The 122,392-nt window shown below is 48.0% G+C and overlaps 4 protein-coding genes across 10 annotated transcripts in view; 1 reads left to right on the plus strand and 3 right to left on the minus strand.

The window, feature by feature from the left end:
• Positions 1-12,691: 12,691 nt before the first annotated feature.
• Positions 12,692-49,846, minus strand: LOC144603498 (tubby-related protein 3-like). Of its 2 annotated transcripts, XM_078416759.1 has the most exons (16): positions 49,337-49,846; positions 44,190-44,241; positions 42,562-42,724; positions 39,257-39,385; positions 38,085-38,246; positions 36,711-36,826; positions 35,991-36,185; positions 34,812-34,924; positions 33,832-33,946; positions 32,658-32,756; positions 31,603-31,774; positions 22,876-22,905; positions 19,989-20,067; positions 16,294-16,482; positions 14,904-15,056; positions 12,692-12,809 (listed from the first exon to the last, which is right to left on the minus strand). In XM_078416759.1, the coding sequence occupies exons 1-16, from the start codon at positions 49,354-49,356 to the stop codon at positions 12,764-12,766; spliced, it is 1,833 nt and encodes a 610-aa protein (XP_078272885.1). In that variant the 5' UTR covers positions 49,357-49,846; the 3' UTR covers positions 12,692-12,763. The 2 variants fall into 2 exon arrangements, with proteins under 2 accessions (XP_078272885.1, XP_078272886.1); XM_078416760.1 differs by lacking the exons at positions 12,692-12,809; positions 14,904-15,056; positions 16,294-16,482; positions 19,989-20,067; positions 22,876-22,905 and adding an exon at positions 27,050-28,932 and having other exon boundaries at positions 49,337-49,834.
• Positions 49,847-54,433: 4,587 nt separating this feature from the next.
• Positions 54,434-61,415, minus strand: rhno1 (RAD9-HUS1-RAD1 interacting nuclear orphan 1). Its single transcript, XM_078416767.1, has 4 exons — positions 61,121-61,415; positions 58,543-58,574; positions 56,279-56,463; positions 54,434-55,414 (listed from the first exon to the last, which is right to left on the minus strand). The coding sequence occupies exons 3-4, from the start codon at positions 56,441-56,443 to the stop codon at positions 54,584-54,586; spliced, it is 996 nt and encodes a 331-aa protein (XP_078272893.1). The 5' UTR covers positions 56,444-56,463; positions 58,543-58,574; positions 61,121-61,415; the 3' UTR covers positions 54,434-54,583.
• foxm1 (forkhead box M1) lies at positions 58,925-85,306 on the plus strand. 5 transcript variants are annotated; one of them, XM_078416762.1, is made up of 9 exons: positions 58,925-59,030; positions 63,747-64,418; positions 68,485-68,630; positions 69,753-69,911; positions 72,175-72,303; positions 73,847-73,915; positions 76,996-77,053; positions 81,155-81,351; positions 82,570-85,306. In XM_078416762.1, exons 2-9 carry the CDS (start codon positions 63,788-63,790, stop codon positions 83,416-83,418), a joined length of 2,238 nt encoding a protein of 745 aa, XP_078272888.1. In that variant the 5' UTR covers positions 58,925-59,030; positions 63,747-63,787; the 3' UTR covers positions 83,419-85,306. The 5 variants fall into 5 exon arrangements, with proteins under 5 accessions (XP_078272888.1, XP_078272887.1, XP_078272890.1 ...); XM_078416761.1 differs by lacking the exon at positions 58,925-59,030 and adding an exon at positions 62,125-62,924; XM_078416764.1 differs by lacking the exon at positions 58,925-59,030 and adding an exon at positions 62,125-62,924 and having other exon boundaries at positions 76,999-77,053.
• A 25,459-nt stretch (positions 85,307-110,765) lies between these two features.
• Positions 110,766-122,392, minus strand: part of LOC144603501 (uncharacterized) — a 15,110-nt gene continuing 3,483 nt past the window's right edge. The window contains exons 1-2 of one of the 2 annotated variants that reach the window (XM_078416768.1): positions 114,597-114,940; positions 110,766-112,590 (exon numbers count right to left, since the gene is read on the minus strand). In XM_078416768.1, the coding sequence (XP_078272894.1) occupies positions 110,800-112,434 (1,635 nt within the window). In that variant the 5' untranslated portion in view covers positions 112,435-112,590; positions 114,597-114,940 and the 3' untranslated portion in view covers positions 110,766-110,799. Of the gene's footprint in view, positions 112,591-114,596; positions 114,941-122,392 lie in introns of those variants that run through there. The other variant, XM_078416769.1, reaches the window with a different exon arrangement.

The following is a 122,392-nucleotide window of genomic DNA, read 5'->3' on the forward strand; positions in this document are numbered from 1 at the left end:
ACTCTCTCACCACTCCTCCCTCTCCACCCACTCTCCCCTCTCCCCACTCCTCCCTTCCCACTCCCTCCCTCTCCCCCACTCCTCCCTCTCCCCCCACTCCTCCCTCTCCCCCACCTCCTCCCTCTCTCCCACTCCTCCCTCCCCCCACTCCTCCCTCTCTCCCCCTCCTCCCACTCCTCCCACTCCTCCCTCCTCCCACTCCTCCCTCTCCCACTCCTCCCTCTCCCACTCCTCCCTCTCCCTCTCCCCCCTCCCTCCCTCTCCCCCACTCTACCCCTCCCTCCTCTCTCCCCCCCCCCTCCCTCTCTCCCCCCCTCACACTCCCCGCATTGTTTCACTGTTTTATAGAGAGAAACAAACAACGCGTTCAGGAAACATCTCCCGGACCCTGAACACCCTGACCGCCAAACCTGCTCTTCACATCCTCCGTCCCCCCCCGGGGGGGAGAAAGGGAGGCCCGGGGGGGAGAAAGGGAGGGGAGTGGGGGGGGGGGGGGGGGGGGGGGGGGGAGAGAGAGGGAGGGGGGAGGGGGGAGAGAGAGGGAGGGGGGAGGGTGGAGAGAAAGAACCCTCTCCTCCCTCCCACACCCCTCCCCACTCCCCTCCCCCTCTCGCCCGCCCCCCTACTTCCCCCTCCACCCCCCACTCCCCCTCTTGCCCCCCCACTTCCCCCCCTCCACCCCCACTCCCCTCCTCTCCCCCCCACTCCCCCTCTCACCCCCCCCCCCACTTCTCCCTCTCCTCCCCTCCCCTCAACCCCCCTTACCCACCCCCCTCCCTCCCTCGGAAACAGATTTAAACTTAAAAATGTGAATAACTTTAAAAATATAACACCGATTTCAATGAAACTTCTTCCATTAGCACCAAAGGGACGATGGAGAGTAAGGTGGGCCTAAAACTGTTGGGCTATCGTGTACCGCTTTGGCTGTAGTTCAGGGACAAACAAACAAATGAATGAGAGTTTTAGTAGATAGATGTCCCGGACAGAACAATGGCATTCCTACTTAAAGAGAGAGAGAGAAATTGAAACATCCTTTCCCCCTTGCACTTCTCAACAAGATAATGTCCGTCACTCTTGCTGAAGCTGAGGTACTAAAATCAAAACTCAACATCTCGTTAAACTTTGAAGAAACCATTTTCCTTGAGGTACTAAAGTCAGAACTAAACATGCTGCCAGATTTCTTCTTGAAGTGCTAAGATCAGAACTCAACACTTCGTTAGGCTTTGAAGAAACATTTCTCTTCTTGACACACCAAAGTCTTAAATTAAACTTTGTTAGTCTTTCGAGAAACTGATTCTCTTGAGATACTAATTCACAAAATGCTGGAGTAACTCAGCAGGTCGGGCAGCATCTCGGGAGAGAAGGAATGGGTGACGTTTCGGGTCGAGGCCCTTCTTCAGACCCTTCTTCTGAAGAAGGGTCTCGACCCGAAACGTCACCCATCCCTTCCCTCCTGAGATGCTGCCTGACCTGCTGAGTTACTCCAGCATTTTGTGAATAAATACCTTTGATTTGTACCAGCATCTGCAGTTATTTTCCTATACTCTTGAGATACTAAAGTCAGAACTAAACATGCTGTCAGCCTTTCTTCTTGAGGTACTAAAATCAGAACTTAACACCTCGATAGACTTGGAAGACAAAATTCTTATTGAGATGCCAAAATCAGAATTAAACATGTTATGAATTTAAAAGAGAGTTAGCTAGAGCTCTAGGGGGGCTAGTGGAATCAAGGGTTATGGGGAGAAGGCAGGTACGGGTTATTGATTGTGGATGTTCAGCCATGATCACAATGAATGGCGGTGCTGGCTCGAAGGGCCGAATGGCCTCCTCCTGCACCTATTTCCTGTGTTTCCATGGTTCTCTGGACTCTGAAGAAACAATTCTTCTTGGGGTACCAAAATCAGAACTAAACTGAATGCTCATGAGATCAAGATCATAAAGGGAATAGATCGGGTAAATGCACAGAGTTTTTTTTTTGCCAGAGTAGGGGGATCAAGAACCAGAGGACACAGGTTTAAGGTGAGAGAGGAACGATTTAACAGGAACCTGAGGGGCAACGTTTCTACAGGAGGGTGTATGGAACGAACTGCCAGAGGAGATATTTGAGGCAGGTACACTCACAATGTTAAACATTTGGACAGGTACATGGATAGTAAAGGTTTAGGGGGATGTGGGGCCAAGAAAGGGTGGATGGGTTTGGTGATCGGCATGGGCAAGTTGTGCCAAAGGACCTGTTTCCAAAGATCGACACAAAATGCTGGAGTAACTCAGAGGGTCAGGCAGCATCTCTGGAGAAAAGGAATTGGTGACATTTCGGGTCAAGACCCTGTTAGACTTTGAAGAAATTATTCTTCTTTTAACGTACTAAAATGAGAAGTGTTCATGCCCCACCATGCTGTTAGACTTTGGAGTATTGAATGCAGTAGACGGCACCACCCTATTACACGATATCTGGGCGTTTGGAGAAAATGCAGGAGAGGTTTACCAGAGTCCACAAAGGAACAAGCAACTGCCGATGCTGGTTTACAAATAAAAGACACAAAGTGTTATAGACAATAGACAATAGGTGCAGGAGGAGGCCATTCGGCCCTTCGAGCCAGCACCGCCATTCAATGTGATCATGGCTGATCATTCTCAATCAGTACCCCGTTCCTGCCCTCTCCCCATACCCCCTGACTCCGCTATCCTTAAGAGCTCTATCTAGCTCTCTCTTGAATGCATTCAGAGAATTGGCCTCCACTGCCCTCTGAGGCAGAGAATTCCACAGATTCACAACTCTCTGACTGAAAAAGTTTTTCCTCATCTCAGTTCTAAATGGCCTACCCCTTATTCTTAAACTGTGGCCCCTTGTTCTGGACTCCCCCAACATTGGGAACATGTTTCCTGCCTCTAACGTGTCCAACCCCTTAATAATCTCCAGGGATGCTGCCTGACCCGCTGAGTTTACGCCAGGTTCTTTGCACTTGCTTGGATTGCTTTCGCTGGAGAGACCTGATACATGTCGTGTGTAAAGTTAGGAGAGCCAGCAATCGGGTGGACAGTCACAACCGTTTTGCCAAGGCGAAAATATCAAAGACTATTGGGCGTGGCTTGAAGATGAGAGGGGGCAAAGATTACGATCCTTTTACACAGAGGGTGGTGGGCGCTGGAATGCGCTGCCAGGTGTGGTGGTGGAAGCAGATGCCATAGTGTTTTTAAAGCTTTGAGATAGGCACATGGACATGCAGGTAATGGGGGGGGACATGGATCATGAGAATAGTTTAACTTGGCATTATGTCGGGCACAGGCATTGTGGGCCGAAGGGCCTGTTCCTATGCTGTACCGTTCTCTGTTAGGTGCAGCGGGTAAAGTTGCTGCCACAGCTCCAGAGACCTGAGTTCCATCCTGACTACGGGTGCTGTCTGTACGGAGTTTGTACGTTCTCCCCGTGACCTGCGTGGGTTTTCTCCGGGTGCTCCGGTTTCATCCCCACACTCCAAAGACGTGCAGGTATGTACGTTAATTGGCTTCGGTAAAGTTGTAATTGTCCCTTGTGTGTAGCATAGTGCTAGTGTACAGGGCTCGCTTGTATGTACAAGTTGTAGTTAGTAGATTTTAAAACCATTTAGTAGAATTTATTACTCCAGCAATTCTAGTACATTAAGTTGTTTTAAGCTTTGGAATGGGAAATTAATAATCTACAATGGTCTCTTTCTGTTTTTTACCCTTGTTAAATGACCCAGAATTTTAACATATTTTCAGTCTCAGTAAGTCCCACCATACTGAGAAATATTATATGTACAATTAATGGTTTTTGACATTCAGTACCTTATAAATAGCATGCAATAGTTTTAGTTTAGCTTAGCTTGGAGATACCGCATGGTAACAGGCCCTTCGGCCCACCTAGTCCGCACTGACCAGCGATCCCAGCACTCTTACACTATCCTACACACACTAGGGACAATTTTACATTTTATACCAATTAACCTACTAACCTGTACATCTTTGGAGTGTGGGAAGAAACTGAAGGTTTTTTTATTTTTTAGATTTAGAGATACAGCGCAGAAACAGGCCCTTCGGCCCACCGGGTCCGCGCCGCCCAGCGATCCCCGCACACTAACACTATCCTACACCCACTAGGGACAATTTTTACATTTGCCAAGCCAATTAACCTACATACCTGTATGTCTTTGGAGTGTGGGAGGAAACCGAAGATCTCGGAAAAAACTCACGTAGGCCACGGGGAGAACGTACAAACTCCGTACAGACCGCACCCGTAGTCGGGATTGAACCTGGGTCTCTGGTGCAGTAAGGCAGCAACTCTACTGCTGCGCCACCGTGTCTCTGGTTTAGGTTCGGGTTTAAAGTTGTCACGTGTACCGAGGTACAGTGAAAAGCTTGGTGTTTGCGTGCTATCCAAACAGTTCAGATAATACTGCAGTAAACCTTCACATGAGGTGATTGTTGGTCGGCACAGACTCGTGGAGACTTAGGGCCTGTTTCCATGCTGTATCTCTAAACAGTACGATGCAATAAAACTTAATTGATCCCCGGAGGGATATTGGTCTACCGGCAGCCACAGCACACAACAAAGTTCACAAGAACTTGAAATTAAAAGTGAAAACAAAAAAGAAAACGACAAGGGGCTGGCTGTTGGCTGGCTGCCGTGTGCACAGTGCCTTCACCGGAACAAACCAACAAACAAAAGCAGACTTATCCCCTGGGCAGAGCATTCTAAACTAGAGTGCCCCCCTCCCCACACTGGGCCCCCCTTTGTTCTCCCACCGTCCCTCACCTGTGGGTGTATGGAACGAGCTGCCGGAGGAGGTAGTTGAGGCTGGGACTATCCCAACGTTTAAGAAGCTTGGATAGGACAGGTTTGGAGGGACATGGACCAAGCGCAGGCAAGTGGGACTGGTGTAGCTGGGACATGTTGGTCGGTGTGGGCAAGTTGGGCCCAAGGTCCCCCTTTGTTCCCCCACCGTCCCTCACGGGGGTCCTCCCCTCACCCTGGGTCTCCATTGTCTTCCCCTCCCCCCTCACGCTCATCGACCGCGAGGCCCCACTGCCGCCGTTGAGTCTCCCGCTGAGGCCACCGCAGCCCCCATCACTGCCACCACCGCGGCCCCCATCACTGCTACCACCGCGGCCCCCATCACTGCCACCACCGAGGCCCCCATCACTGCCACCACCACCGAGGCCCCCATCACTGCCGCCACCACCACCGAGGCCCCCATCACTGCCACCACCACCGAGGCCCCCATCACTGCCACCACCGAGGCCCCCATCACTGCCACCACTGAGGGCCCCATCACTGCCACCACCGAGGCCCCCATCACTGCCACCACTGAGGCCCCCATCACTGCCACCACTGAGGCCCCCATCGCCCCCACCACCGAGGGCCCCATCGCCGCCACCATCAAGGTTCCTTCGGCCCAGACAAGCCTCACCGCCCGGCTTCACCGCCATCCCCTGCGAGGCCTGTGGGACGAGTCGGGCCGACCGGGGCGCAGTCCGGTGGTGGTCCTGGTCGGCGTTGGCGGCGGCTCGGTTGCTTGGCGTGTGGATCGGCCCCGCACGGCTCTCCGCGACACTACGCGTAAGTTACACTCTAAGCTCAATACGAGCCAGTTTTTGGTACAAATATTCCTCATAAACAAAATTATGATGATAACCAGATAACCGATTCATGTTTGTAGGTGAATTGGCTTTGGTAAAATTGTAAGTTGTTCCTAGTGTGTGTGATAGTGATAGTGCAGTGTGTGTGATAGTGATAGTGTGGTGTGGGGGATAGTGATAGTGTGTGGGATAGTGTGGTGTGTGGGATAGTGATAGTGTGGTGTGGGGGATAGTGATAGTGTGGTGTGTGGGATAGTGTGGTGTGTGGGATAGTGTGGTGTGTGGGATAGTGTGGTGTGTGGGATAGTGTGGTGTGTGGGATAGTGTGGTGTGTGGGATAGTGTGGTGTGTGTGATAGTGACAGTGTGGTGTGTGGGATAGTGTGGTGTGTGGGATAGTGTGGTGTGTGGGATAGTGTGGTGTGTGTGATAGTGATAGTGTGGTGTGGGGGATAGTGACAGTGCGGTGTGTGGGATAGTGATAGTGTGGTGTGTGTGATAGTGATAGTGCGGTGCTGTCTCGAAGGGCCAAATGGCCGCCTCCTGCACCTATTGTCTATGTGTCTGGTGTACGGTGCGGACTCAGTGGGCCTAAGGGCCTGTATCTCCATCCAGTCGGCCAGGGTGATCCAGACTCACTACTTCTCACCTGCTCCAGTAGGAAGCCAACCAGAGCCCATTTCTGACCTGTCAGTGGTTGGCCTCCTCCACTGTTTCAGCACAGCTGAACTGCCGCTCAGGAACAGCACTGCGTATTCTGCCAAGGCACGTCCCAGCCCTAGGGACTCATTCTCAAATTCCACACGTTCAGGTAAACAGCCTTTCTTGTTTGTGCCACACAGCCTGTCTTTCGATGTAAAACCACCCGTCTGTATCGTTAACCCCATTTCCATGGAGCTCGCTAGTCTTCTGCATGTTTCTGTTTTAGAGTCATACAGCACAGAAACAGGCCCTTCAGCCCAACTTGCCCATGCCGACCCCTTCTATGCTAGTCCCACCTGCCCACGTTTGGCCCATGTACCTCTGTAAGAGGTACGTTAGAGGCAGGAAACATGTTCCCAATGTTGGGGGAGTCATGAACCAGGGGCCACAGTTTAAGAATAAGGGGTAGGCCATTTAGAACTGAGATGAGGAAAAACGTTTTCAGTCAGAGAGTTGTGAATCTGAGGAATTCTCTGCCTCAGAAGGCAGTGGCGGCCAATTCTCTGAATAGACAATAGACAATAGACAATAGGTGCAGGAGTAGGCCATTCAGCCCTTCGAGCCAGCACCGCCATTCAATGCGATCATGGCTGATCACTCTCAATCAGTACCCCGTTCCTGCCTTCTCCCCATACCCCCTCACTCCGCTATCCTTAAGAGCTCTATCCAGCTCTCTCTTGAAAGCATCCAACGAACTGGCCTCCACTGCCTTCTGAGGCAGAGAATTCCACACCTTCACCACTCTCTGACTGAAAAAGTTCTTCCTCATCTCCGTTCTAAATGGCCTACCCCTTATTCTTAAACTGTGGCCCCTTGTTCTGGACTCCCCCAACATTGGGAACATGTTTCCTGCCTCTAATGTGTCCAATCCCCTAATTATCTTATATGTTTCAATAAGATCCCCCCTCATCCTTCTAAATTCCAGTGTATACAAGCCCAATCGCTCCAGCTTTTCAACATACGACAGTCCCGCCATTCCGGGAATTAACCTAGTGAACCTACGCTGCACGCCCTCCATAGCAAGAATATCCTTCCTCAAATTTGGAGACCAAAACTGCACACTGTATTCAAGAGAGAGCTAGATAGAGCTCTTTAAAGATAGCGGAGTCAGGGGGTATGGGGAGAAGGCAGGAACAGGGTACTGATTGAGAATGATCAGCCATGATCACATTGAATGGCGGTGCTGGCTCGAAGGGCCGAATGGCCCCCTCCTGCACCTGTTGTCTATTGTCTATTGTCTATTGTAATTCCTATATCCATCCAAATATCAAGTGTTGTCATTGCATCTCCCTCAACTAACGTTTGTGACAGCTTGTTCAGCATACCCACTCACCTCTGTGTGTAAATGTTGCCCTTCAGGTTCCTAATAAATATTTCCGTCAATATATTTTAGGTCATAGAGTGATACAGTGTGGAAACAGGCCCTTCGGCCCAACCTGCCCACACCGGCCAACATGTCCCAGCTACACTAGTCCCACCTGCCTGCGCTTGGTCCATATGCCTCCAAACCTGTCCTATCCATGTACCTGTCTAACTGTTTCTTAAACGTTGGGATAGTCCCAGCCTCAACTACCTCCTCTGGCAGCTCGTTCCATACACCCACCACCCTCTGTATGAAAGAAGGAACTGCAGATGCTGGTTTAAACCGAAGTTGGACACAGAAAGCTGGAGTAACTCAGCGGGACAGGCAGCATCTCTGGAGAGAAGGAATGGGTGGCGTTTCGGGTCGAGACCCTTCTCATGAAGCTCTTCAGTAACAAGTCTGCCATTCAGGGCAAAACTATTTGTTCTGTCCCCTTGAACAGTCTGACCATCCAAGCTGTCCCAAGTGTATTTGTTATGTCAACTAGAGAAATCCAGCAGGTATCAGGACTAGTTCAGGCTGCCATTATATCATGCTTTGTTAATGCCTGCACTCTGGAATTCACTTTCCCCACTTCAGAAACACCTGTACCTTTGTTCCATCCTTGTTCTTAATTCTGAAGCCTCCAGTCCTTAAAAGCTCCATCACCTCACCATAGATTAGAAATATAACACGGAAACAGGCCCTTCGGCCCACCGAGTCGGTGCCGACCAGCGATCCCCCACACTAACACCATCCTGCACACACAAGGGACAATTTACAATTTTTTACAGAAGCCAATTAACGTACAAATTTACACGCCTTTGGAGTGTGGGAGGAAACCGGAGCACCCGGAGAAAACCCACGCAGGTCACGGGGAGAATGTACAAACTCCGTACAGACAGCACCCGTAGTCGGGATTGAACCCTGGTCTCTGGCTCTGCCTTCATAACAAGAGGATTTCAGTATAGGAGTAAAGAGGTTCTTCTGCAGTTGTATAGGGCCCTGGTAAGGCCATATCTGGAGTATTGGGTACAGTTTTGGTCTCCTAATTTGAGGAAGGACATCCTTGTAATTGAGGCAGTGCAGCGTGGGTTCACGAGATTGATCCCTGGGATGGCGGGACTGACATCTGAGGAAAGATTGAAAAGACTAGGTTTGTATTCACTGGAGTTTAGAAGGATGAGAGGGGATCTTATAGAAACATATAAAATTATAAAAGGACTGGACAAGCTAGATGCAGGAAAAATGTTCCCAATGTTGGGGGAGTCCAGAACCAGGGGTCACGGTCTTAGAATAAAGAGGAGGCCATTTAAAACTGAGGTGAGAAGGAACTTTTTCACCTGGAGAGTTGTGAATTTGTGGAATTCTCTGCCACAGAGGGCAGTGGAAGCCAAATCACTGGATGGGTTTAAGAGAGAGTTAGATAGAGCTCTAGGGGCTAGTGGAATCAAGGGGTATGGGGAGAAGGCAAGCACGGGTTATTGATTGTGGACGATCAGCCATGATCACAATGAATGGCGGTGCTGGCTCGAAGGGCCGAATGGCCTCCTCCTGCACCTGTTTTCTATGTCCATGTCTATGTGCAAGGCAGCAACTCTACCGCTGCGCCACCGTGCCGCCCAAAACTGACGAGGGGTCCGAAGCTGAAATGTCTATCCATGCGGGTCAAGACCCTTCTTCAGACTGATTGCCACCTCTGGACTTTGTCCAGCCATCCGCCTTTCAAAATTCCCCTTCACCTGCAACCAACTATCACTTACCAGGATTAGTCTATGAGGAAATGGATCGTCAACATTCCGAGTCGCCAACATTCCGAGTCGCCACTCTCTTTCAAACATGCAGACTTTTGATCGTGCAAACTCCACACAGACAGCACACGAGATCAGGATCGAACCCGGATCTCTGCGCTTTGAGGCACGGAACAGTGAGCGGCCTGGACAGAGTGGATGTGGAGAGGATGTTTCCACTGGTGGGAGAGTCTAGGACCAGAGGGCACAGCCTCAGAATTAAAGGACGTTCCTCTAGGAAGGAGATGAGGAGGGATTTCTTTAGTCAGAGGGTGGTGATTCTGTGGAACTCACTGCCACAGACGGCTGTGGAGGCCAAGTCAGTGGGTATTTTCAAGGCGGAGATTGACGGATTGTTGATTAGTGTGGGTGGCAGGGGTTGTGGGGAGAAGGCAGGAGAATGGGGTTGAGAGGGAGAGATAGATCAGCCGTGATTGAATGGCGGAGGAGACTTGATGGGCCAAATGGCCTAAGTTCGGCTCCTAGAACCTATGAACTCTACCTGCTGTGCCAGTGTGCCGGCTTTAGTGCCAGTTATGCTGCCCTGAAGGTCTGGACCAATGTGTGGAGAGAGCGTGGGTGAGACTCTGGTGCTTTGGCCGAACAGCTGGCGGTCGATCATGCGTGACTCAGAAGGTCAGAAGTGATAGAAGTAGAATTAGGCCATTCAGCCCATCAAGTCTACTCTGCCATTCAATCATGGCTGATCTATCTCTCCCTCCTAAGCCCATTCTCCTGCCTTCTCCCCATAACCTCTGACACCCGCACTGATCACGAATCTATCTATCTCTGCCGTAAAAATATCCACTGACTTGGCCTCCACAGTCGTCTGTGGTAAAGAATTCCACAGAATCACCACCCTCCGACTCAGAAGTGCACAAGGATGCCGATCCCAGAAGCCAGACAATGCACACTCATATTATCTGGATCCATTCCCAACCTTAGATCACCGACTAGTTTCACGGTCCTTCTGATTAATTTTAATGATTGTGTGCCTTTCTTGGCACCTTCACCCTCAGCTAACAAAGAACTGCTCCACTTTTTCCTGCGCGTCGTTTGCTTTGATCTCTTGTTTTCACACCTTACCCTTCCATATCTCTGGACTCTGTCCCCCCTGACTCTCAGTCTGAAGAAGGGTCTCGACCCGAAACGTCACCCATTCCTTTTCGTCAGAGATTCTGCCTGCCCCGCTGAGTTACTCCAGCAAACGGTATAGAAGCCTGAAAACACACACCTCCAGATTCAGGGACAGTTTCTTCACAGCTGTTATCAGGCAACTGAATCATCCCGCCACAACCAGAGAGCATTGCTGAACTACTATCTACCTCATTGGTGATTCTCGGACTATCCTTGATCGGACATTGCTGCCTTTATCTTGCCCTAAACGTTATTCCCTTATTCTGTATCTGTACAATGGAAACGGCTCAATTGTAATCACGTATTGACTTTCTGCTGACTGGATAGCCCGCAACAAAAGCTTTTCACTGAACCTCGGTACACGTGACAATGAACTAAACTGAGACATTTTTGTGTCTATCACATATTATAAAGGTTACCTAAAGTAATAAATCCTGTGAGGTAACTGTGCATTTTTAATGCATTTTCAAGGCATTTTTAATATTCATTTGACGAACGCAATGCCCGGAATGACTAATTCCTAACCTCTGCCAAGGAGATGAGTAATGGGTGATTCATTCCACTATTAGCAAAGTCACAGTTATATTGGCCCTTGGCACTCCATGTCAGAGAGTGAGTGAGGCTGCCATCTACAGGCATCGAGAGAAAGTGTAAAGAGAGTAGAAGAGATCCCCCTAGAGTCATAGAGTGATACAGTGTGGAAACAGGACCTTCGGCCCAACATGACCCAGCTACACTAGTCATAGAGTGTGGAAACAGGCCCTTCAGCCCAACTTGCCCACACCGCCCAACATGTCCCAGCTACACTATAGACAATAGGTGCAGGAGGAGACCATTCGGCCCTTTGAGCCAGCACCACCATTCAATGTGATCATGGCTGATCATTCTCAATCAGTACCCCGTTCCTGCCTTCTCCCCATACCCCCTGACTCCGCTATCCTTAAGAGCTCTATCTAGCTCTCTCTTGAATGCATTCAGAGAATTGGCCTCCACTGCCTTCTGAGGCAGAGAATTCCACAGATTCACAACTCTCTGACTGAGAGAGTCACTAGTCATAGAGTGATACAGTGTGGAAACAGGCCCTTCGGCCCAACATGTCCCAGCTACACTAGTCCCACCTGCCTGCGCCTAAGTACGGGTAAATGCATACATTTTCCTGAAAAGTGCTAGGTTTACATCATAAAACGCAAAGTGCTGGAGGTACTCAGCAGATCAGGCAGCATCTGTGGAGGGAATGGACCGGCGACGTTTAGGTTTGGAAACTGTCCACGGGGCCGAAGCATTGCCTGTCCATTCCCTCCACAGATGCTGCCTGACCCGTTGAGTTATTCCAGCACTTTGTGTCTCATTTTGTAAACTAGCATCTGCAGTTCCTTGAGTCTTTGGCTGCATTTCAGATCCCCTTTGAGAGATTCTTAACAATATATTTTGCCTTTACCACACTTAGCTTAGTTTAGAGATACAGCGCGGAAACAGGCCCTTCGGCCCACCGAGTCCGTGCCGACCAGCGATCCCCGCACACTGACACTATCCTGCACACACTAGGGGACAATTTGCAAGTTTACCAAAGCCAATTAACCTACAAATCTGCACGTCCTTGTGCACGAGTGTGAAAGGAAACCGGAGCACCCGGAGAAAACCCACGCAGGTCACGGGGAGAACGTACAAACTCCGTACAGACAGCACCCATGGTTGGGATCAAACCCGGGTGTCCGGTGCTCTGAGGCAGCAACTCTACCGCTGCGCCACCGTAACCCCCCAAACCATGGCACGAACGGAATAATTCTGTTGCTGCCTTTAAACCGCGGGGTGATGCCAATCCAACTTGCTTTAACCAGTAGGAAAAGAAAACAGCAGATGCTGGTTTAAATCGAAGGTAGACACAAAATGGTGCAGTAACTCAGCGGGTCAGGCAGCATCTCTGGAGAGAAGGAATGGGTGACGTTTCGGGTCGAGACCCTTCTTCAGACTCGACCCAAAACCTCACCCATTCCTTCTCTCCCGAGATGCTGCCTGACCCGCTGAGTTACTCCAGCGTTTTGCTTTAACCAGTGTAGCATGAAAATGATTCAGAGACCACCAATATTTCTGTAGTCCAAAACTTTTAATTTTTGGATGAAATGTTCTCAGCCCATGATGCCAGTGAGAGATGGTCTGAAAGTGAGCGAACATTTCCCAGCCTGTCCCACATCAGATCAGCATGCCTGGTGCTCACAGTACTGGTACTTCCATCGGCGGTCCCTGGCAAGGGGGGAAGAAAAGAGAACAGACTGAGATATCATAACATCCACTATGTGGAGGGGTCATAGACTTGTACAGCCCAGGAACAGGCCTGGTGGCCCAACACACATGCCAACCAAGGTGCCCCATTCAAGCTAGCCTCATCTGCCAGCGTTTGGCCCATATCCCTCACACCCATTCTTATCCCTGTACCTGCCCAAGTGTGTTAAATGTGTTATTGCACCTGCCTCAACTACCTCCTCCGGCAGCTCGCTCCACGATACTTGTCCCACCCCGGTCATTCCTTCATCTCCCCGGTCCCGTCCGGCAGAAGGTGCAGAAGCTTGAAAGCGCGCACCACCAGACTTAGGAACAGCTTCCCCTCAGGCTGGGGGGTGTAGGGTGGGGGTGGGGGTTGTAGGTGGGGTGGGGGTTGGGGGCGTGGGTGGGTTGTAGGTGGGGTGTGTGGGTGGGGGTTGGGGGTGTGGGTTGTAGGTGGGGTGGGGGTGTGGGCGTGGGTGGGTTGTAGGTGGGGTGTGTGGGTGGGGGTTGGGGGTGTGGGTTGTAGGTGGGGTGGGGGTGTGGGCGTGGGGAGCTGGGGGTGTGAGTTGGGGGGTGGGGGGGATGAGTGCAGGGTGGGGGTTGTAGGTATGGGGTGGGGGTGGTGGTGTGGGTTGGGGGGTGTGGGGGTGGTGGTGTGAGGTGGGTGTGCAAGTGGGTTGGGGGTGGGGGTTGTAGGTATGGGGTGGGGGTGAGGGTGTGGGTTGGGGGGTGTGGTCGTGGGGGGGGTGGGGGGGTGTGGGTTGGGGGTGTTTGGGCGTGGGAGGGTAGTGGTGTGGGTTGGGGGGTGTGGGCGTAGGGGGTGGTGGTGTGAGGTGGGGGTGCGCGGGGGGTGTGGGTTGGGGGGTGTGGGCGTAGGGGGTGGGCGTGGTGGTGTGAGGTGGGGGTGCGGGGGGGTGTGTGGGTTGGGGGTGTGTGGGCATGGGAGGGTGGTGGTGTGGGTTGGGGGGTGTGGGGGGGTGTGGGTCGGGGGGGGTGTGGGCGTGGGAGGGTGATGGTGTGGGTTGGGGGGGTGGGCGTAGGGGGTGGGGGTGCGGGGGGGGGTGTGGGTTGGGGGTGTGGGCGTGGGAGGGTGGTGGTGTGGGTTGGGGGTGTGGGCGTAGAGGGTGGGGGTGGTGGTGTGAGGTGGGGGTGCGGGGAGGGGGGTGTGGGTTGGGGGGTGTGGGCGTAGAGGGTGGGGGTGGTGGTGCGGGGGGGGTGTGGGTTGGGGGTGTGGGCGTAGGGGGTGGGGGTGGTGGTGTGGGGGTGTGGGTTGGGGGGTGTGGGTTGGGGGGTGTGGGCGTAGAGGGTGGGGGTGGTGGTGTGAGGTGGGGGTGCGGGGAGGGGGGTGTGGGTTGGGGGGTGTGGGCGTAGAGGGTGGGGGTGGTGGTGCGGGGGGGGTGTGGGTTGGGGGTGTGGGCGTAGGGGGTGGGGGTGGTGGTGTGAGGTGGGGTGCGGGGGGGGGGTGTGGGTTGGGGGTGACGTCGGCAGCCCGGCCTGGCGGTGAAGGTTGGTAGACCCGTCCGCTCTAGCCCACATCTATATACTAAATTTGTTTGTCCCTGAACTATAACCAAAATGCTACACAACAGCGCGACAATTTTAGCCCTACCTTACTCACCGTTGTCCCTTTGGTGCTAATGGAAGAAGTGTCATTGAAATCAGTGTTATATTTTTTTAAGGTATTCACATTTTAAAAGTTTAAATCTATCTCTTAGGGAGGGAGGGGGGTGGATGGAAGGAGGGGGGGGAAGGGAAGTTGGGGAGGGAAGTTGGGGAGGGAAGGGGGGAGGGGAGGGGAAGTGGAGGGGGAGGGAGGGATGGGAAGGGGAGGAGGGGGAGGGGAGGAGGGTGGGGGGGTAGGGGAGGGTGAGGGGAGGAGGTTGGGAGGGGGGAGGGAGGAGGGTGGGAGGGAGGGGGTAGGGGGGGATGGGGGGAGGAGAGGGTGCTGCACCAATGCAGGTGAGGTTTGGGCCCAACAGGTCCACTTGGTCTAGTCCATTATAAAGGGATCGGCAATAACCAGGGTGGACCCTGCCCCCAGTTTGTGGAGCAAGGTAGAAGCTTGTTACTCACTCATGGTGGTTATCATGGTAGCTGGAGGCCCCCACCAGGTAGGTGGAAGCAGGGACCTGCCAGCTGAAGTATTGGTCAAAGAGGTTGAGGTAGTTGGTCCAGAAACACTTTGTGTTGCACACCTTGCTCACTTGGCAGCAGTAGAACTTCCACCTGACAAAATATACCACAGGGCCAGTGACTGCCACAATCTTTTAAGACATAACGGTCCAGTTTAATTTATTGTTACCTGTGCGGAGGTACAGTGAAAAACCTTTGTGGCGTGCTAACCGGTCAGCAGAAAGACAATACGTGATTACAATCGAGCCGTGCACAGTGTTCAGATAGATACATGATAAGGGAATAAGGACATTAGTTTAGTGGCGAGCCCCAAACATACTAAAGAGAATGTGGATACGATCCATGCGATAAAATATAGAACAGCACAGGAACAGGCCCTTCGGCCCACAATGTCTGTGTTGAACACGATGTCAAGACCAACTCTTGTCTGCCTGCATGGGATCATATCCCTCCACTCCCTGCCTATCCAAGAGTACTGTAAACACCACGATCGAATCTGCCTCCACCACCACCCCTGCCTGGCAGCACAGCACATTCCAGGCAGATAAGTGGATAGAGTGGATGTGGAGAGGATGTTTCCACTAGTGGGAGAGTCTAGGACCAGAGGCCACAGCCTCAGAATTAAAGGACGTTCTTTTAAGAAGGAGATGAGGAGAAATCTCTTTGGTCAGAGGGTGGTGAATCTGTGGAATTCTTTGCCACAGAAGGCTGTGGAGGCCAAGAAACTCCGTCTCATCCTCTCCGTTTCCACAGCATGACAGCGGAGGCGTTTGCCTGACCGTAGCAGCTGGAACAGTCCGTTGCTGGGGTGGTAGGGGTCCCCCATAATGTTGCTGGCTCTGGATCTGCACCTCCTGATGTATAGGTCCTGCAGGGGGGCGAGTGTAGTTCCCATGGTGCATTCTGCCGAACGCACTACTCTCTGCAGGGCCATCCTGTCCTGGGCAGAGCTGTTCCCAAACCAGACTGTAATGTTGCCGGACAGGATGCTCTCTACAGCCCCAGAGTAGAAGCAATGAAGGATCCTCAGAGACACTATGAAAGGCCTCCCACACTGTAAACACGTACATGTTTGCAGGTTAAAGACAGACACAAAATGCTGGAGTAACTCAGCGGGTCAGGCAGCATCTCTGGAGAGAAGGAATGGGTGACGTTTCGGGTCGAGACCCTTCCTCAGACTTCACCCATTCCTTCTCTCCAGAGATGCTGCCTGTCCCGCTGAGTTACTCCAGCATTTTTATGTCTATCTTTGGTTTAAGCCACCATCTGCAGTTCCTTCCTACAGGTTTGTAGGTTAATTGGGCTACGGTAACATGGGCTGCAATGGTACCTCCTGTCCTCATGCTTGTTGTGGTGGTCGGACTCCATTCCACTGATAACGGAGTCAAACGGGCAGGTGAAGGTGAACTCCTCATCAAAGCTATTCACGTAGTTGGTCCAGACACAGGACGGCAGCTCAGTGAACGTCCTCTGGCACTGGAAATCCCACATGCGATCCTCGTGGTGGCTGTGATGCTGACTGGAACACAACGCACAAGAGGCAAGGTGAGGAGCAGCGCAGTCTTTAGCATACCTGCAACCTGGGTGGCAGTCTGTAAGTTCACGACAACGTGCATCAAAGTAAAGTCATTGGCTCCCGTACACCTACACACGCAAAGGAAGTCATAGAGTCCTACAGCACAGAAAGAGGCCCTTCGGCCCATCGTGTCCGCGCCGCCCGTTACCAAACACAGTCTAATTTTAATCCCATTTTCCCGCATTTGGACCGTAGCCCTGAATGTTGTAGCATTTCAAGTGCCCATCCAAATGCCTCTTAAACGTTGTGAGTGTTCCCGCCTCCACCACCACCCCAGGCAGTGAGTTCCAGACTCCAACCACCCTCTGGGTGAAAAAGTTATTTCTCACATCCCCCCGAAACCTCCCTCCCCTTACCCTGTATCTATGTCCCCTCGTTGTTGAACCTTCCACCAATGGAAGAAGTTCCCAGCCATCTACCTTATCCATGCCCCTCATGATCTTGTACACCTCGATCATGTCCCCTCTCAGCCTTCTCTGCTCCAGGGAAAACAACCCCAGTCTGCCCAGTCTCTCCTCATAGCCGAGGCCCTTCATCCCTGGCAGCATCCTGGTGAATCTCCTCTGCACCCTCTCCAAAGCTATCACATCCTTTCTATAATGTGGTGACCAGAACTGTACACAATACTCCAGCTGTGGCCTCACCAGTGTTCTGTACAATTCCATCATTACCCCCCTACTTTTATATTCGATGCCCCGGCTAATGAAGGTCAGTAACCCATATGCCTTTTTAACCACCCTGTCCACCTGTCCTGCTGCCTTCAAGGACTTGTGTACCTGTACTCCAAGGTCCCTCTGTACCCCTGTCTTCCCTAGGGTCCTTCCATTCATGGTGTACTCCCTCTCCAAGTTATTTCTGCCAAAGTGCATCACCTCGCACTTTTCAGGATTAAATTCCATCTGCCACTGCTCCACCCATCTTCCACAACTGTGCAGAGAGAGCGTCTTGGACACTACAGCTCACCCCCTCCATGACATGCTGGTCAACCTAAGGAGCACCTTCAGCAACACACTGGTCCCACCAAGATGCAGCACAGAACCAACGCCACAGGAGATCCTTCTTCCCTGTGGCTATCAACCTGTACAACTCCTCCCCCTTCTGTCGTGGGCTAGACTGAATCCCCCCACCCCTGCCCAATTTCATGTTTCATGTGTTTTATGACTGTTGGCAGATCAATTTCCCTCCTAAATAAAGTTGTATGGTATCGTGTGGTGTGACCAACACTAGGGTTTGTGGGGAAACGGGTGAGAATGATGGGTCCTTTCCCCATAGAGGCAATATCACAAGGTGGCTTACAGACATACATCGAACATGGAACAGGCCCTTCGGCCCTCAATATCTCTGCTGAACACCCCACCAAGTTAAACCAATCTCCTCTGCCTGCTCGTGATCCATGTCCCTCCATTCTCTGCATATCCGTGAGCCTATCTGATACGATGGTGGAAATTAAGAGGCTTTCAGGTAGGCTCACGGATATGCAGAGAATGGAGGAAATTTTCCCCATCTTACCTTAAAAGCTCCGCTCTCGACCCTTTGGTTTTCTCCCTCCCTGGGAAAATTATTCTGCTCTGCCCTATCTGGGCCTCATAATTTTATATACTTCTATCAGGTTCTCCCCTCAGTCTCCAATGCTCCAGCATTTTGTGTCTAATATCTCCTTACAGCTAACACCCCCTAATCCTGGCAGCATCCCAGGTAAAGGTAGACACAAAATGCTGGAGTAACTCAGCGTGTCAGGCAGCATCTCTGGAGAGGAGTGGGTGACGTTTCGGGTCGAGACCCTTCCTCAGCCCGTCCCTTCTCTCCAGAGATGCTGCCTGACCCGCTGAGTTACTCCAGCATTTTGTGTCTACCTTCGATTTAAACCAGCATCTGCAGTTTTTTTTCCTGAGCATTGCAGGTAACCTTGTCCCCACCCTCTCCAAAGCCCCCACATCCTTCCTGCAATGGGGCGACCAGAACTTCATGGAATGCACCAAATGCAGCCTGACCCAAGTCAATAGACAATAGACAATAGGTACAGGAGGAGGCCATTCGGCCCTTCGAGCCAGCACCACCATTCAATGTGATCATGGCTGATCATTCTCAATCAGTACCCCGTTCCTGCCTTCTCCCCATACCCCCTGACTCCGCTATCCTTAAGAGCTCTATCTAGCTCTCTCTTGAATGCATTCAGAGAATTGGCCTCCACTGCCTTCTGAGGCAGAAAACTCCACAGATTTACAACTCTCTGACTGATTTTTTTTTTCTTCATCTCCGTTCTAAATGGCCTACCCCTTATTCTTAAACTGTGGCCCCTTGTTCTGGACTCCCACAACATTGGGAACATGTCCTATAAATCTGCAACGTGTCTTCCTGACTCTTATATTTAATATCCTGACCAATGAAGGCAAACATACCAGACACCTTCTTTTTCACTCAATTCACTCGTGCTGCCACTTTCAGGGACTTGGACCACAATGTTCATTAGTGCTGATAGAGGACTTGCCATTTAGAAAAGCACGAAAATAGGTGCAGGAGTTGGCCATTCGGCCCTTCGAGCCAGCACCGGCATTCAATATGATCGTGTCTGATCATATTGTAAGAAAATAACTGCAGGTGCTGGTACAAATCGAAGGTATTTATTCACAAAATGCTGGAGTAACTCAGCAGGTCAGGCAGCATCTCAGGAGAGAAGGAATGGGCGACGTTTCGGGTCTCGATCTGAGATGCTGCCTGACCTGCTGAGTTACTCCAGCATTTTGTGAATAAATACCTTCGTGGCTGATCATATTGATCATGTAACTCTATACTTCCCCTTACATTTGACCTTCCAAAGTGCAACACCACATGGTGGCACGGTGGTGCAGCGGTAGAGTTGCTGCCTCACAGCGCCAGAGACCTGGGTTGGATCTGACTACGGGCGCTGTCTGTACGGAGTTTGTACGTTCTCCCCGTGACCTGCGTAGGTTTTCTCCGAGATCTCCGGTTTCCTCCCACACTCCAAAGACGTGCAGGTTTGTAGGCTAATCAGTAAAACTGTAAATTGTCCCTAGTATGTGTAGGATAGTGTTAGTATATGGAGTGATCGCTGTGTCGGTGTGGACTTGGTGGGCCGAAGGGCCTGTTCCTGCGTTGTATCTCAAAACTACACTAAACTAAACTGGAGTCTGGGGAAGGGTCTCGACCCTTCGAAATGTCACCCATTCCTTCTCTCCAGAGATGCTGTCTGACCCGCTGAGTTACTCCGGCTTTTTGTGTCTGTCTTTGGTGTAAAAGCAGCAACTGCAGCTCGTCCCTCCCTGCACAGCTCACGCTTGCTCGGATTGAACTCCATCTGCCGTTTCTCAGCCCTTTTCTGCCGCTGACCTATTTCGTAAAGAAAACATGTACAACCTACACGCACTAACATCAATCTCTTCCTTACAGAATACCACCGGGATACTGTGCAAACAATCTCAGTCTCTTACCTGGAAATGGCAGAAATGGTTTCAAATGTGGGACAAGTGTACAGCAGCTTGTCATCAAACTCATTCAACCAGCGGTTTTCTGAAATGGAGCACAGACATCCTCTAATTCGCCAGACATAAAAACCGATAAACATACAAATGGAGCAGTCCTTCAAGAGACAGATTGTGGCATAGTGGTGCTGGGCTTTGCAGGAGAGGATAGAGTGGATGTGGAGAGGATGTTTCCACTAGTGGGAGAGTCTAGGATACAGAGGGCACAGCCTCAGAATTAAAGAACATTCCTTCAGGAAGGAGATGAGGAGGAATTTCTTTAGTCAGAGGGTGGTGAATCTGTGGGATTCTTTGCCACAGAAGGCTGTGGAGGCCAAGTCAGTGGATATTTTTAAGGCAGAGATAGATAGATTCTTGATTAGTGCAGGTGTCAGGGGTAATGGGGAGAAGGCAGGAGAATGGGGTTAGGAGGGAGAGATAGATCAGCCATGATTGAATGGCGGAGTAGACTTGATGGGCCGAATGGCTTAATTCTGCACCTAGAACTTATGAAATAACTAATCTGTCGGCTCTTAGTGTAAAGGATCTATCTGGGGCTAGACCAGACAATGATATGCAAAACTATCCAAGACAATCCAAACACGGCACGGTGGCACAGCGGTAGAGTTGCTGCCTCACAGCGCCAGGGACCCGGGTTCGATCCTGACTACGGGCGCCGTCTGTACGGCGTTTGTACGTTCTCCCCGTGACCTGCGTGAGTGTTCTCCGAGATCTTCGGTTTCCTCCCACACTCAAAGACGTGCAGGTTTGTAGGTTAATTGGCTTGGTATAAATGTAAACGTAAAATCTGTGTGTAGGGTGGTGTTAATGTGCAGGGGTCGCTGGTCGGTGCGGACTCAGTGGGCCAAAGTGCCTGTTTCCATGCTGTATCTCTAAACGTATATGACATTTGGACAGGTACATGGATAGTGAATGCTCAGAGGATTATGGGCCAAACACAGGCCGGTGGGACGTGCTTCATTGACCTTCATTGACCGGTGGGACGTGCTTCATTGACCTTTGTGATCATTTGCGAGCTCTCTGAATTCGTGTGTCTGTCCTCCTGATCATTTTCAACAGCAACAGCCTTTGGTCTTTCTCCAATTAAACTAAGCCATGTTTTTTTCCCCGTCCATCCTGCCAAACTGGATGATCACACATTATACTCCGGCCAATTTCTGCCCACTCTTTTTGTATTCTCTGCACAAACATGCATTCCTATCTATCTCCGTGTTGCCAGCAAGCTTGGCTGCTGTACGCCTGGTGTCTCAACATTATGATTTGGAACATTCTCCAAGTCCCAGATTCTCACAGGAAAAATGATCTTTCCAACATGCACAAATTATTGCATAGAGTACACGCAAGTTCCTTGTAGCTTTAAGCAGAGAGGGGGAGAGTTTAAAGGAGATTTGCAGTGCATGTTTTGTTTTACACAGCAGGTGGTGGGTGCCTGGAACACGCTGCCAGGGGTGGTGGGGGAGACATAATATACAATAGTGGTGTTTAAGAGGCTTTTAGAGAGGCGCATGGATCTGCAGGGAATGGAGGGATATGCATCACATGCAGGCAGAGGAGATTAATTTAACCTGGCATCATGTTCGCATGGACATTGTGGGCCGAAGGGCCTGTTCCTGTGCCGTGCTGTTTGATAGAAACAAAATGCTGGAGCAACTCAGCGGGTCAGGCAGCATCTCTGGGGGGAAGGAATGGGTGACGTCTCGGGTCAAGACCCTTCTTCAGTCTGATGAAGAGTCTCGACCCGAAACGTCACCCATTCCTACTCTCCACAGATGCTGCCTGTCCCGTTGAATTACTCCAACATTTTGTGTCTACCCTCGATTTAAACCAGCATCTGCAGTTCTTTCCTACACAAGACTGAGATTAGTAGCCTTGGAGTTGGGAGAAAAAAAATGTATCAAACATTAATGCTCCCTGGCTCCTACAGCGTGCACTTGGAATACTGATGACGACAAGCCTGGCCTTTCTTGGAATTTTGCAATCTCCTTCTACTGTGATTCTACAGTAGCCTGTACAAACCCGATACGCTGCTGCAAGTAAGAACTTCATTGTTCCCTTTCGGTACATCTGACAATTAAACAATCTTGTCTCAGAGTTCCACATTAGGTGGACTGACATTTAAAAAATCTGTATCCGTGTAAAGAAAATATTATGATAATGTTACACTGGGTGAAATAATAGCGTGTTAAAAACAGAAAATGTTGGAAACACTCAGAGGGTCAGGCAGCAGAGATAATTGTTCAGGTGAAAGACACTTCACTACAGCTCTGGCCTGCCTGCTGAGTGCTTCATGCATTTTCTGCTTTCACTTTAGATTCCCAGCCTCTGCAACTTGTTTGATTTTCAACTGTTTTGGTTGTGGAACATAGAACAGTACAGCCAGAAACAGCCCCATCGACCCACAATGTCTGTGCCGAACATGATACCAAGACCATCCACCCATGATCTGCATATCCATGTGTCTATCTAAAGGTCTCTTAAATGCCACTGTGGTATCTGCCTCCACCACCACCCCTGGCAGTGCGTTCCAGGCCCCCACCACCCTCTACCTAAAGAAACACACCACACATCTCCTTTAAACTTTGCCCCTCTCACCTTAAATCTATGCCGTCTACTCTTTGAAATTTGACAGCCAGGGAAAAGGTTCTGAAGAAAAGTCTGAAGAAGGATCTCGACCTGAAACGTCACCCATTCCTTCTCTCCAGGGATGCTGCCTGACCCGCTGAGTTACTCCAGCATCTTGTGTCTACCTCCAAAAGGTTCTGTCTACTCTATCTATGCCTCTCATATTTTTTAATCAACTAATGTACAATCGGTTATAGATTATCTCGTGACTTACCGGGAAGCATAAAATCATCAGGTCCTTGTGCTGGAAAAGACAACATAATTGGATTTAGATAACATCTTTGCAGTTCGCTGATGGTGCCAAGAGCAAATTGGGTAAGTGTGAAAATTGCAGTGAAAAGTCTGAAGTCAGACTGAAGAAGGGTCTCGACCCATTCCCTCTCTCCAGAGATGCTGCCTGTCCCGCTGAGTTACTCCAGCATTTTGTGTCTATCCGGTGTAAACTAGTATCTGCAGTTCCTTCCTGCACAATTTGGTCACCTGTTGTGTTCCTCCAGTTTATGGGACCCCGTGTCCAATTATTTTCTCCCTAAATGAAGGTGTCCTGAACTCAAACTAAACCTGCATTGAGTGCGGCCAGATGACTGACTTATGAGTGGATCCTCCAAGGCCGCATATCCATTGGAGTCCAGTAGAACATAGCACAGTACAGCACAGGAATGGGCACTTTGGCCCACATCTCTGCTGAGCACCACGTTGTGTCAAACTGATCTCCTCTGCCTGCTCAACACCCATATCTCTCCATTCTCTGCCCATCCACGTGCCCATCTAAAAGCCTCGTAAATGCCACTATCTTATCCGCCCCCACCACCACCCCTGGCAGCGCACCCACCACCCTCTGCGTTAAAACAACCCTCTCCTTTAAATATTGCCTCTCACCTGAAACCTATGCCCCCTGGTTCTTCATGTTTCCACACTGTGAGAAAGGTTCTGACTGTCTACTCTATCTGTGCCACAGAGGCTAGAGTTACGGAGGGACTTGTCACCAGATGATGTCTCCTGAATCAATTAACTTTAAATTTATCCCATGGGAAATAAAGGTGGGAATTCTCTTTCCACTTCCAAGTTCCAACTTCTCCTTGTAGCTAATCAACCTCCAATCCTGAACCAGTTCACAATCACAAATCAAACTGTAATTCAACAGTGTTGGAAAGCAGAACTGCAGATGCTGGTTTAAATCGAAGGTAGACACAAGATGCTGGAGTAACTCAGCGGGTCAGGAAGCATCTCTGGAGAGAAGGAATGGGTGACGTTTCGGGTCGAGCTAGTGATTTAACTATCTCCTTTCCATTTAAAGTTTAGTTAAACTGCTGTTGCCCTGGCCGCTTACAGTCATGGTCACACAGCATGGAAACAGGCCCTTCGGCCCAACTTGCCCACGCCGACTAACATGCCCCATCTACACTAGTCCCACCTGCCCGTGTTCGGCCCATATTCCTTTAAACTTATCCTATCTAAATGTTACCTGTCTAAATGTTTCTTAAACTACCTCCTACACCCACTACCCTTTGTGTAAAAAAAGTTGCCCTTCAGGTTCCTATTAAATCTTTCTCCCCTCACCTTAAACCCATGTCCTCTCGTTCTCGACTCCCCCACTCTGGGCACAAGACTCTGTGCATTTACCTGATCTATTCCTCTTACGATTTTGTGCACCTCTATAAGATTGTTTCTCAACCTCCTGCGATCCAAGGAATAAAGTCCTAGACTTTATTCCTTGGAGTGCTTCCTCCAGCACATTTAGAAACATAGAAAATATGTGCAGGAGTAGGCCATTCAATATGATCATGGCTGAACATCCAAAATCTTCCTCAGTGCAGTCTTGATGCTGGTGACTACTCTCTCTGAAGTGCTAGAGACTGGAGCACCACGTCAAACCAAGCTTCTGCTGTACCTGAAGGCACTCCATGGACACCAGCAACGAGGAGCAAAAGACTCAGCACCCTCATTGTTCCTGTAGCTGAACGCAGGAGGAGGAGGACTCACAGCAGCATTTATATCCAGGCAAAACGTTTCCAACAGCTGACCTTTTAAACATTCATCGCTGTGTGTATCAGTGCTTCAAAATCCCATTAAGTGCAGGTGCTGTGGGAAAGTCAACATCCCAATCTTTGAGAAATTGCTTATAGGAAAATAGAACTACACGTGTTTTATTTTTGAGAGAACAGGAATACATTTTGCTCAGAACATAAACCCGTCTTCGATTATTCATTTAAAAGAGTTTCCAGTCCAGTATTGATGTGTTCACCTGATGTCTTTCCCTTTGCCTCACTAGGCTCTTAACAAGTTCAGAGAGATGGCCCTTCTCTGTTATTGTGTCTTGGGTACAGTATCCCAGACACTTCTGCCAGCACCTTATCTTGTTCACCAGCACACCAAGGTCCTTCTGTTCCATTGAACCTCCCACCATTGACTCCATCTTCGTGAAGCTTTGGAAAAGCAGCCAACATAATCATAGACTTGTCCCACACTTATAGGGCATAAGGCGCAGAAGCTTGACACCACCAGACTCAGGAACAGCTTCTTCCCCTCTGTTATCAGGCTTATGTCCTGTCGCCTTCCATGAGCTGGGGTACTGTCCGATTCACCTCTACCCCATTGTGAACATTGGACTTTGTCTGTGGAACTGATGCGCTACAATGCTGAGAACTAGATTCTGCACTCTGTATCTTCCCCTTTGCTCCACCTATTGTACTTGACTTTGAACCGTAAGAATATAACTGCAGATGCTGGTACAAATCGAAAGTATTTATGTCACAAAATGCTGGACTAACTCAGCAGGTCAGGCAGCATCTCAGGAGAGAAGGAATGGGTGATGTTTCGGGTCGAGACCCTTTTTCAGACTCACTGAACTGGTTATATTATGTATATTATTTGATCTGTTTAGATAGCCTGAAAAACAAAGCTTTTCACTGTACCTCACTCAGTGCACCTGACATTAATAAGCCTAATATAATGTGAATTCTTTGCCTGCCCATCAAAAAAGCATGACTTCACTTTTTTTTTTTTTTTCCAAGCTCCCGATCAACCCTTTAATATCTTCCTGTTCCTACAATTTCCTACATCATGGCCCCTGCATTTAAATCTGGATCACTGATATATATATATATTAAAATACATTTTTCATTTTAGTTTTAGTGATACAGCGTGGAAACAGGCCCGTGGCCCCAGAGTCCATGCCGACCAGTGATCACCCGTACATTAGCTCTAGCCTACACACAATGGATAATTTACACAACACAATTAACCTACAAACCTGTACGTCTGGAATGTGGGAAGAAACCAGAGGAAAAACCACATGGTCACAGTGACAACGTACAAACTCCAGACAGACAGCACTCCTAGTCAGGATCGAACTCGGGTCTCTGGCGCTGTAAGGCAGCAACTCTGCCGCTGTGCCACGGTGGAGGACAAAACTCAGCCACATGGAAGCTCATCGCTTCCACTGTAAACCTCTGATCACTTCCCATTGATTATTTGCCTTTACTTTCAGCAACTTTTCATAGGAATAAAGATATTGATATTTAGGATTCCTGAGATTCAGGAGCCCTGGGGTGAGAAGAGATTCATTCACATGTGTTTGACTTTGAGTGGGACATGTTCTGCCAAGTTCCATTCTTTCTCCTCCTCATTGAAGTCTCTTTTAAGTGAGGCAGGTGCAGCTGAATAAATGTGCAATCAAGGTCCCAGGGTGTAACTCAAGCCAATGGGCATCAAGGTTGGAGTCTTATCTCATTCATAGGGGGCATTGTAACACAGTGGTAGAGTTGCTGCCTTACAGCGCTTTCAGCGCCGGAGACCCGGGTTCGATCCCGACTGCGGGCGCTGTCTGTATGGAGATTGTACGTTCTTCCCATGACCTGCATGGGTTTTCTCCGAGATCTTCAGTTTTCTCCCACATTCCAAAGACGTACAGGTTTGTAGGTTAATTGGCTTGGTGTATATGTAAAATGTCCCTTGTGTGTCTGTAGGATAGCGTTAATGTGCAGGGATCGCTGGTGGGTGCAGACTCGGTGTACCGAAGGCCCTGTTTCCGTGCTGTATCTCTAAACCTAAAGTAAGATAGTTGTTGGTTATTATCAATTAGCAACAGCACATCGCTGAAGATGTCATTCAGTAAGACCCACCGCGTTCCTCCAGCACTTTGTTTTTTGCTCATAATGCCAGCATCTGCAATGTTGTGGGTCTGTCACTTAAAATGTTATCCGTTTGAACAGAAGGCAAATCATTTTTTAAAGATAGCAGAGTCAAGGGATATGGGGAGAAGGCAGAAACAGGGTACTGATAGTGGATGATCAGCCATGATCACAGCGAATGGCGGTGCTGGCTCAAAGGGCCGAATGGCCTCCTCCTGCATCTGTTGTCTATAATAAAAACACACACCTTCTCGTTTACATTTGCTTAATTTATAAAACACACTTTCCAGTCAATTTGCATTGGAATATCACACAATGGCTTCATAATACAGACACTAATGAATACAAACCACACAAAATCAAAATCACAATGGCATATTGAGGTGTGCAGGTATGGGCGCAGGGCAGACATAATACAGGCAATAAAGGTTTCCACCATTGTCACAGATTAAATGTAGTCATTTTGCTGCAGCTAATATTTGGCTAAAAAACAATGCTTAAATGTTTATAAAAATGATCAGGATTTAAAATAAAAACCCTGCATTTAAGATGTAGTGAAGTGCATTCACTTAGCCACAGAATCCTAAGTTATATAAATAAAGAATGTACTTACTGGGGTCATATTGGGGCAATGTACAAACAGAAGCGTGGAGAGGATGAATACAAGACGCAGTGTAACATACAGGGGGCGATGGGCGGTACGGTGGCGAGATTAGACCACGGGTGGAAGGATATAATCACATGTATATTTGAGCTGGTCATATAGGGGGAAAGAAAAAGATCTGCAAATCATGCAGACAACATCGAAGAACACAGAAGATAATGCACAGATTTGGAGGGCAATGCATTGTGTTTATCACCAAAGGCCACTGGCAGGAATGTGTTTCGAGGCAGGAATACGTTGAATAACTCTATACAGCGCGAGCACAGAGGCAGTTGAGTAACAGCACATGATTATGGGTGTTCTGCTGTCGAAACACACAAGATATTATTTTGTTTCTATTATTTTTGACGCTGATGGCAAGGAACTAAACAGAGAGCAATGCACAAGCTCCAAGACGTACAGATTAATTTAATCAAAATCAGCTTAATTTTCTTGCGTCTGAATGTTTAACTGGGTGACATTTGTAAATACTTCATTCCAGCTGCAACATGGGGAGCAGAGCTGATAATCAGGTGCCTCTCTTGGAAAGCTGTGAGGCAAGTATTGTGCCTCAATATGGAAACATAGCCACACACTGTGCCACAAGAACTCGCAGTTATATCAAACATGTGATGTGGAAAAAGAAATTCTCAGTGCCGAACAGAAAAAACTCTGACATGCTCAGCTATCGGGATATCCCCCTTGTGTCCCGCCAGCTCTCTTCATCCTGTTAATTGACTTCCACCTCTTTGCTAGCAGTGTTTTCCCGTGGATACTGAATGAAAAGACGGCTCAATTTACTAGCTATGGGTAACCTGAGGAACGACTAATTGAACGAGGAAGCGCTGATGTCTTTGGGACGGAGATCTGACAATGTAATACTGCCTTTGATAAACTGGGGCAAATAAGGCTGTAGATCAAAATAGTAGCTTCAAGCATCGTTATTTCCGCCATTTGTTTGTGACATAATTTAAAGAAGTGCCGCCTGTTTCACCTAATACCAAATTGGATCCTACTTTTTAAAGATAGCTCCCATTTTGTTTCTGTGGGCAAACATGAACAGTGATATTTTGATCCACACGACAATTTGGCAAAATATCTTATTCAAGTACAGCAATGTAAAATACAGTCCATTAATAGCATAATCAAACTGCCATGATTGGTAGGCCACTTGGGAATATATTTCTGATATTCAGAGAATTTTTATTTTGTTTTTTTTGTCTATTTTTGATTTAAACCAATTCCGTAGTAAATCTACTTGCATGATTGCAACAAATCCATAGTCCTTTGAGAGGGTGCTTCAGAGATATGTCCCTTTGTGTCCTTCTGCAAGACGTGGAGGCCAGCATCCACTGATGTTCTCATTCGCACGCTAATTTACTGTCAAAACTGGACAACCCGATTGCAAAGGCCTGCAGTGCACACATAGGGTAATTGTAGTCCAGTGTAAAGACATCTTCTGCCACTCGTCCAAACTGCATCACAATGTAATCAGCTGGGGGATGGGAAAGATTATTAGTCTTTGGAAGGTCTTCACGAAAATTCAGATTACAATTCCACACGCACCAGTGGGTTAATTTTAAACAACAAACTTAAGCAAGAATGTAGCAAAGTGCTGGAGCCGGCAGCACAGGTCACGAATAGACACAGAATGCTGGAGTAACCATGCGGGACAGGCAGCATCTCTGGTTGGGAGGGGGATGCTTCAGGTCGGGACCCTTCTTCACATTGATTGTCATAGGGGAAGGGAAAAAGCTGGAAGAGGGTTAGGGTGGGACAAAGCCTGGTGAGTGATGGGTGGGTACAGGTGAAGGGATTGATTGGCAGATGGTAGGACAAAGGCCAGAGATGGAAAGGCAAAATATGTGAAGTAGGGAGGCAAGGATAGAGGAGGTGTGAAATGTGAAGCCAGAGGAAGGGATATAGGTGAAATGGGTGCACATCCAGGTGGGGCACAGGGAAGAGAGGGGGGGGGAGGGTGAAAGGGGGGGTCGTGTTTGTAGGTTAGTTATCTAAAATTGGAAAATCCAACCCTCATACCGTTGGATTGTAAGCTATACGAGGTGCTGTTCCTCCAGTTTGTATGTGGCCTCACTCTGGCAATGGAGGAGGCACAGGACAGAAAGCTGAGTGGGAGAATGGGAAGGGGAGTTCAAATGTTTAGCAACTGGGAGATCCAGCGGGCCTTGGCAGACTCAGCAGGAGTATTCAGCAAAATGGTCGCCTAGTTTAGGTGGCCAGTGTATCTTATGTTGACAACAGCATCACCTTCACAGAATGGTTGCAGGAAGGAAGGAGGTTCTTCAGTCCTTACTGGCTCTCAGTAAGAGCCATCCAACTAGTCCCATTTCTCCACTCCCACCATCGCTCTGAAAATCCTTCTATTTCATATTTGAATGTTACAATTGAATCTACTGCAACTCCCCACCCTGACAGCTCATTCCACACCATGCCTGTTTACTATGTAACAGAAACACATTATAAAGTGGGCTACATGTCTTTTCTATAGCTGTGCTGAATCTTGTGTTGTTATGACCTCTGCATGCTTCTCCCACTGACTCTGGCTCATTTCCCTGAACCAGGTCCAGCACTGCTACCTCCCTCAGTAAATGAAAAGCAAAAAAACAACTGATGCTTTAAATCTGAAAAACAAGTGCTGGAAACAATCAGCAAGTAAGAGCTGCTAAGCAGTTAACATTCCAGGCATCTGCTCATCTTCTCTCCATGCTCCCTAGCCTGACGAATCTTTCCAACATTTCCATTTTGACGCCATCTTCCTTGTCGGGCCAGAAACACATCGATCAGTGACAGACTCCAGAAAGGTTTTCCCCCATCTGTGGGATTCTTTGAAGAAGGGTCTCAACCTGAAACGTCAGCCATTCCTTCTCTCCAGAGATGCTGCCTGTCCACCCGCTGAGTTACTCCAGCATCGTGTGTCCAACTGTGGAATTGTTATCCACATCTACATCTGAATTATTTGAGCTTCCCCATTCTTACTCCATGGCTTTTGCCCCTCTGTAATCCTCCCTGTAAGTTTACCCCTCAATATCTTTCCCACGGGTTGGCAGGGTATAGAATAACCAATAGTGCATTTGTTCCTCTTTTTCGTTTCTTACTTCTAAACAGATACATTCTGTGCTTGGAGACAAGGAAATGCAGATGTTAAAATTGGGAGCAAAGCACAGGGTGTTGGAGTAACTCTGTGGGTCAGGCAGCATCTGTGGAGGACACAGATGGGTGCTGTTTCGGGTCGGCAGTATTTTAAGACTGATTGTAGCACAGGGAAGAAAGCTGGAAAAGGGATAGGGAGGGGCAAAGCCTGGAGAGGTGGATATAGGTGAGGAGGGCTTGGATCGGCAGACGGGTGGACAAGGCTGCAGAGGAAAAGGGGACAAAAGGGTGTCAGACAGAAAGAGAAGAGGGAAATGTGAAGCCAGGTGGAGGGATGTAGATGGAAGGGGTGGGGGGAAGAGGGGGCAGGATAGTGGGAGAAACAGATGACTACCAGTGTTGGAGGGGAGGGGATGTAGCTTACAACTCAACAGTATGAATGTAGGCACAAAATGCTGGAGTAACTCAGCGGGTCAGGCAGCATCTCAGGAGAAAAGGAATGGGTGACGTTTCGGGTCGAGATCCTTGTTCAGACCCGCTGAGTTACTCCAGCATTTTGTGTCTACCTTCGATTTAAACCAGCATCTGCAGTTTTTTCCCCTCAACGGTATGAATGGTGAATTCTCCAATTTTAAGTAACAACCGCCTTCCCCCTCCCTTCCACTTGCACCCCCTTGAACCGAGGTCATTGTTATTGCCAGAGCACTGCAGTCCCATGGGATTCATTGCACCTGCTAGTTTCCAGCTGTTTTTTTCATGGGCTTTTCTGTTTACATACTTGTACCACAAACTTATCTGAGACCTTGCACTTTCAGTCCAGAAACATTACATTACTTCTTCTGACGTGTTATCTCTCCCAATCTTTTTTTAACTTTTGTAATCTTTTAAAAGATTCTCCTGCAAAGGCATGCTGATCTCTATGGATAAGGTGAGCCGTAAGGGCCAGTTTCTGTGCTTATGTGACTCTTTGAAGGGATATTCCATATTCAGATCGTTAACGTAAAACCTCTGTCACTTGTAACCCTTTGATAGGATTTTGAGGTTTGGTACTTACGATCATTGTCATGAACAATCTGAAAGTTCTTGACAGATGCCTGTGTAACTCTCCCGTGGAAGTTCAGCACGTACGACTGAGTATCATCGTTCCAAACCGGCACCTTGTTATGCAGCTCTATTAGGTTCTCCATATTCCTGTTCTGCCACATTAACAGTAAACTTTCATGTTCCTGGGGGGGTTTACAAAAGGAGATGCAACACTTACAGCCTCTCTTTGAAGAACAGATTTTAGAAAAGACAAAGCTAAACTTGAAGAGTATTTCTAAGCTTATTATTGTGTTGGTTTTCCTTACAATTAGGTCAAATTTAATGGGAACTAAGTTAAAAGTTAAAATATTTTGTTATTCTATCTCTATTGGGCGTGCTATTTGATCGATATTTTGTTTCAAATGTGGCTGTCAGAACTATTTAAAACTATTGTTTACTTTCGAGATACAGCGCGGAAACAGGCCCTTCGGCCCACCGAGTCCGCGCCGACCAGCGATCCCCACACACTAACACTATCCTACACACACTAGGGATAATTTACAGAAGCCAATTAGCTTACAACCTGTTTGTCTTTGGAATGTGGGTGAAAACCAGAGAAAACCCAGGCAGGTCACGGGGAGAAGGTACAAACTCTGTACAGACAGCACCCGTAGTCAGGATTGTACCCTGGTCTCAGGCACTGTCAGGCAGCAACTCTACCACTTTTCTAGCATTCGGTCAAGGTTCAAGCCCTATGGGTGAAGTTAACTAATACACAGAGCTCATTTGATAAACGTTTAAACAGATTTATTTTTTCTTCCAGCATCTCCGATAACCCAGGTGCCCACAACTCTCCAAACCCACATGTTAGCTTAAAGATAGTGGAGTCAACGGATATGGGGAGAAGGCAGAAACGGGGTACTGATTGTGGATGATCAGTCATGATCATAATGAATGACATTGCTGGCTCGAATGGGCCGAATGGCCCACTCCTACACCTATTGTCTATTGTTATGAACACATGCATCCTGCTAAATTTAAAGGCCTATTAACTATGAAGACCTGTCTCATTTCCTAATGACTTACATTGCGAGGTTTGATGGGGACTCGTTCATGATTCATGCTCATCCCTGGAATGACAACCGTCATTTTCCGTGGGCCTTTAAACCCAAGGACATTGGTCTCCTGGCGAGAAACGCAAGTTATTACAGTAACAAATTATAACAATATTATTTCACATAAATACCTAGGTCATATCACAGGCATTGCACCTATCAAATGCAAGTTCAGCTAACTTCTACCTTCACCCCCAGACTGGTTAGTTAAGAAGTTGCTCAGAGTCCACATTAGGGTAGAATGGGAGGCTTTTGCCACGACTTGCCCCCATTGCAATGGCTCTTGAAAACTCTAAACATCCTAAAATCTTGCACAAATTAATTTTTTTATTTTAAAACCAAACTTTTAATAAAAACCCAAGATTGCATGCCTGGCTTGTGTATTGTGGGTGATTGTGGAGTGCAGTTCATATTTATCAAAAGAAATTCTAAGCAATTACTTGTCCAAGCAGTCAACTATACAAAATCCACAGGATTCTTAAATACATTTAAAATGTACTCATCATCATGACCTGATGAGCCAAAACATTATGACCACCTGCCTAATATGCTGTTGGTCCTCCGTGTGCAGCCCCATACGCAGCAGGGTGCGATGCACTGCGTATTGTGACACATTCCTCCCGTGACCACCATTAACATTCTCCGTGATTTGTGCCACAGTCAACCTTCTGTCGGTTTGGACCAGACGGGATAGCCTTCGTTGCCCTCGCGCATCGATGAGCCTTGGGCGCCCAACACCCTGTCGCCGGTTTGTGGTTTGTCCCTCCTCGGACCACTGTCGGTAGGTACTCACCACTGCTGACCGGGAGCACCCCACAAGCCTTGCCATTTCAGAGATGCTCTGACCCAGTCATCTGGCCATAACAATTTGACCCTTGTCAAAGTCACTCAGGTCTTTACTCCTGCCCATTTCTCCTGCATCCAACACATCAACTTCAAGAACTGACTGTTCACTTGCTGCCTAATATATATATATATCCCACCCCTTGACAGTTGCCATTGTAACAAGATAATCAATGTTATTCACTTCACCTGTCAGTGGTTATAATGTTTAGGCTGATCAGTGTATAGCTCAGTTGTAACAGGCGGGCTGAGTATCTAGAAGGCTTGCCAGATTGTGTACTGGTAAAATACCGTATACTCACGTAACAAATTGCAGCTAATTCTTGCCTGGTATTGGCTTCGTCAAGTAATCCAACTGCTTTAGCAGGATTGACGCCATTATCATAAATTGTAAACTTGGTTCCCATTAAATTTGACCTAATTTTAAAGAAAACCACACACTAATAAGCATCAATCGCAACATATATTCTTTCAATCCCAAATGACTCCAGTACACTCCCACTTACTCAGCAGAACTTCAAAGACCCATTTTATTTGAAGAGTGCGATTTATTTTGATCAATAGTGCGTTGTCCTGTTGTCATTACAGTCTGTAGTGCAGACTAATCCCCAGGCAATAATGGTACACAGAATGCTGGAGTAACTCCGCGGGACAGGCAGCATCTCTGGAGAGAAGGAATGGGTGACGTTTCGGGTCGAGACCCTTCTTCAGGGTAAATGCAGATAATAGTTAAGGTTCTACCACCTGGTGCCGCCAGCAATGGCTGCCTCGCCAACAATGTGTCCCTTCCTTCTTTGTTGTTTTAATAGTATGTGTTCAATGGATGTTTTTAGTGTAGCTTGTTTTATGTGGGGGTGGGGGATGCGATTTTTTTCCATATCGTAACTCCGTCCACACTGTGGCCTAACATCAAGGAGATGGTGGCCTCTGCCAGGGATCGACCTCTGTGTTCCAACCACGGGGGCCTGCGGGCTTTAACATCGTGGAGCTCATGGTCTCTGGTCAGAGATCGACTTCGGGAGCTCCAAGCCGCGGGGGCCCAGACCGCCCCGACGTGGGGGCCTCGACCGCCCCCAAATTATCCATGCCGACCAAGATGCCCCAACCAAGCTGGTCTTTGCCTAGCCCATATCAGTCCAAACCCAAAACGACACCTATCCATTCCCTCCATAGATGGTGCCTGGCCCTTCTTGCACTTTGTCTTTAGCGCAATATCATTCTGTATTTGTACTGGACTATATAAAATATAGTACATACCACCAACTCATCAAAATGCACCTACCTTAATTTCCCTATGTAGCTTTCAGCTTCCCGTGATAAGTCTGTTGCATCAACCGATATTAAATAATTGGATGTTTTGCTTTTTTTTCTTTTTCTTCCAGCTAATAAAAACACCTGTGGGGGAAAAATATATATATTTAGAACTCTGTGCTTATCATGGTCAATCCCTTCACTTTAACCTTCTTCAGTTCCAGGGAAATGATAATTTTCCTCTGTCAAGATTACTGGGTGATTTAATAGCATGGTGGCTCAGTGCTGCAACATGCGGCCTTGCACACTAATGGCACATAGTCTAAGATGTTTCCAACAAAGTCACAATTTGGAAAATCATTGCTTCACATCCTGGGTGGCTGGGAGAACTCACAGGTCAGATGCAGAGTGAAGCTCTCTCCACACTGCCAGATGACAACACGAAGCGTCCGTGCCAGTGCACAAAAACTGGGCCGGAAATACTCATCTACAACTACAGCACATTGCAGCATGGAAACAGGCCCCTCGGCCCCACGGAAACCTGCCCACGCTGAACAAAATGTTTCATCTACACTAGTCCCACCTGCCTGTGTTTGGCCCATAGCCCTCTAAAGTCTAAACCTATTTATCCATGTACCTGTACAAGTATATTTTATATGTTATAGCATGTGCCTCAACTACCTCCTCTGGCAGCTCAAGTCAAGTCAAGTTTATTTGTCACATACACATACACGATGTGCAGTGAAATGAAAGAAATGAAATCAGCTCGTTTCTGATACCCGTTTTGTGTTTGATTTATCCTAATTACTACCTTACCAAACTCATGTAAAGCAATATGCCTGCCTTGTAAAAAATCCAATTCATATTGTGAGCAAGAAAGAATTTGGTTGTTCTATCTGGGACATATGACAATAAAACCCTCTTGACTCTTGTATGCATAGTTTTGCTGGCTTATCCCTTGATATACGTCCCCTTTAACTTGCACCTTAAACTTAGTTCTATTGGCCACACAACTTAACCTTGCACCAAGATGCCATGAAGATAAAGTGTGGACAGGTGACAGCGTAAACTTCTCTCTATGTAAAAACGGAACCAGCCAGTCACAGTGGGACTACTGAAACTTTAATTGAAACATGCTATGAACACTGTTGGAGCTGCTGAATTACTGTCTGTTTGGCTTCCATTTAAGTTTCAGCAAAGGTCACCTCACCTTCTTGCCATCGTCCCGCTCAAGGTGCATGAAGTAGGTTGGATACAGACCACGGTCCACTCCCTTCTTGTCCCGCGTGATCCTGCACTGGATCGTTATTCCCCGGGGGGCAGGTCTTAGTGCAAATTCCTCCAGGTTGTCCACGTCCAAGTTTAAGCCAGATCCAGGAGAAGGGAGGGAGGCAGCAGTAGGTTCCTGCAGACCACGATGGAAGACCTCAATGTTATATACATTAAGCCAGATCCAGGAGAAGGGAGGGAGGCAGCAGTAGCTTCCTGCAGACCACGATGGAAGACCTCAATGTTATATACATTAACTCACCCATGGCTACCTGGTAGTTTATGCCAATATAACAACCATTGCAACAGCCAGGGAAATTGCCTCGTTCTTTGTCTAAAAGTCATAATGTCATAAGGACACATGTGATAGGAATAGAATTAGGCCATTTGGCCCATCAAGTCTACTCTGCCATTCAATCATGGCTGATCTATCTCTCCCTCCTAACCCCATTCTCCTGCCTTCTCCCCATAACCTCTGACACCTGTACCTATCAAGAATCTATCTATCTCTGCCTTAATAGTATATGCTGACTTGGCCTCCACAGCCTTCTGTGGCTAAGAATTCACCACCCTCTGACTAAAGAAATTTCTCCTCATCTCCTTCCTAAAAGAAGCAATTGAATCAACAAAACCTCCATCTGAAGTGGAATGAATCTCTCACCTTGGACTGTTTACTGCTGGCAGATGAGGGCCTGACGTTTTCATAACTCTGATAGCCTGAAGTATTATCATTCTCCCCTTCATCATCTTCTTCGAAGTTCATGCTTCCAGAGATTCCTAAATTTAAAAAAAAGAAACCAACAGTTAAATAGCTAATTGTGTTAAATAAAGGCCTGCTGCACAAAAGAAAATACACTTGATATACCGCGCCCTCCATAATGTTTGGGGACAAAGACCCATCATTTATTTATTTGCCTCTGTACTCCACAATTTGAGATTTGTAATAGAAAAAAATCACATGTGGTTAAAGTGCACATTGTCAGATTTTAATAAAGACCATTTTTATACATTTTGGTTTCACCATGTAGAAATTACAGCAGTGTTTATACAGAGTCCCCCCCCATTTCAGGGCACCACAATGTTTGGGACACAGCAATGTCATGTAAATGAAAGGAGTCATGTTTAGTATTTTGTTGCATATCCTTTGCATGCAATGTATGACTGCTTGAAGTCTGCGATTCATGGACTGATCCACAGAGTTTGGCCTTCATGAGGGATGTAGATAGGTGGGGTAGGAATGTGTCAAATGGACCATAATGTGAGAAACTGTATAAGAAAATAACTGCAGATGCTGGTACAAATCGATTTATTCACAAAATGCTGGAGTAACTCAGCAGGTCAGGCAGCATCTCGGGAGAGAAGGAATGGGTGACGTTTCGGGTCGAGACCCTTCTTCAGAAGGGTCTGAAGAAGGGTCTCGACCCGAAACGTCACCCATTCCTTCTCTCCCGAGATGCTGCCTGACCTGCTGAGTTACTCCAGCATTTTGTGAATAATGTGAGAAACTGTGACGGTCTCTTGTCCTGAAAGGCAAGAAATTGCTGAGCTGCGTGTTGCTGAGGGATCTGGTTTGATATGCAGGTACAACAAGCAATGGAGAAAGTTGTCAGAAGATTGATTGAAAGATACAGCATGGAGACAGGCCCTTCAACCCACCGTGTCCATTCTGACCCATTCATACTAGTTCTGTTATCCCACTTTCTCATCCACTTCCTACACACTAGGGACAATTTACAGAGGCCAATTAGCCTATAAACCCACACATCTTAGGGAAATGGGAGGAAACCGGAGCACCCAGTGGAAAACCCACGGGGTCACAGGGAGAAGGTGCAAACTACACATAAACAGTACCCGAGGTCAGGATCAAACCTGGGTCTCTGGAACTGTGGGCAGCAGCTCTACCAGCTGCACCAGTGATTACCATTTATTATTACGGGAATTGAATGCAAAAATATGTAGGTGAGATCAGATTCATTTAATAGGAACCTGATCCGGAACTGTATTGTTCTATGTAGCACCAAGGAATCTTCCCTACCTCTTTGTTCCATTATTTCTTGGATTTCTGGCTTTGTTGGAGGTTCCAAAAGTGCTTCAACATCATGACTTGCTGACATTGAATCACCAACAGAAAGGGTTTGGAGTCTGCTGCCAACATCGTGCACTTCATTGTTCATTAAGAATCCTGGCCCATCAATATCTGCAAGAGGTGGAAGCAATCTATGTTAGTACAACATAATAATGTTCAACATTGAGGATCACTTGTTCTATAATAATCCTACACCTTCACAGTGCTTAGAGGCTTTTTGAGTGATACGCCATTTAAAACCATCCAGCTTACTTACTTGCACTCCAAAATCAATGAGCACAAAGTAGCCGAGACTTGCTTTTTAGAAAAGTGATCAAGTAACTCAGCAAGCAGTGACACAACTGAATCGCTGTGGAAACAGGGATTTGCAGATGCTGGTGGAGTAACTCAGCAGGTCAGGCACGCTGGAGAACACGGATAGGTGACATTTCAGGTTGACAGGAAGGGTCCCGACCCAAAACATCACCTATTCATGAACTCCAGGGTTGCTGCCTGCTCTGCTGAATTATTCCAGCATTTTGTGTCTTTCCTTGAATAGTTATAGATGGCACCAAGTGACTGTGCCTGTCCATTCATCTCGAGAGATGCTGCCTGACCTGACGAGTTTCTCCAGCACACGGTTCCAAGATCTGCGGTTCTTTGTGTCTGCTTGGCTTTATCCTTCCCTGGCACTCGAGATCCTGATTTATTTTTGCCAGATTCATGCCATTCTATTTAAATTTCACTCACCTGATACCATCTTCAGCTATTCATGCATACCATGTCTTATGCATAACTCATTCCATTAATCTCTCTTCTCATGACCCCTGCAGCCGTATGTTCAATACTACCGCTAGTTCTCAATCTTGTTTTCTGCTCAATTTTCTCCAATATCTGTTTTATTTTCTCTTTCTAACAGCAGATGTCTACCGAGTACAATGATTACATATCGGTTGTGTTGTTGCAGGTATGAATTTAATTGTTCCATTTCAAGACATATGGCAATAAAATTCTCTGGAGTCTTGAGAGATTACAGAGCCATCTTGTATTCCGTGGAAGGACACACAACTATGAAAGATCCAGATTTAAACAAGTCCACGTTTATGGCAAAGAGTCACAGCTTTCAGGGTTTGGAAGCTAACCTGGTTCTCCTTTGTCCCTTTCGATGTCTCTGTCCAATTTGTTACCTCCTCGCAAATGTTTCCTTCTGTCCGGCCGTAGGGATTTTTCAAGAGGATGTCCCACGTCGGGTTTCTTTCTATCTCCTTCCGCTGATTTAAATTAAAGCAAAAAGAAAACATTTGAGAGCACCTGCCAAAAAATTGTTTTCCTTACCTTCTAATACCAATTTAGTTTACAGATACAGCACGGAAACAGGCCCTTCGGCCCACCGAGTCCTAACCGACCAGCGAACCCCACACGCTAACACTATCCTACACACACTTGGGGCAACTTATAAATATACCGTCAATTAACCTACAAACCTGTACGTCTTTCGAATGTGGGAGAAAACCGAAGATCTTGGAGAAAACCCATGCAGGATACCGGGAGAACGTACAAACTCCGTACAGACAGCACCTGTGGTCAGGTTCGAACCCGGGTAACCATGCAAACTATTTCATTCGTTATATTATTTCTTGTGAAAACAAAATTGCTTAAGTACTGTCTTTCACTTATAACTTGATCACTAACAGGAACACCAAGTTTATGCACCTGGCTCCATGTGCTCCTTCAACAGACAGCATCCTATTGGGATGCATCACAGCTCGGATTAGCAACTGCTCTGCCCAACAGCTCAAGAAATTGCAAGTAGATGTGGACGCAGCCCAGTCCATCGTGCAAACCAGTCTGGCCCTGTGAATTCCATCCTCACTTCCTGGGAAAATAGCCAGCATAATTAAGGACCATTCACACCCCAAGCATTCTCTCTTCTCCCCTCTCCTGTCAGGCAGAAGCTTGAAAGTATGCACCAGCAGAGTCAAGAACACCTTCTTTCTTCCCTGCTGTTTTTAGACTCTTCATCGGACCTGCCATATGCTATGGACGTACTCCCAATCTCAAAATTTGCAACCCTTGCACTTTTTGTTCCCTGCACTTTCTCTGTAGCTGTGACACTATATTCTGCAACCTATTTTCCTTTCACTTTTTAAACGATCTGTTATACTAGTGCAGGGGCCTCCAAACTTTTCAGCATGAGCCACATTATATATTTGGCACATTTCTGCAGGGCATAGGAAAAAATAACGTTTTATAAATTTAATGAACTCAAAAAAGTTTAGACTAGGTTACGTTAGATTAGATTAGGATAGGTTAAATTAGGTTAGGTTAGATTAGGTTAGTTTACATTCGGTTTATATGGCAACAAATAAATAACATCCAATTTTTAAAAAGAGCTTGAAATATTGGAATATATATATACCGTAGGTATACAATTATTTATAAAACAGAAAAAATACAATGACCACCACTGGGAGAGAGAGAGAGAGAGAGAGGGGGTAGGGGGTAGAGAGTCGGGGTAGAGGGAGCAGCGGGAGCACGGGGAGGGGTTCAGAGGCTGAAGGAGTGCCGCCACTTGCGAGAGCTGCTCCCTCCCTCTCTTCCCTAGCCAGCGAGATCTGCGCCACTCCTCCACTCTCTTCTCCAGCCCCGTCTCCCTCTAACGCAGCGAAATAAGAACAAACACAAGTGTAGTTGTTGTCAGAAGCCCCGCATCCCCGGGGTGAGCGGCGGCGAGGAGGGAAGTTTCACTTGTGTTTGTTCTTATTTCGCTGTGCTAGAGGGAGACGGGGCCGGGGAAGAGAGTGGAGGAGCGGCACAGATCTCACTGGCTCTGGGAGAGAGGGAGAGAGCTGCTCTCTCTACCCTGACTCTCCCCCCCCCCCCTCCCCCCATTCTCTCTCTCCCCCCGGGGGTGATTGGTGGTGGCGGCGAGGAGGGAAGTTTCCTTGGGTTTGTTGTTTGCAAGGGGGCGCTGCAATCTCTCGCCTTGTCCCGGCTCTGGGTTGGTGGTGATCCGCTCTCCGGCGAGCCTTCACTGACAGCTTCTACCTCCAGTCCCCACCGCCTAAGAGCTTGCTGCGGGCCGGATAAAATCTCATGGCGGGCCGGATGTGGCCCGCAGGCCATAGTTTGGAGATCCCTGCCAGTGTGTCGCATGATTGTACTGCTATAGAGAATGATTTGACTGAATAGCACACAAAACTGTTTTTCACTATATTAGTAGACATGATAATAATAATCCAACCTTATGCCACCTTAAACTGATGAAAACATTATGGCTTATCCACAGCAAACCTCTCTCAGCTAAAAAAAATGGCACACTCTATTCCAGTATTAGTTTATAGCATTTAACACATTTGAGCAAAATAACTCCATAGAGTATTGGGTAGTTTCCTTCCCCCCCCCGAACAATCAATCGCAAGAAGGGTCCCGCCCCGGAACATCACCCATCAATGTTCTCCACAGATGCTGCCTGACCGCCGAGTTACTTTGTGTCTTTTACTAAACACCATTTAAACATAACATCATCTGGAAAAGGCAAACAATTGCTGAATGCTAACACAAAGCACGCGAGGCCTGAAATATGGGGAATTGTGCTACTGAGAAACAGGTACGTCAACAAAACCTTCATCTCATTATGATTATCCAGCCAGGCACAAAAGAGGAATCAGATGAACAAATGTCAAGGATATTAAGAAATATTCAATGAATACGCCAGATTCCCAGCTGGCGAGGCATTGTCAGTGCATCCAGCCAGTCGTGCCACATAGAAAGCTGGACTCCCAATAGAGGCTGCACTCTAATCCACACTGGGATAAATAAAATGCTCGCGTGGGTGACAATCACCAACGCGACCCAGTGGGAGATCTACCCTAATCAATGGGTTGCTATTCATTTTATGGTTACAGACTCAAGCAATATTCAAGCATGTGTCTAATTTTGCCTTTGAGTTCACTTATGATTTTGAAACTTTCCAATAACAAGTGTGGAAAATCCAGTGTGCCACATCCACCCCTACAATAACTAAGGTGGCACAGTGGGTAGAGCTGCTACCTCACGGTGCTAGAGATCGGGTTTGATTCTGACCTCAGGTGTCGTCTGTGTAGAGTTTGCACGTTCTCCCTGTGACCGTGTGGGTTTCCTCCGGGTGCCCTGGTTTCCTCCCACATCCCAAAGACATGCGGGTTTATAGGTTAATTGGCCTCTGAGTTGTTCCTAGTGTGTAGGGAGTGGATGAGAAAGTGAGATAACATCCATTTGTCCAGCAAAGGTGAACATACACACTTGCCTTACAAATGAACTCCTTTGAGTTCAAAAGCATTAATTTTTCATCGTTTTAATGATATTGTTAAATTGGATAATACTATGTTACACAGCACAAACAGCTTCTTATCCATGCCAGGATGGATCTTTAAGAAAGTGATTATGTGAAGTATACGTTACTAACCATCCAGTATCCTATGGGTGGTGATGCTGTTCGGGGACTCTACTAATGGGGATTGCTCCTCACATCGCTTTGGCTTCAACCTCCTTGGCTTGGCTTCATGGTTGGGCTGAACCATGAGAAGGTCCTGGCGTTTCTTCCTCTGCTTTTGTTCCAGCAATGCACGCTAGAGGAAAAAAAAGTGGATTCGTTTTAGAAATGTGCTTACTAAGTATAAGAAAGGGAAGTTCAAGAACTAACATTAATAACATTCTCGCAAACAGAAACTTGATTACAACTCAAGAGACAAGAGTCTTTGAAGAATTCGTCTTTCATAGAATTATCCCCCCAAAATTGCAAAAAGCAGACCATCCCTTCCAAGGAGTTTATTATATCTATTCTTCACTTGAACGTCCTCCTAACCATCCTCATCAGTCTTTGCTTAAAAACATCTATCATCATTTGCCTCAGTAACAGGTCGTGCGCTCCACCTTCCCGGTTCTACTGAATTCCCCACTTAATTTCTTCATAACTACTTTAGAATTATGTGGCATTTGTATCCATATCCATACGATGATAAGACATAGATGAATTAGGTCATTCAGTCCATCGAGTCTGCTCCACTATTCAATCATGGCTGATCTATTTTCCCTCAATCCCATTCTTTGCTTTCTCCCCACGACCTTTGACACCCATAGTAATCAAGAACCTATTAATCTCTGCTTTAAAAATACCTGATGACTTGACCTCCACCACCATCTGTGGCAACGAATTCTACAGATTAACCACTTTCTGGCTTGAGAAATTCCTCCTCATCCCATTCTAAATGTACGTACTTTTATTCTGAGGCTGGGCCCTCTGATCCTAGACTCTCCCATTACTGGAAATATCCTCTCCACATCCACTCTACCTAGGAGCACGATCAAGACATTTCTCAAATCCATCTGTGTAAACCTTTAATACTTTCAAAGATCTTTGTTGGATAACAATTAGCCTATTTGATCTTTCCCTTGAAGTAACTGCACACAGTTGTGACAGCAACTTAAACGATAAACCGTATCTTTGTTAGCAGGACAAGTCAAGATATTCATGATTACTCAGCAAGTTCATGCAGCAACTAACAGTTATTTAGATTGGTTCCATCCATTTTGCTCAGCCAGAGCATCAACAGGAGCAAACGTGATAGGTTGAGAAAATAATCACAGGTGCTCTTCCTCTTCAACACCATGCCTGTTCAAAAAGCTTATGTAACCCAGGTCAGGAACTAGAATGTTCTACCGAACAACACCAAGTTCATTAAACACAAAGACTGTGGTAGCCTGAAACAAGAGTCACCTCCTGCTTCTCAGAACAATTAGCCTCAATATTTTTTTTGTTTTACTCATATTTGGTATCATGTGGAAATTTGTATTCACCTTTATTTTTAAACGACATCTGCTTTCTTTCAATTTTTACCTGGTAGCAATCTTAAAAACATAAGCAATAAAACAAATTGCACAGTTGCACGCGGTCAATTAAAAGGAACCGAAAGCCTTTTCATAATACAGCTACAGCAATAAATGGCTGTGAAAAGTGGCCAAATCTGTCAGTATTGATTGAACAGAAGATTAATCAGGTTGCAAACATTAATTTAGTCTTTAACAATATTTTACCTGTTTCTCCAACTTCTGCTGTCGGAGGTTAATATTTTCATCTTCAAAGACACTGGGGAAAAAAAAAAGCAGAATTAATTACTGATGCATTGACATTTTGAACAGAAATATTGAGTCATAGAGCCATAAAGCAAGGAAAACGGCTCTTCAGACAACCAATGATTCCACAGTCTTTGGACGGATAAGCCAGAGCACAGGAGGGAGGTTGATAGACTGATTAAATGATACCTGAACAACAATCTTGCTCTTACATTAGAAAGACCAAACGGTTGATTCTTGACTTCAGGAAGAGAAAGTCAAAGATCCATGAACCTACTTCTCCCACTGGCCTGGCCAATAGTAGTAGTCTTTTAAATGTCGTAATTGTACCCAGCTCAACCTCTTCCCCTGGCAGCTCATTCCACATATGCGCCACCCTCTGTGTGAAGCGTTGCCCTCAAGACTCTTAAATCGTCCCCCTTTCACCATAATACTATGCCTTGTAGTTTTAAACCCCCTTACCCTGGGAAAAAGACTAGTTATTCACCTCATCCACACCTTAATTATTAAATTATGGTGTTCACTTAATCAATGTGCAATAGAATCTCAACAGTACCTGTTTGGTTATCAATTTGATAACTCAAAAGAATTCACATCACTTTTTATACAACAGAATGTAAGGTTTTCCACAAGGCAGATTTCTGCCTCAGCTATTCCTGACGGGGATAAAGTTGGGAAAGAGGAAAGCAATCCAAACCATTCTCATCGTAATAGCCTCTCAGTCAAAATGGAGTTGAGAAGGGGAGGGGAAGCTGATGATGGGGAAGAGGCAGAAATAGACAGAGCAAAAACTTCACCAGTCACAGTCAACCAATGCATTTCATTCAACAAATTGTTTTGCACTTCAGTGTTAAAAATAGCTAAGATTGGTTACATGCATTCACAGCCCCCAAAATGTGTACAACTTTTGTTTAATGGAACCAAACAAGTCCTGGCAGTGTCTAGTGGAGAATCAGAGAGGCAGCAGAGTATATAAACTGGCATAAGCTAGCAAGAAAGCAGTGTGGAAGAATTTGAGGAACCACAGCTCTGATTTCAATAATGAGGAATATCATGAAGCTATACAGACGTAGTCAAGAATAGCTTAGAAAGATTCTGTTCAAAAGGTTTCCATAAACACACTCCAGCAAGAGGTAGATTCATAAATACACGAATGTGTGGGAGGAAGAGACTGGGCTGGACCATGTGTGATCTGGTTGCCTGCCCAGCTGTGCAGGCCAATCTCACTAGCCCCTGCACACTTAATTCAGGCAGAGCCGTCTGCAGTGCGGAGGCCTCAGGCAGCCAGCAGCTGCCTCCCAGTCTCTGGAATGTGCTGTCCACTCTGCCAGAGGGAGAGCTGGAAGGGGTGGAGCTTTGCTTCTTGGAGAGTTTCAACATTCAGAATCATTCAAAAATCACGATAATTGAGGCAATTTAAAATGGGAATTACAACATGGTTAACTAAAAACACAAAAATAATTAACAAAATTATTTTAAGCATGTGTTTACTTTCCCTTTGCTTCCTCATCTGCAGCCTTGGAATGCCAAAGAAATCAATGGGGATTTTCCAATTCCACACAGGCCCTGGCCTGCTACATGACCAGAGGCAAGACTGGTCTTTGTGGTGGGATTTCCGGCCACAGGCACAAATGTGGCACCACTTAGTGCATGCACCAAGATCGTAGATTGACTTAAGATTTGACATCTGAAAATCAGCAGTTCAGATCAGAACTACCGATATCACCCGGGCAAGATTTATCCCAATCAGAGGGTATGGGGAGAAGGCAGGAACGGGGTACTGATTGTGAAGGATCAGCCATGATCACATTGAATGGCGGTGCTGGCTCGAAGGGCTGAATGGCCTACTCCTGCACCTATTGTCTATTGAAATGATTAAAACATGAAACTAATATTTCTAAAGAAATCAAAAATAACAAACATAACACAAATAAAAAAAGAATACAATGGGGGGGGGGAGAATTGACTGTTAAATTGCTCACTTTTATTAATGTTATTATAATAGATAATAGTAAAGAAAGAAACAAGGAACTGCAGATGCTTTTAAAAATATATGCACAATAATATATTCCTTTTATTCGTCCCACACCGGGGAAATTTAGTGTTACAGCAGCAAAGTGGATAGCAAGAGAGCAAGAGATCATTCAAAAGGACACAAAGTGCTGGAGTAACTCAGCAGGTCAGGCTGCATCTCTGGAGAACAGGCAGATGATATTTTTCGGGTCTGAAGAAGGGTCCCAACCCCAAATGTTACCTATCCATGTTCTCCAAAGATGCTGCCTGACCCACTGAGTTACTCCATCACTTTGCATCCTAATAGTGAAGAAAGATGTCTAACAGCTAGGTTCCTCTGTTGAGGATGGAATATTCTTGACATTTCCTTCTCCCTTTCGTTGATATGTTGTCCACTACCATTTACAGTGAATAAAGCACGACTGCAGACCTTTATTCTGTTCTATTTTTCACGGGACTACTACCTTCCGCCACTTTTACAGTTTTGAGCTGCTCTATCCGTTAAGTTTTTTCCAATTGGGGTGGCAGTCCATAGCAGAGTGGTGGCAACGCAGGTGGACAGGGTAGTGAAAAAGGTATTTGATAAGCTTGCCTTCATAGGACAAGGCAACACAAGAAATGGGATGTAGTGTTGCAACTGTACAAAACGTTAGTTAGTCTGCATTGAGCTGAACTGCACTATTTCTGCATTATTGCAGAACTGTATTATTCGAGTGACCAGTGCCTATTCTAAGTCTTCCAATTTACTCACTAGCTCCAGCTGTTCAAAAGGAGGGCTTTTCAGTGCCAGCCAGAGGGGGGATGCATTTGCTGGCCCAAATCTGGTACTCGTGGTCTGTCTAATTTTGATTTTGCGGCTTCATTCAAGAATGTGGGGTACAAGGTTATTGTAGGGGGAAGTTAAGAACCAACTATAACACTGCATCGAGAAACAGTTGTGAACCAAACAGCAAAACATAAAGTGCTGGAGTAACTCAACGGATCAAGCAGCATCTGTGGAACTGTGGAATGGTTAGACTATGTTTTTCAGGTCAGGACCTTTCTTCAGACTTTTGTGATTCCATTTGTTAACCAGACAGGTTTACACAAAAATCCAATAACTTCACTGCCACCAATACTGATCGTTAACAGTTTAACACAGATTATTTATTAACTATATTAAAATTCATAAGAAGGGTCTCGACCCGAAAGGTCAGGAAAAAGGGTCTCGACCAGAAACGTCACCCGTCTCCAGAGATGCTGCCAATCCCGCTGAGTTACTCCAGCATTTTGTGTCTACCTTTGATTTATTTCCTACACAAAATTCATATGTTGCTGGATTATAAATCTATGCCTCATGGTTACTGGTCGAGTAACTAAATATGGGACATACAGAATGAAATCCACAACCAGCATGCTTCTCTGATGGTTCACAATCTGGGCACCAAAGGTGTAAAATAGATGAATGCACGACAAAATAACTGATAATAACACTTTAAACAAAACAGATGCCTCTCAAGCACCTCAAAAGACCATTTATAAACAATGATGCCAAAACGCACATGGAGATATTAGGGCAGTTTAATTTGAAGAACGTTTTAAATAAGGATTGATAGAAAGAAGATTTCAGTGTTTAGACTTTGAAGTAATGAGAGATGTGCCATAGGTTGCAACTGTCAGACTGAATTCAGACTGGAGGCTTAAGAGAGAGATAGAAGGGAGGTCTACAGAAGGACGAAAAAGCAAGATTAGAATGGTAAAATGAAGACATTTTATCCATAGGCCAAGTGAAATAAAGAATTAATTCCCCTGTGCTTGCGTTGATACTAAAAGATGCTTTATGATTCAACAAGGCATCAGAGCTTTGTGAATATTGTGACATCGGTTGTAATTCTGACGCTATATATGGAAATTGATTTTTAATGACGCACAGTATCTTGTATAGTCCAGGTTATGACATCACAATAATGTGGCATTACTAAAAGTATATGTACAAAGTTAAAATGCTCTTCAACACTGTTTTGCAATAAACAAATGGCAAAGCAGAAATATTATCTAAGGGGAAGTAGTATCATTGTCCTTTAACAAGCATCTGTATAATTAAAAAAATCAACTATGGCTTTTTTTTAAACTGATGTCGAAAACCATAAAACAAAAAGCCCCACTGAGAAATCTCAAAGCAATGCATCTGGATTTCTGCAGCTATGTTATCTTTAAACAGTACGAAGGTGGCACAAAAGACCACAGATGTTGGAATTTATGGCAAAATAAAAGAGATCATCTGGAAGAACTCAGAGGGGCAGGCAGAATCTATGGAGGGAAACGGACAGTCAAAGTATTTGGTCAAGACCCTTTATCTAGACTGCAGCTAAATAAAGGAGAGCAGCTGGATGATGGGTCTCAACCCAATATGTCAACTGTCCATTTCCCTCTAAAATGCTGATTGACCTGCTAAGTACCTCCAGCCCCTCCACTTGTTTTTGCTACATAAAAAGTGACTAAGTCGTTCCATTTCTTAACAATTTGAGTGACCAAATCTTAAATCAATAAAACTCACATTCACATTAACCCTGCCAAGACCATTATTAATTATATCCCTCTTGCACAGCTACCTAATACACAAATCAAATGTATAAAGTGTTTCAATGATACAGTAGGCTTTTGTAAAGATAGATTACAAATGTATTAGCAAATTCTCCCTCACACTGAGCAGAACAATATGGCACTAAATATCAATGCGGTTATCTACTGAGGCGATGATTTGGAAAACACAACAGACAGAAATTCTCGCAGTAAATAACACTTATATCAAAAAATAGAAGAGCTTTCCAGCCAAAAAAAAGCACACCACTTCATGGAGTACCATTTTTCCCCCCTCTCCGGTGAAGAAATGCAAACATTTCTTAGCCTAAGACTTAGGAGTCGAGACCTTTCATGATGAAACATAAGCATTGTGCGCATTATAGTAAAATACACCCTTTTTTAAAATACTCGGTGATACATTAGCCCAGGGGAGCCGAGACCCCACATACGGTGATATATATATATTGGGAGAGTCAGCCCTGGCTTTGCCCAGCAGGTAGCCCGCCCTCCCCGCACGGTTGCCCCCTCCCTACCTCACGCTGTAGTAGGACATCTTTGGGCGCTGTTGCTGTGATGTTGTAGTTGGCGGCTGCTGCTGCTGCTGCTGCTGCTGCTGGGGCCGTATCCCGCTGTCCCCGTCACCCGATGGGGGCTGTGTGTATCCTGGCGTTCCCGTGTCCCGCTGCTGGTGCTGGGGATGGGGTGTGTCCCCGACGTGTCCCGTTGGTTCTGAGGCCGTGTCCCGGTGGCTGTCCCGTTGCTGAGGCCGGGTCCCGGTGTCCCGCTCCCTGTGTGTCCCTGTCTCCCGGCGGTGCGGTGCGGTATCCCGGTGCTGAGGCGGGGTCCCTGTGTGTCCCGGTGTCGGGCGCGGTGTCCCGGTGTCGGGCGTTGCGGGGCGGGGTGCTGGCTGCGTCTCCCCGGGCTCCGGCTCACTCCCAGAGCTCCGGCCCTAGCAACGCACCGGCCAACAACCGCCGCCCTCATTGGCTCTGCGCCTCGACACGTCACGCGGCCCTCAATGGCGGGCGGGCGGGAGGGAGGGAGGCGCCGCTCCCGCTCTCCCCGCGGGGCCGGAGGCTCGCAGGCGCCCGCCCGCCAAGCGCCAAGCGCCAATGTAAGCTGAACCCGCCAATGTAGTCATCGTCACACAGTACTGAACCTGTACCCGGCCCCCCTCACCTCAACCCTCACCAACATATCCCATCCACAGCACGGCAACAGGCCCTTCGGCCCAACGTGTTCATACTGACCAACATATCCCGTCCACAGCACGGCAACAGGCCCTTCGGCCCACATTGTCCATACTGACCAACATATCCCATCCACAGAGCAGGGCAACAGGCCCTTCGCCCACATTGTCCATACTGACCAACATATCCCATCCACAGAGCAGGGCAACAGGCCCAACGGCCCACATTGTCCATACTGACCAACATATCCCATCCACAGAGCAGGGCAACAGGCCCTTCGCCCACATTGTCCATACTGACCAACATATCCCATCCACAGAGCAGGGCAACAGGCCCATCGGCCCACATTGTCCATACTGACCAACATATCCCATCCACAGCACGGCAACAGGCACTTCGGCCCAACATGTTCATACTGACCAACATATCCCATCCACAGCACGGCAACAGGCCCTTTGGCCCAACATGTCCATACTGACCAACATATCCCATCCACAGCACGGCAACAGGCCCTTCGGCCCAACATGTCCATACTGACCAACATATCCCATTTACAGCATGGAAAGGCCCAACCACCCCATGCCGACCAACATATCCCATCCACAACATGGACATGCCCTTCGGCCCAACTTATCCATACTGACCAACATATCCCATCTGCAGCACAGAAAATGGCCCTTCGGCCCAACTTACCCACGCTGGCCGACATGCCCCGTCTACACTGGTCCCACCTGCCCACATTTGATCCATTTCTTCTCTAAACCTGTCCTGTCCAAATGTCGTTATAGTATGTGCCTTGACTACCTCCTCTGATGAAGGGTCTCACCCCGAAACTTCACCTATTCCTTTTCTCCAGAGATGCTGCCTGACCCGCTGAGTTACCCCAGCATTTTGTGTCTATCTTCAGTTTAAAAACCAGCACCTGCAGTTCCTTCCTACACATACACCCTCTGGCAGCTCGTTCCATATACCCACCAACCTCGGTGTGGAAAATAGTTGCATCTCAGGTTCCTCTTCTCAATGTTATATCTTGCACTAAATGCTGTACCCTTTATCTGCAGTGGACAGCTTGTTTGTATTCTTGTATCTTCCTTTGACTGGATAGCATATAAACAACTTTTCACTGTATTTGAGTATATGTGGCAATAATAAACTAAACTATTAAATCTCCCCCCTCTCACCTTAAACCTATGTCCTCTGGTTCTTGATTCCCCTAATCTGGATAAAGGACTATACATTCACCCTATCCCCCTTATGATTTTATACACCACTATAGGATCAATAGACAATAGGTGCAGGAGTAGGTCATTTGGCCCTTTGAGCCAGCACCGCCATTCAATGTGATCATGGCTGATCATTCTCAGTCAGTACCCTGTTCCTGCCTTCTCCCCATACCCTCTGACTCCGCTATCCTTAAGAGCTCTATCTAGCTCTCTCTAGAATGCATTCAGAGAATTGGCCCCCATTGCCTTCTGAGGCAGAGAATTCCACAGATTTACAACTCTCTGACTGAAAAAGTTTTTCCTCATCTCCGTTCTAAATGGCCTACCCCTTATTCTTAAACTGTGTCCCCTGGTTCTGGACTCCCCCCAACATTGGGAACATGTTTCCTGCCTCTAACGTGTCCAACCCCTTAATAATCACTCCTCAACCTCCTGCACTCCAAGGAATAAAGTCCTCGCCTACCCAACCGCTCCCGAAAGCTCAGGCCCTCGAGTCCTGGCAACATCCCCAGAAATCTTCTTTGCAGGTCCTGATATCACCTCAAGAATGTTTGTCTAACAACAGTTCTTGTGTAAAGCACCTTAACAGCCTGCAAAGACACTACACATAGATAATTTAGCATAAACAAAAAAAATCCATTAATCAATACATGTGAACACTACCGAGTATGACACCATTGAATGTGTAGACAATGGGAATGAATGAAGAATTTGTTTTGTGTATATATATTTTTTTTTGTTCTGCATAAAGCTTACTTTTGAAAATGAAAATCAATGAACAACTCTAAAACAAGTGAAAAAACAGTGTAACCAAGGTAGTTCATAGTTGGTGAGGTTGGTGTTGGTGGAGTCTGATGGTTGTTGGGGAAAAAGCTGTTATTGAACCCGGTTGTCACAGTTTTCCGACTCCTGTATCCGCTTCCGGTCAGGTCGAAATGAGAGAGTGGCCAGGGTGTTGTGGGTCTTTGATGATGCTAGCTGACTTTTTGAGGCAGTGCTTCCTATAGATCCCTTCGATGGTGGGGAGGTCAGTAACTGTGATGGACCGGGTCCAGTTGCTCACAGAGTCTTCAGCCACTGGGCAGCAATGCACAGACTGTCTGACTGCCTTCAGATGAACATCACCTGTCGAAAAAGTTGCCTTCTGATTTGCTGGCCTGGTTCTTACTGTTAAAATAACACTCCCTTGTTTGCATTTCTTCACGAGAGAAAGAAATTAATTGGTATCTCATTTTGAGAACCTCCATTCGATCATCTCTCCGCCAATCTTCAACAAAATGCAAAGATCAGAGATCCGAAACTCTACAACTCCTTTCAGACTCATGGTATCAAACAGCATAAAAGCAAATCCTTTGGTCCACTGTTTCCAAGCCAGCTAAACTAATGCCATTTCCAGCATTCAGCCCTTGGCATATGAAGTGCTCGTGTACAAATGTCTTCAATGCTGTGAGTGTACTTGCCTCTACTGCTCCTTCACGCAGTGTTCCAAATCTCAATCGCTCTGGGTGAAAAAAAATCCCTCACCCTTGTCTTAAATCTGTACCTTCTGGTCTTGGGACACCTCTGCTAAGGGGATTTTTTTTTCTCTCTTTCTGACCTCTACACTTCTTGTACTAATGTGCACCTCAATCAACCCCAACTCACCTCAGCTTGCTGTGCTCCAAAGAAAGCAACCCAGCCTATCTAGCTGAAACATCTCATTCCAGAACCTTGCTCATTGTAATCATATCCACCCTGTACTGTGGTGACCAGAACTGTGCAGTTATAAACGTACCCTTCTCTTGTATTCTAGTTAGTGGCAGTCAGGAAACCTTTGGATTATGTGAAGGCAGGCAAGAGTGGGGGGGTGGGGGAAGGGAACAGGAAAGAGAGGGGGGTGGAGAAAAGGGGGTTTCCATTAAGATTAGATAATTCAATCATACCATTGGGTTGTGAAGTACCCAAGGCAAATACGAGGTGTCGTTCCTCCAATTCGCTTGTGGCCTCATTGGAAGTGTATTAGGAGAACCACGATCGGCAAGACTGCAGATCAAGTGCGGAAGGTGGCATTAGGTTGGGTGGTCTTTTTCTCCCAATCCACATGTGATAGATCAACAGCTTCCTTTTATTGCAAAATCTCTTATCATTTTCAGTTACCTAATTTTCCTCAGCAAAATTAATGGAAAAAGCCTCGAGAATCTTTCATTATTTATTTGCACAGAATCCAAAATTTTAAATCGCTGTGATGGATCAGATTTATATACTATAACCCCTCAGGATCCCAACAATAAAGTACCATCAACCTTTAGCTCTACAGTTGCTGTTCATCACATTCTGATTTAGCATTTACTCGAGATAGCCGTGATCAGAATCCAGGATGACAAAATTCAAGTCAAGGAAGCCAAAGTTTCAGAAACGCATGTACATCTGGACCAAATCATGTTAAATTTAAACATAATTGTTAGGAAATCTGGCAACAGATGGACTTTTCAGGTTTATTAAAGTCCGCTGCACGTCTTGTTCTTTACCCCATTAGATTTTACTCAAATAACAATGAGAAGAAAGGCAACTAAAAAACGTTTCAATATCCTATTAAAAATAATGGGATAAAGTGTGGTTAAAAGTGTTGTCATTACTTCTTCTGAATATCACTTAAAAGGGAAATATTCACAATGTTATGCTTTAATTTCTGCAATTTTATTTCATTTTGCTGCACATTTGAGTCTTGGAATGTAGGAAAAGTACGTATTCACACAGAAGTGTAAAGGTGCCAACTGTCGCCATAATTAAAAACGGCAATATTAATTTTAGAATCAAATAGGTAAAGCTCTGACATCTTTCCATTTCTCACACCAACCGCCTTCAAATCGCCAATTCATTTCCAGATTTCAAGCAGTTTCGTGACAAGATTTATACTCCATGGGAATCAATTTGGAACTGAATAAACCCATGATATCGGACTCTTTTAGATTGCAGTCTAAAATTACTATTCTTCTAACAATCTAGAACAAAAGCAAAACACCCTTAGTTTGGCAGCCTGATGATCCTTTAACACAGATCACTGATCAAGTCTCGCAACACCACAATACTGCGGGTGTTAGCAGACAATAACATTCTGGCACCAATCTGAACACACTTCAGGCATTCAAAGTGAATCTGGGCAAAAACTGCCTTGATATGCGTGATGCAAACATTGCAGTTTAAAACTCAAAGAAAATGGTTTGGATAAGCCACGCTGCAACGTTCACGGTTATCACTTAAAGGGCAATGCTGCTATTTATTCCTACCTACCCCAAAATCCAGATAAACTGATTTAATCACAATATCAATGGTGACGTTTAAAATGCATAGTTTACAATCTTCATAACAAAACTATTGGTACGCAAGTTCAAGAGCCAACAAACACATCATTAGTGTTCAAATTCCCTTGATCCATCAAGTACCGCATGATACGTGGTCGTCTTTGCCAAGTTATTTTGAGACCATATTCATGTTCTGGCGTATCCTGGACCAAAACATGTGCAGAAAAGTCATCCTTTCGTCCAGAACTCTTGTCCAGAACTAACAGTCCAGGAGATGCTTTGTGTTTATTCAATCCACTATTTCTTAATCTATTGCAACTATCTTTCTTGAAGATGGCTGGCGAGGATAAGCCACCAAGAGTGGGAGTGCTAACTTGTGGCAGGGTAAATGCCTCATCAGATGACCGAGAGAGGTTCTCCGAGAAAGAAATCTCAGTTTCGTCCGAGTCTGCAGCTGCCAGATCGTTGATACCATTCATCGGAGGGCAGAGCCCAGAGCTCTTCTCTGCTGTATTTCGAACTGTACTTTTGCCAACCATGTGTCGCTTTGCTGCAAATCTTTCCCTGTATTCCTGCTTGTCAAATGCCTCTGAATTCTGAGCTTTGCCAAAAGTGTAAACTCCACGTCCTCGTTTGCCACTTCCCGTGAGTGAGGATTTATTTGCTTGGAATTTAGCTTGTCCATGGGTTGGAATTTGCTGACAGCTGTTGAGCTGAACATTGTGGTTCTTCTTCTGAACAGGTATCCCTCCACTGCCCACGAAGGTCAAAGGAACAAAGTTCACGTGCAGTTTTTTCACAGACCTTGTTTTTGATGGAGCACTCGCTTTGTTGTAGCTGCAACGTTGTTTTGCTCTGTCAGATTTTTGATCTCGTCTTGGTCCTTGAGCTGTCGTGGTCTGAAACTCTGGCAACACCTGGATGTGACGAGAGGAAGAAGCATAACTTATCAGTTCTAAATATCCAAATAGTTTCTACTTTCCATCCGTGCAACTGTGGCACAATTTACACAGCTATCAATCAATAACACACAGTGGCGCAGCTAGTAGAGTTGGTGCCTCACAGCGCCAGAGACCCGGGTTCGATCCTGACCTTAGTTAGGAGCTGCCTGTGTGGATTCTGCACGTCCCCCCTGTGACTGTGTGGGTATCATCCGGGTGCTCCAGTTTCCTACATTACAAAGACGTGCAGGTTTGTAGATTAATCGGCCTCTGTACATTGCCCCCTGGTGTGTGGGGAGTGGATGAGAAAGTGGGATAACATAGAAATAGTGTGAACGGGTGGTGTACGTGAACTCAGGAGGCCAAAGGGCCTGTCTCCATGCTGTTTCTCCAAATACATAAATACAAATAATGATCACTGAATAACAGTTTCATTTTCATCCAAAACGAATTTGCTCCGGGAAAAACGACTTTTGAAATACTCCTCACAATGAATTGTCAAAATCAGATACTTTGCAACATGTAAGGTGGAGGTGTGGGGGGTGGGATTGTTGGCAGTCGTCCAAATGCAAGTCAGACCAAGAATAGTTTCATTGGTGGAAACACTAGGCAATTCAGTATTATGCACAAAAAGCTGGAGTAACTCAGCGGGTCAGACAGCATCTCTGGAGAAAAGGAATAGGTGGCGTTTTGGGTCAACACCCTTCTTCAGTCTCAGTCTAAAACGTCACCAATTCCTTTTCACTGGAGATGTTGTCTGTCCCACTGAGTTACTCCAGCTTTTTGTGTCTATCTTCGGTTTAAACCAGCATCTGCAGATCCTTCCTACAAAAAACATACCCATGTGAACGCAGATCTCTGGTCAGCAGGTATACAGGAAACTTGGCGGGGGTTTGTCACAGATGGCAGAGACTGGACTTGCTTGGACTGTTCTCTCTTCAGTGGGCTCTCCACAAACAGCAGCGGGGGCTTCTTGGATCTGATAGTTTTCTTTTTGCGGGGCATCAAGATCCCAGCATCTTGGTCTCAATAATAAAAGAAATGACATTTTTCAAAATTGAACAACAAACTTTCCCGTCATAGTTTATCCTATTAAGTAGCTGAACAATATAAATAAAGAGGGCACCAAGATTGTTGGTTTAGTTTAGAGATAAAGCACAGAAACAAGTCCTTTGGCCCACCGAGTCCACGCTGACCATTGATCACCCATTCACACCAGTGTTATGTTGTCCCACTGACATATACCCTTCCTATCCACTGTGGCAATTTACAAAGGGCAATTAGCCAACAAACCTGCAGATCATTGCAGTGTGGGAGGAAACCAGAACACCCAGAGGACACCAACATGGTCAAGGGAGAAGGCGACAAACTCCACACAGACAGCACCCGAGGTCAGGATCGGACCCGGATACTCCACACAGACAGCACCCGAGGTTAGGATCGGACCCAGATCAACAGCTCTACCAGCTGTGCCACTGTGCTGCTTCTCCGTGTCATTTATATATTCCAACTAATGGAGAAACTAATAACTTCGGGAGAAATAGTTTGCAAAGTGGACACGATCACGAGTCATTTGCCTGTCTTGGAAAATAACCCAAGCATACAATTAGTGTAAGAAAATAACTGCAGATGCTGGTACAAATCGAAGGTATTTATTCACAAAATGCTTGAGTAACTCAGCAGGTCAGGCGGCATCTCAGGAGAGAAGGAATGGGTGACGTTTCGGGTCGAGACCCTTCTTCAGCAGGACTGTGGAGGCCAGTTCGTTGGATGCTTTCAAGAGTCAGCATGGATTTACGAAGGGGAAATCATGCTTGACAAATCTACTGGAATTTTTTGAGGATGTAACTAGGAAAATTGACAGGGGAGAGTTGGTGGATGTGGTGTACCTCGACTTTCAGAAAGCCTTCGACAAGGTCCCACATAGGAGATTAGTGGGCAAAATTAGAGCACATGGTATTGCGGGTAGGGTACTGACATGGATAGAAAATTGGTTGACAGACAGAAAGCAAAGAGTGGGGATAAATGGGTCCCTTTCGGAATGGCAGGCAGTGACCAGTGGGGTACCGCAAGGTTCGGTGCTGGGACCCCAGCTATTTACGATATACATTAATGACTTAGATGAAGGGATTAAAAGTACCATTATCAAATTTGCAGATGATACTAAGCTGGGGGGTAGTGTGAATTGTGAGGAAGATGCAATAAGGCTGCAGGGTGACTTGGACAGGTTGTGTGAGTGAGCGGATACATGGCAGATGCAGTTTAATGTAGATAAGTGTGAGGTTATTCACTTTGGAAGTAAGAATAGAAAGGCAGATTATTATCTGAATGGTGTCAAGTTAGGAAGAGGGGATGTTCAACGAGATCTGGGTGTCCTAGTGCATCAGTCACTGAAAGGAAGCATGCAGGTACAGCAGGCAGTGAAGAAAGCCAATGGAATGTTGGCCTTCATAACAAGAGGAGTTGAGTATAGGAGCAAAGAGGTCCTTCTACAGTTGTACCGGGCCCTGGTGAGACCGCACCTGGAGTACTGTGTGCAGTTTTGGTCTCCAAATTTGAGGAAGGATATTCTTGCTATTGAGGGCGTGCAGCGTAGGTTCACTAGGTTAATTCCCGGAATGGCGGGATTGTCGTATGTTGAAAGGCTGGAGCAATTAGGCTTGTATACACTGGAATTTAGAAGGATGGGGGGGGATCTTATTGAAACATATAAGATAATTAGGGGATTGGACACATTAGAGGCAGGAAACATGTTCCCAATGTTGGGGGAGTCCAGAACAAGGGGCCACAGTTTAAGAATAAGGGGTAGACCATTTAGAACGGAGATGAGGAAGAACTTTTTCAGTCAGAGAGTGGTGAAGGTGTGGAATTCTCTGCCTCAGAAGGCAGTGGAGGCCAGTTCGTTGGATGCTTTCAAGAGAGAGCTGGATAGAGCTCTTAAGGATAGCGGAGTGAGGAGGTATGGGGAGAAGGCAGGAACGGGGTACTGATTGAGAGTGATCAGCCATGATCGCATTGAATGGCGGTGCTGGCTCGAAGGGCTGAATGGCCTACTCCTGCACCTATTGTCTATTGACTGTAAGCCAGGATAATGGAAGACTTACCTGCTAGTCTGTAAACTTGACTGTAGGATTACCTGAAAAAGCAAAATAAAATTTGTTTTAACTTTCAATCCACACCTTCTAAATCAGGCAAAAGCAAATCAACAATGAGTTACAGGTGACTGCATTGATGGATAAAACGATACAATTAAAAGACAATTCCAATTAGCAGAAGGAAAATAAGATACTGGGCTATGTCAGTAGATAGATAAATAAAACAATTGATTAAATAACACCAACACAAATGTCATTTCAGTTTTTGATTGCTTATTCATGTTCATTTTGGGTAAGGAATAATTTTTATTTATCAATTTTACAGGATCTGACTCAGGCAGGGCCAGCATTTATTGCTCGTCCTTAAGTGCCCTTCAGAAGATGGCGGTGAGCCACTTGAATTGCTGTCATCTTTTTGGTAAAGGTACTTGCACAGTACCGTCAAGGAGAAAATGCCAGAGGTTAGACCCAATGATGGAACAGTGATGTATCTCCAGGTTAGTGTTTGGCAATGTAGTTACTGTAGTTTAGACAAATAACAGCAGCGCCTTTTGGTGAAGCGATCAACATTTAGAATTTAAAGTAACTAAGTAAAGTGGGTTTTTCCAAGTGAAGTTTTCAAGTAAGACCGAAAGAATTGATAATTATTCACACTGAAACTAAACATAGTAACTTTTAGTGTGTCTGAACTTAACATTAAGTAAGATATATGATTGGGCAGCACAGTGGAGCAGAATGTAAAGCTGCTGCCTCACAGCGCAAGAGACTCGGGATCAATCCTGACCTCTGGTGCTGTCTGTGTGTGGAGTTTACACATTCTCCCTGTGACGGTTTCTTCTAGGTACTCCGGATTTCTCCCACATCCTAAAGACATGCCCTTGTCATGATTTGTAGGTTAATTGGCCTCTGTAAAATTGTCTCTAGTCTGGAGGGAGGGGATGTGAAAGTGGGATAACAGAGAACTAGTGTGAACGGGTGATCGATGGTTGACATGTGTTTGGTGGGTCCAAACTTTCAATTCTATTCAATAACTCTATTGACCGTCTACCCTATCTATTTATCTCATCATTTTATATATCGTTGAGGAAGTGAACAATATTCAAGAAATATTTTGATGAACATATGAAAAATAACAGCATAGAGTTGCCTACAAATCACATATTGCAAACTAGGAGTAGTATATTCAACTTGACCATGCAGTTCCAGAGCTCGATCTTGACCGGTTTGACTCAATGATTTTTTCACCTGCTCATTGAAATGAAGGACAAAAATGTTGGGAATATGTAATCTATGCCCCTAATAGTTAAAATTTAGTGGGAACAGAACGGTAACCAAGAAGTCCTATGGAATGTGGACCCTTTTCCTGAAATATCTTAAGAGGGGCTAGGATTTCAAAACAAGCATGTGATGTTTCAGATATACAAAATACAATTGAGGCACAATCTAAACTAAATTTTTGGGCACCTCTAAATAAAAACGATCAGCTTTCAGAAGATAACAGCACACATCCATCAAAATACACAGAGTTTGAGTTAAAATATGAAAATTGGCTACAAAAGTCGATTTATTTTCTCCAGAGCTTGGAAAGTTGAGAACGGTCTGAGGAGTTTTCTGGAGAGGTAGAACAACTACTTCCTCTAGTGGCAGAGTTCAGAATGGGAGGCCCTGTAATCCAAAAATCTGAGCAGAACTTTTGCTACCCATGTACACGGTCAAATGTCTTTTAAATGTTATAGTTGCCGCTTCATTACTTCCCATGGCAGCTTGTTCCATATACCCACCACCCTCTGTTTGAAAAAGTTGCCCCTCAGATCCCCATTGTACTTTTCCCCTCTCCCCTTAAACTTATTCTTGATTTGTGTAGGAGGGAACCGCAGATGCTGCTTTAAACCAAAGATAGACCCAAAATGCTGGAGTAACTCAGCGGGACAGGCAGCATCTCTGGAGAGAAGGAATGGATGACGTTTCAGGTCGAGACCCTTCTTCAGACCGGGTCGTCTTCAGAAGGGACTCGACCCAAAACATCACCCATTCCTTCTCTCCAGAGATGTTGTCTGTCTCACTGAGTTACTCCAGCATTGTGTGTCTATTCTTGATTTCCTTACCAGGTTAACCAGGTTAAAAAAATCTCTGTATATTCACCGTATCTAATCCTCTCATGATCATATACCCCTCAGCCTGATGTGGTCCAATAAAGTCCTAGATAGACACAAATGCTGGAGTAACTCAGCAGGACAGGCAACATCTCTGGATTACTCCAGCATTCTGTGTCTATCTTTGGTGTAATCCAGCATCTGCAGTTTCTACCCACGCAAATAAAGTCCTCCCTATCCAGCCTCTCCCTACAGCTCAGAGGCCCATGACTCCTGGCTACATCCTAGTTACTCTTTCCAGCTTAATGACATCCTGTCAAGAAGACAACACAATAATGAAGGGTCTCAACCTGAAACGTCACCAATTCCTTCTCTCCAGAGATACATTTGTGTCCATCTTGGGTTTAAACCAGCATCTGCAGTTCTTTCCTACACAATGGTCAACCTGTCCTTGCTGCCCCCTCCCAATAGGGGAATGCCTTTCCCCAACACACCTTTACATTGAGTGTAGGCTGTAGGTTTGAGGAGGGCGGGTGTCCAGTACGGTGTCGTGTTGGGGCCGGCAGCATGCCCACTACCCTGGGTTGGTTTGGTGGTTGGCGGTGCCCGGTGCCGACTTTGGACCCGGCGGTGGGTTGGTGCCTACTGCCCGGAGTTGGGCGGGGGTGCCGGAAGGCGGTGCCCACTGCCTGGTGTCCGGTTGTCGGTGCCTACTGTCTGGTGTAAGGGTAGTCGGTTCCCCGCTGCCGGCTCTGGCCCCAGCGGTGTCCGGGGCTGTGTTGTGTAGTCGGTGCTGTGTTGTGTAGTGGGTGCTGTGGGTCCCAGTGCCGGTGTCGTGTAGTTGGTGCTGTGGGTCCAGTCCCGGTGCGGCCCGGCGCCGTGGGTCGGGTCCGGTGTGATACGGTACTGTGGCCCTGGGCTGAGCTGTGGGTGGGGGCCGTGTAGTCGGTCCAGTGGCGCCGGGCTGAGCTGCGACCTCCAGTACGTTTGAATGCAACACGCTGAGCTCCGATTGGGCCGCTCCGATTGGGCCGCTCCGATTGGGCCGCTCCGATTGGGCCGCTCCGATTGGGCCGCTCCGATTGGGCCGCTCCGATTGGGCCGCTCCGATTGGGCCGCTCCGATTGGGCCGCTCCGATTGGGCCGCTCCGATTGGGCCGCTCCGATTGGGCCGCTCCGATTGGGCCGCTCCGATTGGGCCGCTCCGATTGGGCCGCTCCGATTGGGCCGCTCCGATTGGGCCGCTCCGATTGGGCCGCTCCGATTGGGCCGCTCCGATTGGGCCGCTCCGATTGGGCCGCTCCGATTGGGCCGCTCCGATTGGGCCGCTCCGATTGGGCCGCTCCGATTGGGCCGCTCCGATTGGGCCGCTCCGATTGGGCCGCTCGTCTGTTACATGTGAGCTGCCCGCCCATTGGCCGCCCGCACCCACCTGACCCACCCGCTGCCGCATCATTGGTCCATAGGCACAGAACGCTACAAATTCAAACAACATCTAACCGCTGACAAACTGTAGCGGCCGCCAGCCCACCCGCCCAACCAACTCACACTGGTGGCAGCAGCCACAGCAACTGTGGGAGCAGCGGCAGTGTGGCGTGGCGACGGTGGTGGCGGCGGCGGCAGTGTGGGGTGGCGACTGTGGTAGCAATTGTGGTAGCAGAGGCAGTGGGGTGGCGACAGTGGTGGTGGGCAGCGGCAGCAACTGTGGTAACAGCAGTGTGGGGTAGCCACAGCAACTGTGGTAGCAGCGCCCGCCCGACACACACTGGTGGCAGCAGGCACAGTAACTGGTAGCGGCAGCACCAGTGTGGGGTGGGGACAGTGGTGGTGGTGGCAGCAGCGGCCTGGGGACATCGGTGGTGGCAGGAGGGTGGCAGTAGCGGCGGCGGCGTTACGACGAGGTTGCGGCAGGAGGGCGGCGCGGAAACAGGAACAGACACAGTGGTGGTGGCGGCGCTAGGAGGGGCAGCAGGGCCAGAGACATAGCAGTCGGAGGAACTCAGGGCTGGGAACACAGGCTCAGTGGTGGCGGCAGCGGCGTTGGGGGGCTCGGGTGGGGACACAGCGGTAGGAAGGCCAGGACACATTGGAAGCGGCAGTGACCCGGGGAGACTGACACAACAGCGGCAGGCCTGGGGGAGACTTGGGCAGGGCGGCGGCAAGAGGCGGCCCAGGGGCGGAAGACATCCACAGCGCGGGAATTGAGGACATTCGGTCTGGGACGCCGCCGTGCCCGGGTGGTACTCTAGGTCGGGCGGGCTGGGCTCGTCTCGCTTTGCTGAACTCGCTACTATGCAGGTGAGCCGACATAGAGCGGCCCAGGCCGCCTCACGTTAGCTGTTACATTATGAAACAAACCCACAATGCAATGGCCCAGGGTTCCAGGGTGTCCCCGCTTCCTCTCTGCTCAACCCCCGCACCCAGGCTGATCTAAGCTCCTCCGGCGTAAAGGTGGGTTGGTCTGGAACAAGCTGCCCGTCCGTGTTAGGAAAGGTCGTCATGCCTCTTACCAAATGTGCACTCAATTGTTCCATCTGCATTCGACGGTCAAATGCTGCACCTGAACAGGCCCTTCGGCCCACCATGCTTGTGCCGAGCATGATGCCAAGTTATACTAATCTCCTCTGCCTGCACATGTTCCATATCCTTCCATTCCCTGCATATCCACGTGCCTATCTAAAAGCCTCTATAACGCTACTGTGCTATTTGCCGCCTCCTCCACCACCACCACCACCCATTCACCACCCTCTGAATAACGATGGGAATTTTCTGCATGATGGGAATTTTCTGCACATTGGTCGTGTTCAGCACAGCCCCATCGTGGGCCGAAGGGCCTATTCCTTTGTTGTATGGTTCTATGTTCTAAGTTATGTTTACAGTATTTGTAAATTATGACTCTGGCATCTACAAAGCTCTTGGGTACTTTTAAAACCCTGGAATGGATGACGTCTGATCCTGGGGATTTGCCACTCTGGTGAGATTATTTTCTTGCCAAAATACATTATAACATTGTCACCCATTACCATAATTAGTTTGTTAGATTGTACTTTTCACTGTGTATCATCTGTTACCATTACTTTGGATTAAGTACAAATTTCTAAAGGTATTATACGGTTGCAGGCAGAGTCATGTGTTGATGAAACCACTCTTGTTGCAATAAGATGAAGGCCAGTCCGAGGAGGCCCTTGATTCTGAAGCGGAGGAAGCGGCCCCTAACCTTCAGCAATCCCATCGATACAAAGGACACCGCCAGGGAAGAGAAGACGTTTGGGAGTCAAGACAAGACCGTAGGTGAAGATTTTGATACAGCCAGTGCCTCCTCGAGTAACCACACCTTGGGAACATCACAAAAGAATCCGGCCACCACTGTTGAAAAGTTTCCAGAAGGGATTCGCATCGTAAAGCATCCGTCCATACCCAACACTCAAGTTGTCCTAATTCCAAGAAACGCAGATCTTCAGAGTATCATCGCAGCACTCACTGCAAAGGGAAAGGAAAGTGGCTCCAATGGCCCCAAGAAATTTATCCTCTTGAGCATCAATGCAACTTCCTCCCGCCGGAGTCTGCCCAATGGAGGTAATGATCCTTCCTTAACTCGAGGCGGTTTGGCCAACGTTCCAGAAGGCAGGCAGCAATCTCTGGAGTCGCAGGAAGAGCCGAGTGTAAAAGATGGCAAAGTGGCATCGTTGGATGCTGCAAGTTGTGTCAGCATCAAGAGGGAGGAACCCTGCGCGCCGCATGTGCCTGAACCATTGGTATCGTCAGCACTGTGTGATCCAGACACCAATGCAGGTAAGAAGCATTCCTATGTCGGAGCTGATGGTGATTAGCTGGAAAGTAAATTCTCGAAAGTAAGGGCAAGTCAGACTAAAACATGAATCAGCAAGATTTTTTCCCCTTTGAATCTCTCACTGAAAACCTAGCTTTTTTTTTGTGTCCATTTTTAATGTACAGGTTTGGGAGATTTGCAATTAATCATTATCTACCATTACGACAGGATCGATGTGTGAATGCTGTTGTCAGTGGACTTAATGTTGTTGATGTTATGTAGCAGTTATTAATGTGTGGACCATTCATTCTTAATTATCACAACAACGAATGCTGTTCAGTCTAGCTATGCCACTGAGCCACCTGTTCTAGGCTGTAAACTACCCAAGAGGACTATGTGGTGCTGTTCCTCCAGTCTGAGTGTGGCCTCACTCTGCCAGTGGCATTGGCAAGACCAAGCGTAGACTGGGCTTCGCTTGTGCTGAAGAATTTGCACTTGGTCCAATGAGGCCTGTGAGATCTCCCTGTTGCTGACCATGTTAACTCTCCGTCTCATATACCTATACCGAGTGTCAGACCTATACCTCAAGATGAAAACGCCAAATTATTTTTATTTGTTAATTTGGATATATTTAATGAGAAACCAGCATCTGTTTTCAGAGGAAGAACTTTCAAGCACGGATGAATAGATGGGTTTGTGACAGGGCTAATGTTTGTTAAATTGTGTTTAAAAATGATAACACATTACCAACTGGTCAATCTGCCAACTTTCACATCTAATCTGGGTCTCTGAGGCTTCGTGCAGGTAGCCTCCACAGGTGATGCACGATGGTGATTTCAAATTAATTGTAAATTTAAAACATTATTTGTGGGAATTTAGATTTAGAGATACAACGCGGAAACAGGCCCTTCGGCCCACCAGGTCCGTGCCGCCCAGCGATCCCTGCACATGAACACTATCATACACGCACAAGGGACAATTTTTAGGGTCAGTGTCACTGAAAATTGGTGAATTTTCCTGAGCTGATCAATAACCAATATGAGTTTGCAATGTTGGATGGTGTCTGGGGAATCTACCAATAAACAATGCACACTCTTCCTAAAAGTTTAATTAGGAGAGTGCTTAAGATTGATTTGAAAAGGTTTGGTTTAGTTTATTATTGACGCGTCTACTGAGTTACAGTGAAAAGCCTATAATTTTGTTCGATCCAGTCAAAGAAAAGGCGATGCATGATCACAATCAAGCCGTCCACAGTGTACGGATACAGGGCAAAGGGTACAACTTTTAGTGCAAGATAAAGTCTGATTAAAGATAATTCAAGGTCTCCACTGAGGCAGATGGGAGGTCAGGACCGCTCTCTAGCAGATGGTAGGATGGTTCAGTTGCTTGATAACAGCTGGGAAGAAACTGTCCCTGAATCTGGAGGTGTTGTTTTCAAACCTCTAATGCTTGCCAGACGGGAGAAGAGGGAGTGACCAGGGTACGACTGGTCCTTGATTATAGACAATAGGTACAGGAGGAGGCCATTTGGCCCTTCGAGCCAGTACCGCCATTTAATGTGATCATGGCTGATCATTCTCAATCAGTACCCCGTTCCTGCCTTATCCCCGTACCCCCTGACTCCGCTATCCTGAAGAGCTCTATCTAGCTCTCTCTTGAATGCATTCAGAGAATTGTCCTCCACTGCCTTCTGAGGCAGAGAATTCCACAGATTCACAACTCTCTGACTGAAAAAGTTTTTCCTCATCTCTGTTCTCGGCGGCACGGTAGCGCAGCGGTAGAGTTGCTGCTTTACAGCGAATGCAGCGCCGGAGACTCAGGTTCGATCCTGACTACGGGTGCTGCACTGTAAGGAGTTTGTACGTTCTCCCCGTGACTTGCGTGGGTTTTCTCCGAGATCTTCGGTTTCCTCCCACACTCCAAAGACGTACAGGTATGTAGGTTAATTGGCTGGGTAAATGTAAAAATTGTCCCTAGTGGGTGTAGGATAGTGTTAATGTGCGGGGATCACTGGGCGGCACGGACTTGGAGGGCCGAAAAGGCCTGTTTCCGGCTGTATATATATGATATGATATGATATAAATGGCCTACCCCTTATTCTTAAACTGGAGCCCCTGGTTCTGGACTCCCCCAACATTGGGAACATGTTTCCTGCCTCTAACGTGTCTAACTCCTTAATAATCTTATACGTTTCAATAAGATCTCTCATCCGTCTAAATTCCAGTGTATACAAGCCTTGTCGCTCCAGTCTTTCAACGTACGACAGTCCCGCCATTCCGGGAATTAACCTAGTAAACCTACGCTGCATGCCCTCAATAGCAAGAATATCCTTCCTCAAATTTGGAGACCAAAACTGCACACAGTACTCCAGGTGCAGTCTCACTAGGGCCCTGTACAACTGCAGAAGGACCTCTTTGCTCCTATACTCAACTCCTCTTGTTATGAAGGCCAACATTCCATTGGCTTTCTTCACTGCCTGCTGTACCTGCATGCTTCCTTTCAGTGACTGATGCACTAGGACACCCAGATCTCGTTGTACGTCCCCTTTTCCCAACTTGATACCATTCAGATAATACTCTGCCTTCCTATTTTTACCACCATTATGCTGCTGGCCTTGCTGAAGCAGCGTGAAGGTTCGTTTAATTTGCAGTAATAAATTGCTCTGGATGTCGGCAAAGAGGATTGGCCGCCTGCCCTGGGTTGAGGCTGTGTTTTCACAAAGTATTCTGGGAATCTCAGGGTGGCAGTAATTTTCAGCATGGAGTCATCGAGTCTGTGCTGAACATTACTGATGAGTCGATGCTGACAAATCCAGTGGCCCAGAGCTTTCTGCCAGTCACAGCTGGTACACCTGCAGTTCCCTGTTTAATTGAATGGGAGTCACTTGCCTTCCAAGCCAAACATTTTTGTTTCTTGATCCTTGTATCTCTGTATAATTAAGCTTTCAATTTATAGTGTCATATAGTATATAGCCCACCTGATCCATACCGACCGAGATGCCCCATCTACGCTTGCCCCACCTGCCTGCCTTTTGCCCATATCCCCCGAAACCTATCCAATCCATGTACCTGTCCAAACGTCTCTTAAATATAGTCATCGTACCTTCCTCATCTGTCTCTTCTGGCAGCTCGTTCCCTATACCCACCACCCGCTTTGAATTACTGAGCTGCTGTTATTGTGTTCATATGTAATCTATTTAAAAAAAATGATTTTCAAATTGCTTGTGTTCACGAGTTATAGGAGTAGAATTAGGTAATTTGGCCCATTGCGTCCACTCTGCCATTCAATCATGGCTGATCTCTGCCTCCTAATCCCATTCTCCCAGAAACCCTTGACACCCGTTCTAATCAAGAATTTATCTGTCTCTGCCTTTAAAATATCCACTGACTTGGCCTCCACAGCCCTCTGTGGCAATGAGTTTCACAGATCAGCCATGATCGCATTGAATGGCGGTGCTGGCTCGAAGGGCTGAATGGCCTACTCCTGCACCTATTGTCTATTGTCTATCAACCACCCTCTGACTAAAGAAGTTCCTCCTCACCTCCTTTCTAAAAGAGCGTCCTTTAATTCTGAGGCTGTGACCTCTGGTCCTAGACTCTCCCACCAGTGGAAACATCCTCTCTACATCCACTCTATTTCATTATTCTGTAAGTTTCAATGAGATCCGTCCTCAACCTTCTAAACTCCAACGAGTACAGGCCCAGTGCTGTCATACGTTCATCATATGTTCGACCACACACTCCTGGAATCGTTCTCGTAAATCTTTTAAAAGTGTTACTTTTTTGCTTTTTCTCTGTAGCCCTGATCATTGATAGAGGGTGTTTGGTCATTATAGTGGTTTCAGAGCGACCCACCTGGTTTCCTGCCTGAGTGAATAACTAAAGCAGCAACACAGTCAGCACCTCGGGATGCCAGGTCCTCTGGAGTTTGTGCGTCTGGCGAGTGGGGTGGGAGAGGCAGATGCTGGGCACATGCTGTGTCAAGTACCGTATGACCCGTTGATAAATATTTAGCACGGGAGAGACGCTGCTAAATGAGTGACCCACTGCATGTTGTGTGAAAGTGCCGCTGCTAATGTCTTTGCCTTAGATCCTGCAGCTGCTGACCGCCTCCTGGATGACAGCCTGACCAACATCCAGTGGCTGGGAAAGATGAGCACAGATGGTCTGGGAGCTTGCCACGTGAAGGACGAGGCTGAGAAAGAGAACAAAAAGCCTGTCCCAGAAGGGCCCCCTGTAAGTGCCTGGTCAATCTGCGGCACAGTCAATGGCTATTTTTAAGGCAGAGATAGATAGCTTCTTGATTAGTACGGATGTCAGGGATTATGGGGAGAAGGCAGGGGAATCGGGTTGAGAGGGAGAGATAGATCAGCCGTGATAGAATGGCGTAGTAGACTTGATGGGCCGAATGGCCTAATTCTGCTCCTATCACTTGTGAACTTACCGACGCCGATAAGCCCTTGGGCATTACAGAAGCTGCATTGACTTTGAAACATTCATAAAGTTTGTGCACTAGGTATTTTATCATTAATATTCAGGCCAGGGAATGGTGCTGCGAAAACCCGAGAGAGCTTTGAGAGCAGGAAAACATCAACATGAGTTGGGGATCAGAGTAGCAAGGATATATGGATATAGATCAAAGAGAGATGTGAAATCAACAATTATACTTGGCTCTGTCATACAGCACGGACCCGCTGAGTTACTCCAGCATTTTTTGTCAAAAGCAAAGAATTACAATTAATGAATATTTAGGCAAATTGAGTCTAGACCAAAGTCTTCAACAAACATATTAGACTGTGCGAGGCACAGTTTTTTGGTTAATTGCCAAGGCATGTGTGAATACAGTCAAGCCAGGCCCAAGTCCAATTAGTGGTGAAACAAAGTCAAAGATACCAGAGTGTGGAATAAAATTTCACAGCATTATAACGTAACAATCCCAGAGACAAAGTCCAGTGTCTGCAATGAGGTAGGTTGGAAAATCAGGCCTTTAGAACAAATATTATAAAGGCGATTTTGGGGTTAAGTCCGACTCTACCTTTTGCTTGAAGGTAGACACAAAATATTGGAGTAACTCAGTGGGTCAGGCAGCATCTTTGGAGAGAAGGAATGGGTGACGTTTCGGGTTGAGACCCTCAGCCTTTACCTTTTGCTTCACTAGTTTGAGCAATGTCTTGCATTAGTATATTTAGCGCAGTGTAAAGGGGGATTTCCACCCAGCCTATCATTGCTGCACTTGCTCAATGCACGACCTACGGTACACATCAGTAATGTGAAGGGCCTGACGCGTCAATGGGTCGTGGGCTCGGGTGGAAGGCTGTGCTTTGTTCTGTGCCCTGACCGTTTCCTCCTCTCACGCAGGCAGAGACCATTCACGAGCGCCCCCCGTATTCCTACATGGCCATGATACAATTTGCTATAAACAGCACCGAGAGCAAGAGAATGACGCTGAAGGAAATCTACACCTGGATCGAGGATCATTTCCCCTACTTCAGACATGTGGCCAAGCCAGGCTGGAAGGTGAGGTGGATGGTCAAGTGAAAATAACCAATGTGCTTCTGTCAGTAACACATCCCTGTGCAGTGGGGGAACAAGGTCCATGTTCACTGGATAAATCCTTGTCTGAGCTGTGACATCGAAATGGTACAGCATCTTTTGAACGGAGGCTGAGGAAAATGAGGAATGGTTGCAGATCATAGAACAGCAAAGGAACAGGCCATTCGGCCCGCAATGTCCATGCATAGAACAGCACAGGAACAGGCCCTTCGGCCCGCAATGTCCATGCATAGAACAGCACAGGAACAGGCCCTTCGGCCCGCAATGTCCACGCATAGAACAGCACAGGAACAGGCCCTTCGGCCTGCAATGTCCATGCATAGACCAGCACAGGAACAGGCCTTTCGGCCCGCAATGTCCATGCATAGAACAGCACAGGAACAGGCCCTTCGGCCTGCAATGTCCATGCATAGACCAGCACAGGAACAGGCCCTTCGGCCGTCAATGTCCGTGCCAACGCACTACTTAGATAAACTGATCTCTATGTACACGTGACCCATATCCTTCCACTCCCTGCATATCCATGTGCTTATCTAAAAGCCTCTTAAATGCCATAAACATGAGGTGGCAGACACAAAATGCTGGAGTAACTCAGCATCTATGAAGAGAAGGAATGGGTCAAGTTTTGGGTCGAGTCCTGGTCTGAAGCAGGGTCTCGACCTGAAAGTCACCCATTCCTTCTCTCCAGAGATGCTGCCTGAGCCGCTGAGTTACTTCATTTTGTGTCTACCTTCGATTTAAACCAGCATCTGCAGTTTTTTCCCCCTATAAACATGAGGTGGCACAGTAACGCAGCTGGTAGAGCCCTGCCTCACAGCACCAGAGACCCCAGGTTCCATCCTGACCTCGGGGGGCTGTTCACCCTATGACTGTGCAGGTTCTGGTTTTCTCCCACATCAAAAACTGTGCGGGCTTGTAGGTTATTTGGTCTCTGCAAATTGCCCGCACTATGTGGGGAATGGATGAGAAAGTGGGATGACACGGAACTAGTGTGAACGGGTGGGTGGAAGGGTTTGTTTCCATGTTGTGTCTCAATACCTTTCTGCCTCCACCACCATGCCAGGCAGCATGTTCTAGGAGCCCACCACCTACTGTGTACATGGAAAATAAGCCCTTCCCCTCCCATCTCTTTTAAACTTTGTCCCTCTCACCTTAACGCTATGCCATCAGTTCTTTAGCATTTCCACCCTGGGATAAAGGCGCTGGCTGCCTACTGTACCTATGCCTCTCATAATTTAGTATGCATCTGTCAGGTGGAAGTCTGAGCCTCGGTCGACCTGCAGGCAGGAAAACAAAAGCAAAGAATTACAATTAATAAATATTTAGGCAAATTGAGTCTAGACCAAAGTCTTGCACAACCATATTAGACTGTGAGGCACAGTTTTTTGGTTAATTGCCAAAAGACGGTTATTAATTATTGCAAGGCATGTGTGGACATGGTGGTGCTCATTCTTATTCCTCACCAGTCAGGGCTGCAGCAGTGTGAGTCAAGGCGGGAGACGGGCTTTTTAGATCCCGTGGGCCAATATGTCCATTTAATTTCTGAAATTTTAAACCAATTTTAAGAAAGGGAGAGTACTGTCAGCTTGCCAGCGCTGGGGAGAGCTGTTTGGTTATTACTCGGTAATTAGCTTGCAGTAAACTGTTTGCCAAGTGCTAAACATTTCATGTGTTCCATCCTAACATGCTTTTCTGAGGCACCGTTGACTTTTGATTTTCCATGTTATGAGATACCCAGCTTGGTTTAATATGTTTTAGTTTTGAGATACAGCATGGAAACAGGCCCTTCGTCCAACCGAGTCCACGCCGACCAGTGTCACCCGTTCACATTAGTTATTTTTCCATTTTATAATCGGGGTTACAATCATATTAAAATGGTGTGTGCGTGCATGTGAAACACATTGAATTTTCCTTTATCACATAATTGCAATGTCCATTTTTAGCGTAACCACACGCACTTGGCCCAGCTTTGTTTAACCGGTCTAATCTTTTTGAGCTGAACATTTGTCATCAATTGTCACGCCTCCCTTTGTAGCTCTTGTCAGATTTTTCTTTGCTTGTGCTCTTGTGAAACGTGTTAAGACATTTTAATGATCGTGAGGGCATTGCTTAAATGCCGAGTGCTGTTGCAGGAAATATAATGGTGATGAGTCGTGGACGGAGCACAGTGCTTTGTGTGTTTGTGCCACTCGGCCCTAACGGGCAGCTCTTGCTTCCTCCCCCTCAGAACTCCATTCGCCACAACCTGTCCCTGCACGATATGTTCATCCGCCAGACCTCCCACAACGGCAAGATCTCGCACTGGACCATCCGCGCTGAAGCCAACCGCTTCCTGACTTTGGATCAGGTCGTCAAGGTGCGTTTTCTACCTGCTCTCAGTGTAGTTTTAATTTTCGCCTTTTCTAAATAGCCCTGACCACTGAAACAGCGCAAGGGTGTTTATATTCACTGCGCGGTTCATATTTGTTAGTAGACACAAAATGCTGGAGTAACTAAGCGGGACAGGCAGAATCTCTGGGGAGAAGGAATGGGTGACGTTTCAAGACTTCTTTAGACTTTGAAGAAGGGTCTCTACCTGAAACTTCACCCATTCTTTCGCCCCAGAGATGCTGCCTGCCCCGCTGAGTTACTCCAGCATTTTGTGTCCCTCTTCGATTTTAAACCTGCATCTGCAGTTCCTTCCTACGCACTTGTATTTGTTAGTCACAGGCTGAATAAATATCTGATTGACAGTCATGAAGATTAATCTAGACAGGCAGCTTCCATTTGCTGCCAGGGTCAAGGCAATAACAGATCAGCCTTTCATGATGCTAGATTGCAAAGCCAAGTGACACCAACAGCGTTCCCTCAATCGCTTTGAAGAATGAAGGAGTATAATAGTCATCTTCACTTGAAGTCGCAGCTCTGATTGCAATTAAATCAGTTGAAGAGTCCAATCCAGGACGATCTGTATTTAAAAAGATGGTCCAGGTGGCTATTTCTAATTAAGTTTGAATTATATTAATTATTCAATGCATTGGACGCACAAACTGTCATATAATTTTCTTTCTTCAGTGGTTATTCGAAATCTCGAGTTTAAATATATCACATTTATTTATCTATGAACTTATCAGAGATTGACAGATTCTTGATTAGTGTGGGTGTCGGGGGTTATGGGGAGAAGCAGGAGAATGTGGTTAAGAGGGAAAGATCGATCAGCCATGATTGAACGGCAAAGTCGACTCGATGGGCTGAGTGCCCTAATTCTGCTCCTATAACTTCTGAACATTTGCTCCTGCAAGGGTGTTTCTCTGATGGAAACAGTAAGGATAACATTTGAAGAGGGGTTGTTAATTGAGGGACAGTAGTGAGCCCTGAGAATTTGGAGGTTTCAGTAGAGAGTGAAGGTTCTGTTATCCAGTGGGTGCCTGAGCCGACAAGTGGTTGGTTGTCTGAAGAAGGGTCTCGACCCGAAACGTCGCCTGTTCCTTCTCTCCAGAGAAGCTGTCTGTCTCGCTGAGTTACTCCAGCTTTTTGTGTCTCGGTTCGCACACTGGGGACAATTTGCAATTGATTCAGGGGGCCTATTAACATGTAAACCAGCATCTGCAGTTCCTTCCTACACAAGTGGTTGTTTGTCATGTACACCGGTTATCCTGGTGTTGGCACGGGTGATGCTTCTGAGGTGCAAGTTACTGCAGTGGGCCACTGGTTGGTGAGTGGCCAGATGACCAAAGCTGTACAGTACTGGGCAATTTTATCTTTTTGTGCTCTTTATGGAAAGGGGGTTGGTTTGAATGACTAAAATATGAGAGAGTATCCCGTTGCTGGCGAAGGTTGCGGTGCATGTCTGACATTGACGTTTTATGGATGTATTTTAACGTTCAATACTTCTCGTTCTTCATTGATGTTTCACACAGTCACAGGATTTCAGCCCAGCCGACGAGACTCCTCGGATCCAAGCAGCTCTTGTGTTGGTCTGTCAGCAAGTAAGACCCTAGTGTTCTCAGTGGCTTTCTATCACCTCATTGTGCTGATGTTTGTGTTGGTTAGTTTGGGCTGTGGAAGGGAAGGTGATTGTTGGTGGTACTTTGTCTTTGAGTTGTCTATAAACATCAGATGGGTTGTTTAGCATGGCAAAATCCACAGCTTAGAATACTTCAATCAATTAATTTACTTGTAAGCAGAATACTCTGATCATGTTCTATTGTTATGAATTACACTCCACCATCTTTACCAAGCTTTATAATGCTTCGCTTGTGTCTTCTGGCAAGTTTAGATCAGTGATACAGTGTGGAAACAGGCCCTTTGGCTCACTGCACCGACCAGCGATCACCCTGTATATTAGTGCTACACTAGTGTGCAGGACAATTTACAATTCCCACCGAAGCCAATTAACCTACAAGCCTGTGCGTATTTGGAGTGTGGGAGGAAGCCGGAGCATCTGGAGAAAACCCACGCAGGTCATGGGGAGAACGTGTAAACTCCGTACAGACAGCACATTGACTTCTCCAACTTTAGATAGTTCCTCTGTCCCTCTCTTCTCTTCCCCCTTCCCAGTTCTCCCTCTGTCAATAGACAATAGGTGCAGGAGGAGGCCATTCGGCCCTTCGAGCCAGCACCGCCATTCAATGTGATCATGGCTGATCATTTTCAATCAGTACCCCGTTCCTGCCTTCTCCCCATACCCCCTGACTCCGCTATCCTTAAGAGCTCTATCTAGCTCTCTCTTGAATGTATTCAGAGAATTGGCCTCCACTGCCCTCTGAGGCAGAGAATTCCACAGATTCACAACTCTGACTAAAAAAGTTTTTCCTCATCTCTGTTCTAAATGGCCTACCCCTTATTCTTAAACTGTGGCCCCTGGTTCCGGACTCCCCCAACATTGGGAACACGTTTCCTGTCTTCCTGTCTCCACCTATATCCTTCCTTTATCCCGCCCCCCCTGACATCGGTCTGAAGAAGGGTCTCAACCCGAAGCGTCACCCATTCCTTCTCTCCTGAGATGCTGCCTGACCTGCTGAGTTACTCCAGCATTTTGTGAAATAAATACCTTTGATTTGTACCAGCATCTGCAGTTATTTTCTTACAGCGCCCGCAGTCGGGATTAAACCTGGGCCTCTGGCGCTACAAGGCAGCAACGCTACTGCTGCGCCACCGTGCCGCCCCTTTTAATTGAATCGTTACGAGCCAAAAAGTTTGACGCTACATATTAGTGGCGAGGAAAAACTTGAGAACAAAAATGGGGAAGAGTAAAGAAGAAAAGAGCAACTTACAATGGAGAATAAAAGCGTAGTGCTTAAACAGAGCAAGAAAGCAAATCATGCTCAGGAATAGATGCCAGACCAAAGGAAGGAAATGAGAGAAAACTGGAGGAAGGCACTGTGGCACTGTCTGGAACATGGGCACAAGAACAGCTCAGGAGGAAATGCTGGAAGCAATATTTCAAATGTTAATAAATTATTGTACATCACCTGCCTCAGGGGGAACATGTGCACTGGTCTGTTACAATCAGCGCAGTAGGTTCAGGCGAGCATTACAAGTGAATAAGCGTCCTCTGTGGAAATGACATGAACCTTTGGAAGGATTCAACATGAGGTGGGGTGATCTAGTGTCACTCCAGTAATGATATCAAATACAATTTGTAGACTTGAGAGATGCAGCGTGGAAGCAGGCTCTTCGGCCCACCGAGGCCGTGCCGACCAGCGATCAACCCCGTACATGTGCACACTAGGGATTAGGGGGTCTATGAACATGCAAACCTGTGCGTCTTTGGAGTGTGGAAGGAAACCGGAGAAAACCCACGCTGTCACAGGGAGAACGTAAAACTCCGTACGCACAGCACCCGTAGTTGGGATTGAACAAGGGTCTCTGGTGCTGTAAGGCAGCAGCTCTACCGCTGTGCCACCACGCTGCCCTAAACATTGGAAGCGTTCATTTATGGACCACACTGTGGAGAGGCTGTGCTCCCCTTTACAACGAGGAGCCTTGTCCAGACTCATCGCGTGGTTTGTTTTTAGCATTTAGGGTGCCCTTGAGATGACCACACATCAGATGCTGCACACTGTGACCTTTTGGTCAGACATAGGCTGCCTTATTACATGGCACAATTGAATCTTTTGAGAGGGTTGTTTATCCAGTGCTTTAACTTACTGAAAGTATAGCGCCAGTTTACTGAGCTGATGCTGCATTTCATTAGCGTTTTATTCATCAAACATCTTGAACTTCCACTTCAGTCAGTATTTGCTGCCTGGCTTACCAGGGTCACAATTGCAGAGAGTTGACCATGTAACCCAGTCCAGCACCCAGTCCAGACTCCCCAACGCTGATTCCATCTATGTCTCGGAAAAGCAGCCAACATAATCAAAGATGTCCCACCCCAGTCATTCGTCCTGCCCACTCCTGTCAGGCTGAAGGTACAGAAGCTTGAAAGTGTGCACCACCACACTCGGGAAGATCTACTACCGTGCTGTAATCTGGCTTCTGAATGGCCCTTCCAATAAGCTAGGGTTCTGTCCAGTTCACCTCTACCTCATTGCAGACATTGGACTTTGTCTCTAGAACTAATGCGCTACAATGCTGAGAACTATATTCTGCACTCTGTATCTTCCCCTTTCTTCCCCATATTGTACTTGAGTTGGACTTGTTTGGTAAGGTTTGATCTGTACATTATCTGATTTGATTAGATAGCACGCAAGACAAAACCCTTCACTGTACCTCTGTGCACGTGACAATAATAAACCTGATCCTGAACATCACAAAGGGAAAAACGTGCTCTGGGTCGACAGGAAGTGATTAGCTGCTTGTACATGCATCCAAGCAATGCAAGGCATTTGATGCAGCTGTTTAACATCAGTAATGGCCTGCTGAGGATACAACAATCTAGAGGCTTTCGTCAGATCCAAGCCTCCTGTGGTTCATGTGTTTTCATTCTGGAGTCTGCTTTGGTTTGTGTCCGTCGGAGTTCAATATTGCACAGCTGCAAATGTTGAATCTTGGGATCGGGCTGTGAGGAACCGTGAAATTGTGGACCGATTACCCTTTGTAAATTTGTTCCTTTTTTGTTTAGCAGCAGAAGCGATCCAACAGCATTGAGGTACCGAAGTGCAGCATGGCGATCAGCACAGGTACGTCCCATTACGGGTGGACTCCACGCTGACACCATTCCGTTTACAGCCACTATTTGATTTTCAACACGTGCCAGAAAGAAAACAATACCTTTGTGCACCACTTGTAATTAAATCTAAAACTTCATCTCCATAAAGTCACAAACACATGGCTGTTCATAGAAACATAGAAAATAGGTGCAGGAGGAGGCCATTCGACCCTTCGAGCCAGCACCGCCATTCATTGTGATCATGGCTGATCGTCCCCAATCAATAACCCGTGCCTGCCTTCTCCCCATATCCCTCAATTCCACTAGCCCCTAGAGCTCTATCTAACTCTCTTTTAAATCCATCCAGTGATTTGGCCTCCACTGCCCTCTGTGGCAGAGAATTCCACAAATTCACAACTCTCTGGGTGAAAAAGTTTTTTCTCACCTCAGTTTTAAATGGCCTCCCCTTTATTCTAAGACTGTGGTCCCTGGTTCTGGACTCGCCCAACATTGGGAACATTTTTCCTGCATCTAGCTCGTTCAGTCCTTTTATAAGTTTTATACGTCTCTATAAGATCCCCTCTCATCCTTCTAAACTCCAGTGAATACGTCTAGTCTTTTTAATCTTTCATCGTATGACAGTCCCGCCATCCCGGGGATTGATCTCATGAACCTACGCTGCACTGCCTCAATTACAAGGATGTCCTTCCTCAAATTAGGAGACCAAAACTGTACACAATACTCCAGATGTGGTCTTACCATGGCCCTATACAACTGCAGAAGAACCTCTTTACTCCTCTACTGAAATCCTCTTGTTATGAAGGCCAACATTCCATTAGCTTTCTTCATTGCCTGCTGTACCTGCACTCCAACTTTCAGTGACTGGTGTACAAGGACACCCAGGTCTCGCTGCACTTCCCCCTTACCTAACCTAACTCCATTGAGAAAATAATCTGCCTCCTTGTTTCTGCCGCCAAAGTGGATAATCTCACATTTATCTATATTATACTGCATCTGCCACGCATCTGCCCACTCACTCAACCTATCCAGGTCACCCTGCAACCTCCTAACATCCTCTTCACAGTTTACACTACCACCCAGCTTTGTGTCATCCGCAAACTTGCTAGTGTTACTTCTAATTCCCTCTTCCAAATCATTATTATGTATGGTAAACAGTTGCGGCCCCAACACCGAGCCTTGCGGCACTCCACTCGCCACTGCCTGCCATTCTGAAAAGGACCCGTTTACTCCTACTCTTTGCTTCCTGTCTGCCAACCAATTCTCTATCCATGTCAACACTCTACCCCCAATGCCATCTGCTCTCATTTTAGTTACCAATCTCCTGTGCGGGACCTTATCAAAGGCTTTCTGAAAGTCTTGATACACTACATCCACTGGCTCACCTTCATCCATTTTACTTGTCACATCCTCAAAAAATTCCAGAAGATTAGTCGAGCATGATTTCCCTTTCATAAATCCATGCTGACTTGGGCTTATCCTTTTACTGCTATCCAAATGCACCATTATTACCTCTTTAATAATTGACTCCAGCTTCTTTCCCACCACCGAGGTCAGGCTAACTGGTCTGTAATTCCCTGTTTTCTCTCTCGCTCCTTTCTTGAAAAGTGGGGTAACATTAGCTATCCTCCAATCTACAGGAACTGATCCTGAATCTATAGAACATTGGAAAATGATCACCAATGCGTCCACTATTTCTGGAGCCACCTCCCTGAGGACCCTGGGGATAGGCCCAGGGGATTTCTCATCCTTCAGTCCCATTAGTCTACCCAATACTATTTCTCGCCTAATGAAAATTTCTTTCAGTTCCTCTACCCCCCTAGATCCTCTGTCCTCCAGTACATCTGGGAGATTGTTTGTGTCTTCCTTAGTGAAGACAGATCCGAAGTACCTGTTCAACTCTTCTGCCATTTCCTTGTTAACCATAATAATTTCACCCGTGTCTGCCTTCAAGGGACCCACATTTGACTTTGCTACTCTTTTTCTCTTAACATATCTAAAGAAGCTTTTACTGTCCTTCTTTATATTCTTGGCCAGCTTCCCCTCATACTTCATCTTTTCAGCCCGTATTGCCTGTTTTGTTACCTTCTGTTGTCCTATGAAAGTTTCCGAATCCTCTGGTTTCCCGCTACTCTTTGCTGTGTTATACATTTTTTCTTTTAGTTTTATTCCATCCCTAACTTCCCTTGTCAGCCACGGTTACGTCCTTTTTTGGAATGAAATGATCCTGCACCTTCTGGATTATGCCCAGAAATTCCTGCCATTACTGTTCCCATGTCATTCCTGCTAGGATCCCCTTCCAGTCTACCTTGGCCAGCTCCTCTCTCATGCCTTCATAGTCCCATTTGTTCAACTGCAACACTGACACTTCCGATTTAACCTTCTCCTTCTCAAATTGCAGTTTAAAACTAATCATATTATGATCACTACCTCCAAGCGGTTCCTTTACCTCCAGTTCTCTTATCAAATCTGGTTCATTGGACAACACTAAATCCAGAATTGCTCCATTACAAGCTGCTCTAAGAATCCATCTCGGAGGCACTCTACAAACTCTCTTTCTTGGGGTCCAGAACCAACCTGATTTTCCCAGTCTACCTGCATATTGAAATCCCCCATCACCACAGTGGCATTACCTTTCCTACATGCCAGCTTTAACTCCTGCTGCAACTTACACCCTACATCCGGGCTACTATTTGGGGGTCTGTGGATATTTGGGGGTCTGTGGATATTTGGGGGTCTGTAGATATTTGGGGGTCTGTAGATATTTGGGGGTCTAGATATTTGGGGGTCTGTGGATATTTGGGGGTCTGTGGATATTTGGGGGTCTGTGGATATTTGGAGGTCTGTGGATATTTGGGGGTCTGTGGATATTTGGGGGTCTGTGGATATTTGGGGGTCTGCAGATTATTTTGGGGTCTAGATTATTTGAAGGGCCTGTAGATAATTTGGGGGTCTGTAGATAATAGCACAGGGTCCATTGTCGAAGCCTCCTTCATTAGTTCGAAGCAATCAACCATTTTAATACAAAGTGGCATTTGCAAACTTGATTGAAATCTAAGTCACGCACTGTATTCTTCCACGGAGTGGAGGCAGCTTTGTGTCGTACCGAATGTAGTACACCAGGGCCAGGCTGTATAAATAACATCAACACAGGTGGACTCGATACATATTTTAACTCCATGTATTTGGTTCCCTGCAGTTTGTGTCTCAGTTACTGTCCTAACGTTATCATCTGATGATGTGGTCAGATCAGGAGAAAAATACTGGCACGGCACTTGGAGCCACTTCCTCTCAGCACCAGAGACCCCGGTTTGATACAGATTTTCTCCGGGTGCTCCGGTTTCCTCGCACAGCCCAAAGATGTGTGGGTTTGTAGGTTAATTGACCTCTGTGAATTGCCCCCTAGTTTGTAGGAAGTGGATGAGAAAGTGGGTTAACATAGGGCATGGGCACGGTGGTGCAGCGGTAGAGTTGCTGCCTTGCAGCAACAGAGACCCTTGTTCGATCCTGACAACGGGTGCTGTCTGTGTGGAGTTGGTACGTTCTCCCCGTCACTGTGGGATTACTCCGTGTGTTCCGCTTTCCTCTCCCGCTCCAAATGTACTAATTGGCTTTGGTAAAAATCGTAAATTGTCCCTAGTGTGTAGGATAGTGTTAGTGTACGAGGATCGCTGGTCGGTGCGGACTTGGTGGGCCGAAGGGCCTGTTTCCGTGCTGTATCTCTAAACTAGACGTACAACTAGTGAGTAGACACAAAATGCTGGAGTAACTCAGCGGGCCAGGCAGCATCTCTGGAGAGAAGGAATGGGTGACGTTTCTTCAGACTGGTTGGGGATAAGGGAAACGAGAGATACGGACGTTGATGTTATAGAAATAAAGAACAATGAATGAAAGATATGCATAAAGGTAACGATGATAAGGAAACAGGCCATTGTTAGCTGTTTTTGGAGGGTGAAAATGAGAAGCTAGGGTGGGAACAGGTGATCGATGGTCGGTACGGACTCGATGGGCCGAAGGGCCCCTCTCCATGCTGCATCCTTCATCCACTGAATCAGAGTGCCAGTTCAGGGTTGCCGGCGATGTGAATGCTGCATAAAGTGTTGTCTTTGCACAGAGGTGATCCCGAGGAAGATGAAGCCGCTCCTGCCACGGACTGACTCCTACCTGGTGCCCATCCAGCTGCCCGTCACCACGTCTGTCATCCTGCAGCCCTCTCCTCACCTCACCCTGCCTGCCATCACGGCCCACCCCTCCACCTCTGCCGCACAGGACCTGCCCAGGAAACACAAGCGTGTGCGCATCACTCCCAAGGCAAGTGCTTCCTTCCATCCTTCTGTGTGGCTGCTTGTCTGTGACTGGAACCATGTGGTGGTCTCGGTCACGGTCTGGGTGGTCTGAATCACGTGTACCCAGTAACGTGGCCAAAGGCTGTTTCTGGGTAGAATTTGATGTCTGCTTGCTTATACTGTAGTGCATTTCTTCCAAAACCCCTCCCCATCCACCACCCCTTCTTGACTCTTGTATACACACGTTCTCCCCACAGTTGCTCCCACTCCTCTCTTTCCCCGTCCACCCATATCCATCCCTCCGGCTTTACATTCTCCCGTTCTTTCAATCCTCATCAACATCCTTTTGTCCCCTTTTCAACTCTAGCCTTTGCCCATCCATCTGCCAATAAAACCCCCCTCGCCTGCATCCACCTATCACTCTGCCGGGCTTTGTCGTGCCCCCAACCTGAAACATAGTGTCTCTATGTCCTTCAGAGATGCTGCCTGAGCCGCTGAGTTGCTCCAGCACACTGGGTCTGTCTATGCAAGATTCCACTATCTGCAGATCCTTGTGTGTGTGTGTGTGTGTGGGGTCCAGAGTTATTGGCCATTGCACCACTGTTACCACAAGGGGGAGACAAAGCCAAAGACGGTGACTTCTGGTCACATCACTGTAGATCCGGGCATGGATGCCCTGTGCCTCTTCTGGTGCATCTCCTGTTCAAGATCCACAACCTTCCTGGGTGAGCTTAGTCCCTCAAAGTAGGAGGTGAAATGTCTCTATTTTGTGCTTGCTTTCCTTGCATCTTCCCACCTCTTTTACAAGGATGTTGCCAAGATTCAATGTAATTGTCACATGTACTAATCAGGGTACAGGTGCACCTCAGCTCCCGAGAAACCCATCGCAAACTGAAAGTTTTGAGTGGAAATGCATTGAAAGCGCGCGATCACGTGGCCGGAAGCGAGCGGCGGCTGGCTACGGGTCACTGCCGTTTGCACCATCGCAAAGTCAAGCTATCGTAAGCCGGGGAGTAGCTGTGCAGTGACATTTGAGTTACCATACAGACCAGGACTCGAGGGCCTGAGTTCCCAGACCTCACTCTCCCTTCTTTCCACTAATCAAGTGAATGGCCACGGCTATTAGAATCCCCCTTCCGTTGCAGGTCTGTGAGCTTCCTCGGTGCACGTTCCTGCATTAAAGCTGTGGTTCCAGTCTGGGTCCAATGCAGCGACCTGATCTGACCTTGTGTTTTCTGTTCAGGTACCAAGCGACACGTTGAGTTGCAATCCACTGGTGCTGACGGTGAAGCTCCCTGAGAAGCCGCTGCTGCCCCCGGCCCCGGCGAGCGGAGTGGCCGACGGCTGTGCCGCGGCGAGGCTGAGCGAGGCGACCAAGGAGAGCGGCTCGCGGCGGAAGCAGAGGCACGTTCTGCAGCCCCTGGAGGAGCCCGTGCTCCTGTTCCCGGAGGAGAGGGAGCCTGTGGCCGAGGTGGGACTGGACTCCGGCCTCGTGTCCGATCTGTCGACCTTCCACGAGTCCAGGAACCTGGAGCAGTGCCCGGACTTTGCCAACGCCTCTGTGGATTACAACTTCAAAACGCCCATCAAGGAGAAGCCCCGGGAATTGCCCGCCTCGTCCACGCCCAGTCGTGGGGCTGGCGGGGGCTCGCCCGTCACGGTGGCCAACAACTGGAAGATGGCACTCACCCCGCTGAAGAAAGACGACAGCCTGTTCGAGTTCAGTCCCGTGAGGACGCCTCACGGCTCCTTCCTGACGCCGCTGCGGAATAGCACGGGCTCCCTGAGCCGCAGCAGCACGCCCTTCAAGGAGTTTGCCCTCTTCGAGTCGCCGCGCGAGCTGCTCAACTCTCCCAGCGAGGACCCCCTGCACGACGCGGGCTTCTCCCCCCTACCCCACGACAAGAGACCCCAGCTCAACGCCAACTCTAACGCCCCCGTCAACCGCTCTCTGACCGAAGGCCTGGTCCTGGACACCCTCAACGAGAGTCTCAGTAAAATACTGCTGGACATCAGCTTCACCGGCCTGGAAGACGAGGACTATGAACTGGGCAATATGAGCTGGTCCGCACTCATCCCAGAGTTGCGATGAATCAGCGGGCAGGTGACCCAGCTGCTCTCCAAGCTTCCCTCTGCACGCGGCCTTGGACCACTTTAACCTCAAGACCTCAACTTCACACTCACAGCTTAAATGTTTAAAAAAAGCTGCCCCTACCAGACCTTGGACAAAATGTCGGTTCATTTATAAACCATCAGTTCCCACTGTCCAGATCTGTGAGTAATTGCTGCATCTCCCCTTTGGACATGCCTACTGGAACTCACTTAATCAATGTTCCCTGTTACCAATCCTACAGCGGTCATTGTTGTGATGTATGATTTGCAATATGTTGCTGCTTTACCTGTCTAAACAAGGACCACGGGCCACTTTCAACAGACCATGTGACTTTTCTACCATTCATTCTTTAGTGCTCTCTCCCCCTCCCCGGCCCATTAGCGGCCCTGTATCCAAGGAGAATAGAGAGAGAGAGAGAGAGAGAGAGAGAGAGAGAGAGAGAGATTGTCCATGCATCTGCCACTTACACCTCCGATTCCCCCATCAAACAGATTGCATCCACTTAGAACACATCACTTCTATTTTTAGCACTGCCAGCTTCCTTTTGAATATTGTTCTTCCATCTCTGGTTTCTCCATCAATTCATGTTAAACTTATCAGAGAAAGATGCAAAACACCGATGAATACCTCGCAGATATCTCCCTGATTCGCAGAAGGTTTCCTGTTTTGGCACCTCCCTTCTGATTGATCTTTTACTATTCATTTGTTTATTAAACTAATTTATTGTTCCCTTTCATCTCCCCCCTAGACTCTGTCCACTTTTTCTTTTTCAGTTCTCCTCTGCATTTTGCTTTTCCACTCAATTCTGGGTTGTGTTATGAACTTTATTGGCATATTTTCTCAATTTCTTTAGCCATTGCTTTTTAACCCGACTGGGATGTGCCCTGACTTTTCCTGAACTCCATCCACCTGATACACGTCCAGTTTCCCATTTAGTGCCTCAGCAGCCAACACCTGGGTTGACCAAACTGGGTTAAATCTGGGTTAGTGCCCTGCCACCGACTTATTCGTCAAGTAATGAGGAACAATGGAAAGGCAACTGGAAGACTGGCCACAAGATTATTGTCCTCTGTGTTTCCCCCACACACGATGATTCTGAAACCACTCCACTTTGCACCCCACAAGTAGATCCGGCACCTCTTCCTTTCTCCTTTGAAGTACGTTGATCATGAAATATTGGGAGCACATTTCGAGAATCCCACTCTTTGCCTTTTTTCTTCGTCTGTATTCCTTGCCTTTTCTCCTAGGTGTTATTCAGACAAGTACATTCCTCACTTTCACAGCTCTGCTGTTTTCATCCATGTTTGATGTTTTTCTGCAGGTTTCCCCCCCACATCTCGTGGTGCAATGTACCAGTCATTACCTCATTCACTCTTCAATTGGAACTAAATAGATTCCGTTAATTAGTCGTCGGGTTTCTGGGCTCCGTCATTACGCCCATACCTCATTCATCCACCGCCTCCACCTCACCAGAGTGCAGTTTGGTCAGGAGAGGTGCTCCTCTCTCTTCCTTTGATCCCAGTGCCCGTTCTCAATCTTCCCGCCTGACCGTTCCATTGCACAAGACACCATCCATTTCCATGCTCGATGCTCTTGACAGCAGGCTCCAAGCCCAACCTCGTCTGCTTTGCATTCCTCTCCTGCAAGCCACCCGCGTTCCTCTGTATTTTAACGCTGCCGGTCTCCTTGCTATCTCTGGGAGTGGGAATAAAGCTTTGGCCCACCTTGCATTTCCCAGCGAGATGTTCTGTCCCCGGTCCCCTTCCTCGTTGCTTCCTGTTCATCTCTTTTCAAGCGTTCGTGTGTGTGTGTGTCAAGAGAGAGCCCTGCAAATCCTATTACGGGTGTTATTTTTTCCCTGCGTGGTCACGATTTACTGAGGGGGGGGGGCGGGAGAGGGGAGCGGGCTGGTCCACTGATCTTGCGCAGTTCCCAGTGTTGTCCACTTTGGTACGGGCCAAGGGGCAGAAGCATCATTCCAGCAGTGCTGAGGATGTGCTTTGTAAATCAGCCACCTGGTCCTCTTCTCAAGCAAATGCTTTTATTGATTTGCTGCGAAAAGAAACTGTTTATTGCTGAAGTTATTCCATCGAAAGAATCCTTTCAGAAATAGTTAATTGGCAGAAGAGCTTTTCTTTTTTTGTCTCTGCAGCTCTCTTCCCACAGATGGCTGGAGCCATTGACGTTGGACAGTGTGAAGTTCTTGCCTTTGTGGTCGATCAGGGCGGTGACATTTGGGATCAGGACCATTTTAAGATTGTGTTATTGGTTGTTAAGGCAAGGCAGGCGGCGGCCTTTTTCTCTCTCTGGATTACTGGTATTTGTGATGTAGTGATCCGCTATCTCCGCCCACACGGTTCAAGGGCCTCCATTTTATTGAAGGCCCGTGCCGTGTGAGTGGGTGCAAGTCTGTGCGTGGGGTTTTTTTTTACCAAAAAAACAAATTTTAATCTGCTCCTGCCTTCCATCCCAAGATATCAGTGAACAACCATAGTACATGCAGACTAGAATACCCAACAGCAATACGTTTGTTGGTCGAACGTTTCCATAGCTGAGTCGATAGATCATGCAACAGTAGTTGTAAATTATGAACGATACAGCTTGCAGTCTTTGTAAATATTCATATTAAATAACTTGTAAATACCCCAGACTCTGTCAATGCACCTTAATAAGACTCGGTCTTGTGTACGTATAAGCAGTTGATTGCGACACTGGATATGCGAATAGGTGAACAGACTGCTGTACAGTAATGGAAACGGCAATAAAAATGATTTACCCAAATTGCATCAACGCGGCGGCGGCACTGTTTTGTATCCATCCTGCTGTCCAGCCGGTGCGTTGGTTTTCATCCTATTACAATGTCATTGTTATCCGTGGGGAGAATTTTGCTTCGAAATGTGTCTCGAAATCATGAAACCTCAAATCAGATTACCAAGGAGGAAATAAAACGGGTGATGGATGGTCGGCAGAGGGGGACTGGGTTGACGGGACTGTTTAGTTTTAGAAATACAGTGTGGAAACAGGCCCTGCACCCCCACCAAGTTAGCACCGACCAGCAATCCCCGCACACTAACTATCCTCCACCTGGGACAATTTTCACATTTAAACCAAGCCAATTAAACTCCAACCTGTACATCTTTGGAGTTTGGGAGGAAACCCAAAGTTCTCTGAGAAAACCCAGGCAGAACGTACAGATTCCGTACTGACAGCGTCCGTAGCCAGGATCGAACTCGGGTCTCTGGTGACGTGAGCGCTGCAAGGCAGCAATACCACCTGTGCTGCCCGTGTTGTAGTCTGTGGCCTATTAGAAAAGACAGGCAAACAACCGAATTCGTTTAACCTCTTTATTCTACTCACCCAGGTGGGAGAGAGTCTCGAAACCGAACCGTTTAGAAACGCTTAGGAAGCTAGTGTAGTCTCTCTCCCCGAATGCTAACAATTACACATATTTATACCCGAAATACATGTGTCAGTACATTTCCTGTTGCTACCTTATATGGCAAGTTTTACAATGTCCTATAAATCTTTGTGTCTTTCGGGACCTCCGTGTCCGTTGTGTCCATCGTGACCTCTTCTTTCTTGGGAACAGAGGGCAGTCCATATGGCAAGTTGTTCTTCTTACCACTTCAAAGGATGGCTAACCATCAAAGCCTTAAAGCCAGTTGCCCATATCAAAGGATACCCTTAGCCATAAACAGGTTGTCCTGGCAACATAATCGAGCAGGAGCTTTTACACCTTTTTAACACCCCTGCAATAAAACCCACATGGCTACGCTGAATTTGAGCCCTTACATCCCCTCTTTGATTATACTATAATCACAGTCTTTTAAAGTGGTTGATTGACAAATATTTGGCATATACATGTAACGAAACAATAACAGATTAACAGAATCACAACAATTAACGCAATGATACTGCCATAATGGAGAATCGGCCCCCACACATATCCTAAACCAAACCAATCCCATCCTGAAGCATTAATTCGATCTTGGGCTAAATCTGCCCCTATTTTCTTAGTCAAGTCAAGTCAATTTTATTTGTATAACACATCTAAAAACAACCCACATTGACCAAAGCGCTGTACATCAGTTCAGGTACTAAGAACAAACATACAATGGCACACAAACATAACAGCACATACATAAACAGTTCACAGCACCCCCTCAGAGGGCTCAAACGCTAAATGCTCTTTCTATAACCTCCTTCACATGCCCCGCGATATTGGTGATATTAGAGGATACATCTGGTACAAATGTACAACATTCTTGCCCTATCATAGCACAGGTACCCCCTCTCTTGGCTAGCAGGAAATCTAGAGCCATACGATTCTGGAGAGCGACAAGACGCAGGGCCACCATTTCATTTGTTAGCTGGCCTATTTGTTCCTGAGTCTCGTACAGTCCATCAGCGGTACAATTTGCTAATTGTTCCAGGGCACTAGCTAAGTTTCAAATTTCAGTTCCCGCCCGAGAGGTTCCCTATCTCGGGAATATTAGCCACCAAAACCCCTCAAACTCCGATACAGCTCGATTAGAGCTCCACTCTGGATGCTGTAGAGGATGATTTATGATTCGTAAAGGTGGGATCACAAAAGCTAGATAACAGCACCCTGTCCAGGTCTCATAAGATCCCTGATCGTACCGTGGCGAAAGTCCTGGTAACCAGACATATGCTCAGCTCCCACATATTAAGTAAGTCCCATTAAGAGGTCTTGGGGGAACTGCAGTACTGATATGGGTGCATGTGCTGAATCCCACAGACAGACCAACTTCATTTGGTCTAGATCCCATTCTACAGAAACAAGTTGTATTTATTGGTGTTTCTGGAGAGTCATGAGGAGAATTAACTTGTATCCGGGGCCAATTCTCCTGTGTTTGATTAAGATAGGGTCTCAAGGACCACCCATTAAAACATTGAAATCCACAGTCATCTGGTCGGTTATCATAATCCGTACACCAATTATTGGAGCCAGGGCTCTGTGAGTGATTCAAAAAGAACCGGGCAGACCTGGGAAAGCACCAGCTCACCCTCCGAGCAAATGGTTATCGCTCTCAAAACTAGGCAGTAAATAAGTCAATAGTAAAGCGTGCACGGAATAGGAGTAAGGAAAGGTGTTATCCATAAAATAGTTCACCATGACGTTGCTACGCCTGATTAAAAGCTTTGTCAACTTGTAACATGAATTTAAAAATACCTGGACTGAAAGACAAAAACAAAATTCCCATGTAACCTCCAATTTTTCCCAGTCTATTCTTCCCCTCATCTCCTCTCGTAGGGACGACTGATGTAACCCTCGAGTTCGTCTACATCGACCCTGATACGGCTGCTTCTTCTTACATGGAAAACTAAATTCATCTGTCAGGCATTGGAAAATAAGCTGGCACAAAGCATGTCCACAGGGTACAACCCAATAGGCTTGGTCTCTCAATTGTTTAGCTCTGGTCTTATTAAACCATGAAACTATCCTGAGCAGGGTCCTATTCCTTCTGCCTTCCAGGGTATTGTGCCATTGCCTCCTCTGCACATCATCTGATCGTCTTTACATAAATGTCATGGAGTAAATACAGATTGACCACAATACCATATAATTCTTGAGTGCACTTCCCCTAATAGCAGGAGTAACAATAGCTAAATAGCAACATCAATAGCAAAATCAATCCATCAGCTAAACACATCAACAATAACTAAGCAATACTTATAACTATGTACACGTGGCAATTCAATAAAATCAATTTGTAAACCCCAATGTATTTTGGGGTGATACCATGTAGCATTGATTACATCCAACATTCCCCTCTTACCAGCATAGGTAAGAGAGTGCACATAATACAACAAAACAGGTAAAAGCGCGTTAGGGACACAAACTTTGCCAGAGGCAGTAACCCAAAGCAAATCAGATTCGCAAGGGGAACACCCATCCTGGCTCCACTGGTGTCTCGCAGCCTCGGGGGCGTCCCCCTGAAGCTGGCAGAATTCCGAAACACTGGGCATAGCGGTAGTTGCAGAAAACTGCTGTTGTTCGCCTGAAGAAACTAAAATGGTAGGGGTCAGGGCCTCTGTGCATGCCATTGTGTCAGCCAATGCATTCCCGAAAGAAATGGGATCCTTGACAGATGTATGCGAATTTCATTTAATGACAGCCAAGGTTTTTCGGGAGTGTTAAACTCGCTAGTAGATTTCGGAAAAACAGGACATTTTTAATAGGAGTGCCTGCTGCAGTCAAAAAGCCCCTGTGCTGCCACAGGTTACCAAAATCATGTGCAACCCCAAAGGCATATCTTGAGTCGGTGTAAATATTAGCACATTGGTCAATGCAAAGGTGGCAGGCCCGCGTGAGGGCAAATAATTCAGCCTGCTGGGCAGCATGAGGTGTACTGAAAAAAGCGAGGGTGGGCAGCATCCTCAATCTCTAGCGCCGATCGTGCGGATTCTTACTCGTGGCGCAACTTAACCCTTTGTCTGGGACCTATCCATATTCCCTGATGCTGTCTCATTATCGGGGGGTAGTCCCCAATATCCTGACGGGGAGGGTAGAACCGGGACTGGCACCACTGCAGCTGGTGGCTCTGCCTGTGGGGCTGTGGGGATCGGACACGTCCAGGGTTCCTCGTCACCCTGGACTCCTGATTACCTAATAAAGCCGCTATATACTCCAGTGGTTCGGATTCTGACTTTTGTTGTTGTGCGGGATATATCCCTTTGGTACCGGTTTAAAATTCACCTCGAGCTCGGGTAGCACGGTCAAGTCTTAGATCATACACCTTCATTTTCCCTCCAACTTCGCTCCCTCGACTCCTGATGGCGCTTCTGCACCCCCTCTTTGATAGTCTCTACATTCCATGTACCTCCTACTGGCCAGGCCTCGTTTCCCAATCTTTTTATTAACGAAGCAAATAAATAAATAACACATGTGTTGTACCGAGGCACCGCCATCACTCTTATCCAAAGACAATAGACAATAGACAATAGGTGCAGGAGTAGGCCATTCAGCCCTTCGAGCCAGCACCGCCATTCAATGCGATCATGGCTGATCACTATCAATCAGTACCCCGTTCCTGCCTTCTCCCCATACCCCCTCACTCCGCTATCCTTAAGAGCTCTATCCAGCTCTCTCTTGAAAGCATCCAACGAACTGGCCTCCACTGCCTTCTGAGGCAGAGAATTCCACACCTTCACCACCCTCTGACTGAAAAAGTTCTTCCTCATCTCCGTTCTAAATGGCCTACCCCTTATTCTCAAACTGTGGCCCCTTGTTCTGGACTCCCCCAACATTGGGAACATGTTATCTGCCTCTAATGTGTCCAATCCCCTAATTATCTTATATGTTTCAATAAGATCCCCCCTCATCCTTCTAAATTCCAGTGTATACAAGCCCAATCGCTCCAGCCTTTCAACATACGACAGTCCCGCCATTCCGGGAATTAATCTAGTGAACCTACGCTGCACGCCCTCCATAGCAAGAATATCCTTCCTCAAATTTGGAGACCAAAACTGCACACAGTACTCCAGGTGCGGTCTCACCAGGGCCCGGTACAACTGTAGAAGGACCTCTTTGCTCCTATACTCAACTCCTCTTGTTATGAAGGCCAACATTCCATTGTCTTTCTTCACTGCCTGCTGAACCTGCATGCTTCCTTTCAGTGACTGATGCACTAGGACACCCAGATCTCGTTGAACTCCCCCTCCTCCTAACTTGACACCATTCAGATAATAATCTGCCTTTCTATTCTTACTTCCAAAGTGAATAACCTCACACTTATCTACATTAAACTGCATCTGCCATGTATCCGCCCACTCACACAACCTGTCCAGGTCACCCTGCAGCCTTATTGCATCTTCCTCACAATTCACACTACCCCCCAACTTAGTATCATCTGCAAATTTGCTAATGGTACTTTTAATCCCTTCGTCTAAGTCATTAATGTATATCGTAAATAGCTGGGGTCCCAGCACCGAACCTTGCGGTACCCCACTGGTCACTGCCTGCCATTCCGAAAGGGACCCATTTATCCCCACTCTTTGCTTTCTGTCTGTTAACCAATTTTCTATCCATGTCAGTACCCTACCCCCAATACCATGTGCCCTAATTTTGCCCACTAATCTCCTATGTGGGACCTTGTCGAAGGCTTTCTGAAAGTCGAGGTACACCACATCCACTGACTCTCCCTTGTCAATTTTCCTAGTTACATCCTCAAAAAATTCCAGTAGATTTGTCAAGCATGATTTCCCCTTCGTAAATCCATGCTGACTCGGAATGATCCCGTTACTGCTATCCAAATGCTCAGCAATTTCGTCCCATATGTCTGATTGCCAATTATCCGAAAATATGTTATCAATAAATACTACCAATAAATATTACCAATAAATATTAATTGCACCCAGACCAAGACAATGACAAGGGTGACCGCCCCTTACCTTCCAAATCCGGAACCTTATCCTTATCCTTTTCCTTATCGGTTCGTCTGTGAATCTCAGTTGAACACGAAATCAACCCCAAACGAGGGACTTCAGTGTCTGAAAAACGTCAACGTCCGGGGTCTCGAACAACGGTCGAGAAGTGCACTCTGTCCCCTGCGGACGTGTTTCAGCCACCGATGCCGCTTAGTCGTTCGTGGTTGACGGTGCCAAAGAGATCCTGCCAACTACGCCAAATGTTGTAGTCTGTGGCCTATTAGAAAAAACAGGCAGACAACCGAATTCGTTTAACCTCTTTATTCTACTCACCCAGGTGGGAGAGAGTCTAGAAACCGAAGCGTTTAGAAACGCTTAGGAAGCTAGTGTAGTCTCTCTCCCCGAATGCTAACAATTACACATATTTATACCCGAAATACATGTGTCAGTACATTTCCTGTTGCTACCTTATATGGCAAGTTTTACAATGTCCTATAAATCTTTGTGTCTTTCGGGACCTCCGTGTCCGTTGTGTCCATCGTGACCTCTTCTTTCTTGGGAACAGAGGGCAGTCCATATGGCAAGTTGTTCTTCTTAACACTTCAAAGGATGGCTAACCATCAAAGCCTTAAAGCCAGTTGCCCATATCAAAGGATACCCTTAGCCATAAACAGGTTGTCCTGGCAACATAATCGAGCTGGAGCTTTTACACCTTTTTAACACCCCTGCAATAAAACCCACATGGCTACGCTGAATTTGAGCCCTTACACCCAACCAAGCTGCATCTCTACAACTGGTGTCTGCAGAAGGACCCCGACCCCAAACGTCACCTGCACATGTTCTCCAGAGATACAATGGAAGGACAAGGTTTGCATTAGGCTCCTTCTCAATTAATAATGGCTTCAAATCATCATCTTGCGTTTGAGGCAGCAGAGGTTATGTAACGCCCTCCAGGCGCTGTAGCCAGTGCAATGTGCTGTTGTCGAGGGCCCTGAGGGCTACCCCTCCACCAGGAAAAGCTTCAAATACAAGCCTTCGTAACACACAAAGTGCTGGAGGAACTCAGCAGGTCAGGCAGTGTCTGTGGAGAGAATAGACAGGTGACGTTTTGACCCTTTGAAGGGCTGGGACCCTTCCAATTTTGTTTTTTCCAATTTCCTCTGCGGGTGCTGGCTGACCACACAAAAGGTAGAGTGAAGGGGAAGATACCGAGCGCAGAATATAGTCCTCAGCATTGTAGCGCATCAGTCCCACAGACAAAGTCCAATGTCCGCAATGGGGTAGAGAGAGGTGAATCGGACAGTGCCCTAGCTTATGGATGGGCCCTTCAGAAGACAGGTAACAGAGGTACAGTGAAATGCTTTGTTTCGTGTGCTATCCCATTTAACCAGATAATACTATAGATCACAATAATGAAGTCAAACTCATGTACAATATGTCGAGCAAAGGGGCAGATAGAGAGTGCAGAATATAGTTCTCAGCATTGTAGCGCATCAGTTCCACAGACAAAGTCCAATGTCCACAATGGGGTAGAGAGAGGTGAATCGGACAGTACCCTAGCTTATGGAAGGGCCGTTCAGAAGCCTGATAACAGAGGGGAAGGAGCTGTTCGTGAGTCTGGTGGTGCGCGCTTTCAAGCTTCTGTATCTACTGCAGAACAGGAGTGGAGACGGTGGAATGACTGAGGTGGGACTCTGTGTCTTTGGTGCCTGTCACCCCCTACTCTTTAAACAGTTTATAAGAGAGAAGAGTAGAATTAGGCCATTCGGCCCATCAAGTCTACTCTGCCATTCAATCATGGCTGATCTATCTCTCCCTCCTAACCCCATTCTCCTGCCTTCTCTCCTGTAACGTCTGACACCCGCACTAATCAACAATCTCTCTCTCTGCTTTAAATATATCCACTGCCTTTGCTTCTGTGGCAAGGAATTCCCCATATTGGCCACCAATTGTACACTTCTCGTCCCTGCTGACGTGTACGTTCCATCGAGGGCCAGCATATGCTTGTCCACTCGTGCCGCCGGTCTGAACAGCGGTGAGTAATGTGTGAGATGGAACTGCAGGTGCTGGCTTAAACCAGAGATGGACACAAAAAGCTGGAGTAACTCAGCATCTCTGGACAGAAGCAATGGGTGACGTTTCAGGTCCTACACCCACTAGGGACAATTTTTAAATTTACCCAGTCAATTAACCTACAAACCTGCACGTCTTTGGAGTGTGGGAGGAAACCGAAGATCTCGGAGAAAACCCACGCAGGTCACGGGGAGAACGTACAAACTCCTTACAGACGGCGCCCGTAGTCGGGATCGAACCTGAGTCTCCAGCGCTGCATTCGCTGTAAGGCAGCAACTCTACCGCTGCGCCACCGTGACCGCCCCTATCAAGACAGATGTGTGTAGCAATTCATTCTCCCCTCGCACAGTTAAAGCATGGAGTAGTCTTCACCCTACTATAGTTACTCAACCAGACACAACTACATTTAAGGCAACTCTTCATCTCCAAGAAGCCCTTCTTGCTTAAGTCCATACTCCGCCACCTCCAGTTTAAATTCCATTTGGAATATTTTGTAGGACCAAGAACCAAGAGGTGCTGCCTGTCCCGCTGAGTTACTCCAGCTTTTTGTGCCTGTCAGCGGTGGTGAGTAATGGTGCTCTATGACATCGTACACCTCCATCAAGGCCAGGTCACTGAGCATCATTATGCTGCCGCCTTTAGCAACAGTGAGAGTAAGATGATGAAAGACACACTCGTGCAGCGGTAGTTACAATGCCCAGGAAAAATGGAAACAGCGTCTGGCAGAATAAGAGAGAACGAGACGAACAAATCAAGACAGGAGCTTTATAGTTGTTTCCAGCGTTACTTGGTAATTATTTTTTTTTCCCTACTGCATTACAGAATTTCTCATTAATTTGCAGAAAGACTGAATGTGAACATGAACGATGGAGAACAACTTTGTAACCTGCCCTAATGGACACCAACATTAAAATCCACTATCCCGAGAATGAAATGCCAGGCAGATCAATAGAACATTGTGGTGTAACCAGTGGACAGTTTAATTTAGTTTAAAGATGCCGCATGGAAACCGGCCCTTTGACCCACTGAGTCCACACCGACCATCGGTCACTCGTTCACACTAGTCCCACTTCCGCATTCTACGAGTTTGTAGGTTAATTGGTCTCTGTAAATTGCTCCTAGATTCTGTAGAAGGGTCTCGACCCAGCACGTCACCGATTCCTTCTCTCCAGAGATGCTGTTTGACCCACTGAGTTACTCCAGCATTTGGTGTCTATCATTGGTTTAAACCGGTATCTGCAATTCCTTCCTACACACCAGTGTGTTGGGAGTGGATGTGAAAGTGGAGTAACATAGAACTAGTGTGTGCGGGGATTGCTGGTCGGTGCGGACTCGATGGGCCAAAGGGCATGTTTCCACGCTGTATCTCTAAACTAAACTAAACATTCTGCTGAACCCTGGTGAAGTCATTCATTCTGTGGGAGTATTCTGGTCAATTTTAGGCACCGTGCTTTAGGATGTCAGGGTTCTGGTAAAAATCCAGAATAGGTTTATTGGATCCATACCAGGAACGATGAATTAAAGTTAAATGAATGACACAAACAACTGCAGAAGCTGGTTTGAAGAAAAGGACACAAGGTGCTGGAGTAACTCAGTGGGTCAGGCAGCATCTGTGGAGAACATGGATAGGTGACATTTTGGGTCAAGTCTAAAGAAGGGTCCCAACCTGCAAGGTCATCATGTTCTCCAGAGATGCTGCCTGACCCGCTGAGTTACTCCAGCACTCTGTGAAACGTCACCTATCCATGTTCTTCACAGATGCTGCCTGACCCGCTGAGTTACTCCAGCGCTCTGTGAAACGTCACCTATCCATGTTCTCCAGAGATGCTGCCTGACCCGCTGAGTTACTCCAGCACTCTGTGAAACGTCACCTATCCATGTTCTTCACAGATGCTGCCTGACCTGCTGAGTTACTCCAGCGCTCTGTGAAACGTCACCTATCCATGTTCTCCACCTGACCCGCTGAGTTACTCCAACACTTTGGTCCACATTTAATTTAAAAACAAAACACAGATCAGAGACATTTATCAGAGGTATTCAAGGGTAAATTAAGATTGATTTTTATTGTAGAAGGACAAGTTTAAAGCGAATGACAATGTTTAAGTTTAAGACGTTGAACATTCCCCCCGTGACCTCGTGGGTTTCTTCCAGGTGCTCCGGTTTCCTCCCACACTCCAAAGACGTACAGGTATGTGGGTTAATTGGCTTAATATAAATGTAAATTGGCCCTAGTGTGTGTAGGATAGTGTTAGTGTGCGGGGATCGCTGGTCGGTGATACATTATCGGTGATTACAGTGAAAAGACTAGATACATTAAGGATTCTTTCTCAGAGTTCCAGCCATTTATTTATGGTACTTTATTAAGGTATTTGTCATGTTTAGAGATACAGTTTGGAAACAGGCCCTTCGACCCACCCAGTCCACTCCGACTAGAGACCCCTGCACATTAACACTGCCCTACACACACTAGGGACAATTTACATTTATACCAAGCCCATTAATCTACAATCCTGCAGAGTGTGGGAGGAATCTGGAGATCTCGGAGAAAACCCACGCAGGTCACTGAGAGAACAGACAAACTCCGTACAGACAGCACCCGTAGTCAGGATGGAACCCGGGTCTCTGGCGCTGTAAGGCAGCAACTCTACTGCTGCTCCACATGTATATTCTTGTATATTTGTGTTTACAGTTCCGTACAAGTGTCCCTATACAGAACCACTTGCATACATCTTAGATAAGCATCTCAGACACAGTACATTGGTGTTGTAGACGGAGACAGTGCACAGAGTGGCAGGTTTGGCGCCATTTTCCAGTTCCCAGTCTTGACCCGATCGTGAAGGCCCGTTGTCACCTCTATGATTTACTGACCAGAGCTCCTTCCAAATGTTGCAGATCAAACCCTTCCAGGCTCCCCACCACAAACCCCCGAAACCACAGACACGGGCGGAGAGAGAGAACCTGTTGGAGGACAAGCAGAGAAATCTGACGGGATTTCATCCCAGGGCGGTGCAGAGACTCGCAGCTCACCCAGCTCCACGCCCGGACGTGATAGAGGAATCCGTGCGCAGGAAGAACACGTCCTTGCGGCGCCACTGCCCCTCGCTCAGCTACCAGGGCTGGCAGACTCTGGGCAGGCACGACCCCATCCTCCCGCACAGGTCGGACCGACTGTACAACAGCAACGTCTGGAGATACTACGTCTCCCAGTCCACGGGACATCACGCCAACAGAGACCACGAACGCTTCCCCAATCTGATCGCCTCCCTCTACCCCATCACCATCCCAACCCCTTCGACAATGGGGGAAAATACCTGGTTGCACTTTGTTTCCTGCGGCAACTTGTACATTGACTTACAGGGGAAGAAAAAGGCAATCGCACTGTTGGAGAAAGAGCTGGAAGATGACAGGAAACTAAAGATAAAGAGTGAGAGCAGGATGCCCCCAATAGACATCTTTGGGAATATAATTCCACCAGAAAACCAGCATGGGTGAGTTAAATTGTGTGGTTCCTTTGTTTCTATTTCAGTCTGAAGTAGGGTCTCGACCCGAAACGTCACCCATTCCTTCTCCCCAGAGATGCTGCCTGTCCCTATCGGCTTGTACTCGCTGGAATTTAGAAGATTGAGGGGGGATCTTATGGAAACTTACAAAATTCTTAAGGGGTTGGACAGGCTGGATGCAGGAAGATTGTTCCCGATGTTGGGGAAGTCCAGAACAAGGGGTCACAGTTTAAGGATAAGGGGGAAGTCTTTTAGGACCGAGATGAGAAAGTTTTTTTTCACACAGAGAGTGGTGAATCTGTGGAATTCTCTGCCACAGAAGGTAGTTGAGGCCAGTTCATTGGCTATATTTAAGAGGGAGTTAGATGTGGACCTTGTGGCTAAAAGGATCAGGGGGTATGGAGAGAAGGCAGGTAAGGGATACTGAGTTGGATGATCATATTGAATGGCGGTGCAAGCTCGAAGGGCTGAATGGCCTACTCCTGCACCTATTTTCTATGTTTCTATTTGAAAAGCAATTTTGGTTTAGTTTAGAGATACAGCGCGGAAACAGGCCCTTCTGCCCACCTAGTCCATGCCGACCAGCGATTCCCCCCACACCAACACTACTTCTCCTTCCTACACACACACTAGGGTCAATATACAATTTCACCGAAGCCAATTAACCTGCAAACCTGCACGTCCTTGGAGTGTGGGAGGAAACCGGAGTGCCTGGAGAAAACCCACGCAGGTCACGGGGAGAACGTACAAACTCCGTACAGACAGCGCCCGTAGTCGGGATGGAACCCGGGTCTCCGGCGCTGTGAGGCAGCAACTCTACCGCTGCGCCACCCCGTGTAGCTTTTAGCCTTCCAGACTTCTATCTCAACAACAGCAACGCTACTGTGACATTCAGAATTTAACAGCCGCAAAATTCTTTCAAAGAAGCACAGTGGTGGAACTGGTTCCATGGAGTGGGCCGAAGAGCCTGTGTCTGTGCTATATCACTAAACTAAACCAAACCAAACCTCCTTGTACCTGACTGTTGTGCTCTAAGGCGACTGGCTTTGCAACAGGTGACCCCGAACAAGTTCTTATGACAAACTCTTGTTAAAATGCTCTTTCTTTCCGATAGGTACGTGCCTAGATCTCCAGACGCGCCAGTCTGCTGTCGTTTAATGGACTTCAGGACAAACTCCACAGTTTTGGGCTACTGGAACCTTATTTAGCAAGTCTTCCTGTGTAAACATAGGAAATCAGGGACGTGAGGAAATAAAACGATTAGTGGTGCACCTCGTGAATTATATGATGTAAGAAACCTTGGCAGCTCTGGACTTTACAGCAAGAAAATACAAGAAATGTTAAAGGAAATAATGCAGATATTGAAACAGTGGAATTAAATTTATAGTTTCCACACTAAACATTCTTACGGCATGTTCTTGGACCTCAAGTAGAAACATGTAACTGCAGATGCTGGTTTAACAAGTTCACAAGTGATAGGAATAGAATTAGGCCATTCGGCCCATCGAGTCTACTCCGACATTCAATCAAGGGTGATCTCTCCCTCCTAATCCCATTTTCCTGCCTTCTTCCCATAACCCTTGACACCCGTTCTAATCTAAGCTAGATAGAGCTCTTAAGGATAGCGGAGTCAGGGGGTATGGGGAGAAGGCAGGAATGGGGTACTGATTGAGAATGATCAGCCATGATCACATTGAATGGCGGTGCTGGTTCATCCACAATCAGTACCCCGTTCCTGTCTTCTCCCCATACCCCCTGACTCCGCTATCCTTAAGAGCTCTATCTAGCTCTCTCTTGAATGCATTCAGAGAATTGGCCGCCACTGCCTTCCGAGGCAGAGAATTCCACAGATTTACAACTCTCTGACTGAAAAAGTTTTTCCTCATCTCAGTTCTAAATGGCCTACCCCTTATTCTTAAACTGTGGCCCCTTGTTCTGGACTCCCCCAACATTGGGAACATGTTTCCTGCCTCTAACGTGTCCAACCCCTTAATAATCTTATACGTTTCGATAAGATCTCCTCTCATCCTTCTAAATTCCAGTGTATACAAGCCTAGTCGCTCCAGTCTTTCAACATATGACAGTCTCGCCATTCCAGGAATTAACCTAGTAAACCTACGCTGCACGCCCTCAATAGCAAGAATATCCTTCCTCAAATTAGGAGACCAAAACTGCACACAGTACTCCAGGTGCGGTCTCACTAGGTCCCTGTACAACTGCAGAAGGACCTCTTTGCTCCTATACTCAACTCCTCTTGTTATGAAGGCCAACATTCCATTGGCTTTCTTCACTGCCTATTCTTACCACCAAAGTGGATAACCTCACACTTTTCCACATTAAACTGCATCTGCCATGCATCCGCCCACACACGCACACACACACACACGCACACACACACACACACACACACACACACACACACACACACAGTGTGTGGCAGTATTTGGCTTGGAGCGGGTTGTGTGGGTTTTATTGTGTAGAAGTACCGACACTGATTGGTCCCAACAGGACAATGCTGGAGCACTGTGATGTGTGCCGGGGTCTGGAGCAGGCAGTTGACAAGGAGTCTGACCCTCATACCTGGAGGCTCTACTCAGGAGCCAGCATTTCAGTGTGAGAAAGGTTATCCACTCCTAATGTCGCCAACTGTCCCGTATTAGCCGGGACATCCCGTATTTTGGGCTAAATTGGTTTATCCCGTATGGGACCGCCCTTGCCCCGTATTAGGCCCGGACGACGCTGTAGGTCCGGACGCTGTAGCCCATGGGCCACTGCAGGCCTGGACAGTGCAGGCCCGGACAGTAATGTAGGCCCACACACTGTAGCCCGGGGGCCACTGTAGGCCCGTACACTGTAGGCCCGGACACTGTAGGCCCGGACACTGCAGGCCCGGACACTGCAGGCCCGGACACTGCAGGCCCGGACACTGCAGGCCCAGGCGCCGCCTGAAGGAGGTTGTGTAGCAACCCGCCTCCCGGCCCGGGCGGCCGCCATTGGTGGAGCGGGAGCACGTGGCCGTTGGCTGGGTGAGGTCACGTGGGACGCGGGGCGGTGACGTCACCTTGTCCCTTATTTGGGAGTGAGATAGTTGGCGACCCTAGCCACCACACAAGTGTTGAAGCCCAGTGTCCAGGTTTACACCGTGCCACAGGTGGTGCTGGTGAATGTCAGCAGGCCTCCAACCTTCTGCTACTCTAGCCTCCGGCCCACTCCACACTGGTGCCAGGCAGCCGTGGGTATCAGGGCATCTGCCAGCTTGCTTTGTGCTCAGCTTTCTGGCAATGCAGTTATTGTACATGCTGCTAAGCCTCACAGTTAGAGAGAACTGGCAAGGAACCAGGCCCCTCGGCCCACCGAGTCCACGCCGACCATCAATCACCCGTTCACACTCTAGTTCTATGCTTCCCCGCTTTCTCACCCACTCCACAATTTACAAAGGCCAATTAACCTACAAACCCGCACGTCTTTGTGATGTGGGAGGAAACCGGAGCACCCGGAGAAACCCACGCGGTCACGGAGAGAACGTGCAGAGTCCACACACAGACAGCACCCGAGGTCAGGATCGAACCAAACCAAACCTCCTTGTACCTGACTGTTGTGCTCTAAGGCGACTGGCTTTGCAACAGGTGACCCCGAACAAGTTCTTATGACAAACTCTTGTTAAAATGCTCTTTCTTTCCGATAGGTACGTGCCTAGATCTCCAGACGCGCCAGTCTGCTGTCGTTTAATGGACTTCAGGACAAACTCCACAGTTTTGGGCTACTGGAACCTTATTTAGCAACAGTCTTCCCGTGTAAACATAGGAAATCAGGGACGTGAGGAAATAAAACGATTAGTGGTGCACCTCGTGAATTATATGATGTGAGAAACCTTGGCAGCTCTGGACTTTACAGCAAGAAAATACAAGAAATGTTAAAGGAAATAATGCAGATATTGAAACAGTGGAATTAAATTTATAGTTTCCACACTAAACATTCTTACGGCATGTTCTTGGACCTCAAGTAGAAACATGTAACTGCAGATGCTGGTTTAACAAGTTCACAAGTGATAGGAATAGAATTAGGCCATTCGGCCCATCGAGTCTACTCCGACATTCAATCAAGGGTGATCTCTCCCACCTAATCCCATTTTCCTGCCTTCTTCCCATAACCCTTGACACCCGTTCTAATCTAAGCTAGATAGAGCTCTTAAGGATAGCGGAGTCAGGGGGTATGGGGAGAAGGCAGGAATGGGGTACTGATTGAGAATGATCAGCCATGATCACATTGAATGGCGGTGCTGGCTCGAAGGGCCAAATGTCCTCCTCCTGCACCAAGTCAGTGGATATTTTTAACGCAGAGACAGACATCCATTCAGTGTGATCATGGCTGATCATCCACAATCAGTACCCCGTTCCTGTCTTCTCCCCATACCCCCTGACTCCGCTATCCTTAAGAGCTCTATCTAGCTCTCTCTTGAATGCATTCAGAGAATTGGCCGCCACTGCCTTCCGAGGCAGAGAATTCCACAGATTTACAACTCTCTGACTGAAAAAGTTTTTCCTCATCTCAGTTCTAAATGGCCTACCCCTTATTCTTAAACTGTGGCCCCTTGTTCTGGACTCCCCCAACATTGGGAACATGTTTCCTGCCTCTAATGTGTCCAACCCCTTAATAATCTTATACGTTTCGATAAGATCTCCTCTCATCCTTCTAAATTCCAGTGTATACAAGCCTAGTCGCTCCAGTCTTTCAACATATGACAGTCCCGCCATTCCAGGAATTAACCTAGTAAACCTACGCTGCACGCCCTCAATAGCAAGAATATCCTTCCTCAAATTAGGAGACCAAAACTGCACACAGTACTCCAGGTGTGGTCTCACTAGGGCCCTGTACAACTGCAGAAGGACCTCTTTGCTCCTATACTCAACTCCTCTTGTTATGAAGGCCAACATTCCATTGGCTTTCTTCACTGCCTATTCTTACCACCAAAGTGGATAACCTCACACTTTTCCACATTAAACTGCATCTGCCATGCATCCGCCCACACACGCACACACACACACACGCACACACACGCACACACACACACACGCACACACACGCACACACACACACACACACACACACACACACACACACACACACACACACACAGTGTGTGGCAGTATTTGGCTTGGAGCGGGTTGTGTGGGTTTTATTGTGTAGAAGTACCGACACTGATTGGTCCCAACAGGACAATGCTGGAGCACTGTGATGTGTGCCGGGGTCTGGAGCAGGCAGTTGACAAGGAGTCTGACCCTCATACCTGGAGGCTCTACTCAGGAGCCAGCATTTCAGTGTGAGAAAGGTTATCCACTCCTAGTGTCGCCAACTGTCCCGTATTAGCCGGGACATCCCGTATTTTGGGCTAAATTGGTTTATCCCGTATGGGACCGCCCTTGCCCCGTATTAGGCCCGGACGACGCTTTTTTTTTTTTTTTTTTTTATATCAAAAAATACTTTATTCAAGTTATAAATATCATTTACAAACCATCATTTTTAAACAAACCCATCCGACATTTCCGGAGGTTACATATTCAATACAGGCATTTACTTGGACATTTACATACATTTACATACATATCCCTTATTTGGAGGGGCGTCTCTCTCCCCCACACCCTGCCCCCCATGTCCAGCAGCGGAAGGACCCTAGACTGTGGTCCTCCCCCACAGGGCCTTGGCGTTGGCTGCACCAAGCTTCAGAGCGTCCCTCAGCACGTACTCCTGCAGTCTGCAGTGGGCCAGTCGGCAACATTCCTTGACGGACAGCTCGCTCCGCTGGGAGGTCAACAAGGATCGGGCAGACCAAAGAGCGTCTTTCACCGAGTTGATGACCTTCCAGCAGCACTCGATGTCAGTCTCGGAATGCGTCCCTGGGAACAGTCCGTAGAGCACAGAGTCCTCTGTGACGGAGCTGCTCGGAATGAATCGTGACAGGGACCCCTGCAGACCTCTCCAGACTCGCCTGGCAAATCCACACTCTTTGAAGAGGTGGGCCACTGTTTCCTCTCCGTAGCAGCCGTCCCGAGGGCAGCGTGCGCTGGTAGTGAGGTTCCGGCGGTGCAGGAAGGATCTGACTGGGAGGGCTCCCCTCACCGCCAGCCAAGCCAGGTCTTGGTGCTTGTTGGTGAGTACTGGCGATGAGGCATTTTGCCAGACAAGCTGGGCTGTCCGTTCTGGGAACCATGCCACAGGATCCATGGAGTCATTCCCCTGCAGTGCCTGCAGGACGTTCCGTGCTGACCACTGCCCGATGGACTTGTGGTCAAAGGTGTTGGTCCGGAAGAACCTGTCCACAAACGACAGATGGTTTGGCAATGTCCAGCTGACTGGCACATTGCGTGGCATCTGCGCCAGGCCCATCCTTCGCAACACCGGGGACAGGTAGAACCTCAGCAGGTAGTGGCATTTGGTGCCCACGTGCCTTGGCTCTATGCTCCGCCTGATGCAGCCACACACGAAAGTGGCCATCAGAATGAGGGCGGCGTTGGGCACGTCTTTACCCCCGTTGTCTGCCGACTTGTGCATTGTGGCTCGTCGCACCCGGTCCATCGCCGACCCCCAGATGAAGCGGAAAACGGCCCGGGTGATCCCCGTGGCGTAGGAGGGAGGGACGGGCCACACTTGCGCCAAGTACAGCAGCCCCGAGAGCACCTCACACCTGATGACCAGGTTTTTCCCCGTGATGGAGAGGGAGCGCTGCTTCCACAGCTCCAGCTTCTTCCCCACCTTGGCTATCCGCTCCAGCCAATTTTTGTCACACGCCTCAGCCTTCCCGAACCAGATCCCCAGCACCTTCAGGAAGTCAGGCTTGATGGTGAAGGGGATGGAAGATCGGTCGGGCCAGTTGCCAAAGAGCATGGCCTCGCTCTTCCTGCGGTTTACCCTGGCCCCCGTGGCCAACTCAAACTGGTCGCAGACGCTGATCAGTCTGCGGACCGACCCTGGATCCGAGCAGAAGACGGCGACATCGTCCATGTACAGGGAGGCCTTGACCTGAGTGCCCCCACTGCCTGGCAATGTCACTCCTCTTATGCTCGCATCCTTCCTGATGGATTCGGCAAAGGGTTCAATGCAACAGACGAACAAGACAGGGGAAAGAGGGCAACCCTGCCTGACTCCAGACCTGACGGGGAAGCTGTCTGATTCCCACCCATTAATTTGGACTGCACTACAGATCTCGGAGTAGAGCAGTTGTATCCACTTCCTGATTCCCTCCCCAAAGCCCATTTTGGAGAGCACGTCCCTCATGTACGTGTGCGATATCCTGTCGAAGGCCTTCTCCTGGTCCAAGCTGACCAGGCAGGCATCCACCCGTCTGTCCTGCACGTAGGCAATGGTATCTCTCAGCAGCACCAGGCTGTCTGAGATTTTCCTGCCAGGTACAGCACAGGTTTGGTCCGGGTGGATCACCTGTCCCAGAGCAGACTTGACCCGGTTGGCGATGGCCTTAGACAGGATCTTGTAGTCTACATTCAACAATGTGATGGGTCTCCAATTCCTTAAGTCATTCATCTCCCCCTTCTGCTTGTAGATCAGGGTGATGTTGCCCTTCCTCATAGAGTCTGACATGCTGCCGGCTAGAAGTATATCGTTGTACACTTCCAGCAGGTCCGGGCCCACCCAGTCCCACAGAGCCGAGTACAACTCTGCCGGTAAGCCATCGCCTCCGGGAGTTTTACTCGAGTCAAAGGAACGGATGGAGCCAGTCAGCTCCTCCAGGGTCAGTGGTTGGTCCAGACTCTCCCGCTTGCTGTCGTCCAAGACTTCCGTGATGGAGGACAGGAAGTTCTGGGAGGCGGTGCTGTCTGTGTTCTTTACATCGTACAGATCCTTATAAAAGGATCTGCAGATCTTGAGCATGTCTGACTGCGAGGATGTTACCGAGCCGTCCTCCTCCCTAAGGCTTTTGATCACAGAGCTCCCCCTGTGAACCTTATGGAAGAAGTAACGTGAGCACGTCTCATCCTGCTCAACATGGCGGACCCTGGACCGGAAGATGATCTTGGAGGATTCAGAGGTAAGGTGCCGAGCTTGCCGGCCCTTCAACTCTCTCAGTTCCTCCCTCACATCCACCCCTCTCCTCTGCAGAAGGAGTAGCTGCTGCAAATCTGTCTGGAGTTGACACAGTTCCCTCTTACCCTGTCTTGCTCTCTGAACACCTTTGGAGACGAAGAACTTCTTGATGTTCTCCTTTGTTGCCTCCCACCAGAGTGTCGCGGAGTCAAAGAGGGGCCTCACAGTTCTCCAACATGCGTAGTCCCTCTTTAGCTCCTCAACGTTCTCCGGGGTCAACAGCTCCACGTTTAACTTCCACGTCCCTCTGCCCGCCTTCCGGTCCTCCTGTAGGTGACAGGTGGCCTGAAGGAGGCAGTGGTCAGAGAAGAACACCGGCGCGAGGTCGGTGTGTCTGACCGTGACGGCCTTCGATGTGAAGAGGAAGTCTATCCGGGACTGGGCTGAACCATTCGGTCCTGACCAGGTGAACCGCCGCTGGGCTCCGCCTGCAGGGTCACTGAAGGCGTCGCGCAGCTTTGCATCTTTGACCGTCTCCACCAGGAGTTTGGAGGTGCCGTCCAGTCTGTGGTTGGCACTGCCGGATCGTCCAGCCGCATCGATGATGCAGTTGAAGTCACCGGCCAGAACGAGCGGTCTAGACGTGGCCAGCAGCGGTGGGAGCTGCTGGAGAACGGCCAACCGCTCGCTCCGCCTGGGTGAGGCATACACATTTATCAGCCGGAGCGGAGAACCACGGTACATTACATCCACCACCAAGAGACGACGCTGTAGGTCCGGACGCTGTAGCCCATGGGCCACTGCAGGCCCGGACAGTGCAGGCCCGGACAGTAATGTAGGCCCACACACTGTAGGCCCGTACACTGTAGGCCCGGACACTGCAGGCCCGGACACTGCAGGCCCGGACACTGCAGGCCCGGACACTGCAGGCCCGGACACTGCAGGCCCAGGCGCCGCCTGAAGGAGGTTGTGTAGCAACCCGCCTCCCGGCCCGGGCGGCCGCCATTGGTGGAGCGGGAGCACGTGGCCGTTGGCTGGGTGAGGTCACGTGGGACGCGGGGCGGTGACGTCACCTTGTCCCTTATTTGGGAGTGAGATAGTTGGCGACCCTAGCCACCACACAAGTGTTGAAGCCCAGTGTCCAGGTTTACACCGTGCCACAGGTGGTGCTGGTGAATGTCAGCAGGCCTCCAACCTTCTGCTACTCTAGCCTCCGGCCCACTCCACACTGGTGCCAGGCAGCCGTGGGTATCAGGGCATCTGCCAGCTTGCTTTGTGCTCAGCTTTCTGGCAATGCAGTTATTGTACATGCTGCTAAGCCTCACAGTTAGAGAGAACTGGCAAGGAACCAGGCCCCTCGGCCCACCGAGTCCATGCCGACCATCAATCACCCGTTCACACTCTAGTTCTATGCTTCCCCGCTTTCTCACCCACTCCACAATTTACAAAGGCCAATTAACCTACAAACCCGCACGTCTTTGTGATGTGGGAGGAAACCGGAGCACCCGGAGAAACCCACGCGGTCACGGAGAGAACGTGCAGAGTCCACACACAGACAGCACCCGAGGTCAGGATCGAACCTGGGTCGCTGGCGCTGTGAGGCAGCGGCTCTACCCACTGCACAGCTGTGTTACCCCTCCCCCGGAAGGTGGCAAGCAGGAGGATTTAGCTTAGTTCAGAGATACAGTGTGGAAACAGGCCCTTCGGCCCATCGGGTCCGCACCGACCAGCGATCCCGCACACTAACACTATCCTACATGCACTAGAGACTACACTTATACCAGGCCAATTAACCTACATACCTGCACGTCTTTGGAGTGCGGGAAGAAACCGAAGATCTCGGAGAAAACCCACGCAGGTGATGGGGAGAACGTACAAACTCCATACAGACGGCACCCTTAGTCGAGATTGAACCTGGTTTCTACTGCTGCGCCACCGTGCCACCCTAATATACAACGCTGGGGCTCGGTGGGCCAAAGGGCCTGTTTCTGTGCTCTATCTCCAAACTAAATTAAACAAAATCTTTATGACTCTGACCTTTACCCGAACACTCAAACATTTCAGTGTCGCTCTTGGGAGAAGGAAATGAAGTTTGCATTCATGCCAGCAGGCTAGGTTAACATTTTACTTCATCTCGGTTACACATTGCAGTCACAATCCCATCCCATAATTGAATGTCTAAATGCCCAGCGATTGCCTTAACACTGCAAGTCCCCCTCAGTAGTGCAACTCTTGTGAATGGTGCATTGGACACACCAACGCATCCCTCAAATTCACAATTGGCAGCTTCATAACCGGTTTAGTTTATTGTCAGAGGTTATGGGGAGCGTCACAACGGCTGGGAAGGCGGATGGATGGAGGCTGCAGCAGAAAAGGGTCCCCGGTCGTCTTGGACTCCACGCCACTGGATCCTGACCCAGATCTGTCACGGTCCGTGTGGTGGCTGTCTGTGCGCCAGTCTCCCCACGTTAAACAAAGTCACGCACAGGCGTCCTGTCAGGACAGTCATACTCGCTTCGAGTGACCGCCGATGGTGATGGTATGATCTTATGAACATGGATAGGTGATGTTTACACTGGAATTTAGAAGGATGAGAGGGGATCTTATTGAAACATATAAGATTATTAAGGGGTTGGACACGTTAGAGGCAGGAAACATGTTCCCAATGTTGGGGGAGTCCAGAACCAGGGGCCACAGTTTAAGAATAAGGGGTAGGCCATTTAGAACAGAGATGAGGAAAAACTTTTCAAGTCAGAGAGTTGTAAATCTGTGGAATTCTCTGCCTCAGAGGGCAGTGGAGGCCAATTCTCTGAATGCATTCAAGAGAGAGCTAGATAGAGCTCTTAAGGATAGCGGAGTCAGGGGGTATGGGGAGAAGGCAGGAACGGGGTACTGATTGAGAATGATCAGCCATGATCACATTGAATGGTGGTGGTGGCTCGAAGGGCCGAATGGCCTCCTCCTGCACCTATTGTCTATTGTCTATTGTTTCAGCTCAGGGACCTTCTTCAGGTCACCCTCTGTTCCTGTCCTGGTGTTTGTTCTACGTTCGAGGAGGTGCATCGATCATCCTGCGTTTTCCTCTGGGGTATTGTTCACCTGGGAGTGAAGTTATCTTCATCAGCAAGTTCTGGCAACATTTTGTTAGCCCTTTGGCCTACGGTTTTGAAGACTTTATGTAACTTTTAACACAGCGCAGAACTTATAATGCACTTTCAGAATGCGAACAAAGAACGGGAATAGAACAAAACTTAGAAAAAGAATCACAATTTAGCATTCCACACAAATGATTAAGAATACTGCGTAACATAAGGTAAAATAAGGTTTTATTTCTGGGTGTGATATTAATTCATTTCCTAGACATACAACAACTTGGAACAATTTGAAATAATTCTATGGAACCATAAATGCTGAGACGATGATGCATTGGTGCATTGTGTTGGTATCAGGTCTGCCCGGCCCAACCACCAGCCCAGCAACTGTGTTCCTTCAAGCAGTTTCTCAGTCCTCTTTAATAGCCACAACAGAAGCTGCTTCCTCTGTTACTTCACCCTGAATTCCACATGGTAGTAACGCCAGCTTAAATACATTCTCCTAATGTCATCTTTGATTCTTTAGTCGATCATCTTCCAATTGTTTCAGAAACATTTTGACAGGGACATGGATAGGACAGGTTTAGAGGGATGTGGGCCAAACAGGGGTAGGGGTAGGTGGGCCAAACAGGGGCAGGGGTAGGTGGGCCAAACAGGGGTAGGGGTAGGTGGGCCAAACAGGGGTAGGGGTAGGTGGGCCAAACAGGGGCAGGTGGGACTGAAGCTGTAGTTGGGATATGTTGGCCGGTGTGGGCAAGTTGGGCCAGAGGGCAAGTTTAAGTGTGCGATGTTGGGGGAGTCCAGAACCAGGGGCCACAGTTTACGAATAAGGCGTAGGCAATTTAGAACTGTGATGAGGAAAAACTTTTTCATACAGAGTTGTGAATTTGTGGAATTCTCTGCCACAGAAGGCAGTGGAGGCCAATTCACTGGATGCATTCAAAAGAAAGTTGGATAGAGCTCTAAGGGCTAGCGGAATCAAAGGGTATGGGGAGAAGGCAGGAACGGGGTACTGATTGTCAGCCATGATCATATTGAACGGCGGTGCTGGCTTGAAGGGCTGAATGCCTCGGGCATCTATTGTCTATGTATCTATGTATCATGTTTAGTACAGACATAGTGGGCTGAAGGGCCTGTTCCTGAGCTGTACAGTTCTACGTTGAGGCATGTTGTTCAAACAATGTGAATTTGAGTGACAAAGTCAGGCTGAATCTGTTGCCACTAGGGGTTGCCAACTTCCTCACTCCCAAATACAGGACAAGGTGACGTCATTGGTGGAGCGGGAGCACGTGGCCGCTGGCTGGGTGAGGTCACGTGGGGCGCGGGCTGGTGACGTCACTCTTTGTCCCGTATTTGGGAGCGAGGAAGTTGGCAACCCTACTAATACGGGACAAGGGCGGTCCCATACGGGACAAACCAATTTAGCCCAAAATACAGGATGTCCCAGCTAATACGGGACAGTTGGCAACCCTAGTTGCCAGCCTCCACATCAGAGTTCACAGCTTCATTCATGTATCGCCTCCTTGCCCCATCAACTGGTGTTGGAGAGAGTTTCACATTTGGATCCAAGGATATTTTCCTTTTTTTTAAAGCGCTGGAGTAACTCAGCGGGTCAGGCAGCATCTGTGGAGAACAAGGATAGGTGACGTTTCACAGAGTGCTGGAGTAACTCAGCGGGTCGGGCAGCATCTGTGGAGAACATGGATAGGTGACGTTTCACAGAGTGCTGGAGTAACTCAGCGGGTCAGGCAGCATCTGTGGAGAACATGGATAGGTGACGTTTCACAGAGTGCTGGAGTAACTCAGCGGGTCAGGCAGCATCTGTGGAGAACATGGATAGGTGACGTTTTGTGTCGGGACCCTTATTCAGGCCGAGTCTGACCCATTAATATACTCCAGCACTTTGCGTCTATGTTTGTAAACCAGCATCTACAGTTCTTTGTGTCTCAACGTCGAAACAAAGAACTGCAGATGCCGGTTTACACAAAAAGACACAAAATGCTGGGGTAACTCAGCGAGTCAGGCAGCACCTCTGGAGTTATCGCAGTCAAAACGTGGAAACATGGAACTGCAGATGCTGGTATACACAAAAAGACACAAAGTGCTGGAGTCCAGACCCGAAATGTCACCTGTCCATGTTCTCCAGAGATGCTGCCTGACCCGCTGAGTTACTCCAGCACTCTGTGAAACGTCACCTATCCATGTTCTCCAGAGATGCTGCCTGACCCCCTGAGTTACTCCGGCACTTTATGTCCCAATGTCTTCTTTCAGTTTTCATTGGCTTTCTTATCCCTGAAGGTGTGACTCAGTCTCAGGGCTGACAATCTATCTTCAACTGATCTGGGTGATATTCCGTACAGAGACGATGTGTGAGGTTGGACCTGCTGGTGAGCCTGGCCATCTCGCACTGACCACTGGCCACCTTCGCTCTGCACTGTACTCTCCGCCAGCTTGTGGACGAACCAACTCCTCACCGCTGGAGTCACCATGGGATCCTGGAGCCTTTTAGCATTCACATCAGTAAAGCCAGACTCCAACGTGATGCTGGATGAAGCCTTTGTCTCCTGCGTGATGGTGATGCTTTTCTTCCTGTCCATCGTGGTTTGCATCTGTTGGTTTTCCAACTTTGGGGCAACATTTTGAAGATCTTTGCTCGTCGAAGCTTTGGCCTCTTGTCCTTCCATTGTCGCTGGAGGTGGCTGGATGTTCTTCGCTTTAATTGAAAGCCTTCCATTGAAGGGCAGTTGGCAGACAAGATGCTGCCCCTTTCTGCTGACAAGATAGCCCTGATCTTTGACCTGAGGTGCATGGCCCAAACTCCTTGAGGTTTTCTTTGCTACTTTGAAATGGACTGATTTTGGACGTGATTTCCCGTTGATTTCTGCGTGCGCTGATTTATTCTTGTTGGCCGGTTTGTTGTTTGACGTCTGGGCCTCAGGACCAGAATCTCCAGCCAGCGTTGACATCGTTTTGCACGTTTTCAGTGTTTGATCCTTCGAAGGCAAGATGCCAGTGTTGGGCGTTCCTGAACCCACATCCCTGCTCCTCTTCAGTTTCGCCTCCACCTTCTCACCCCTGACTTGCCGTTCACCCATCAACGCACTGCCTGGGGGTTGACCGCTAGCTTTGCCGACCATGGCCACTGTCGCTGGTGATGCTGTTGGCCTCTGACCACGTGCACCTTCGTGGTTGCTGCCTCTCTCTGTTCTATTCAAGCTCTTTTTCATCATCCACGTCTTCACTTTCTCTTCCGATTCCTTCTGCCTCTTCTGCTTGTTCACCTCCCTCCTGCTCCTCGCCACTTTCTCCAGGGCCCTCTGCTTCCGTTCATCTTCCCGTTGCGTCTTTAACAACTCGTTCTTGTGGCAAACCCACTCCCGTATCGCGTAATTGTCCGAATTCTCCAGGCGACTGTCAGTTGGCGCCAGAACTCCTTTCCTCTGAACCCCTTGCCTCGGCCGCTCCCTCTGAACTCTCGGTTTCACTTTCCACTTTGGGAGCCGCCGCGCGGGATAGGAGTGGGGGGTACGAGGGCCGAGTGGCCTGGGGACAGCGTCGGTAAATCTGCCCTTGGCTGACCCCGTCCTGGGAGGTCTCTCCTCTCCGTTTGCTCCCCGCTTCCTTCTGCTCCTCGTCTTGCTGCCCCCTGGTGGACGCGGTGGGTCGTGAGTGCACGTCTCTGCAACCTCTCCAAGAACCACAGAATGGGGGGCCCCAGAATGACCGATCTGGGAGCCACCGGTCTTCCCATCATGCACGCTGTCCCTCACAGTGACCAACTTCTGGTCAAACCACGCTCCCTCCACGACACCAAACCTCACCTCCTTTTTCCCTTTGGAGTTCTCTCTGCATTTGTCCTTTAATTTGCCTCCGGTTTTGTCCCCGCTCTTGATCTTGCCCATTGCTTGTGTGGCCGAACCACCTTGTTAGCCGTTGCTCAATGTGCAGCCACAATCAAACACGCAGAAGATTAGCTGCTTCCTGCCGACGCCATGTCAATTGTGCCCAATGATATCATCAACGTTGCAACGTGCAGAGGATAATCCAAGTGACAAAATCTGTAAATGAACCAACGCACCATTATAGCAATGGGAGAATCACCATCTCACTTCATCTACCAATTACACCATTGCTTTAGAGTTTAGTGGGTGGCTCAGCGATAGAGTTGCTGCCTCACAGCGCCAGAGACCCGGGTTCCATCCTGACTACGGGTCTGTCTGTACAGAGTTTGTACGTTCTCCCCGTGACCAAGTGGGTTAATTGGTTTGGTATGAGTGTAAAATAGTCCCGAGTGTGTGAAGGATAGTGTTAGTGTGCGGGGATCGCTGGTCGGTGCGGACTCGGTGGGCCGAAGGGCCTGTTTCCGCGCTGTATCTCTAAACTAAACAAGTAACACATGAAGAAATAACTCGAGGGCTTTAGAAACTGTGATTGAAATCCCACCTGGGAACTAATGAAGGAGATAATAAATAACACAGAAACAAAAGCCTCCCCGACTTGGTTCATTCTAATTAGGGTTGCCAACTTCCTCACTCCCAAATACGGGACAAAGGGTGACGTCACCACCCCGCGCCCCACATGACCTCACCCAGCCAGCGGCCACGTGCTCCCGGCCCGGGCGGCCGCCATTGGTGGAGCGGGAGCACGTGGCCGCTGGCTGGGTGAGGTCACGTGGGGCGCAGGGCGGTGACGTCACCCTTTGTCCCGTATTTGGGAGTGAGGAAGTTGGCAACCCTACTAATACGGGACAAACCGATTTAGCCCAAAATACGGGATGTCCCGGCTAATATGGGACAGTTGGCGACCTTGATTCTAATTGAAGAATTGTTTGTAAGCCAAAGCAAGAATTGTTTGTAAGCCAAAGCTTGCTTGACCGCTGCATTTGAAGTATTGTGTTCAGCTTTGGTCACCCTGCTGTAGAAAGGATGTCATGAAACTGGAAAGAGTGCAGAGAAGATTTACAAGGATGTTGCCACGATGGGGCCTGACCTGTAGGGAGAGGTTGAGCAGGCTAGGACTCTATTCCATGGAGCTCAGGGGGCTGAGGGAGTGGTCTTATAGAGGTGTACAAGATCATGAGGGGAACAGATTGGGTGAATGCATCGGGTCTTTTAGCCAGAGTAGGGGGATCAAGATCCAGGGGACGGACATAGGTTTAAGGTGACAGGGAAAAGATTTAATAGAATTCGAGGGGCAACTTTTTCACACAGAGGGTGGTGGGTGTATGGAACGAGCTGCCAGAGGAGGTAGTTGAGGCTGGGACTATCACAATGTTTAAAAGACATTTGGATAGGTACATGGATAGGAAAGGTTTAGATGGATATCGACCAAACGCAGGGAGATGGGATTAGTGTAGATAGAAACATAAAAAATAGGTGCAGGAGGGCATTTGGCCCTTTGAGCTAGCACCACCACTCATTGCGATCATGGCTGATCATCCACAATCAGTAACCTGTGCCTGCCTTCTCCCCATATCCCTTGATTCCACTAGCCCCCTATCTAACTCTCTTTTAAATTCATCCAGTGAATTGGCCTCCACTGCCCTCTGTGGCAGAGAATTCCACAAATTCACAACTCTCTGGGTGAAATAGTTTTTTTCTCACCTCAGTTTTAAATGGCCTCCCCTTTATTCTTAGACTGTGTGGCCCCTGGTTCTGGACTCGCCCAAGATTGGGAACATTTTTCCTGCATCTAGCTTGTCCAGCCCTTTTATACATCTCTATAAGAGATGGAGCATCTTGGTCAGCATGGGCAAGTTGGGCCGAAGGGCCTGTTTCCCTGCTGTATGACTCTATAACTCTATATAAAATACATCAGGTTACGCACAAAAACAGCCGCAATAACATTAAAAATAACCTTGTCAAATAAAATTATAGATTGGCCATTACACTGCAATCTAGAATTGGAAAAGGAAATGCAAAAGTTATTAAATATTAATATTTTGTTACCGTTTACTTTCAGACTACGCTTAAAGGTACTTTAAAACCACAGTGCATGTGGATGTGTGGCAAGGATTAATAAATCTTGAAGATGTATCTCTAAACTAAACTAAAAGATAACTTACGGCAGAGTTTCAGAGACCCTTCCGATCCTCGCGTTTGTGTCTGTACTTCCGAAGCAACTGTTGTGCAAAAGGTTTGTGTTTCATCTTCGCCAATCCAGTTTGGCCATGCAGTTGAACAATGTTTTAATCTTGGTAATTTCCACCAGTTGCCGGGTTACTGCAAGCAACTTAAATGATTTCCATGGCGGCAGGAGTTGTTTATCAAGTTACTTTCCGGAGCCACATGAGCTGGAAATTGTTAAAACTCGCCTCACAAAGAGCTTTAGCACGAGACCTGGAACAGCGACTTGCCTCAAAGTGCTGGGCCCATCAGAATGCTTTCACAGGATGCCTCTCACAGAAGCTGTTCCGGTCGAGGCAAAGACAATCGCCATTCTGGGTTAAAATATCTCCCAAGAGTAGGAGACTGAATCAACTATCAACAAATAGAAACATAGAAACATAGAAAATAGGTGCAGGAGTAGGCCATTCGGCCCTTCGAGCCTGCACCGCCATTCAATATGATCATGGCTGATCATCCAACTCAGTATCCCGTACCTGCCTTCTCTCCATACCCCCTGATTCCTTTAGCCACAGGGGCCACATCTAACTCCCTCTTAAATATAGCCTCTGTGTGAAAGAAAACGTTCTCATCTTGGTCCTAAAAGACTTCCCCCTTATCCTTAAACTGTGACCCCTTGTTCTGGACTTCCCCAACATTGGGAACAATCTTCCTGCATCTAGCCTGTCCAACCCCTTAAGAATTCTGTAAGTTTCTATAAGATCCCCCCTCAATCTTCTAAATTCCAGCGAGTACAAGCCGAGTCTATCCAGTCTTTCTTCATATGAAAGTCCTGCCATCCCAGGAATCAATCTGGTGAACCTTCTCTGTACTCCCTCTATGGCAAGAATGTCTTTCCTCAGATTATGAGACCAAAACTGTACGCAATACTCCAGGTGTGGTCTCACCATTGCCCTGTACAACAATGGTTCATTTAGACCACCCAGGAGAGAGGTTTTGCCAGGAACTTGTTTCGTTTTAGTTTAGAGATACAGCGCGGAAACAGGCCCTGCGGCCCATCGAGACCGCACCGACCAGCGATCCCCGCACGACGACACTATCCTACACCCACTCGGGACAATTTACATTTATACCAAGCCAATAAGCCTACAGACTACCGACTGTGGAGTGTGGGAGGAAAGCGAAGATCCCACGCAGGTCACGGGGCGAACGTACAAACTCCGTACAGACAGCACCCGTAGCTGGGATGGAACCCGGGTCTCTGGCGCTGTGAGGCAGCAACTCTACCGCTGAGCCACCGTGCTGCTCCTACCGAACCACGGAATATGTTTTGAAATTCCACCGTGGTAGACAGAGGTTTAAATTTGATGAATTAAATAAATCTGGAGGTGTGACTGATGGAAGCACAGACCTTGAAACTGTTGCAAATAGTCAGCTGACACCCTTACCCTGACTGACTTATGTGTGTGTGTGATAGACACTGAATGCTGGAGTAAATCAGCGGGATAGGCAGCATCTCTGGAGAGGAAGAGTGCGTACATCTGAAAATTAAACACTGTCTTGAGTTAACTTGTTGAACCAATGTTTAAGACGCCTGGAAAAAATCTAGAGTTAAAACTGAGGTGAGAAAAAACGTTTTCACCCAGGGAGTTGTGAATTTGTGGAATTCTCTGCCACAGAGGGCAGTGGAGGCCAATTCACTGGATGAATTTAAAAGAGAGAGAGTGAGATAGAGCTCTGGGGGCTAGCGGAATCAAGGGATATGGGGAGAAGGCAGGAACGGGGTACTGATTGTGGATGATCAGCCATGATCACAATGAATGGCGGTGCTGGCTCGAAGGGCCAAATGGCCTCCTCCTGCACCTGTTTTCTATGGGTGACGTTTTGGGTCGAGACCCTTCTCCAGGCCCACACAAGTGTGGTTGATTCTTAAATACCTTCTTAAAAATCCCCAGCAGACCATTCAGTGCAGGGCCTATAAAGGGCAGACAATAATGAATGTATTGACACTAAGAATGTTTAGAGATACAGTCCACCAAGTCCACGCCGACCAGCAATCACCCGTTCACACCAGTTCAATGTTATCCCATTGTCACATCCACTCCCTAAAGGCATGTGTACAGAGGGCTGATTTACAAACCCACACGTGTTTGGGATGTGGAAGGAAACCGGAGCAAAAACCCACGCAGTCACAGGGAGAAGGTGCAAACTCCACACAGACAGCACCCGAGGTTAGGATAGAACCCGGGTCTCTGGCGCCGTGAGGCAGCAGCTCTACCCGATGAGCCACTGTATGTATCCAGTGATTTTGCACTGATTTGTTTTTGTGTATAATTTTTTTTTGTTCTGACTAAAGTTTATTTTTGAAATAATGAAAAAATAACAGCAGGGCAATAAACTTTGGGTTTACTCGATTTACCCACGTCAGCTGGAACGAATAACGTCATACAAAGGACTATTTAGTGCTGGGCCACTGTAGTAAGCAGGTAGGATGTTGCAATACAGTCTCTTTCAGGAGATAACTTATCTTACAAACACAGCATGTTGTGTAGTACTGACAACAACACCTCCTGATTCAGACTCCGAATGTGTAGAAACAAGGAACTGCAGATGCTGGTGTACAAAAACAAGACACAAAGCTTCGGAGTAACTCAACGGGTCAGGCAGCATCTCTGGATAGGTGACGTTATGGATTGGGACCCTTCTTCAGGCTGATTATAAGGGGGGGCGGGTGGGGGTGGGGTGGAGAAAGCTGGATGAAAGGAGGGGCAGGACAAAGCCTGGCGAGTGATAGGTGGATTCAGGTGAGGGGGGAGTTTAATAGACAGATGGGTGGGCAGAGGAAAAGACAGAAGGTGTGAGACAAAAGGATTGAAGAGTTGTGAATTGTGAAGCTGGAGGAAGGAATGTAGATGGAAGGGGTGGGGGGGGGGGGGGAAGGGGAGGGGGAGCAGTAGGTGCGAGTCCAGGTGGGTCACAGATGGGTGGGGGGGGGGGGGGAGCAGAGGGAGGAGGTGTACAGCTACCTAATGGAAGTGATGGAGAAGCTGTACAGTGAGGACAAGTCAGACTTGCAAAATGAAAGCTGGGATTCTCCAGACACCATCAGGGCGCAGCGGTAGAGTTGCTGCCTCACTGCGCCGGAGACCCGGGTTCCATCCCGACTACGGGCGCCGTCTGTACGGAGTTTGTACCTTCTCCCCGTGACCTGCGTGGGTTTTCTCCAGGATCTCCGGTTTCCTCCCACACTCCAAAGACGTGCAGGTTTGTAGGTTAATTGGCTTGGTTTTAAATGTAAATTGTCCCTAGTGTGTGTAGGATAGTGTTAGTGTGCGGGGATCGCTGGTCGGCGCGGACGCAGTGGGCCGAAGGGCCTGTTTCTGCGCTGTATCTCTAAACTAAACTAGACTAATCGTTGTTTATCATTTTCTCTTAATGCAATGTGTTGTGCTGTGAAATCCTCAAGTTGTCAAATTAACTCAAAACTGCTTTGAATGTCATCAAGCATAACAACGATTTGTTCTCCATTTTATTGGTCTGTAGATTATGTACTAACAGAGGTATAAAAGCATGCTATTAGGACAAGCATTAAAGCAGTCATCAGCTCCTTATTAATGTGGCAATGTCTGTTAATGATCTTTACTTGGCAGGATGACTTTAGCTCCCGGATGCCACAATTATGAAAGTTGTCGTTTAAACTCCACCAATTTACTTTTAAACTTCTGTTGCCATCAAAAAGAACAAGGGCGGCAGAGTTGCTGCCTCACAGTGCCAGAGAACCGGGTTCCATCCCGACTACGGGCACCGTCTGTACGGAGTTTGTACGTTCTCCCCTTGACCTGCGTGGGTTTTCTCCGGGTGCTCCGGTTTCCTCCCACACTCCAAAGACGTACAGGTTTGTAGGTTGTATAAGAAAATAACTGCAGATGCTGGTACAAACCTGAAACGTCACCCATTCCTTCTCTCCCGAGATGCTGCCTGACCTGCTGAGTTACACCAGCATTTTGTGAATAAATACCAGGTTTGTAGGTTAATCCGCTTGGTAAAATTGTAAATTGTCCCTAGTGTGTGTAGGATAGTGTTAGTGTGCGGGGATCGCTGGGCGGCGCGGACCCGGTGGGCCGAAGGGCCTGTTTCCACGCTGTATCTCTGAGCTACAGAAATACCAGCCAGAAATACCAGCAAACAAGGTCGTGCTGTGGGAACCCACCCATGAGACGGAACCCGGGACGACCAAACAAGACCACGCTGGAGACGTTGGTGGAAGACGCATATGTTGGGACAAAAGAGGAGCTTGCCAGCTGTCTGGAGGACAGAGATGTGTGGGGCGTCCATCACCATGCCCGTCAGAAACCAGCACCACCCCATCACTAATGTTATCAACGATTTGAATTAATTGAGTAATTAATTTAATTAATTAATCAATACAAACTAAACAGGTCCAGCAACTGTTGTCCCGGCACCTCCTGTGATCCACACCAAATCATGAGAGTGCACTTGAAATCCCTTCCCGACAAATCCCCAGAACATCAGGGGGGTTGGCCACAAGATATTTACAAATGCCGCCAGGCAAGGTACCACGGTCGCAGATATCCCGCAAGGGAACAGCGGTTAATATTAGAGATTTTACTGTTTCACAAGACGTGCTCACACAATGAAATAAATGGTTTAACAAGCCCATGTTATTCCATGGGCTCTGGCCTTCAAGGTGCCCTGCAAAGGGAAAAGACACAAAGTGCTGGAGTAACTCGGCGGGTCAGGCAGCATCTCCGGCTCAGTTACTCCAGCACTTTGTGTCCTTTTGTGCAAAACCAGCATCTGCTGTTCCTTGTTTCCACTATCAAGGGAAACATAAGTTCTGAGAGCAGAATTCGGCCATTCGGCCCATCAAGTCTACTCCACCATTCAATCATGGCTGATCTATCTCTCCCTCCTAACCCCATTCTCCTGCCTTCTCCCCACAACCCCTGACACCCGTACTAATCAAGAATCTGTCAATCTCCGCCTTAAAGATTTCCACTGACTTGGCCTCCACAGCCGTCTGTGACTTTTGTACCTCGGTACATGTGACAATAAACTAAACTGAAACTGATATGTGGCAAGGAACTGCAGATGCTAATTTAAACAGAAGATAAACACAAAGTGCTGGAGTAACTCAGCGGGACAGGCAGCATCTCTGGAGAGAAGGAATGGGTGACGTTTCGGGTCGAGACCCTTCTTCAGACTCTGCACGAAATGGTGGATTGACTGTTGGTTGCTGTAACCCGGGTGGGGTCCGGACTGGGAGGTCTGGAACTGGAGCTGGAATCGCCAAGGTAGAAGATGGAGGCTCAGGCAAGCACCGAGAAAACACACCTGGCTGTGGTATTGAGTTTTAGTTTAGTTTAGTTTGGAGATACAGCGCGGAAACAGGCCCTTCGGCCCACCGGGTCCGCACCGACCAGCGATCCCCACACACAATAGACAATAGGTGCAGGAGGAGGCCATTCGGCCCTTCAAGCCAGCACCGCCATTCAATGTGATCATGGCTGATCATTATCCTACTACACTCTCCTGCACACATTAGGGACAATTTACATTTATACCAAGCCAATTAACCTACAAACCTGCACGTCTTTGGAGTGTGGGAGGAAACCGAAGATCTCAGAGAAAACCCACGCAGGTCACGGGGAGAACGTGCAAACTCCGTACAGACAGCACCCGTAGTCGGGATGGAACCCGGGTCTCCGGCGCTGTGAGGCAGCAACTCTACCGCTGCGCCACTGTGTCGCCCACTGGTTGAAAGCTTGGTGGTAGAGTGGGAGAGCAGTGAGAGAGGATAACAGTCTGAAGAAGGGTCTCGACCCGAAACATCGCCCATCCCTTCTCTCCAGAGACGCTGCCTGACCCGCTGAGTTACTCCAGCATTTTGTGTCTATAAACTGAAACTGAAACAGAATACTCCCTCGGGCAAATCTTTCCCTCTAAATCAAAGTCTTAAATAGTTTTGAAACAAATCTAGCTTAAAACGAGGAACATTATAGAGTCATAAAGCATGCGAACAGGCCCTTCGGCCCAACTCGATCATGCTAACCAAGGTGCCCCATCTACACTCGTCCCACCAGCCTGCATTTGGCCCTGATCCCTCAAAACCTCTGCTGTCCATGTACCTGCCCAAGTGCATTTATAAATCACTTCTCCTGCATTGTAAATAATTAGGGTTATTTAGCTTTCACCCCAGGCTGTGTGTGTGTGTGTGTGTGTGTGCGTGGATGTGTGTGTGGGTGTGTGTGGGGGTGTGTGTGTGTGTGTGTGGGTGTGTGTGTGCGTGGATGTGTGTGTGGGTGTGTGTGGGTGTGGGTGTGGGTGTGTGTGTGGGTGTGTGTGTGTGTGTGTGTGTGGGGGTGTGTGTGTGGGTGTGGGTGTGTGTGTGGGTGTGGGTGTGGGGGTGTGTGGGAGGGGGGTGTGTGTGTGTGTGTGTGTGTGTGGGTGTGTGTGTGTGTGGGTGGGTGTGTGTGTGGGTGTGGGTGTGTGTGTGGGGGTGTGTGTGTGTGTGTGTGTGTGTGTGTGGGTGTGTGTGTGTGTGTGTGTGTGTGGGGTGTGTGTGGGGGGGGGGTGGGGGTCCAGGTTGTCAGTGCTGTAGGGAAAAGAAAACTGCAGACGCTGGAATAAATCGAAGGTAGACACAAAGTGCTGGAGTAACTCAGCGGGTCAGGCAGCGTCTCTGGAGAGAAGGGGTGGGTGACGTTTCGGGACGAGACCCTTCTTCAGACTGGTGTGTGTCAGGCCGTCCATTCCTTCTCTCCAGAGATGCTGCCTGACCCGCTGAGTAACTCCAGCACTCTGTGTCTATCTTGTCACATTGCTGTCTCATTGTGGAATAATCCTGACTGTGCAGAATCTCTACCTGCTGTTCACCTGCCCCCCCCCACCCTCACCCACACCCCCACCTCTCCCCCACCCCCACCTGTCCCCACCCCCACCCCCACCCCCACCCTCCCCCCTCCCCCACATCCCTCCCACCCCCACCTCCCCCACCTCTCCCCACCCCCACCTCTCCCCCACCCCCACCTGTCCCCCACCCCCACCCCCACCCCTACAACCCCCCCTCCCCCACATCCCTCCCACCCCCACCTCCCCCCCACCTCTCCCCACCCCCACCTCTCCCCCACCCCCACCTGTCCCCCACCCCCACCTGCCCCCACTCCCACCCCCACCTGCCCCCACTCCCACCCCCACCTGTCCACCTCTCCCCACCCCCAACTCTCCCCCACCCCACCTGTCCCCCACCCCCACCTGCCCCCACTCCCACCCCCACCTGCCCCCACTCCCACCCCCACCTGTCCCCACCCCCACCTGCCCCCCACTCCCACCCCCACCTGCCCCCACTCCCACCCCCACCTGTCCCCCACCCCCACCTGCCCCCACTCCACTCCCCACCCCACCTGTCCCCCACCCCCACCTGCCCCCCACCCCACCTGTCCCCCACCCCCACCTGTCCCCCACCCCACCTGTCCCCCACCCCCACCTGTCCCCCACCCCACCTGTCCCCCACCCCACCTGTCCCCACCCCCACCTGTCCCCACCTGTCCCCCCCCCACCTGTCCCCCACCCCCACCTGTCCCCCACCCCCACCTGTCCCCCACCCCCACCTGTCCCCACCCCACCTGTCCCCCACCTGTCCCCCACCTGTCCCCCACCTCTCCCCCTCTCCCAGCCCAGCACGTTAGACTTTCGTTTCTCATCTATTTTCTGCTGTTTCTTGTTTTTAACCCTTTGCTATTTGTTGAAATATCTTGTCGGTGACGCATGTTGC

Source organism: Rhinoraja longicauda, chromosome 20 (genome assembly GCF_053455715.1).
Source record: "Rhinoraja longicauda isolate Sanriku21f chromosome 20, sRhiLon1.1, whole genome shotgun sequence".
Classification (NCBI taxonomy): Eukaryota; Metazoa; Chordata; class Chondrichthyes; order Rajiformes; family Arhynchobatidae; genus Rhinoraja; species Rhinoraja longicauda.

Coding starts and splice junctions, on each gene's coding strand:
- LOC144603498 (XM_078416759.1), bottom strand. CDS start 49,356: ATGTCCTACTACAGCGTGAG. Junction 44,242..49,336: donor ATGTCCTACTACAGCGTGAG/GTAGGGAGGGGG, acceptor TTTTTTCCCCAG/TGTCTTTGAAGATGAAAATA. Junction 32,757..33,831: donor AATTAGCTGCAATTTGTTAC/GTGAGTATACGG, acceptor GTTTCTCGCCAG/GAGACCAATGTCCTTGGGTT.
- rhno1 (XM_078416767.1), bottom strand. CDS start 56,443: ATGCCCCGCAAAAAGAAAACTATCAGATCCAAGAAGCCCCCGCTGCTG. Junction 55,415..56,278: donor AGAGATCTGCGTTCACATGG/GTATGTTTTTTG, acceptor CGTCACATCCAG/GTGTTGCCAGAGTTTCAGAC.
- foxm1 (XM_078416762.1), top strand. CDS start 63,788: ATGAAGGCCAGTCCGAGGAGGCCCTTGATTCTGAAGCGGAGGAAGCGG. Junction 68,631..69,752: donor CTGTCCCAGAAGGGCCCCCT/GTAAGTGCCTGG, acceptor CCTCTCACGCAG/GCAGAGACCATTCACGAGCG. Junction 81,352..82,569: donor GTGTGCGCATCACTCCCAAG/GCAAGTGCTTCC, acceptor TTTTCTGTTCAG/GTACCAAGCGACACGTTGAG.